General features: G+C 44.6%; 8 protein-coding genes and 1 pseudogene across 21 annotated transcripts; 6 read left to right on the top strand and 3 right to left on the bottom strand.

Moving 5' to 3' along the window:
- Positions 1-4,555: 4,555 nt before the first annotated feature.
- Positions 4,556-6,996, bottom strand: LOC143315857 (claudin-24-like). The gene has a single exon (XM_076723375.1). The coding sequence runs from the start codon at positions 6,862-6,864 to the stop codon at positions 6,196-6,198; it is 669 nt and encodes a 222-aa protein (XP_076579490.1). The 5' UTR covers positions 6,865-6,996; the 3' UTR covers positions 4,556-6,195.
- A 1,567-nt stretch (positions 6,997-8,563) lies between these two features.
- On the top strand, positions 8,564-13,650 carry dph3 (diphthamide biosynthesis 3). Its single transcript, XM_076723392.1, has 3 exons — positions 8,564-8,784; positions 11,275-11,349; positions 11,671-13,650. Exons 1-3 carry the CDS (start codon positions 8,659-8,661, stop codon positions 11,746-11,748), a joined length of 279 nt encoding a protein of 92 aa, XP_076579507.1. The 5' UTR covers positions 8,564-8,658; the 3' UTR covers positions 11,749-13,650.
- A 294-nt stretch (positions 13,651-13,944) lies between these two features.
- LOC143315813 (NLR family CARD domain-containing protein 3-like) lies at positions 13,945-118,261 on the top strand. 2 transcript variants are annotated; one of them, XM_076723281.1, is made up of 14 exons: positions 13,945-14,897; positions 14,993-15,087; positions 15,507-15,631; positions 15,737-15,883; positions 16,408-16,548; positions 103,751-103,849; positions 104,593-104,751; positions 110,628-110,706; positions 110,865-111,093; positions 111,249-113,109; positions 113,195-113,368; positions 115,019-115,192; positions 117,429-117,475; positions 117,644-118,261. In XM_076723281.1, exons 3-14 carry the CDS (start codon positions 15,543-15,545, stop codon positions 118,201-118,203), a joined length of 3,759 nt encoding a protein of 1,252 aa, XP_076579396.1. In that variant the 5' UTR covers positions 13,945-14,897; positions 14,993-15,087; positions 15,507-15,542; the 3' UTR covers positions 118,204-118,261. The 2 variants fall into 2 exon arrangements, with proteins under 2 accessions (XP_076579396.1, XP_076579397.1); XM_076723282.1 differs by lacking the exons at positions 103,751-103,849; positions 104,593-104,751; positions 110,628-110,706; ... (4 more) ...; positions 117,429-117,475; positions 117,644-118,261 and adding exons at positions 21,175-21,253; positions 21,412-21,640; positions 21,801-23,580; ... (2 more) ...; positions 27,187-27,233; positions 27,402-33,108.
- Positions 33,340-60,681, top strand: LOC143315820 (uncharacterized). 12 transcript variants are annotated; one of them, XR_013076188.1, is made up of 5 exons: positions 33,401-33,946; positions 34,338-34,772; positions 38,581-41,218; positions 44,571-45,424; positions 46,890-46,983. XR_013076188.1 is itself a non-coding variant. In XM_076723307.1 (5 exons), exons 1-4 carry the CDS (start codon positions 33,889-33,891, stop codon positions 44,667-44,669), a joined length of 987 nt encoding a protein of 328 aa, XP_076579422.1. In that variant the 5' UTR covers positions 33,401-33,888; the 3' UTR covers positions 44,670-44,671; positions 46,890-46,927. The 12 variants fall into 12 exon arrangements, 10 of the variants coding, with proteins under 10 accessions (XP_076579421.1, XP_076579422.1, XP_076579416.1 ...); XM_076723307.1 differs by having other exon boundaries at positions 38,581-38,975; positions 44,571-44,671; positions 46,890-46,927; XM_076723309.1 differs by lacking the exons at positions 33,401-33,946; positions 34,338-34,772; positions 38,581-41,218 and adding exons at positions 57,355-57,424; positions 57,693-57,878; positions 59,610-60,681 and having other exon boundaries at positions 44,277-45,777; positions 46,890-47,324.
- LOC143315826 (uncharacterized) lies at positions 54,972-59,598 on the bottom strand. Its single transcript, XM_076723329.1, has 2 exons — positions 58,730-59,598; positions 54,972-56,770 (listed from the first exon to the last, which is right to left on the bottom strand). Exons 1-2 carry the CDS (start codon positions 58,899-58,901, stop codon positions 54,972-54,974), a joined length of 1,971 nt encoding a protein of 656 aa, XP_076579444.1. The 5' UTR covers positions 58,902-59,598.
- LOC143315843 (uncharacterized) lies at positions 61,076-63,632 on the bottom strand. Its single transcript, XM_076723355.1, has 2 exons — positions 63,005-63,632; positions 61,076-62,154 (listed from the first exon to the last, which is right to left on the bottom strand). The coding sequence occupies exons 1-2, from the start codon at positions 63,174-63,176 to the stop codon at positions 61,076-61,078; spliced, it is 1,251 nt and encodes a 416-aa protein (XP_076579470.1). The 5' UTR covers positions 63,177-63,632.
- LOC143315842 (uncharacterized) lies at positions 63,888-70,095 on the top strand. Its single transcript, XM_076723353.1, has 2 exons — positions 63,888-64,480; positions 68,128-70,095. Exons 1-2 carry the CDS (start codon positions 64,423-64,425, stop codon positions 69,363-69,365), a joined length of 1,296 nt encoding a protein of 431 aa, XP_076579468.1. The 5' UTR covers positions 63,888-64,422; the 3' UTR covers positions 69,366-70,095.
- On the top strand, positions 70,258-87,893 carry LOC143315828 (uncharacterized). Of its 2 annotated transcripts, none has more exons than XM_076723332.1 (2): positions 70,258-70,887; positions 84,999-87,893. In XM_076723332.1, exons 1-2 carry the CDS (start codon positions 70,716-70,718, stop codon positions 86,567-86,569), a joined length of 1,743 nt encoding a protein of 580 aa, XP_076579447.1. In that variant the 5' UTR covers positions 70,258-70,715; the 3' UTR covers positions 86,570-87,893. The 2 variants fall into 2 exon arrangements, with proteins under 2 accessions (XP_076579447.1, XP_076579448.1); XM_076723333.1 differs by lacking the exon at positions 84,999-87,893 and adding an exon at positions 73,260-79,459.
- LOC143315853 (uncharacterized) lies at positions 76,820-78,214 on the top strand (annotated as a pseudogene).
- Positions 118,262-119,405: the final 1,144 nt, after the last annotated feature.

Below are 119,405 nucleotides of genomic sequence, written 5' to 3' on the forward strand. Positions count from 1 at the left end.
AAGCAAAGTACAAGGACCTTAAAATTGTACTGAAGTACAGTACATTACGGAACTTTATTTTACTTATGACAAAAACAAGAAAAGTTTCAGTTGTTCTGTTTCTGTTCAAAAACAAAAAAGAACTTCAAAAAAACTTTATTGCTGATATCAACTGAAACACACAAACAATGAAACAGCGCCATCAAGTGACGAGACACTTGTCATCTCCTGTTTCACATCAGTGTCAGCTGAGTGCAGTCAGACAGCAGTGTGAGGCCGAGCGGCTGTACTTCTATCAGTCCACTAGATGGCGCCATGAAGCTGCAGTGAAGTGAACACACACTCGATGCATTAGCATCCATCACTCAGCAGAACTTCATGGACAATATTCATGTTTTGAAGTTTCCTTCAGGATCACAGTGATCCAGTGAGTCTGCATCCATGTCTACACCGCTAACAGGAGCTGCTAACAGGAGCTGCTAACAGGAGCTGCTAACAGGAGATGCTAACAGGAGCTGTTAACAGGACATGCAAGCAGGAGATGTTAACAGGAGAGGCTTACAGGAGAGGCTTACAGGAGCTGCTAGCAGCTAAAAATGGAGACAGTTTGATTAAATTTGTTGTAGCCACAGAAAAATCACTGAATCCATGGCAACATCATTCCCTGTTTACATCCTGCAATGCATTGTGGGAATTGTAAAGAATAATAACAGGAGCATGAATGTGACTGTTTTCATCGCTGTCACTATTTTTTTTATTTAAATGTTTGTTGCATCCCTGAAACACGACGCTCTCCTGCATCCATTTACACACGTTAGCATTGAGACACTGTGGACATAAAGACAATAAATGTGATAAATGCAGGACATGGGTGATGAAGATGATCCTGTGCATCTGCTTCCCTGCAGCTGCAGTGACTCAGAGAGGCCACTGGGGGGCAGCAGATACTCCGATTACTTCTCAGTGGGTCCATCTCAGTCCTCACGCTCTCATCTTTTGGCTCTTTTCAGGGCAGATGTGGAAAAGTCTGAGGTCCAGGTCTCCAGAGGGAAGAGGACCGCCGGCCGCCCTGAGGACGCTGACATCACATCATCGCGTGTTCTGGAAAGGTGAGGAGAGTTCACTGTGGACTGCTGAAAGATGACATCCAGTGAGAAGCTCGTGAATTTAATCATTTTAACGGTTTAACGGTTCATCCGACAGGAAGCAGCAGAAAAGGGGCTGTTGGAGATTCGTGGTTTGGTTGAAAAATGACGGGCCCCTGAGATGTCGAAGGCCCCCCAGCACAAAGACCTCCAGACCCAAAGAGGCCCGCTTTGCGTCTGTTGGTGGTTGTCTTGTGTCTTTTGGTGGTTCTGTCCATGAAGGTTAGCTGAGCCCCATAAGGAAAACGAACCAGAGTCTGACTCAAGAGAACCAAACGCAGCTGCTTTGAAAACGTAGACCTTCTTGCTCTTTTCACTGCGTCACCTGACTTCCTGTTTGCTCTGAATTACGGCGGCCGCTCGAGGTCGCCGCTGAATGCTAAAGGTGAACCAAACCTTTAGCTCTAAGACGTAAGAACGACCTCGACATGTTTAATGAAACTGAGAGCGTCATCTGCTCACTCCTTCAATGTTTAGTATCAGAACTCACCACGCACACGCACACGCACACGCACACGCACACGCACGCACACGCACGCACGCACTCTGCGTCCCATGTGACCCGTTCAATGACTTCCTGTCTTCTGCTGCTGTTGGACTCAGATGAAAACAGCCTCTTTTGTTCCCGACTGTTACAATACTGGGAGCTCTGGTCCACACTCTGCTTCCCAGGGAACAATGTCACACACACACACACACACACACACACACACACACACACACACACACACACACACACACACAGCAGTGTGAGGCTGGGGCTGTTGTCATTTTTTTGTCAGGTTTTTTTTTTTGATTTTCTAAACTTTTTGTTTAGTCGATTAAATCTTCGTTTGACCACAGACATCAGCCAGCTGATCCTCCATCAGCAGCTTCAGACCGGCTGATCCTCCATCAGCAGCTTCAGACCGGCTGATCCTCCATCAGCAGCTTCAGACCGGCTGATCCTCCATCAGCAGCTTCAGACCAGCTGATCCTCCATCAGCAGCTTCAGACCGGCTGATCCTCCTCTCAGGCTACGCATTCTGAACAAGTCTCTGCTTTCAAACTTCGCTGGACTGCAAACACAAAAAGCCAAACAGCTTGATGATTTATGGCTTTCTTTTTGTTTTCATTGGCCATTCTTCTTCGATGGCGAGACTCTCCTGGAGATTAGCTTTGATTTCTTTCCTTCCTGCTGCAGTGTGAACTGTTTCACTGTGTGATTACAGTCTGCTGCAGACATTTTAATGACACCTCACAGACCGGAGCGGACTGATACGATACAGGTCGTCTCGGTTTGTTCGGACTCACGTGTCCATTTGAAAATAACACGTGCTTTACAAGCCATTCGTTACTCTTCATGCAGTCACATCCAGAACCTCGTCTCCTCAGATCATCTTCAGACTGAGATGATGCTAAAAATTCTGCTTATGAACCCTCTGACGTTTGACATAAAACGAGTGAAAACGTTTCATACATTCATTCAGTTCAGTTCATTTGACGGTTCCTGCGATTTACTGTTTCCAGACAGATTCTGCTGCACAGACATCACAGGTCTGAGATCAGTGTCAGATACTTCCACCTCGTCTGTGCGCGAAGGTTCTTACGACCTTTGTTTACAGTTTTTGTTACACGGCGACCTCTAGTGACCGCAGTAAGTACGGTCGACGGAAGTCAAGGAAGTCGGGTGACGAAGTGTAAAGAGCAAGAAAGGAGGCGGATAGATGTTCACACAAACACAGGACTTTCACCGAGGTGCTGTTCACGTCCCAAAACTACTTTGTCAGCATTGACGAAGGTCCGCTACGCCTGTCTCTGGTACTGGTTCATAGTCAACCTCTTCAGTCGTTTAGGACAACTTGGGGTCCTTTTCTACATCAGCTGTGTCCTCAGATACGCTAAACTAGTGACCTGAGCTAACAGTAGCAGCTTGGTCTGTTTTTTTCATGACTCATCACGCTCATCTCAGCTGCGAGGGACATTTTCCTGCCCTGAGTATCGTCTGCAGGCTCCCTCACAGGCTGCATTCAGCCCCAACAACCTCTACCTACGAGGGACGGCAGCCTGAGCCGGACACAGCTGGGATTTTGGTTTGATTTTCAGTGCCTGATGAACATCTGAATGACTGATTAAGGATTTCCAACCAACGTGACGCTCCCACCCTTGGACCTGCTGTTGTTTTAAACCATCTGGTTCCACCTGGATCTGGTTCTACATCCTGGACTTGATCTCTGCAGACCTGAGGGTTTGTCAGTGTTGGCAGAGCGAGCTGAGGTGGCAGCATTTCCCTGTTTGGCTTCATGATGAGAGCCACTGTGAAACAATGTGAGGGTGAGGGGGTTCACTTCCTGTCTGTGGACTCACTCCCCAAACCAGGTTTTTCTAAATCACGGCTCTATTGTCCCAAAAAGGAAAAGAGCGATTAAAGAGAAGCCGGTGGGCTGCGAGATACTGCAGCGGCGTCTCTTTCATGTGTTTGTGTATCGCTGTGAGGACCCTTCCTGGCAGGGCGTCCTTCCAAACTCATCTTTACGTTTGGTTCACTTACTTTTACAAGCAAACATGAAGCCGTCAGCAGAAAGATGAAGTATTTCATGGAATAAGCTTTTTTATGGTTCTCCTACTCTAAGTTAAAGTGAATGCAAGAGATGAAAAGGACAACTGTTTGCATGTGTTTGTGTCCAAATGACCAACACTCGGTCAGTATTTGACATTTGGTGTCTCACTGGCCTCTTCAGAGGAAAATGTTGCCTCTTTGGTGGCTGTTGTGGCTTTGTGAGGAGGTGCGATCTCTCCACCAACACCTCATGGCACCACGTCGCACTCCAGCTGCGATGCGCATGAAGTTTATGATCATTTATCATTGTGCGTTTTCAGACTTGTGGTCGACCTGCAGCAGAGTGGCATCTCCCTGCTGAGGTCACGTGGTGCGTTTGCTGTGGTCGACTGATGTGGAGCCAGCTGCTGGCTGGAGGCAGATAGTCAGATTATGGGGGTTATAATGAGCGTATTGTGAATTCAGAACAAAGCCAGCTCTCAGGCTACGGGGGGACGGAGCAGAGCCGTTATTTATCCAGAGAAGAGCTCCAGGAGACCAATGAGACGCCGACGTTCAGAAAGTGACGTGTCAGCAAACGTACACTTCTGTTGATGAAGTCGTGTCGTCCACAAACACGCAGTTTGTGTCGCTCCATGAAAGCTCGTGTTTTCGAAGGTCTGATCATGAAATGAATCAGGTGCTGAACAAACCCCTCAGCAGGCCTCATCATGATCAGAGCCCCCCCTCAGATACCTTCACACAGCGTGGAGCCTGGTCATCCATCAATAAGCTTTGGACTGCTGGAGCAAAGAGCCGTGAAGGAGTCAAACTAAGAAAACCGTCATCACTTTCAGGACTGAATGTTTTCCCACAGACCAAAAAACGACCAGGGTTCAGCTTCTGTCAACATTTCTTTTTATTCTATCGCGTCTTTTTATTAACATGCTGCTGGTCTTTACAGTCATCTGCTGCAGACATTCACAATAATAATTGATTCAAAGCTTCATAATAATCATAATTATCATTCCACTGCGTCTGATTGGTTTGAAAAAGAAAACATCAGCAGCTTTTTTCTCTTTTCTTTTTTTTTTTTTACATGAAACAACAACAAATTCAAATATTTAAGGACACATTTTGTCTCGAACTGCAGTTTTTATTTATTTGACTCCAAATGAAACTCGTGAATCATGAAAATAATGCGGCTAACTGAGCTATTTTCATTTTCTGTAATCTATAAATCACCTTTTTCTGCTGGCAGACATGTAAAAACTGCTCATCACACTGAAGACAGACATTTATTTTGTGTTGCTGAAGAAAATTCTGCAGACAGTTTGTCCTCAAACACAATAAAACAACAAAATGTTTCTTTGGCTCCTTAAAAAGGAAATTTTCATGAGTGAAAACACAACAAACGGCTGAATGACTGAAGCTGAGAGGAGCAAATTTTTTTTACGTTTAAACTGCCTAAAAATCTATTTTCCAAAACTTTTTGCAGCCAAACTTCAGATTTCAAAGTTTCCAAAGATCCTAAACTGCACCAGGATGATTTCTGGACAAATGTTTTGTGTTTTTTGATGCCCCAAAGTCTAAAGAAGAGAAACTGTTGATTTTATCACACAGTTTGAGACACTTGAGATGTTTTAACCTGCTGAAACAGTTTCTGACATTCATTGGAGGAGAAACACTCAGCTCTCAAAAAGGGAAAAAAGCAATAAAATGGGGGAAATTATCTGCCAACAGAACAGGAAAATTTCACTTACCAAGTAAAAATATCTTGTGTAGCAGACGCACAGTTATCTAAAAGAAATGCAGTCAGAATAAAACCAGCTTCGACGGAGCAGGTTGTTCCTGTCAGCGGCGATAAAAAGTCCTGGAAATTCTAGTTTCAAGCATTAAGAAAACCTCATTCACAGGTTAGAAGATCTTAATAAGATAACAGCACAAAAACACCTGAAACAGGTGACACATAATAGCTGCCTGATCAGAACAACGAAGACTCAATGCTTCCAAAGATGCTGAACTGTGTCAGGCTGGATTTTGGGGAAATGTGTGTGAAATGATCTCGAGTCCTCAGTGACGAGCTGGAACAGAGAAGCTGCCAGACTCAAGGTGAAAACGGCCTTTTTAGGGGTTCGAATGTTGAATTTTAAATCTGTTTGCTTTGTGAAAACCACACGGACTCGAACAAGATAAATGAGATGAGTGATCTTTAAAATCCAGTTTTCTTCTTTTATCCAGAATTGACAGAAACCATTTTGAAACGTTTTGTGTCACTTCTGGACTTTGGAGCACCAAAAAACTGATCCTGATTGTTCAGACTACCTTTTAGGGAACCGGGTCTAAAACAACGCTTCAGCACAGACAGTGTTTGATTTGATCTGTCTGAAACTGATCGATAACTTTCTGTTTCTTTGCAGTAAATTTCTCTTTTGCTGCTTTTGGAGCACCAGAAACTGCCATGATGATGCAGAAACATTTGACAGAATTAGATGAGTTCACAGGAGAATAGATGTGAAACTGACTTGTGGCGTCCCCCAAGGCAAAGTAGACTCAGACGTACTCAGATCTGGTCCAGATCGAGGGCCGTCCTGGGCAGACCCTCACCAGAGGAATGGGGACAGGTATGTTACAGTTTTCCTCCTGCAGACACAAACAGGAAGTCAGCAGCAGAGTTCCCGCCACCAGGTGAAGAACTCCCGCCGTCCAGCCGCAGAACAGAGCATCCCCGAACTCCCAGCGCGGCACCACCTCAGGCACCGTCTCGTCGAAGAACCGTATGACCGTGAGGTGGGCAATGTACGAGACCGGGATGAGCACCAGGATCCCGGCCACGAGGCACAGCGACCCTCCTGCCATCTTCATCGCCCTCTTGCATTGGAGGTCCTCCAGCCTGCTGTGGCAGCTGTTGACCACGTGCATACCGGGGATGGCCAGCAGCAGTCCCAGCAGCCCAGTGGCCAGGGTCACGCACATCAGGATCCGGGCCAGTTTGATGTCCGGCGGCAGACCCAGGAGGCTGTCGTAGGGCCGGCACTCCAGCGCCCCAAGGTCCTGCACCACGCAGGTCTCCCACAGCCCCAGCTCGTAGCTCTCTGTGGGGAGCAGGTCGGTGGAGAGGGTGAGCCAGGTGGACATCAGGGTGGTGGCCAGTGAGCAGAGCCAGGCCCCCGCCGAGAACAGGACCCCCGACAGTTCCAGTGCATGAATGCTTGGGTCCATGACAGTGCCGCTCAGAGTCTCAGGATCTCCTGGTGGTCCCACTCTTTACCTCCCTGCCTCCCTTGCTGGGGGTGGGGTGGCAGGGTGGGGGCTCCTCACCAGGCCATGACTCCTTCCAGGGAATATCCTGAGCAGGCTGCCAGCTCTGGCAGCGACTTGGAAGAAGCCCTCTGTACATTCAGCACTCAGAGAGCGGACCCTGCCAAGCCTCGGCCCTGCCCCCCCCCCCCCCCCCCCCATCAGTCAGACTGCTGGAGACAGTGATTGGTCGGCGCTGCAACAACAGCATCATTCAGCCGCCTGTGAGGTCGATGCACGCAGGGTGTCGTTCAAACGCAGACAGGATGTTATCAACGCACACATCTCCATCTGAAAGGCGTTTGAAGTTAATGGCATCGCTCGTGCTTCCCTGCTTTGTGTGGGAGCCCCCCCCCGCAGAGAGCCCCCCTCAACTGAAGTGTCACCAGGCAAACCAACAAACACAGACGGTTTTACATGATGTCTGCACTGGCTTTGTTCATGTAATGAGGGCTGAGAAAACAGGAAAAAGAAGCTGAGCTGAGAGCAAATGATGCAGATTTAAAAGAATCTCATTGGCTCATCTCAGAGAAATGAAAATATCAACGTGGGTTTGTCACGTGATGTTTGACAGCAAACTCCAGGTCTGCAGTTTATCCTGCACGTCTGAACAAAGGCTGGCTGTGGTCAGACCTGCAGTAAAACAGGCCTGATGACGTTTGACACACTTTGACAAGTCAGTGTCTTTGGAAACGCAAAGTTTTGTGGGGTTGTTTTGTCCCGCTGAGGAAAAGGTGAAGTGGAGCAAACACAAAGATTTTCTTCAAAGCATCGTAAATCTTTAAACTAAGACTCTGTGATTAGGAACTCCGTTGAGGAAAATAAGCGTTTTTGTTGCAGCTTTGCTGCAGACGTATAATTTCTACATTTTTTAAAAGGGGTTTGGCTCGATGTCCTCTGGTGAATTTGACCCATCGAGATCATTCAACAGCACTGAATGTTCAATAATCAGAATCAGAATCAGAAAAAGCTTTATTGCCAAGTATGATTTTACACATATGAGGAATTTGTTGTGGTGAAGTTGGTGTATGACACATCTATTAAAAATAAGAGCACAAAATATAACAATATAAATATATATACACAAGTCTGTTTTTTTGTTTGTTTGTTTTTTCCGGAAACACAGTCTGTTTTTTCAGAAGAGGTCCAGTCTGAGCGTTAATGTAACGCATAGAGTTGTATTTATGTCAGTGTGACAGATGAGGCGGAGGTGGAGTGTGAAGAGTGTCGGGGGGGTTCCAGGCCTTGTTGATAAGGCTGACAGCAGGCGGGAAAAAACAATAACGCTTTTTCTGATTCTGATTCTGATTCTGATAATTCTTTAAATATGTGAGGACTTTCAGACGTCCTCCACAGTGTAGGTTCAGATCTGTGCAGCCAGACGGGTTTTTATATGTTACACTGTCACTTCTATGCTTTTTGTGTTTGTTGAGGACGTTTCTTTTCTTCTCTGCAGAACTTCACTTTGAAAAGAAACTTTCTCAGTTTCAGCGCTCTGCTGCTGTTTTCCGGTCTAATGGCGCCGCCTGGTAGACAGAAGTGGCAACTACAAGCAGAGCTCGGCCGCTGTCATCCATCAATACAAATAAAGATCTCAGTGGGAGTGGGAAAAAAATGGGTGACGTCACATACGTGGGACAACAGTCCATCCGTCATCAAACCGGACCAGAACACGCTTCACAGATGTCGAGTTGACAGCGAGTCTTCGATGGTTTTATGTCGTCTTCTGCTAAAATGTCGGTGTTTCACGACGAAATAGAGATCGAGGACTTTGAATATGACGACGACACGGAGACCTATTACTTCCCGTGTCCCTGCGGAGACAAGTTCGCCATAACTAAAGTAAGTTTCTGGACGCTAACGGCTAACAGCTAACCGTCTGCCGGTCGGGACTTTGGAGGAGGATTAACTCAGTTCAGTGAGATTTAAATGAAAGAGCTACACTTATTTCACATTAACAGACATCTTTTTGGTTCTCAGTGTCTGATTCTGCTGAAAATAACTCTGATATGTCACTTTCTGTACGGATGGACATACCAAACTCCGCCTAAATAGCCCTCCATTATAAGTTATCTCCCGGTGCATTTTTACAGCAAACAGAAAATGTTTGAAGAGATTTCTCTAATCATGGAGATGTTCTGCTCAATTCGGCTCATGGACCATCTCTTCAACGGTAGTGAATGTTCATATTTTAGTAATATCTCATCGTGAGTGTCTCTGTCCTCTGTTAGGTTTAGAATCAGAATCAGAATCAGAAAAAGCTTTATTGCCATGTACGCTTTTACACATACTAGGAATTTTTTCTGGTAAAATTGGTGCATGACACATCTATCAAAGTAAGAGCATAAGAATATAACAATTTAAATATATATACACAAGTCTGTTTTTGTTGTTGCTATTACCGGAAACACAGTTCTGTTTTTCAGAAAGAAGTCCAGGTTGAGCGTTAATGTAACGCATAGAGTTATATTTATATCAGTCAATGTGACAGAATGAGTCCGAGGTGGAATGTGAAGAGTGTCGGGGGGGTTCCGGGCCTTGTTGATCAGGCTGACAGCAGACGGGAAAAAACTGTTCTTGTGGCGTGAGGTTTTGGTCCTGATGGACCGCAGCCTCCTGCCAGAGGGGAGTGGCTCAAAGAGATTGTGTCCGGGGTGAGAGGGATCAGCCACAATCTTTTCTGCACGCCTCAGGGTCCTGGAGGCGAACAGGTCCTGAAGAGATGGGAGATTGCAGCCAATCACCTTCTCTGCAGACCGAATGACACGCTGCAGTCTGCCCTTGTCCTTGGCGGTGGCAGCAGCGTACCAGACAGTGATGGAGGAGGTGAGGATGGGCTCAATGATGGCTGTGTAGAAGTGCACCATCATTGTCTTTGGCAGGCTGAATTTCTTCAGCTGCCGTAGGAAGAACATCCTCTGCTGTGCTTTCCTGATGAGGGAGCTGATGTTCGGCTCCCACTTGAGGTCCTGGGAGATGATAGTTCCCAGGAAGCGGAAAGACTCCACAGTGTCAATAGTGGAGTCACAGAGGGTGATGGGGGCGGGTGAGGCTGAGTTCTTCCTGTTGCCCACAACCATCTCCACTGTCTTTAGAGCATTGAGCTCCAGGTTGTTCTGATTGCACCAGGTCACCAGATGGTCAACCTCCCACCTGTAGGCGGACTCGTCGCCATCAGAGATGAGTCCGATGAGGGTGGTGTCGTCCGCAAACTTCAGGAGCTTGACAGACTGGTGACTGGAGGTGCAGCTGTTCGTGTACAGGGAGAAGAGCAGAGGAGAAAGAACACAGCCCTGGGGGGATCCGGTGCTGATGGTCTTAGCGTCGGAGAAGTGTTTCCCCAGCTTCACGCACTGTTTCCTGTCAGACAGGAAGTCTGTGATCCACCTGCAGGTGGAGTCAGGCACGCTCAGCTGGGAGAGCTTCTCCTGAAGCAGAGTTGGGACGATGGTGTTGAAGGCAGAGCTGAAATCCACAAACAGGATCCTGGCGTAGGTTCCTGCGGAGTCCAGGTGCTGGAGGATGAAGTGGAGGGCCAAGTTGACTGCATCGTCTACAGACCTGTTGGCTCTGTAGGCAAACTGCAGGGGGTCCAGGAGAGGGTCAGTGATGTCTCTGATGTGTGAGAGCACAAGGCGCTCAAAGGACTTCATGACCACAGAGGTCAGGGCGACGGGTCTGAAGTCATTAAGTCCTGTGGTCCTTGGCTTCTTGGGAACAGGGATGATGGTTGAAGACTTACCTTTACCTTACGATGAGAACATTTAATTTAGAAAACTTTTAGTGGAGTTTGGTTTGTTATGAGGTCTGATGAACAACACACCACGTCCTCAGAACCATTGGTTAGATATCAGTTTTTTACCTCAGGACCATCTTTAACATGAGACAAGAGACACTGGCTGTCCTCAGCTCCGAGGCACACTTGTCCTTCTTCATCACTCGAAGACTCTGTGCTCTAACCCTAACCCTGTGCAGCTGAACAGTTTCAGGTAAAACTGGATTAAATGTGCTTTTAAAGGGACTTTTTGAAGACAGACTGAGTGTCCACAGCATTTCTCTTAAATCAAAGTCTTAAAACTTAGTCAGTTGACACCTTTTCAGGTGCAGATCACCAGACTCATCATCACTGTGAAGGACCGCAGTGTCTGATCCACGTTTTCATTCCTCTCAGTGTTTCTGAAACAGGCCTCAGATCAGTGGACAGCACCCACGATGCAGAGGCCGCATGACAGCACTCGGTTGGTCTGTGGTTGGAGGTCCGACCTGCAGATTGAGCTGCTAACCTCTGCAGGACTCAGTGACTGAACGTGTGTCTGGACTGTTTCTCTGCAGGAGGATCTGGAGAACGGCGAGGACGTGGCGACGTGTCCGAGCTGCTCGCTCATCGTTAAAGTCATCTACGATAAGGTCAGTGCAATGGTTGGTCTTGTGTCAATCGTCAGCTCCTCCACCTCCATCCTGCACCTGAAACCATTCACAGATCAATCAGAGTCATTGATCAGGTTTCAGTCCTTATATTTATCAATGTTTCAAACTTTCCTCAAAACTTTGTCTCTGATGAGACTTGAATCTGGTCACATGATCACAGAGGAGTGAAGTTTACATGCTGTTTTCTGTTGAACATTCAGGATACTGGTTTCACTGGTGGATGTATGAATATCGGCTTCATTCATGAAACGTCTTGTAACACATCATCAGACCTCTTCATGGAAGTGTTTTGTGTTTCAGGAGTCGTTCATGTCTGGAGAAACCATCGAAGCTCCGTCGTCATCTTCAGAAACCAAACTGGAACTGGTTCAGTCCTGACCCCCATCAGGAAGCCTCATGTCTCTGTCAACAGTCTCTGTCAACTGTCTGTGTGTCTCTTCTATTAAAACACTTCGTGCAGCTCTTCTCTACATGCTTCAGTAAAGCTTCAGCTGCCCCCCCCCAGGTCCCGGCGTCCAGCAGGATCCAAACCAGACACGGGGTCCCCTTTGCACCGGGACCCTTTGGCTGAGCCTCAGATCCTCCAAGCAGGCCTCTGCGATCCTGAGCCAGTGGATCAAACGGCTAAGCTGAGTTCCTTTGGGTGTTGGAAGAAGAGGAATCCAAGAACGACCTGGAGAACAGTTCTCTTCGGGGTCTTGAGGTTGTGGGTTCTGTTCTCAAGTATCTTCATGAGTTGTGAAGTGTGACGCCCAGAGGACGACTCAAAACCTGCAGGAGACAGGGTCCAGCTGTCTGACCCAGCAGCTCCGGGTGGTGGAAGACGGCTCTGGAGTTTTGTGGTTGTGGGTTTGAGCCGTCCTGTGAGTTTTAAAGGCTGATTTATGTCAACATGTCCTTCATAAGCAGGACGGGACCAATAAAAACGTGAAGCTGACCGATTGGATGGCGCAGCTGCGTCCCCTCAGCTCCCCATTCAGTCATCAGTGATCAAAGTTCTGCAGCTCGGCTTCCCGGTGCTTTGTTGTGCGATGATGTTATTCTGGTGTGATCCTCAGAGCTGTCTGCGTGAACACGCGAACACGCGTGTCTTCGTTCAGTGAAGGAGGATTTCTGCTGTTGTTCATTCTCAACAGTATGGAGAGCAGCAGAGTTAAATGAAGCCGCAGAGACGCTTGTTGAGACACTTTTCCTCCAGCAGGACTGAAGCTCTGAGGACAAGACTCGACACTGATCAGATCAAAACTGTGACCCCAACTCGAAAATGAGCCACGTGATTGGTTCGTTTCTGGGGTTGTTACATGTGTTTTCATTGATTTTACCTTCCAGCCACTCCTTTGTTTCCAGCTCAATAAACTCTCCTGGTCCTGAATAGAAAGTCCACTGTTTTCCAGCCCCCTTCACACTTTGTCTCAGTTTTGTCCCACCACACTTGCTGTAGTTGATGCTGTCAGACTTCCTCAGATAAAAGCAGTTTTTCCGCCCCGTTTGTGTAGAACCATCCGTCAGAACTGTTCTGAGCTCATATTAGACCATCACATGATTGAGGACATGAGGACACAGTACATTGTTTTAGCTTCTGTCTGTTTTTGGGAACTTTCTCAAGTTTTCCCTCTTGTATTTGTGGTTGTTGTCAGTCTTGTAGTTGCGGTGTTTGGCCACCAGGTGTCTCTGTTGACCACAGAACTTCATTCAGTGTCGAGCTGGACTGAACTTCCCTTTTTCATTGACTGTTTTGATGTTTTCCTGGTTTCTATACGACCACACACACACACACACACACACACTCTCTGCTCAGCAAACTCCTGGTCGAGCTCACATTGCTCGCCATTAGTTGAGGTCAAAGTGAGCATCTCAGCTGTTTCATGTCTTTTCAGCCTGTGGAGGGCTGTGATGTCATTTCCTGTTGTCAGCCTCCATCGATGAGGCCTGAAGAGTGACGCCTCTGTTGTTCTGCTCAAATGTCATCGTTCACCACCTGTCAGAAGTGTGAACTTCTCTGACGTCCTCGGAGCTTTACCTCAGCCTGCTTCCTCCACTTTCATTAGATTACATTCAGGTTTACTGTCAGAGAGCAGCACGGAGACAAAGAAGTGCAGTTTAGCATCTAACCAGGAGTGCAAATAGTCAGAATATCCAAAAATATAAATACATACAGGTAGTACACGTGGCACGAGGTATGAACAGTGTGAGACGTGCAGGTAATTTCTATGAAACCATAAAAACAAGTGCAACAGGTGGTAAGTGTCAGTGCAGGAAAGTAAAAAGTGCAAGTGAACAGATGAGGAATACAGTATATATAAAAATATGAAGTATAAAGTGAAATGTGTGACGTGGGCTGAGTTGAAACGTTCATCATCATCATCTTCTGCCAGCAGCTGAAGTGTCGTGCGTCAGGATGCGTTCTCATCCACCAGGGGAGGGGACACCTGAGTGAACTCCACGTGACGTCGGGGACTATTGGACGCTGATTGGTCGGAAGCACCGTCTTTTGGCCATGGAGACTGGTGAGATGGATTCTCGGCTCATGTGATCTCGCGTGATCTCATGAATCCACCTGCGTCACGAGGTGAACTGGCCTCCTCTCGTTCCTCGAGCCTGTTTGTCGTAATGACTTTGTCTTCCTGTCAGTTTGACTGTTTCGGGTACTTCCCGTGTTATTTCCGGTGCGTGGCAAACACGGGCGTGTGTCTCAAGCTGTGTGTCCCAGTTCAGCGGCTGCATCCTTCGGAGGACCCAGCCTTCGCGGTCTCCGGAGGCTGGGTCCTTCGGAGGCTCCTCCGTCGGCCGCATCAACTATCGGTAAATGGGACGGTCTAGCCTTCGGAGCATTTCCTGATTGCGTCACGACGTCATAAGTTCTTCCCTCCGAACCCGGGAAAAACACACGTACGGGGTGCAGAGATGCGCCCGTACAGCTCCTGTCGCTTGTAAGAGGAGCGAAATGTTGCCTGTTACACAACTTACAAATTGACCTGATGTGAATATCTTCACAGCTTCAATAAGATATTAGTTGACATGCGAGCTTGTAACATTTGTAAGTGAAGGGTTTTAAAAAGGCTAACAGTTAACTGAGCTCCTCATATCAACAGGTCGCCATTATTAACAAAAACAATCGGTGCGCAAAGCATTTTGGGATATGGGAGGCCGCGAAGGATAGCAGCGATGCGTCCTCCGAATACAGGGAAAAGGAGGACGCATTTGTCGGCTGCATTTGGAGGATCCTTCGAATTTGGACCAATTGGACAGCCTTCGCGCGGCGTTATGACGGAGTCGGCCTTCAAATCCATCCTGCGAAGGATGCAGCCGCTGAATTGGGACACAGCTTCACACTTTCCTCACCTGTGTGTCTCGGTTGGACAGGTCGTGTTTGACGGTGCTCAGACGTCTGGACTGGAGGACTGTTTCACCTCCCGCATGTGATTAACGTTAGGTCAACTGTCCGCTGCTTCCGGTCTGAAATTTACTTTCACTTTTTGCCTTTGGTCTGTCGCAGTGTGTTTTCTCCTCTGAAGCTCCATCTGAAGGTAAAGTAACTCGTTTCAGGTGTTTCTTTCTTCCTCAAACTGTCTTCAGCTCAACTTCAACACAAACAGCATCGATCTTTTCTCCAAACTCTCAGTTTGACTGAACTCCGGATGAAGGAGGTGAAGCTCCTCCGTGACAAACCCCCGCCGTTACTGGAGTACATGTACTGCAGTAATACACAAACTCGAGGTACTTGGACTGGAATATTTCTATTTCATGCAACTTTACTTTGACAGTTACTTCCGGTCGAGTGAAAAGCTCGTATCTCCAGCTGTGTCGATGTTGAATGTTTGAGCTGAATTGAAGGATGAAGAGTTCCTTCATGTCTTCTTCAGCTCAACAAACTCTTTAAAAAGCCTCTTGGATCAGCTGAAAATCATCGTCACAAAGCTGAAAACAGCCTGGTTTTCTGAGCTTGTCAGACTTTTTGGAGATATGTGGTTCTCACAGGACGGCTGCGCTGCAATCGTGTGATGATCTCATAAAATCTGATGCATTGCTGTAGATTAAAGCACCAACAGGATATAAAGGAGTTCAATGAGCTCAAGCTGAAACATCGACAGCAGTAAAATGAATGAACACATGAATGATTTGTGTTTCCTCTCCAGATCAAAGTGTGTGTGAGCTGACGTGAGTTCAGCAGCATGAATCGGTGTGAGGACAGAGAGGAGGGAGTCCGTCCCTCTAAAACCAGTCTGTGTGGGGACGATGACGGCCAGACCGAAGCTCAGAGGTGAGACCAGGATCTCTGACTGTCCAGGACTCGTCTCCATGTCAGAGCACTCGAATCTGTCCACCATCATTCTTCACACTCAAAGCTCTGTGTGTTGTGTTGAAGGCCAGAGCAGCAGGACCCACCAGACTCTGCTGGACCTGGACCTGGACCTGGACCTGGACCTGAACCCAGCTGTGTGTCCTTGAAGAGTGATGGGTCGATTCATCGTTTCATTGATTTTAAAGGAGATCGACCGTCTGCTGCAAAGAGGTAAACTGTTAATAACATTAAAATCTGACAGATTCTTGTTTGAGCTGTTATTTATCAGAGAAGTTTTTTAAACCTGGTTGTTTATTTTCTGCATCGTTCTTCTTCTCATTCGTTCATGTCCTCACATGTGGAAGCTGCCCAGTATAACCAGTCTTCAACTCTTGACTCCAGTTGAACATTTCCTCCACACACACCTTCTGACTGATGACTGCATGAGTATGAAACAGTGACTTGATTGAGGCTAACAGATGCTAACGAAAGCTAACCCTGATTCCACTGATTGGTGGAAAAAAGTACACATACTCAAGTACTGTCGTAGTAATTTGAGTCCTGCTTTGGTCCAAGATTTGATGGACAAATGAAGCGATGATCCACAGACTGAAACCATTCAGCTTCATGTTTGATTGAACTTTGGTGTGTTGATCCTTTTCTTGTTGATAGCTGCTAGTTTCTCCAGCAGCTTCTGAGTCTGAAGAGGAAAATGTCCCTTTCCATCCCTGGTGGTCTTCCTCTGTGTCTGACAGGATCTATGGGAGACCAGCCTCTGATGGACCTGGACAGGGACCTGGACCTGGATCTGAACTTAGCTGTGTGTCCTTCAAGAGTGACCGGTCAATTGATCGTTTCATTGATTTTAAAGGAGATCAACCGCCTGCTGCAAAGAGGTAAATTGTTAATCAAGGGAACTTGTGTGAGCTGTGTGATGCTGTCCACAGTACGATCAGGGTCGATAATGATATTGATTATAAAGAACTTTATTTGATCAGTGCTTTTAAAAACAGAGTCACAAGTGAGATTGAAACAGGACTGAGGCAAATTAACGACAATACTCATTAATATTAATAATGAAATAGATAAAACATGGATGCTCGAATTGACCCTGACCATTCCTGTACAATTTGCCTAAAAAGCCGATCTAAGACTTATCCAAAGTCAGCTGAGAGATGTTCTTGAACAATCACTGCAAGTGTTACTGGCACTGGTTGCTGGTTACTGGAAGAGTTTTTTCCTTTATTCTATTTTTAAGATAGACAGATACCTGCAGATGACTCAATGGGACCACAGCATGAAGTCTTCCCCAAGTCCAAGATCAATAAAAACTGACAACAGTACCACAGAAAATTAATATTTTGCAATTGTTGTTATCAGGATTTGTCGAGGCATTCTCCAGATAAAAACTGTTTCCTATATTTATTTAGATAATTATCAATATTCATATTGAGGTAATGTATATTTAGGGCATCTATATTCATATTTTAGGTATGTATGCTCTTATGAAGGCTATGTATCTTGATATTGAGGTCATTTACGATATTGAGAAAGCGACAGTCATCTTGACAATCAGTTTCAATTGTCTTGGTCTTCACGCGACAGAAGAGAATGAAGCACTTCCTGCCAATGTGGACTCTCATTGGCTATTGTAGGCCATTTTGAGACCAACAAGTCGCCCACATGTACATGCTTACTGGAGCTGTATCACAAAAAGTGGAAGATTAACATGTCTGCCAGCTAGTTTTAAATGATAAAACCTCTGACCATGCATTACTACAGTGTTTTGGACTAAAGATTTTACTGGATTGGATCATGTGCACCTTTGCCAATGTAACTAGACCATTTTGTTGGAGCAGGATTGACCGGTGGATTACTATGAGACTTACTTGGTTGCCTTGATTTTATGATTAGTTGTTTCTTTGTTGTTGCTATCGATTGTACCTGCTGTTGTGATTGTGTCTTGAAATGGTTTGCATCAGTCAAATCACAGCAATCTTAACTTTACAGTAATGTATGGGATGAGTGCAAACTTAAACATAGCAGTTGTGCCATTAGATGGGCGGTCCACTGAACAGGCAGGCCGTCGGTGTGAAGCAGGTGGCTTTTTTGAAGAGATCCGTTTTGAAAAGTGATTTATGTCACAGATTCGGCAGCCTCAGATTTCAGGCAGGGAGTTCCGGAGCTGAGGGACTCTGACTGTAAATGCCCGGTCACCTTTGGTCATGAGCTGGGATTCTGGATGAGCCAGCAGCGCCCTGGCTGAGGATTTGAGGCTGTACCCCGGGTCTGAGGGGAGCAGCAGTTCCTCCATGAAGGTTTTGAGCTAAACCATGTCGGACTTGAAAGGAGATCGGTAAAGTCTTAAAAAGAATTCTCAAACGGACTGGTTAACAGTGAAGAGAGGCTAAAACTGGGCTGATATGATTTTGTAACAGGGATGAATGGTACCTGTTAAACATCACAGGCAGGTTTGACATTTGAAGACAAGGATCCAAATGAATCTGTCAAATGCATAACAATGATAATGGATTTTGGTTTTGTTTATGATGTGTCCCAGTGGTCGCAGAATGACAAGGGGTCAAAGATGAAGCACTGGGGACCGCCACAAGTCAGAGGGGCCACTGAAGAGAAGGCATTACCCATGGCTACTGAGAAGGTCCTCTTTGACAAATAGGATTGAGACCATTGCAGACTAGAACATTAGAATCAAACAATTGCAAGTGTCCGCTATCAGGAAGAGGCTGTTGAATACTTTGATGAGAGCAGATTCAATTATGATACGTGGATGAAAATTGATTGAAGTTTGTCACAAATATCAAAAGTGTTCAGAATCAGAATCACAATCAGAAAAAGCTTTATTGCCAAGTACGCTTTGACACATACGAGGAATTTTTTCTGGTGAAATTGGTGCATGACACATTTACTAAAATAAGAGCATAAAATATAACAATTTAAATATATATACACAAGTCTGTTTTTGTTGTTTGCTATTTTCCGGAAACACAGTCTGTTTTCCAGAAAGAAGTCCAAGTTGAGCGTTAATGTAACGCATAGAGTTGTATTTATATCAATGTGACAGAATGAGTCCGAGGTGAAGAGTGTCGGGGGGGTTCTGGGCCTTGTTGATCAGGCTGACAGCAGACGGGAAAAAACTGTTCTTGTGGCGTGAGGTTTTGGTCCTGATGGACCGCAGCCTCCTGCCAGAGGGGGGTGGCTCAAAGAGTTTGTGTCCGGGGTGAGAGGGATCAGCCACAATCTTTTCTGCACGCCTCAGGGTCCTGGAGGCGTACAGGTCCTGAAGAGATGGGAGATTGCAGCCAATCACCTTCTCTGCAGACCGAATGACACGCTGCAGTCTGCCCTTGTCCTTGGCGGTGGCAGCAGCGTACCAGACAGTGATGGAGGAGGTGAGGATGGACTCAATGATGGCTGTGTAGAAGTGCACCATCATTGTCTTTGGCAGGCTGAATTTCTTCAGCTGCCGTAGGAAGAACATCCTCTGCTGTGCTTTCCTGATGAGGGAGCTGATGTTCGGCTCCCACTTGAGGTCCTGGGAGATGATAGTTCCCAGGAAGTGGAAAGACTCCACAGTGTCAATAGTGGAGTCACAGAGGGTGATGGGGGCAGGTGAGGCTGAGTTCTTCCTGTTGCCCACAACCATCTCCACTGTCTTTAGAGCATTGAGCTCCAGGTTGTTCTGATTGCACCAGGTCACCAGATGGTCAACCTCCCACCTGTAGGCGGACTCGTCGCCATCAGAGATGAGTCCGATGAGGGTGGTGTCGTCCGCAAACTTCAGGAGCTTGACAGACTGGTGACTGGAGGTGCAGCTGTTCGTGTACAGGGAGAAGAGCAGAGGAGAAAGAACACAGCCCTGGGGGGATCCGGTGCTGATGGTCTTAGCGTCGGAGAAGTGTTTCCCCAGCTTCACGCACTGTTTCCTGTCAGACAGGAAGTCTGTGATCCATCTGCAGGTGGAGTCAGGCACGCTCAGCTGGGAGAGCTTCTCCTGAAGCAGAGTTGGGATGATGGTGTTGAAGGCAGAGCTGAAATCCACAAACAGGATCCTAGCATAGGTTCCTGCGGAGTCCAGGTGCTGGAGGATGAAGTGGAGGGCCAAGTTGACTGCATCATCTACAGACCTGTTGGCTCTGTAGGCAAACTGCAGGGGGTCCAGGAGAGGGTCAGTGATGTCTCTGATGTGTGAGAGCACAAGGCGCTCAAAGGACTTCATGACCACAGAGGTCAGGGTGACGGGTCTGAAGTCATTAAGTCCTGTGGTCCTTGGCTTCTTGGGAACAGGGATGATGGTTGAAGACTTGAAGCAGGCTGGCACGTGACATGTCTCCAATGAGGTGTTAAAAATGTCTGTGAGCACTGGAGACAGCTGATCAGCGCAGTGCTTCAAGGCAGATGGGGAGACAGAATCCGGTCCAGCTGCTTTCCGGGGGTTCTGTCTCCTGAAGAGTCTGTTGACGTCCCTTTCATGGATGGAAAGAGTCGTCACTGAGGTGGGTGGGGAGGGGGGGGGGGGGCCTTTAAGGTGGGCATTGGTGGAGGTGACTGGAGCTGGAGCTGTTCGGAGGTGTTGTGGGGGATGGTTGCTGGACTGTCCCTTTGTCTTTCAAAGCGGCAGTAGAACTGGTTCAGGTCGTTGGCTAGGCGTCGATCGTTGATGGAGTGGGGGGCTTTAGGCTTGTAGTTAGTGATCTGCCTGAGCCTTTTCCAGACAGACACAGGGTCATAGAAGACATCAACTCTGAGTACAGTCCTCACTTAAACTTGTCGTAAAAATGTTAGTTTAAAAATTGGTCTAAATTTTTTAAATCATTACTGTCAGTACTCATTTTCTTAAGAAGATGATGCACTTCTGCATGTTTAGTGAAGGAGGGAAGACAGCCAGAAGATAACGGTTGATAAAATAGTGGGACAAACACTATTTTAAAACCTCTTAGAGAAATTTAGCAGGCAGAAAATCTCAAGGGCTGGATGAAGGCTTAACTTGGCCATTCTGTCCTTTAAAGTGAACATTGAAAGGGGCTGAAAGTTATTGTGCAGAGCTTTTATTTTTGCTGTAAAGGGCAGAAATTGCTTGCAGATCATTGGCATGGCTTCGGTTTGTTGGCTAGGAGGAGACTTAGGTATGGATTCAGTGGTTTTGAAGAGAACTCTAAGGTTTTGACCATTTCTTGAAATCATGTTTGAGACATAGTAGCGGACAGCCAACTTAGGGATTCTTAAACTTCAGATCCAAGCATCCAATGGTTAAAATGATTTGTCTAGTTAAATCATACAGGTGAAAGCAAGGATCTAAAAGTGTCATGTGAAAATCTGCCTTGAAACGTGGCTAAAACGTGACAATGTAAGATGGAGCCGGACAACCACAGCACCAAAGCATGTACAATCATACAGATGAAAACTATGAGTCAGAGCTGGAGGGACTCAAAGGACCTTCAGCTGGTGTTTGTCTCTGTGTGGACGGACTTGATGTGAGCTAATTCTTCATGATTCCTCCACAGAGTCCACCAGGAGAGCTCAGAGGTTCCCAGTGCTCAGTCTGCCCAGCAGCATCAAACTCACCTGGACTCCATATTTATGGTCTGTACATGAACAACAGCTGCTTTCACATCTGTTCTGTTCACAATAATCTCCACGCTGCACTTTTTAGACCAGTGGACCGTCAGTCTGTCCAACATGGATCTGATGTTTGCTTCCATCATTTCACTTTGTGTCATTCATATCATCTTCTGTTCCAGCTGCTGGAGGAGAACATTGTCTCTTTTGTGAGGAACGAGCTAAAGAAGATCAAGATGGTTCTGAGTTCAGATGACCCAGAATGCTTAGAGAGTCAGGGGGAGGATGAGGAGGTGTTGGATGGTGAGGATGCAGAGCAGAGGAGGAGCAGCAGAGAGGCATTTCTGAAGATCACGCAGCACTTCCTGAGGAGAATGAAGGAGGAGGAGCTGGCTGAGCGTCTGCAGAGCAGTAAGAGGATTTCTCTAAAGGTTTAACTGCTGGATCAGTGGAACATTCACTGTGTCTCAACAGATGGACCAAAATATGTTTATATGAACATTCTGTAGGGAAACTAAATTGTCATGTACTTGAATCACTTATTGATCTTATTTGTTGTGTATTTGTTCAGGAAGTCCTGCTCCAGGTTATCAAGGTAAACTCAAAACTAACCTGAAGAAGAAGTTCCAGTGTGTGTTTGAGGGGATCGCTAAAGCAGGAAAGCGAACCCTCCTGAATCAGATCTACACAGAGCTCTTCATCACAGAGGGAGGGACTGGGCAGGTCAATGAAGAACATGAGGTCAGACAGATTGAAACAGCATCCAGGAAACCACACGGACCAGAAACCACAATCAGACAAGAAGACATCTTTAAACCACCTGGACGAGATGAACCAATCAGAACAGTGATGACAAAGGGAGTGGCTGGCATCGGGAAGACGGTCTTAACACAGAAGTTCACTCTGGACTGGGCTGAAGACAAAGCCCACCAGGACATACAGTTCATGTTTCCATTCACTTTCAGAGAGCTGAATGTGCTGAGAGAGAAAAAGTTCAGCTTGGTGGAACTTGTTCATCACTTCTTTCCTGAAACCAAAGAAGCAGGAATCTGCAGGTTTGAAGAGTTCAGGGTTTTGTTCATCCTTGACGGTCTGGATGAGTATCGACTTCCTCTGGACTTCCACAACAATGAGATCCTGACTGATGCTACAAAGTCCACCTCAGTGGATGTGCTGCTGACAAACCTCATCAGGAGGAACCTGCTTCCCTCTGCTCGCCTCTGGATAACCACACGACCTGCAGCAGCCAATCAGATCCCTCCTGAGTGTGTTGACATGGTGACAGAGGTCAGAGGGTTCACTGACCCAATGAAGGAGGAGTACTTCAAGAAAAGGTTCAGAGACAAGAAGCAGGCCAGCAGAATTATCTCCCACATCAAGACATCACGAAGCCTCCACATCATGTGCCACATCCCGGTCTTCTGCTGGATCACTGCTACAGTTCTGGAGGATGTGATGAAGACCAGAGAAGAAGGAGAGCTGCCCAAGACCCTGACTCAGATGTACATCCACTTCCTGGTGGTTCAGTCCAAACTGAAGAACATGAAGTATGATGGAGGAGCTGAGTCAGATCCTCAGTGGACTCCAGAGACCAAGGAGATGATTGAGTCTCTGGGAAAACTGGCTTTTGAGCAGCTGCAGAAAGGAAACCTGATCTTCTACGAATCAGACCTGACAGAGTGTGGCATCGATATCAGAGCAGCCTCAGTGTACTCAGGAGTGTTCACACAGATCTTCAAAGAGGAGAGAGGACTGTACCAGGACAAGGTCTTCTGCTTCGTCCATCTGAGTGTTCAGGAGTTTCTGGCTGCTCTTCATGTCCATCTGACCTTCATCAAGTCTGGAGTCAATTTGATGTCAGAAGAACAAACAACCAACTATGAGTCTGCAGAGACACACTTCTACCAGAGTGCAGTGGACAAGGCCTTACAGAGTCCAAATGGACACCTGGACTTGTTCCTCCGCTTCCTTGTGGGTCTTTCGCTGCAGACCAATCAGACTCTCCTACGAGGGCTGCTGACACAGACAGGAAGTGGCTCAAAAAACAGTCAGGTTGCAGTGGAGTGCATCAAGATGAGGATTGAAGAGACTCCCTCTGCAGAGCGAAGCATCAATCTGTTCCACTGTCTGAATGAACTGAATGATCGTTCTCTAGTGGAGAAGATCCAGCAGTCCTTGAGTTCAGGAAAACTCTCCACAGATGAACTGTCTCCTGCTCAGTGGTCAGCTCTGGTCTTCATCTTAATGTCATCAGAAAAAGATCTGGACGTGTTTGACCTGAAGAAATTCTCTGCTTCAGAGGAGGCTCTTCTGAGGCTGCTGCCAGTGGTCAAAGCCTCCAACAAAGCTCTGTAAGTACAGAGATAGTGAAGTTTCTTCATCAATAAGTACTCTGATACCTAACTGACTGTTTGCTTCCTTCCTGTTGTCTCTTCAGACTGAGTGGCTGTAACCTCTCAGAGAGAAGCTGTGAAATTCTGTCCTCAGTCCTCAGATCCCAGTCCTCCAGTCTGAGAGAGCTGGACCTTAGTGACAACAACCTGCGGGATTTAGGAGTGAAGCTGCTGTCTGCTGGACTGGAGAGTCCACACTGTGCACTGGAAACTCTCAGGTCAGGATTCAATAACCCATTGAACTGATGACCAATTAAAATCTGAATAATATTTGTTTTGTAGGGGGAAGTGTCTTCTGTGTATCTCATTTGCAGTCGTTAAATTGGGGTACCTCTTTCCTTTGGAAGTACAATTTTGAAGTAGTAGGCCTACTATCTGCCATCAACTCATCACTGCAGCAACAGATGAAAGGGCTTTGCCAGCTTTCTTTGTTGTGTGGTTTCAGACAAAATTGCAGGATGGACCAACTGTACTTCAAGGTTTCCCACAAACATGATAGTGGCAGGACAGGTTGGATCAGACAGTGGTGTTTCTGTGGTCCTCTGATGTTTCAGAGTCTTTGGGCAAATCCTGCCAGGTCGTCAGGCCTGAATCTGATGAATCTTGATCTGTCAGAACTGGGTTGGATAGTAGTGCTTGGAACTTTCTTAACTAAACTCGTTAAGAAAGTTTCCAAATAATCTGAATAGCCAGTCGATACTACCTTTGAAGTGACTATCAAAGCAAGGTTTACTGGAGTATCAAAGTTGAATCGAAAGAAATTGGCTTAGTTTTCACTGATGTAGGCTGGAGACACAAGAATGCAAGAAAAACTATAGAGAAACTGAGACCAGGAGACATGCAGTGAGCAAAGGTTAACACAGCGAAAGTATGACGTAAAAGAAGAAGCTCCGAAAAAGAAGAGCTACAAAAACCAAAAAAAAATACATACCAAGATAACAAGATGAAAAAAGAAGAGTGTACACAAGGTAAGACGGATATGACAAAAACAGAAAACACCACACACCAAGTCTGACAGTTTTATTAGTTAAATGGGCATTTTGGAGGTGAAAGGAGATCCTTGGTGCTCAGACTATAATAGGCCTCCAACTTATTAAATTTTATTGGTTTAAGAGAAATGGGACTGCTCCTATTTCATGAAATTATCTAATTTGACATGCACAACAGCACATACTTTCATCACGATCATCAATCAACAAAGATTTAAACAATCAAATTATATATAATAATGTTTAATCAGCGGCTGGAAACCTCAGACTGTTTGATCCAGCCCACGGGGCGAATCATGAGCACAAAGCTAACTAATTCATTGATTGGCAACAAACATTATACCTGTGGCACATTGATTCTAAACATTATCATGGTAGCGTTTCACTGTTAGCATGTTAGCACGCTGCAGTGACCATCTAACTCAAAGTGCCACTGTGCCAAAGCACAGCTAACACAGACTGTTTAACATTTAGATCACAATGACATGGTCACTGCTAACACGTTGATTCAGACCCCGTTTATACGAAGACGATTGCGAATGAAAACGACAAAATATTTTATCAGAAGTGCCTTTCGTTTACATGGCGACGGCGCCGTCGAGGTCTGAAACCGCAAAAATCTGAAGACGCCTTCCAGAGTGCAGAGTTTTGAAGACGACTCGGGTTGCGTCTCCGTCTAAACGGCAAGAAGCGCAAAACCACGTCGCGTCACGTCACGTCGCATAGCAACTACACCTTACGTCACACTCAACGCGCCAAGCCGGTAAAACAACAACAAACAATATGTCTGACTACGTGGATCCCACCGATGTTCAAGCTGTGTTAGCAGCTGTAGTCAACATACAAGAGTCATTTCAACAATTGTGTAGAATGTATACGGATACTATAGGTGAACAGAGACGTGTATACAATTACATGTGTCAAATTGGATGCCCCAACACGTCGTAGGCGCTCTATCACAGTACCACCCTGCGGCCTGGCATGCATATCCAATCGAATTCGCCCACTTTTGCGTCTTCGTATAAACAAACAATTCCTGCTGAGAACGCTCGTCTAAACGCGGATAAAAAATTGAAGACGACACGCCACTTTTGCGTCTTCTGTTTTCATCGCCTCCGTATAAACGTAGCATCAGCCATTGTATTTACTCATCTCATCTTCATCCGCTTATCCGGGGTCGGGTCATGGGGGCAACAACTTCAGCAGGGGGCCCCAAACTTCCCTTTCCCGTTGTATTTACTGAGGTATTTATTTGGACACAGTTTCTTCTTGATTTGACGGACACAGCAGGACCCTCAGATGATCTTCCATGTGTGTTGTTGTGTGTTTGCAGGCTGTCAGGCTGTCTGATCACAGAGGAAGGCTGTGCTTCTCTGGCCTCAGCTCTGACCTCCAACCCCTCCCATCTGAGAGAGCTGGACCTGAGCTACAATCATCCAGGAGACTCAGGAGTGAAGCTGCTGTCTGCTGGACTGGCGGATCCATACTGCAGCCTGGACACTCTCAGGTATGAAGAGGCTGCTGCAGCCACAGTCAGTCAGTGTGAAGGAGGAGGAAGAGCTGGAAACATGTTGTCTGTCATTTTGGTTGATGGTGGACGTGAGTGAGACATGAACAATCATACATGTAGGAAACCTTTGTCCTTTGATCACAACACAAACACTGGTTGAACATGAAAAGGACATATTTGTGTTGGAGGTCTCAAGGAGACCATCTCTAGGAACAAACATGATAATGACCTGTTGGTCATAATTGATGCAGTTTGGACAGATCTCTGCATGGAAAAAGAACTGTCTGTCAGTTTGACAAATGTCCTTTTTGTCCTCTGAACTGGAATTTAATCATTTTTATCTCTGTACAGAGATATCTCCAGTACATATTTAATCTAGCTTGGCACAGCAATTGGATGCTCAGGGAAACAGCTGGCCTAGGTCCATTAACAGAGGAAAAGTAAACCTTCCAGTAACTCCAAAGCAGTTCTATTTACTTAAATCTGTGCTCAAACTTAACCACAGGACATGACAGGACTTTTGAGATTGTACATTTAAGTATATTTTGCCAAGTGTTGGACTGTTCCATGAACAGCGTGGAACAATCATCTTCACAGACAAAAAAGAGGTGTAAGTAGGGCCAAGTGGCGTTGGAGCTGAAAAGTTGAGGGCTGGACAACGGTTTAGTGGGAGAACTTAGATAGACAGCCTGAGGTCTCCCCAGCTGAATGCCCAGAGGGTAAAACAGATGAACAGAGTGCGTGTGAAGGGCAACCATGAGGTAGCGCCAACAAGGCATCAGCTGGGGTGCAAACTTGGAACCAGGAGCAGGTGTTGGCTGACTCAGGAACAGACTCATGAACATAAGGGATTCCAGCCAACTCAACAACTGGAGAGATTCTGTCTGCGTTGCTGGGCAGTAGGTGGGTCGCTGTCAGTGTCTGAGCAGAGCTGAAGAGGTTTAGGGGCAGCAGGGAGAAGCAGGCCGGATCAACATATTGTGTTTGTGTGTGTGAGAGTGATGTAACATCCATGTTTGCATGCTGAAAGAGGAGGTGCTGCTCTGACCTTCCTCCTCCTTTCAGGGTGGAGCCTGCTGGAGTCCAGTGGTTGGGACCAGGTCTGAGGAAGTGTAAGTGTGTCTTTGATTTGACTGATGAAAACAAAGCAGAGCACATTCAGCCATCTTCAAACTGTGACATCACTCATTCACATCTCTAATGTCATCATCAAACTGTCCATCAATCAACAGATGATGGATCAATAACTGCAGCTGTTTTCTTCTTCTTCTCTCCATCAGATTCCCGTGAACTCAAACTGGACACAAACACAGTGAACAGAAACATCAAACTGTCTGACAACAACAGGAAGGCGAAGTATGTCGGTGAGGATCAGTCATATCCTGATCATCCAGACAGGTTTGACCGGTGTCCTCAGCTGCTGTGTGGAACTGGTCTGACTGGTCGCTGTTACTGGGAGGTCGAGTGGACAGGAAGAGTTTCGATATCAGTGAGTTACAGAAGAATCAGAAGGAAAGGAGACAGTGATGATTGTGTGTTTGGAGAGAATGATCAGTCCTGGAGACTGATCTGCGCTGATGGTGGTCGTTACTATGTCTGGCACAATAACAGTAGAACATCCATCTCCTCCTCCTCCTCCTCTGCCTCTAACAAAATAGGAGTGTATGTGGACTGGCCTGCTGGCACTCTGTCCTTCTACAGAGTCTCCTCTGACTCACTGATCCACCTCCACACCTTCAACACCACATTCATTGAACCGCTTTATCCTGGCTTTGGGTTTGGATTCTTGGCTGGTTCCTCAGTGTCTCTGTGTCCTCTGTAGGAGGGAGAGTCTCCTCCTGTTGGAGAAACACTGCTGAACAGATCAGTTGAGTCTGTGCAACGTATGTTCTCAGCCCTAAAAGCCATACAAAATAAAGAAGCAGTACAGATTGGCACAAAACAGCCTTGAGCAGTTCCAGCAAGCAGTGGTTGCTGACAAAAGCCAGTCTCTTCTGGACTTTGTTGTGGTCCAGATATACCTTCAGAATACAGAAGGTATACGACTGTGTCTGGTAAACATTATAGTTGTATATTTGATCATTTGCATTCATTGCCAAACTGAAGATGCAAAGCAGAACAACCCAAGAAAATGAACAGGCAAGTCTAGCGTGATTCAATTACAAAACCATGAAGGAGACATTAAGAAAAGTCTTAAACTAAATATACCAGAATCCAGACAGCCAGGAGCTCCACAACACTATTAAAAAACAAACACTATTGGAACACACTGAGAGCAAAAAAGAACATTACATACAAAACCAATCACAATTACAGCTGTGAATCAGGGCCATTTTGAGGAGGAAGAAGAAGATACCATGTGACTATCATGCTTGGGTCAGGAGCATTACACCAAATTAATCACACCTGTGCGTGCAACGTCACAAGCTACACACTACATGCATGCATGTCGTGCATCCACGCACTCACTCTTTCTACTGACAGGGACGAGAAAAATGGTCCACGGTCAAGTGACAGTGAATTGTAAAAGGTTCACTTTCACTGTCACCATGTAATAACAACATAACAATTAAGTCACAAGGCAACTGAGTTGGCACAACCTGCAGGTCAACAAACTGTGCAGAGGAATGGTCAGAAATATCCTAGTAAAACAACAGAACTCAGTTTAGTTCAATCATTTTATTGTCAGCAATTGATAAAAACGCAAACAAAATCTCTCCCAGGTTTAATGACGACAACAACAAAAACCCCAAGACATACCAGAGCATGGGCCCTTGCTATAAACAAAAGGGGGACCAGACAGGGAAGGGAAAATTAAAACAAAACTCGGCATCAGCTGCAACCCCAAGAAGACAGAAGAGGGGACAGGTTCAACCTATAAAACCTGATGAAGGTTAATGAGGATGTCCAGCCAGCAGCATTGCACACATACTTTAAGGGTGCACCCCGAAGCAGCGCCCATGAAGTGGCCATTCCCCTTGTTGACTGCTTCACAAGCCTTGAGAGGGGAATCTGCTCCTGCATACCCGTCGGCAAGGGCGATGAGATCCACAATCGAATGGGCAAGACACTGCTTTGAAACAGGCCTGCCCAATGTGGGTCCTCAAAATGACAGAAAAAGCATATCTAATGTGTGGAAGGATCCACAGAACCTGAAGGCCCTCACAGAGCACAAGTTGTGAAGGTTTTCAGCCTCTGTAGAAGGATGTGACAGAGGATAAAAAGCTTCCAGCACAAGATGCCTTTAGACAGAATTCTTACGCCAGACCTTAGGCTGAAAAGTGGGGTTTGGTAGACGGTGCACAATGCTGTCCCCAAACCTGAGTGCTCTGCTAACTCACCTGCTTGGCTGCAACAATAGCCAAGAGACTGTTTCCCAGCAAAGAAGCTGGAGGTCAGAACTGGACAGGGATTCAAAAGGGGGCAGACCAAAAGCCTTGAGAACTACCTGGAGGTCCCAGGAGGGCACCGGAAGCTTCCGGGATGGGCGACTCTGCCTCACCACTCTTAAAAATTGTACAGCCAGGGAACAAGCCATCAGATTTGTCATGAACAATCGACTGTTGAAAGTTACCCCTGGTCGTGGATTCTACCCCACTCAGGGCAAAAGCAGTTCAAGAGGAATGACGGCATTCCAGAGACATGACAAGTTCAGGGATCTTTCCCATGACAATAGTATGACAGTCATCCCTGAACATGTTTCACTTACCACCAGGGCTGGACTGGGACCAAAAAATGGCCATGACGGCCCACCATGATTATTTATATGATATGTGGAGGCACACGACATACCAGAGCATATATGCGCACATTGTGTTGTTTCAAAAGTTAAAATAAAGCACAGTAGCCTACATGGAAGAGAGTAACCATGCTAAAAAATATATACGTTCTTTCACTACTCACAGAGACTTTCATCTTGGGAGAGATGCCACAATTCCCGAAGTGAAAGTGGTTACCAAAGAAACACTGTGATGTTTTTAGACTAGTGTAATGTAGTGAAATTTACAAATACAAATAAGACAACTGGGCATACAGGAAGACCATACATCCATGTAAAAGAAAGAGCTCCTCACAGTGGCACCTTTAAGCATGAAAAACAAAGAGAGAGAGAGAGAGAGAGAGAGAGAGAGAGAGAGAAATGCAGAGACAGGCAGACAAACGAAAGGGAGAGCAGGGATCAGTGAAGGTACAGTTTAAATAATACACTGAACAAAAATATGAACGCAACACTTTTGTATTTGCTCCCATTTTTCATGAGCTGAACTCAAAGATCTAAAACATTTCCTATAGACACAAAAGACCATTTCTCTCAAATATTGTTCACACACACACACACACACACACACACACACACACACACACCGCCCTCCGCTCTCCCTTTTTTCTGCTAACATTTCGGCTACTTCTTACTGGACTGACAGTAGCTATTCTGACCTCCTTAATCTGTCCCTGCTGGATGATGTCTCTCTCCTCCTCCTCCTCCTCCTCCTCCTCCTCCTCCTCCTCCGAATCAACCTGAATAGTTGCTTGTCCTTCCTCTGTTTTACGACTCTCTTGCACATTAGAGCTGTGTGCCTCTCCGACAGCCTTTGCACCAGGGACTGCTTTTGCACTTGATGTCGACGGCCCTGCTGCTGCAGCACTCTTGTGCTTTTGTGGTTTAGGCCTATCCATTTCCACAGACGGACACTCACTTCTCTCCTACTCCGGTCGAACTCCAACGGCAAAATTTGATAACCTTGCCTGGAGGGGAGGGCTGAGAGATTTCATTGGACTAAACCATTGTCCTTCAAGAAAATCAACCAATGGACCGCGTTTTGTGTCTCAAATACCATTGCGGCCAATAAAAAAAAAAAAAATCTAACTTTTTTAAAATTAAATTATGACAGCCCCAGCCCAAAAACGTGCGTCGGCCCACCGGGTATTGCCCGGTACGCCCGATGGCCTGTCCATGCCTGCTTACCACCCCGAACAGTTCTGCAGAACAGGGTCACTGGAGACTTCCACGCCTGCACAAGATATATGTGATGTGCAGCAGGTGACGTCACACCCACAGGTGTGATTGATTTGGTCTCATGGTTGTGATCACATGGTTACAGGATCGCTGAAATCAAATATAAAAGGCTGACCTGGTGTAGCTGAAGCCTGCATGATTTTCCCAACCACTAGGGGGCATCAGAAACTGCTACTTATGACATGCACCAAAGTAAAACAGGGCTACGGAAGCCCCTAAGGACAGCTCATAGTTCAACTGAATGAACATCTGGAGAAGCATTTTGAGCAAGAAGAAGAAGAAGATGGGCAAGATGAGAGAGGAAGAAAGAAAAAAGGAAAGGGGGAAGAGGAGGAGACAAGTAATGAATACATGAGGGTCCATCAAAACTGCCTGGACCATAAATATGGGAACTTCTTCAATTAAAAAAATCTTTATTTATTTATTTATTTATAGTTTCACATACATGGGTACAAAAAAACGAGACGGGAATATTGAAGTGAGTGTGCGGTCGAAACCTGTTATGGCTTGATGAAAACACCCAAAAGACATGCAAAATGTAAAATACAAACAGACACAATCAGCAATACATATTAAATCTTAGTGTTCAAGAAGTACACACAGAAAGTAAGTGAAGAATTACCGTCTAAACATACAGAGAAACAAGAGTAATTCACATGACGATCAACAGTTTAGAAAGATGATCATTGCTGTTTGAAAACCAACCTGTTCTCTCCAAGAGTTTATCGTCAGTCAGAAGCTAAATAACGTGGAAACTTTTCTTTCTTCATGATGAATATGAAGTGTAGTTTGCTCATTGTCACATTTCTTCCTGCAAATAACATGAAATTAGACTTCTCGACATTTAATGACAACGTATTAGCTTGAAGCCATATTGAGTAAGAGGATCATGGTTTTTGTTCTATCGTGAGCGTTGTTAAATCTCTGAGACAAAGAGGTTGGATTCGCCCACAAAGAGCAATGAGAACGATGCATCAAACACTGCAGCAAGATCATTTATGTACGTTAGTAATAACAAAGGTCCTAATATGGATAATTGAGGTGCATCATATTGCATGATATTTCCTTTGGACTCATGACCATTGAAAAACCTAAATGAAGGACAGTTACTGAGCCACTGATGAGCATTTCCATTGAAGTCATGTCTGTACAGTTCTGAAAGCAAAATACATGACTGACAGTATCAAATGCTTCCACAGCAGTGTTCACTGTTGTCGAAAGCTGTATATGATATATCTTAAATTCTAAATGTGATGTGTAAGTTGAATGATTTTTATGGAATCCAGACTGATGATTATGGAGAAAATAAGTGTTCCAGGATTCTTTTATACTATACTTTTATACTTTCCTTGTTTTTTTTTTTGTTTTTTTTGTTTTTTTTTGAAAACATGACAGTGTTGAATTTGAACAATAGTTTGAAAAAGTTCCCCTGAAACATGTTTTAAATGGTGGAAAAACTTGATTTGGGAGGTGCAAACCCCTCATGATGTGGATGTGACCTTGTCTATTCTTTGAAGTCATGTGTCTGACCTCAACACAGCACAATGCCTGTGCAGTCATTGGCATATTTATTCTGCTCCAATCAGACTGCAAAGCTAAAAAAACCAAATGCCAAGTTCACCCTATGACTAAAGCAAACACCAGGGCTGCGTGTGAAGGCAAATTACAAACTAGTGTCAAGCGTCACAGGATGAAATCTGCTGCCCAGTGGATACGTGATGATTCAACAGAAAATCGTCCTTTATTTATTTCCATTTGGAACTTCTTTTCAATCACTTCAAACCTTCGCCTTGAAAAAAAGACTTTTTAATGCCACCAGCTCTCGCAACATGCCTCAAGTGTTTTATTTTTGTGCTTGTTGTTTGTATCTTAACTGTTTTGTGCTTTCTTCCTTTTCATTTTGTATTATTTCATTGTCTGATTGTATTTGCCATGTTTCAGTCCTGTTGTATAAATAAAGTAGATTATTATTATTGTTGTTGTTGTTATTCTCAGCAAGTTTAGTATCTGTGAGAGTATTATGTTATTATACTTTGACTTGTCCATATACTGCATAAAAATACGTTTTGCTGACATTTTGCTTTTGTGCTGTTTACTGTTACTTTACTTTGTGGCATTTCTATGTTTACTTGAGTGAACGATCTGGATATTTTTATTTTAATTCTTGACGAAGAGACATGAGCCGAAAATAGATGTCTGGTCACTGAAAATCAGCATTGAAGCGTAACTGGAAGCAATTGTACTTCCTGTGGGTAGCATGCGAAATTTTTCCGCTGCGTTTGATGTTCTCATCAGATTCGGTCGCAGTGACCCAGCAGAGTCTGTATGTGTGGATAAACTTGTTGAAGTGGACTTTGTGTGACATTTCGGGATGTTTCACCGCAGACTCATCTCCTGTTAGCCAACAATGCTACAGGAAGTTAGCCTAGCTTGCTAGCAGGAAGAAGACGGAGCCCGGCGTCACGGTGCGAGTGGGAGTAGCTTCAAGAGAGACTGAAGTGTATTTTTCACGGAGCCCAAATGTCCACATAGAGCTGTCTGAATAGACTCTGTGCTGTCCCTTTTATCTGAAAATGTTTTCCATCTGAATGATCTGCTGCTGTCCTACGAAGCTAATGAAGCTAACTTAGCTTGCCAGCTGGAAACAGACGGAGGCGAACGTCATGTAATTTAGCAGCACAGCGCACATCAGAGAGAGCAGACAGTTTTTAACCGAGTGTGTCTGGAGGAGAAGTTGCTGTGAATCAGTGAAAATGTCTCGAAAACTGCTGGACGCTGTTTTCCAGCCTGAAGTCCGGTTACACAGAGCAGGTTTGTGTTCTTTGATATCTGACTGCAAACTGAAAAAGTATTCAAATGTAATGTACTAATACACACTGTGGAAATACTCCTCTACAAGTCAGAGTATTGCATTCAGAGTCATAATAAGGTTCAGGCTGTGATCAGAAAGTATTTCAATTCTCAGTAATAATTTGGCTTCCGGTGGGACAGGTTGGACAGGTGCTCAGGAAACCACCTCTGATGCATTCAGTCCCACAGAGCTCTGTGTTTTAGAGCTTGAGGCTGTGAAAGTAAAAGCCTGCAGGTGGTCCAGAGGTGAAGGTGCTGACAGTGAACCTGGTTTCAACACACAACACCAAAATCAGAGTGTGTCCCATCACTGCGTAACACCGACGTGTTTGTATATGATGCTCCTCCACAGACGTCCGGCTGCTGTCGGCGAGTCAAGAAGAGGATCCCCCTGAGCGGCAGGAGTGGAGCCCCAGTCTGGACCAGGAGGACCCAGCAGAGCTGCCACACATTAAAGAGGAACAGGAGGAACTGTGGACCAGTCAGGAGGGAGAGCAGCTTCCAGGGCCGGAGGAGGCCGACATCACCAAGTCCACATTCCCTCCTGTCCCTGTGAAGAGCGAAGAAGAGGATGAAGAGAAACCTCAGTCCTCACAGCTTCATCAGAGACACGCTGAAGACACGGAGACAGAAGCTGATGGAGAGGACTGTGGAGGACCAGAAGCAGCCAGGAGCTCAGATCCAGACAGACATTTAGAACCAGACACTGACGACGAGACGTCTCAGTCCTCTGACCCTGAGACCGATGACAGCTGTGACTGGGAGGAGACCAGAGAAGCTCAGTCAGGTACAAAATGTTCCACTTTTTCCACCACTACATTAATTTGATCACTGTTTAAATCGTCAGATTTGATCAATCGTACGATTGTGTTTCCTGCACGTTCAGCGATACCTGCTGCCTCCAGGTTCAGGGTGAAGCTCCAGTATCTTTGCTGCTTCACCTCCGTCAGCTTCAGAGCCAAAGAAACACAAATTTAAAGGATTTTGTTTTATCGGCAGTCAGATTTGAAAGAATTATGCAGTAAATGTAAAGATGCTGAGTATCAGATGTGGCTGCTAGTTGGTCGACCCTGACTGTGATCATTAAACCATAAATCTGATGGAGACAGGTGGTCGAATGAGGAAGTAAATCTGTATGTGTGATGATCAGTGGATGTAGACAGGTGGTGCACATGAATTACACGATGATGTTTAAACCGTTTAACAGGTAGTAAACAGTAAAAGTACTGTGAAGGTACAGTGGAATCCTTGCATCAGTGTGATGCAGGTAAGTGTCACGGCCCTTTAATAGTCACTGTCTCTCATTGAAAAATGTGTTGAACTGAACTTGGCCTTATTGAGCCATCTCGAGCGTTTGGTTGAGGTGTGCTATGCTAAAAACATCCACTAGAGGTCACCCTTCTTTTGGATAGCAAGCCTTCTCACTCAGTCTGCTCCCAGCACGTTGGAAACTGAACAATCGCTCCTGACGTGGACTATTTTTGGCTAAAATTTTAAAGGTAAGCTTAGTTTTTTCTACATACGATATTATCGAACACGTTACTCAACCGAATATTGGAACTTGATGCGACACAAAAATGTCTCCGAAGGGTCAAATCGTTTTTTAAAACATGCTTTATCAAACGGTTGAGGTGTCACTTTCTGGTAAACCTGGACATGGAGTGACGTCTCAACGGTTTGGTAACAGTTTGGTGAAGTTATGCTCGTCTCATTAAAATTGACTGTTTTCTATGGAATAAAAACACTTCTGTTCATGCACTGTTGTTAATATATTACGTTTATTGCGTCATTTTACTGAAATTGTTTCATATGTGTGATTTTTGTAATTGTCTGACAGACAGGCTGACATTTATACATAATCGTACATAATTCCTTTTTTTCCCCATCTGTCCCTGTGTTTTACAAATAATAGATGGATGTTAAATCATTTTATGGCTCAAGGCCATGAGTTTCCCGGCCCTTGTACCAGAAGATCCTCAAGACTCTGAGGCTGATCTGAGTGATGATGATGACACAATAGGGGGTCCTGATTATCTGCCTTTGAATCTATGGATGAGGAGGAAATGCCCTCAACAAGAAGAAAAAGGGAAAAACACCCTAAAGACAGTCAACATGGAAGAGCTGGATGACACCCTGTCACCCCCAGGCTCAAAGAAGAAGAAAAGGACCGGAAAGGAAAAGAGACCAGGAGCATCTGGAAGCATGTTGACATTGATGAATTCCAGGTTCCTGACTCAAGTTTTGTACCCCTTATGCTGTGAAGACGCCCTTCCAGTACTTTAAAATGCTCTTCACTGATGAGATGATCCAAGATATTGCTCACCACACCAATCTGTACTCTGCCCAGGAGTTGGAGAATCAAGATGAACCCTGGTGAGATTGAAGATTTCCTGGCTATAGTACTTTTCATGGGTGTTTTCAACATTCCCGCCATGGAGGACAACTGGCCCCCCGATTCACGTTTCAACTTGATGTCATGCCGAAGAGGAGGTTCATGCTGTTACGCTGCTACATTCACTTCAGTGATAATCAGCAGTGTGATGGCAACCCTGACCAATTTTACAAAGTCCGGCCCCTTTTCAAGATGCTTCGTACGCAGCGTCTCCTCATCCCATCCACTTACAAGCACAGCATGGATCAAGTAATGGTGTCATATGAAGGCACAAGGGCTGGCACTCTCCACCAATACATCACCAATAAACCTGACAAGTGGGGCTTTCAAGGCATTCTGCCGTGCCAGTTCGTCTGGCATCGTCCACGATCTGCTGCTCTATCGAGGGCCGTCCACATTCTTCAAACAATTCAATTCAATTCAATTCAATTCAATTCAATTCAATTTAATATTCCTTTATTTGTCCCGTTAGGGGAAATTCCAGAATACAGCAGCATCAGTAAAGATTAGTATAAGAAGTGCATGCAAATTAGAAACAAAAACAATGTTGATCTAAGTGAGGAAGAGCAGGAGCTGCCTCTTGGGACCAAAGTGATGACAACGTTCTCCAAAACCATTACACAGCAAAGCTTTCAGTTGTCGTCTGTGACACCTACTTCACCAGTTTCGACCTGGTCCTGAGCCTGCACTCAAATCTGGGTATCAAGTGAATCGGCACTGTCTGATCAAACCACATCGGTGGAGCTTGCTTGATAGAAGACAAAGAGCTGATGGAGAGAGGACGTGGATCTCTTGATTACAAGTCTGCTGAAGGGGTACTTGCAGTCAAATGGTATGACAACAAATGTGTCACCCTCCTGAGCAGTGCCTGTGGGATCATGCCTCTTTCAAAAGTTTAACGGTGGAGCAAAGACGACAAAGCGGAGACTGCCGTTCCATGCCCGTCACTCATTCCTGCCTATAATCAGCATACAGGTGGCATTGATCTCTCTGACATGCTGGTTCACCTGCATGAGACCCCAGCCAAGTCACAACGATGGTTCATCCCCCTGTTTGGATACACCCCTGACCTGTGCATCTCCAATTCCTGGCTGGTCTACAACAGGGACTGTGGCCAACTGAAGGAAAAACCAGTGGCTCTCAGAAGGTTTCTCCTGGCTGTGGCTCACACTCAAACAATTCAACAAGCCAGCACCCAGAGTTGGCTGACCATCCTCTGCCTCTCCCCCAAAGATGCCCTGTGAGAAGAAGCGCCTCCACCCGAGACCCCCACGACCACAACCAGAACCAGATGTGCGCTAGGACAGCTATGGACATTGGCCACTTCACACTGACAGTCGGAGGCGGTGCAGCCTCTCCCCAAAGGGTGTGTCAAGGGTGTCGCAGCACAGTTGAGAAGTGCTGCAGGACGAGTTCCTGTGGGCACTTTTTTGTGATTTTGAGAGGGAGAAATACATAAAGGCCCCAGATGTTTTTGACAGTCCAGTTGTGTCATTTAAAGTTTCAGAATTTTATGTAAAAAAAACAATGGAAGTGAAGTTGTTTTGATAAAATAAAATTTACTTGACATGACTTGTTTTCCAGCAATTTTACATTTTCTACTGTCTTTTTTGTATTGTAGGTATGAAATGATATAATTGTAATTATACATTTAACATTGTGTACTAGGACTTTTACCATCAAGGGCATCTCAACCATTTGGTAGAGGCCTATATTTAAAAAACTGGGGTGTCTGTTAAAAAAAAAAAAAAGGATTCTTCTTATTAGTGCCCCAATAACATAAAAACTACAAAAAAATGATTTTTACATGCTTTTTTTTTCTTGGTGTGAACATTAAAGGGACAAGTCCAGCTCACATTCCTCAAAAACCCAAACTCACTCTCAACAGCAATGCATTCTGAGCTTTGCGGTAAAGACATTAAAACTATTAAAACGTTTGTTTGACGGCACTGACTACAGCACAGTTTGTTGAGTAGACAAGAAAAATGTCACTTTTGACATAAATACATTTGGCTATAAAAACGTGTGTGTTCATGAGTATATTTGGAGATGGTCTTATTGACACAGGATCAGTTTGTAAGCTGACACTGCCTCTGATCAACCTTTAGCCAAACTGAAGGAAGCAGAGGTGTCAGTGGTTTCAGTGCTAACAGGAAATGACGGTTTTCTAAAAGGTGTGTTTGTGTTTAATGCTCCTCCACAGACGTCCGGCTGCTGTCGGCGAGTCAAGAAGAGGATCCCCCTGAGCAGCAGGAGTGGAGCCCCAGTCTGGACCAGGAGGACCCAGCAGAGCTGCCACACATTAAAGAGGAACAGGAGGAACTGTGGACCAGTCAGGAGGGAGAGCAGCTTCCAGGGCCGGAGGAGGCCGACATCACCAAGTCCACATTCCCTCCTGTCCCTGTGAAGAGCGAAGAAGAGGATGAAGAGAAACCTCAGTCCTCACAGCTTCATCAGAGACACGCTGAAGACACGGAGACAGAAGCTGATGGAGAGGACTGTGGAGGACCAGAACCAGCCAGGAGCTCAGATCCAGCCAGTTCTTTACAACCAGCTACTTGTTCCAACACATCACACTCCTCTAAACTTGAGACAAAGGTCAGTGATGATTGGAAGAAGAGCAGTGAAGCTCAGTCATGTTTAAGCCTTCTGAAAAATAACAGTGAATGTAAAACTTGTGAGAAATCATTCAGCTGCTCAGAGTGTGGTAAACGATTCAGCCAAAACTCAAATTTAAAGAGACACGTGAGAATTCACACAGGAGAGAAACCACATAGTTGCTCAGTTTGCAGTAAAAGATTTATACAGAAGGTAAACCTGACGCATCACATGGCACTCCACACAGGAGAGAAACTATTTAATTGTTCACTTTGCAATAAAAGATTTATTCAAAAGGTCCATCTGACACACCACATGGCTCGTCACACAGGGGAGAAACGATGCAGCTGCAGCGTGTGTGGAAAAAGATTCACTTGGCTCTATCAGCTCAAAAACCACAAGTGTGTTGGTCCTCAGTCCTCACAGCTTAGTCAAAGCCAAACTGAAGGAAACAGAGATACAGACAAATTGAAAACTGATGTCAATGGAGAGGACTGTGGAGGACCAGAACCAGCCAGGAGCTCAGATCCAGACAGACATTTAGAACCAGACACTGACGACAAGACGTCTCACTCCTCTGACCCTGAGACTGATGACAGCTGTGACTGGGAGGAGACCAGAGAAGCTCAGTCAGGTTTAAACCCTCTGCAGAACAATGAAGCACCTGTAAGTGATGTGAAATGTAACACTGGACAAACATCAGTCAGCTCCTCTGAATGTGCTTCAAGCTTTGGCCACAAGGAACATCTGCAGAAAAACATTGGAATCCAGACGGGAGTGACATCATTTAGTTGCTCAATTTGTGGTAAAGGATACCTCTGGAAGAAATCCTTAACGACTCACATGAGACTTCATTCAGAAGGGACATGTTTCAGCTGCTCAGTTTGTAAAAAGGCTTTCCCGTGGAAGGGAGACTTTGTGATGCACATGAGAATCCACACAGGAGAGAAACCCTTCAGTTGTTCAGTTTGCAGTAAAAGATTCATCCAAAAGGGAAACCTGATGTACCACATGGCCCTCCACACGGGGGAGAAAAGATACAGCTGCAGCGTTTGTGGCAAAAGGTTCACTTGGCAGTCCCAGCTCAAAATCCATCAGTGTCCTGGTCTTCAGTCCTCACAGCTTCATCAAAGCCCAACAGAAGAGGACAGAGATGCAGACAGCTTGAAAACCGGAGCTGATGAAGAGGACTGTGGAAAACCAGGCAGTCATGTACAACCAGCTACTCATGACAAGACGTCTCAGTCAACTGAACCTGAGACTGATGACAGCTGTGACTGGGAGGAGACCAGAGAAGCTCAGTCAGGTTTAAACCCTCTGCAGAACAATGAAGCACCTGTAAGTGATGTGAAATGTAACACTGGACAAACATCAGTCAGCTCCTCTGAATGTGCTTCAGGCTTTGACCACAAGGAACATCTGCAGAAAAACATTGGAATCCAAACAGCAGAGAAATCGTTTACTTGCACAGTTTGTGGGAAAAGATACCCGGGGAAGAAATCCTTAATGACTCACATGAGACTTCATTCAGAAGCAAAAAGTTTCAGCTGCTCAGTTTGTCAGAAAACTTTTCAGCAGAGAGGAAATGTTTTGACACACATGAGAATCCACACAGGAGAGAAACCCTTCAGTTGTTCTGTTTGTGGCATCAGATTCACACAAAAGGAGCATCTGAGACGACACTCGACTGTCCACACCGGAGAGAAACCCTTCACTTGTTCTGTCTGTTTTAAAGCATTTGCACAAAAGGCAAATCTGACGCAACACTTGATTGTCCACACGGGGGGAAAACCATTCAGCTGCAGCGTTTGTGATAAAGGATTCACTCGGCTCTCTCGGATCAAAAAACACAAGTGTGCTGGTGAGAGCAGCAGCAGAAGTAACAGAAGCTGCAGAGACGCTTCTTGAGACAGTGTCCTCCAGCAGGTTGAAAGTACTGGGGACAAGACTTAGTGCAGACAGTCTTTGTTTCCAGATTATTGTCCTTTTTTCGTCATACATGTATGACCTGATTTTGTATGTCTCCTATGCAGCAACTACGGTCAACATTTGTTGTTTTTGGGATTTTTGAATTAAATGAGTTGACCGTCCTCCCAGTGACAAAGGTCATTTCTAATTCAGTTTCCTCTCATGAGCTTGTGTTGATTGCACTAGACTTCAATGAAATAATTGTGTCCAACGTGTTTTTCAACCATGAACAGACTGTTTACTGAAGACTTGATGACTCAGAGTTACAAGATGAGGTAAATAATATTCATTTTATTTCATTATTCATTCATAATATTTGTTCTTGTCAACAGATCACGTGGAGCTTGTCTGTCTCTGAAAACTTTGACTTCCTGTCGTGACACCATTTTAATGCTTCAGTCATTTCCTCAAACAGCTGCTCACCGTAGTTTTTACCAACCAAACAGGAGCACACTATGCATTCGTCTGGGACTGTTTTCAGCGTCACATTCATCCACATTTGGTTCTCTCATGAGGATTTGTGGCAGCAGGACGTTGCATGTGGGACCTCTTGCAATGCCTCGGATGCCACGACATGAACCGACACCCGACGCTGTGACTCTGAGCTCCTCCAGACGTTGTCTGAGGACCAAACAAGATGTTTCACAGACATTCGCCCTTTCTTCTGTTGTGGAGAAGCTCACGGATGTGCGAACCCGGATGTCCCGAGGCTGGACATGCTAGAAAACAGAGAAACAGCGTCATCGCTGCCCTCCAAACTCCACCGGCCCCACCCTGGAAGGTCGAGAAGCTGAATGCTGATTTGGTTGAATACGAACATCGAGAAAGACAGTTGAGCTTGGGCATTTATGGGTTGCCAGAGCACCCAGAGGACAATGAACCATGTCTTTCCTGAAGGAAGCTCCCTCGAGGCCTTTCATTGTATGTTTTCTGAGATTTTAGCAAAAAGAGCGTGTGTGTCGGTGTGTGCAGGTGTGTCGTACATGCGTCTGGGACCACGTTTGTTTCGACACGAACATGCAGAGCAAGCGCATGTTTGTGAGTGTGTTGTTTACTGTTCCGCTCATTTTGTCACACCACCGAAAATCTTCCCTCAGAGCTGTTTTTCTTTTTCTTCCTGATCATCATCGTCTGCAGCTGCTGTGGATCTGTTTGTGTGATCTGGTGACTCAATGTTGATTCAGTGTTGAACAGTTGACATGTTGATATGGAAATCACTAGTTTGAGGTTGTACAATTGTGGACTTGTCAGGAAAATAGAGGAATGTTTCTCTTCACTTGTCTTTGATTTATTTCGAGATTCGTTGTAGTTGAGGGGTTTTTGTTTATGCTCTGATTTGACTCATTTCAACTTAATTTCCATCAGTGCCAGGTGTCTCAATATGCACCGTGAAGGACCGCTGTTCTCCGAAGACGGGGTCATTCAAGATGAGAGAAGGTCGACTCTGGTCAAAACTGTTCTCTCTATGTGTTTGGAAAGTTTTAGAGAGGAAGAAACTGGACAATGTTTTATTGTAATGCCAGAAGTACAACTCAGACAGAGACGTTTAAGATGAAGATGAATGAAAAGAATTTGAAAAATATTAGCGTTAATTTATTTTTGCTTTATTTGCTCCTTTTTAGTTATTTTATAATGTTGATGGTATTTGAAGTTCAGGTTGCATTTCTCTTGATGTGTCCGAGAGAGGGTACATCAATGGGTGGCGCTACTGCATCTGAAAGCTGGCAACCACCAAGAAAAGGAGAAGTAGTCGTGCCGGAAGTAAGTGTATCTCTTGTGGCTAACATGCTAATTTCTTCACGTTTTGTGTCACGTTGTTCTCATCAGGTTCAGTCGCAGTGACCCAGCAGAGTCTGTATGTGTGGATAAACTTGTTGAAGTGGACTTTGCGTTAACTTCCGGGATAATTCACCGCAGTCTCAGCTCCTGTTAGCCAACAATGCTACAGGAAGTTAGCCTAGCTTGCTAGCAGGAAGTCGACGGAGCCTGGCGTCACTGTGAGTCGGAGTAGCTTCGACAGAGACGGAAGTGTATTTTTCACGGAGCTCAAAATGTCCAGACAGAGCTGTCTGAATAGACTCTGTGCTGTCCCCTGTATTTGAAAATGTTTTCCATCAGTCAGGATTAAACCCATCGTTCATATTCCTGCTGCTTTCATGTGTTTTACTGCTGTACATGTTTCAGCTTGAGCTCCTCGTTCTTCAGCTGTTTCTCAGGTGGAAAATAAGGTCTTGGTCACCTTGTTAGGACTTGAAGCTTCGATCTGAATGTTGGAGAGCACCAAGACTGAAACCTCAGATTAAATCCAGGGAGTGAATTTCACAGATTATTAAGCAGCATTTCCCCCGAAACAGACGTCATGTTTGTCAAACACATGATCTCCAAGACTGACGCCCAACTTTGAGCCTTGGACGTTTGTGTGAAACCAGTTTAACACTCAGCCACGAAGACCGACGACTGTTCAAGACGATCGATTCCGATATCATCATGAGTCGTTTCAAACTGAGGTCCAACAGATCAGTTTCAGAGCTGTTTGTTCTGAAGTCTGACTGAAATTCGGCCTGATCTTATTTTCTTTAAGAAAAGAGATTATGTGCACTGAAACCATCGTTTCCAGAAGCTCTCTGATGAATGACGGTTGGATCTCGGCCTGAAGTCAGTGACTTCGCTGTCTCGGTTGATTTCTTCAGGACCTGAAACTCTGTTGAACAGCTGATTTAAAGTGCTGCGGGTTCAGGGTGGACACATGAGGTGGACGAGAGCTCAGTTAATGTGATACAGGTGAATTTTCCCATGATTCCATCTGCTTGACGGCTTGTTGAGCTCATCTGTGTTCACATCAGCAGCAACGCTGCCTCTGACTGAGATGTTACTGGAGAACGATGCAGGTTCTTCAGTTTGATGCAGTCACCTGTGGACAGGTGAGGGCAGCACTGAGCAGCTGCTCAATTGCTCCCAGAATTCTCTGTAATGGAAAAGCGATCCTTTCCTGTTCTGAACTGTGAGTCCAGCTTTCCTCTTTTTCTCTCCGTTGCTCCACAGATTCTCTTCATTTTATTAACGCTGCTGTTGTTTAACCACGAGGACATTCTGTCAGTCCACCTCTTCAGCCTTTAGTGGAACAAAACTTCACTCCTGCCATCAAGGAATCGTCTTTGAGACAGAAATTCCATTTTAGTCTATGTTAAGTTTAGTTTGGCATCAAGGAACACTCAGTGATGTTCAGAAATGGCTCATTCTGGCTCTGAGACACTGTCAGTGTTGAACCCTGCTGTCCAGGATGAGTCCATGCCGATGACTGGCTTCATTTCCAGGTGGGATAAGTTCAAAGCTGTCCAGTAAGTTCATGAGCTCCTCGACTTTGGACTCATTTGTGTTGATGTGGATGTTCGGGTCTCCATTCAGGATGACTCTGCCATCTTTATGTTGCACCAAGTGCCATCAGCTCTGAGAAGTCCTGCATGAACGCTGATGAATGTCTAGGTGGTCGATACAGTGAAATGATGAGCACCGATAATTCAAGATCAAGATATTCAAATGAAGGAAGCAGAGGTGTCAGTGGTTTCAACGCTAACAGGAAATGACCATTTTCTAAAAGGTGTGTTTGTGTTTGATGCTCCTCCACAGACGTCCGGCTGCTGTCGGCGAGTCAAGAAGAGGATCCCCCTGAGCAGCAGGAGTGGAGCCCCAGTCTGGACCCCCTCAGATCTGGAGCTCCCCGTCTGAAGGTCTGAGGCAGCAGGATCAGGGACTTTTTATGAGCGTTGAGGCAGGAAGTTTAGTAAATGTCAGAGGAGCTGTTATCAGCCGTGTGCATCAGAATATCACAGAGTATGATGATGCTGTTACACTTTGGGTTAACTCTGGTCATAAATACACACATTGGTTTGGATAATGACGTTCTGATGTTATCGCGCTTTTGTGCTGTTTAATTTGTGGCATTTCGTCATTGACTTCAGTAAAGGATCTGAGTGTTTCCACCATTATCATTCTGAACGAGATGTGTCACTTTTATTTTGAAAATCAGGAAAGAAGTATTGCCATATCCTGCATGTGGACTCCAGCTGTTTACATTCTGTGACGCTAAAAAGCTCCTGAAGCATCAAACCAACCAGAACTGGAGAGACTTTCTTCACTGAAAAAGAAGAAAGAAGACGATGAAGATCTGTGGAGGGCAGCAACACGCCTTTCTGCGTCTAGTCTGCCGCAAATTCATCAGAAGAACAAAGAAGAAATTGGACCGGAAGCCAGTGTTCGTCCCGTGGCTAACATGCTAACTGCTTCAGTTCCGTATCACGTTGTTCTCATCAGGTTCAGTCGCAGTGACCCAGCAGAGTCTGTATGTGCGGATAAACTTGTTGAAGTGGACTTTGTGTGAACTTCCGGGATTATTCACCGCAGACTCATCTCCTGTTAGCCAACAATGCTACAGGAAGTTAGCCTAGCCTGCTAGCAGGAAGAAGACGGAGCCCGGCTTCACGGTGCGAGTCGGAATAGCTTCGATAGAAACAAAGTGTACTTTTCACGGAGCTCAAATGTCCAAATGTCCACATAGAGCTGTCTGAATAGACTCTGTGCTGTCCCTTTTATCTGAAAATGTTTTCCATCTGAATGATCTGCTGCTGTCCTACGAAGCTAATGAAGCTAACTTAGCTTGCCAGCTGGAAACAGACGGAGGCGAACGTCATGTAATTTAGCAGCACAGCGCACATCAGAGAGAGCAGACAGTTTTTAACGGAGTGTGTCTGGAGGAGAAGTTGCTGTGAATCAGTGAAAATGTCTCGAAAACTGCTGGACGCTGTTTTCCAGCCTGAAGTCCGGTTACACAGAGCAGGTTTGTGTTCTTTGATATCTGACTGCAAACTGAAAAAGTACTAATACTGTGGAAATACTCCTCTACAAGTCAGAGTATTGCATTCAGAGTCATAATAAGGTTCAGGCTGTGATCAGAAAGTATTTCAATTCTCAGTAATAATTTGGCTTCCGGTGGGACAGGTTGGACAGGTGCTCAGGAAACCACCTGGTTGGTTTCGTCCTCGGTCCTTGTTCACCTCCTTGTCCTCTCCTCGTTCCAGACCACCAGCACAGTTTTAGAAACTCTCTAACAATGATCTGATTAGTCTTTTAAGCGATTTCTGTGTAAATGTGTCGTTTCAGTGACGATTTAACTTCAGATGCATTCAGTCCCACAGAGCTCTGTGTTTTAGAGCTTGAGGCTGTGAAAGTAAAAGCCTGCAGGTGGTCCAGAGTAGAGTCCTGCAACGGGCCGGGTACCCACGGATATCCGACGGGTACCCGCAATTGACGGGTACAAACGGGTGGAAAATATGCATTTATAATTTTACGGGCACGGGCGGAACGGAACCAAAAGCGGGCGGGTAACATTTTATTGTGTCATGAAAATCACTAGTTTCAAGCAGCATGACACAGCGAAGACGCTGCGCATCGCGCAGCACGCACTCTGACCTCCAGTACATAAACACACGCAGCAGCAGCAGCGCGTGCGCGCGCGGAAATAACAACAAAAATAGCATGGAGAAGGAGACACGAGCTAAGTTAGCAAGCGGTGAATATGAAATAGTGGTGCGTCTGTGTGTGACTAGTCAGTCTACTACTGTAAGACTTCGCTGAGAGCGTTAATGAAGGCTGCTGTCATCTTGTGTTTAAACAGGCTTGAAAAAATAAAACGTTTTTTTTTTTTTGAAGTGAGAGACCATCTGTTGTAGGCTATTTAGTGCATGTAATCATGGGTCACGGGTCGGGACACGGGTCCATTCTTTGACGGGCGGGGGCGGGCACGGGTTTTGAAAATTGGACCTGTGCAGGACTCTGGTCCAGAGGTGAAGGTGCTGACAGTGAACCTGGTTTCAACACACAACACCAAAATCAGAGTGTGTCCCATCACTGCGTAACACCGACGTGTTTGTGTTTGATGCTCCTCCACAGACGTCCGGCTGCTGTCGGCGAGTCAAGAAGAGGATCCCCCTGAGCAGCAGGAGTGGAGCCCCAGTCTGGACCAGGAGGACCCAGCAGAGCTGCCACACATTAAAGAGGAACAGGAGGAACTGTGGACCAGTCAGGAGGGAGAGCAGCTTCCAGGGCCGGAGGAGGCCGACATCACCAAGTCCACATTCCCTCCTGTCCCTGTGAAGAGCGAAGAAGAGGATGAAGAGAAACCTCAGTCCTCACAGCTTCATCAGAGACACGCTGAAGACACGGAGACAGAAACTGATGGAGAGGACTGTGGAGGACCAGAACCAGCCAGGAGCTCAGATCCAGACAGACATTTAGAACCAGACACTGACGACGAGACGTCTCCGTCCTCTGACCCTGAGACCGATGACAGCTGTGACTGGGAGGAGACCAGAGAAGCTCAGTCAGGTACAAAATGTTCCACTTTTTCCACCACTACATTAATTTGATCACTGTTTAAATCGTCAGATTTGATCAATCGTACGATTGTGTTTCCTGCACGTTCAGCGATACCTGCTGCCTCCAGGTTCAGGGTGAAGCTCCAGTATCTTTGCTGCTTCACCTCCGTCAGCTTCAGAGCCAAAGAAACACAAATTTAAAGGATTTTGTTTTATCGGCAGTCAGATTTGAAAGAATTATGCAGTAAATGTAAAGATGCTGAGTATCAGATGTGGCTGCTAGTTGGTCGACCCTGACTGTGATCATTAAACCATAAATCTGATGGAGACAGGTGGTCGAATGAGGAAGTAAATCTGTATGTGTGATGATCAGTGGATGTAGACACACGGCTGGAAAGAAGGATGAAATCCTTAAAAAGATTTAAAAAACCAGGAAAAAGAAACGTTACAAACTACTGAGAAGGTTCCACAACTGTAATCCTGAAAGTAGCAGTAAAAATGTGCAAATGGTAACTAAAATAATAATTAAAGAGTGACGATAAAAAATGCAGAATATAGCAAATAAAATGCTGATCATGCTCAAAAAAAAGTCAGAGTTCTGCTTCAGCTGAAAGGGGAGGAGCTCCGTTTTACTCTGAGCCTCTGGCCAACCAGAACGCCGCGTCAGGGGTCACGGAAGTCCCTCTGATTCCTCACCAGGGCCACCAGTTCATCCATTTTATCATCCAGCATCTCACATTGACCATGCACTGTCCGTATCTCCTCGTCTCCTTACGTCTCAGTCGTCTGGACCGTTTCACCCCTTTGTCCTCTGTCTCTGTCCTCTGATCTACTCAGAGGACGCCCTATTGAAATGAGGGTTTTGAGTGTTTCATGGTTTGCAGCATGGCGAGTTTGGAGATAAGAAAGTGCAACGTGAAATTCGACCCTGTGGAATTAGAGCTGTTGGTAGATGAAGCCAGTAAACACTTGAGTGAGCTACAGCAAAGACAGCTGCCCGTCGGACAAAGAAACGCTCCATGGGAAGAAATCTGTGGAAAACTAAACGCTGTTGGCAAAACAATGCAAACAGTGGGTGAAGCGAAAAGAAGAAAACAAGACATCAGAAGACGAACAAAAGACAAATTGGCGTCCAATAAAACGTCTGCAAATAAAACGGGTGGGGGAACAGTGGACGAGGAGCCTCTGAGCAGCACTGAGGAACAGGTGCCGCTGATGTTCTGCGAGGAAACTGCCGGCTGCGACACGCTGGACCAAAGAGCAGAACGAGGTCGGCAGCGTCACACCGTGCAAACACACTTTCTGAAAGATCTTTAGTCGGTGAAAAAGGAACGCACCTCCTGTGTTACAGTTTGCTGTCTTTCAAGTCAAAACCCAAAACAACAACATTTCTTTTTTACATGTAGAACCTTCATCAGAAGTCCAACCCCCCCCCCCCCCCCCCAGCACCTCGAAAGGGCCCAGAGCACATTGATCTGGAGCTGCTGCAGGGACAAAAGAAACAGTCGGCGTCATCGTTGGCACGGGCGGCGAGGCGCGACACTCAGGCCGTCGCCATGCACCGCAGACAGATGGTCAGCGCAGTGTCTGCCCTGACGATGGCCATCAGTTCTGTGGCGAGAGGGCTGCAGGACGGGATGCAGGCAGCGACTGCCCTCAGTCCAGGTGGAGAAGCGGCAGCTCGGCAGCCGGGGACCGGAGAGGAGGACAGGTGTGCACGGCGGGCAAGTTCCACCTGCGCAACAGGAAGCACACATAATACATTCAGCTGTCACGTTCCAGTTCTTACACTGGCCGTGAATATTTCTGTTGTGTAAAATGGGCTGTATGATGAAGAGCTGCTCTGTTTTTCTTTCTTTTTACACCATAAATTTTACAACTACAGTCTGATCCATTTTCTGACTGGAGCAGTGTGTCTTTAAAGTGATTTTGTGGGCTTAACATAATTAGACCTCAATGAGTATTTGGTTTGATAATGTTTGGAATTTAGAAAGTGATTTCAATCATCTGTCTGTCAATAAATGTTGATTTGCTGTACTTTGCAATGCTATGCTCTTCAGTTTGTCGGGTCACACTAACCAGAGGGAACGGTCGTCCATTTTTAGGGGAGATTTCTTACTTTAACGCAAACTCTGGAAATATGATTTTGAATTTTTCTAAAAGTCAATGATGCAGCTTTGGCAAATTTACCCCCCCAATGTGGTTTGTGGCTGAAAGCAGCCACTAAAACATACAGCTGTAAAAAATGAATAGATATCTGTTCATCCACTTCAGTTCTGATCGAAAGGACCAAATCTTAAAAAAAATCAGGATTCAAACCTGTTAAATTTCGTAGGTGATCACTGAAAAACACACACAAAATGACTTATTTTTCATAGAAAGTTCTTGACAACTTGTTCCCTTGTCCCTCTGATCTCAGTCATGGATGTTTCCAAAATGAGTAACATCACTGATTATGTTGCATTTTCAGTTTTTGTGCTGCATCAGATTTTATCTTTCAGTCACACATGTGGCTGAAAACAGCTGTTTAAAACAACAGCTGTAAAATTTATCACATGAATATAAAGGTGTATTTCTGCATTATTGAATGAAAATAGAAAAATGCACATACCAAACAGCTCCCATACCCCCTACACACAGGTAGGGGGTGTGCACTGTCACCTTAAACATATGAATCAATATGAAACACGCTCTTGTTTTTAATGTAATTATTTTACAAAAGATTTTACAAATTGACTCACCGACAAGCCAGCCACCTCCAAACTCGCCATGTCGCAACTTGGAAAACAGAAAACTGTTTCTCAGAATGAAAGAGTCATGTACTGACATTCAATCAATGCGTGCGTTTGCGATGTCTGTCCACATGCTCAGTGTCTGCGGGAGCACAAGCTGCACATGGGTGCAGTCAATCACTCCGATAACTCTGGGAAATCCAGCTACTGCAAAAAAGTCTTGTTTGGTCTCATCCATCCAGCTCGACGTGGCATTTAGGACTTCAGACAGCACATCTGAAAAATGGGACTGGGAGATCCCAGCTGTAGCAGCCGCTGTACGCTGGAATGACCCAAATGCTAAAAAATCGAAACTTGCAGGAGTTTTGTCATTGCAGGTTTTGCGTGGCTCCTTCTCGTGGCTGGCTCCAAATCCGCTCCGAGCTCCTCCAACAGCTCAGCTTTGATAAATCACGCTGGGGGTGCTCAATCAATATATTTACATTTTCTCTTTGTTTGGCCCCATATTGCATTTTCATTGCAGCAGACATACTAACTGGATGCAGACGTGCTATTTTGCGTCTTTGAAAGACTCAACCCTTAGTGCGACTGTCAGTCAGTCAGTTTGTACTTTTTTTTCCACACGTTTTTATACATGTAAAACTTTAGCAGATCTGGCCGTAGAGTTCAGCAGTCTGATGGTCTGGGGGGGAGCAAGCTGTTCCAGAACCTGGTAGTCCTGCACCGGATGCTGCAGAACCTCTTTCCAGAGGCCAGCACACTGTTATTTATCACACACGTTTCATTCATTACTGACCAAGCTGACGAAGTTATGAAAATGTATCATGAGCTAAATGGGTTTTATTTCTATTTTTCAAAAAGCAAAATAATCAGAGTGTGTCCCATCACTGCGTAACACCGACGTGTTTGTGTTTGATGCTCCTCCGCAGACGTCCGGCTGCTGTCGGCGAGTCAAGAAGAGGATCCCCCTGAGCGGCAGGAGTGGAGCCCCAGTCTGGACCAGGAGGACCCAGCAGAGCTGCCACACATTAAAGAGGAACAGGAGGAACTGTGGACCAGTCAGGAGGGAGAGCAGCTTCCAGGGCCGGAGGAGGCCGACATCACCAAGTCCACATTCCCTCCTGTCCCTGTGAAGAGCGAAGAAGAGGATGAAGAGAAACCTCAGTCCTCACAGCTTCATCAGAGACACGCTGAAGACACGGAGACAGAAGCTGATGGAGAGGACTGTGGAGGACCAGAACCAGCCAGGAGCTCAGATCCAGACAGACATTTAGAACCAGACACTGACGACGAGACGTCTCAGTCCTTTGACCCTGAGACCGATGACAGCTGTGACTGGGAGGAGACCAGAGAAGCTCAGTCAAGTTTAAACCCTCTGCAGAACAATGAAGCACCTGTAAGTGATGTGAGATGTAACACTGGACAAACATCAGTCAGCTCCTCTGAATGTGCTTCGGGCTTTGACCACAGTGGAGTCCAAACAGGAGAGAAACCGTTCAGCTGCTCAGTTTGTGGGAAAAGATACCAACGTAAGAAATCGTTAAGGAATCACATGAGACTTCATTCAGAGGGAAAACGTTTCAGCTGCTCAGTTTGTAAGAAAACTTTTCCGTGGAGAGTCCATGTGGTGACACACATGAGGATTCACACAGGAGAGAAACCTTTCAGTTGTTCTGTTTGTGGTAAAAGATTCACACAAAAGGATCATCAAAGACAACACATGAGAGTCCACACAGGGGAGAAACCGTTGCATTGCTCCATCTGTGGTAAAGGATTCGCACGAAGCTCAACTTTGACTCGACATTTAAGAGTTCACACAGGAGAGAAACCTTTCAGCTGCTCAGTCTGCAAGAAAACTTTTCCATGGAGAGGACACGTTGTGACACACATGAGAGTCCACACAGGAGAGAAACCCTTCAGTTGTTCTGTTTGTGGCAAAGGATTTTCACAACCCTCTGCTTTGACGGCACACTTAAGAGTCCACACAGGAGAAAAACCTTTCAGCTGCTCCGTCTGTAACGCCAGTTTCAGTCTCAGACATCATTTGTCGACACACATGAAAGTTCATTCAGGGGAGAAACCTTTCGCGAATAAATGAATGATGTGTCTTCATGATTCATTATTTCTAAATTAAATTACTTGCCTGACTTGACTCAAAGTCATTTGTCAGTAAAACAGTAAATGATGATAACTTATCATTAGCAATGACTAACTCAAACGTCAAGGGTAGTACAGGTGTCAGTGAGTAGTTTCCAGCTGATTTATGTGAACGTTTTGTAGTGTTTGTAATGTTTTAATAGTAGAATTCATTTGTAGGTCATCTGTCGTCTTCACTGTAAATGATTTATCTGTGAACAAACACTGAAGCTAAAACAACTTCTGTCATGTTTCATGTGTTTCTAATGAAGAGATAAAGGTCGTCCGCCGTGATGATCAGATTCATGAACTCTTTAATTGTATCTGTAGTGACGTAATAAACAGATGAATGGAAAATGTCTGTGTTCTTTGGGGATTCCCTGGTTCTCCATGTGCTCGCTCTTCATTCTTGCTCTCTCTAACGGTTCTCCAGCCGCCAGATTGCCGCCAGGTCCGAGCCTGCAGCCAGACAGCCTGAGAGCGTGGTCGTAAGTTCATGTCCATGCTCGTTCTTGTTTCATACGTTTTGTTTGTAACCTGTGAAGTCAGGTGTGTCCTTTTTGGCAAAATCAGATTCTCCAAGAAGCCCTCCTTCCTCCTGAACTGTTCTGACAGCTCAACCATTTCCTGGAGGTTGTGAGTTGCGCTGTGTTGCACTTCAAAAATAATCGAGACACTTGAGAATCTGACCCGTTTTCAATTCTCTTGCTTGAGTCATTCAGTCGAACACACCCAGCCTCCTTTCTGAAAGTTCTTTACTCTTTTCTTTGGACGCCCTCATGAGGATCGAACCTTCAACCAAAAACTCCCACCTAGATCTTTAACACCCAGAGCTGTTTGGTCAAACAGTTGAACACTCTGTCTCATAGAGACCTTGACTCTGTCCTCAGGGTTTTGGACTTCCCTGCCTGGGAATCAAACCCTCACCTTGAAACTTTCACAGCATTCTGCTTCCTGGCTGACACAGTGAAGCACTCTTGAAGCGTTTTAGTCTTTCCTCTGGACATCAGCATTCAAATGGTGAAAGTCTACCCTAACCCTACCCTCAAACCCAGGACCTCAAAAGGTCTGGATCTGCTTCTGACAAACCAAGCTATTTAGTCCCTTTATTGCCTTCAGCTTTGAGGGATTCCTCTGAATTTTCTGAGGTTGTCTGAGGCTCCACTGATTCCCTCTCTGTGAAGTTAGCTGACAAAGTAATAGTCAGCCAGTTTGAGTAACAACACGTTCTGAGTGCTTTCCTGATGTGTTTCTGCTCCACATCCTGGCCTTCGGGTTTATCTGGTCCACACACAGTATTTGGTCTGTGAGCATCGGCCTGTCGTGGGATGTAAGCACCAATCAGAATGAATGGAACTAACTGATGTGTGAGCAGAAAGGTTTACAGGTCAGGAGAACAGTGCCGGATGTATGCTGACAATCACACAAACATTTCCTCTGTTTCCATTCATCTGTTTATTATGTCACAATAGATACGCTTAGAGGAGTTTATGAACATCATCACAGTGGACAATGACCCTTTTTCTCATCATTGGAAACATATTAAAAAAGCCACAAACTGCTTGTTTTAGCTTCAGCGTTGAAGACATCTGCAAGTTTTTACTTGACTTCATCCACGAATATTTACAGTTGAATCAAAAATCAATCATATCATAAAGCAACAGAACATTCATCATTTAAAAACACTTTATTTATATCTTTATTATATACTGTATATATTAATATTTATTGAGCTTTTGAAAACATTTTCTTCAAACAAATGAAAACGTGCTGAAGCAGCGAGAATACCATAACAAGAAAATAATTAACTTGTTTCAGAAATCTTCTCAAAATGAATCTTCGTCCTGAAACAAGACAGAAGGACGGTCGCTGCAGAAAAATTAATCTTGAATTTCAAAAATCTGTGAAACAAGTCAAACACTTCACAGGCTGTTTTACAGGCAAAAATGACCTGCAAGCAAAGTTATCATCATGTATGTATTTCTTCCAAATGACTTCAAGCGGATCATTAAAGTCAGTGTTTACTGGAGTTTAAATGAGGCTTTAAAGCTTCACTCTGAAATGTCAAACTTAAAGTTGCAGGAAGACTCAAGGACAGACTGTGATGGACATGACACCCTCTCAGGGTCTCAGTGACATTTTACAAATGAACACATGCAGAAACTGCAGCGACTGCAGGTTGAAGACGTCTGAAGGGGTCTTCATTGGTCCAAAAGTTTGAACTCTGAAACAGACCTCAGCTAAACCTCCCTGAACCCGACCTGCATGAATCAATTTCATGATCTGATCCAAAGCAACCTGATGGAAACAAAATGCACACATTTTAAAAACCTCTTTATGTCTTGGTGGTCACTTGTTAGAAAAAAAAACTGCAATAAATATATACACACAAGTCCTGGGATGAAGATACTCAGCTGAAGAACGATTACAACAACCAACAGCTCCCTCAACAGACAAATCCATAGTGCTGGAAACAAACGGGCTTAAAAAATATGACCCTCTGCTTTTTGTCTAAAGACTTGTTGATCTGTCTGAAATAACACAAATACAGTATAAGTTTAAGAATCAACTGTTTCTGCTTTACACATAATGAGATCAATTCAAGTCCAGCAGAGTCTGTTAAATTGGAAAGAAGTTGTGATATTGGGAGGTACATCAAGTCGTTTAATTCATACATCCTGAAAACAACAAATGCTGTTAAGATGAAACAAGCCACGTCTTGTCCTCATTACTTCAATTCTGCTGGAAGAAATTCTCCACAAGAATCTCTGCAGCTTCCTTTATTTCTGTCACAAACACTGCAACTCAGTGGTTTCTCCTGTATGTACTGTCAAGTGTCGTTTCAATGTTCCTTTTTGTGCAAATCCTTTACCACAAACTGAACAACTGAAGGGTTTCTCTCCAGTATGCACTCTCATGTGTTGGGACAAATTGCTTCTCCGGCTGAAAGTTGTTTTACAAACTGAACATGTGAAAGGTTTTTCACCTGTGTGAATTGTTAAGTGTGACGTCAAACCTGAGCTCTGTGCGAATCTTGTACCACAGAAAGAGCAACTGAAAGGTTTCTCCCCTGTGTGAATTCTCATGTGTTGCCTCATTTGTGTCTTTTGTGCAAATCCTTTATTACAGACAGAACAACTGAAGGGTTTCTCTCCTGTGTGGATTCTCATGTGCTTCACAACATCTCCTCTCCATCGAAAAGTTTTTTTGCAGAATGAGCAGCTGAAACGTTTTCCGTCTGCATGAATTCTCATGTGAGTTGTTAAGGATTTCTTCCGGGGGTATCTTCTACCACAAATTGAGCAACTGAATGGTTTCACTCCTGTTTGGATTACAATGTTTTTCAGCAGATGTCCCTTGTGGTCAAAGCTTGAAACACATTCAGAGGAGCTGACTGATGTTTGTCCAGTGTTACATTTCACATCACTTACAGGTGCTTCATTGGTCTGCAGAGGGTTTAAACCTGACTGAGCTTCTCTGGTCTCCTCCCAGTCACAAGTGTCATCAGTCTCAGGTTCAGAGGAGTGAGACATCTTGTCATGGGTGGCTGGTTGTACACGATGATCTGGATCTGAGTTCCTGGCTCGTTCAGGTCTTCCACAGTCCTCTCTAACGGCGTCTGTTTTCGAATTCTCTGCATCTCCGTCCTCTCCAGTTTGGCTTTGATGAAGCTGTGAGGACTGAAAGCCAATACAGTGATGGTTTTTGAGCTGATAAAGCCAAGTGAAGCCTTTGTCACATACACTGCAGTTGTATTGTTTCTCCCCTGTGTGGAGTGCCATGTGGCGTGTCAGATTTACCTTTTGTATAAATCTTTTACTGCAGACTGAGCAACTAAATGGTTTCTCTCCTGTGTGTATTCTCATGTGTTCACTCACTTGTGTCTTTTGTGCAAATCCCTTACCACAGACAGAACAACTAAAGGGTTTCTCTCCTGTGTGGACTCTCATGTGCCTCAGGACATTTGTTCTCCTTTGAAATGTTTTTTTACAAACTGAGCAGCTGAAACGTTTTCCCTCTGAATGAAGTCTCATGTGAGTCATTAAGGAATTCTTCTGATTGTATCTTTTCCCACAAATTGAGCAACTAAATGGTTTCTCTCCTGTTTCAATTTCATTGTGTTCCTGCTGATGTCCCTTATGGTCAGAGCTTGTGGACTGAACTTCTCTGGTCTCCTCCCAGTCACAGCTGTCACCACTCTCAGGTTCAGAGGACTGAGACGTCTCGTCGTCAGTGTCTGGTTCTAAATGTCTGTCTGGATCTGAGCTCCTGGCTGGTTCTGGTCCTCCACAGTCCTCTCCATCAGCTTCTGTCTTCGTGTCTTCAGCGTGTCTCTGATGAAGCTGTGAGGACTGAGGTTTCTCTTCATCCTCTTCTTCGCTCTTCACAGGGACAGGAGGGAATGTGGACTTGGTGATGTCGGCCTCCTCCGGCCCTGGAAGCTGCTCTCCCTCCTGACTGGTCCACAGTTCCTCCTGTTCCTCTTTAATGTGTGGCAGCTCTGCTGGGTCCTCCTGGTCCAGACTGGGGCTCCACTCCTGCCGCTCAGGGGGATCCTCTTCTTGACTCGCCGACAGCAGCCGCACGTCTGTGGAGGAGCATCAAACACAAACACACCTTTTAGAAAACCGTCATTTCCTGTTAGCATTGAAACCACTGACACCTCTGCTTCCTTCAGTGTGTGACGACATGTTGCACATTTTGAAGAACAAATCTGGAAATCACTTCAAATTAAAACAAACCACAAACTTTGGATTTTGTCAGAGCAGAAATGCCAAAAAACGACTGCGATCACAGCAGCTGTGATTCCATATTGGTGTTCTGTGAACATGTAAACCCACAAGTCCTGAGTTCGGATAAACTTCAGCTGAAGACAGAAAAGTGTTTCACTGCTTCACAACATCCAGAAGACGTTTTGCTGTTTTTCTCCAGCTTTTCTGTGCTGCTGTCAATCATGTGTGCAGGGTTTAGCATTCACAGGGCCTGACATTTTGACCGTAATTATTTAGTTCACAGGGTCCACTGAACTGACGGAGTTATATCGAACTAAACGTCCTTATCAAAGGATTTGTGTGTGAAACTTATTGAATGCTTAGTTTGTTTTGTGTTGCCTCAGCAGTTCGTTTGGACACCTTCACCTTTATTGTAATTGTTCATTGTTGTTTATTGCAGAAAGCGCTGCCAGCAGCAACCACAGCTCCATCTCCTTCCTGTTCCAACCCAGTTCAGCAAAGATGCAGAGGTAAGCTACTCCTCTTCATCAAAGGGTTTCCCTCTTCATGGAAAGTTTGCTATTTAGCTGATTCCAAACTCAGAGAGAGAGATGACCCAGATATGTTCAGGACCACTAAACTGAATCATCTGAAAATACACATTTTCACACAATGCCAGCTCGGACTGCCCCCGACAATCAACCATTGGGGTCACCAGCCAAGAAGACCCCGAGCCCACTTAGGGTACCCGTATTTTGTCAGTCAAAGCGTTTCAGTTGTAAACTATGTCGTACTCAGAGGAACGCCGGAGAAGCAGCATGGCGGGATGGAAACTTTCCAAACCAGCTGTCTGACTGCGACAGAAGGAAGAAGGCTGATGAAGTGGAGTGCCTGCAGGCATGAAGCAGGGCACACAACCCCAAGTGCTCACGTGTTCTCTGTGAAGTCCACCACACCAGTTCTGGACCAGACAGGGGTGAAGCTGTGAGTTCAGGTTCAAATTTACATGAAATTGCTTCATTTGTTTGTTCACTTGCACGTTGTCTTTAAACGCAAAATGAAAAGAGGCTGAGAGCTGGACTCAAACAGAGAGACAGGAGTGACACCCGCCTCGTCATTCCCGTGTATCAGTACGGCAGCCCAACGTGTTCAAATCTGACATTACATACAGCTTTTCTGAATGCTCAGAAATCTGCGTTCATGTTGCATTCGACTCCATTAATGTGGTCAAAACCATCACTGGTGGATTTTATGATGAGGATGAATAGTCACATGTTTGTATTGAACAGCCAAAGGCGATTTAACTCAGAATGTCCACAAATACAAAAAAAAAAAATCACCAAACATGCTGCGTGACAGTTTGGGAAGGTGCTGAAGAAGTTGTTTCCAGCCCTGAACGAAACTCTGTGCAGAAACGTTTGACAGACCTCCTCAGTTGTTGTCGTATTTTCTCAGTCTTAAAACATTTTCTTGCTTCCTAAACAACAGCTGATCGAATCTAAAACCTTTCCGCTTACAGTCTGCGGATAGTGAGATTATACATCGGCCATAGAAAAACCCTTATCGGTTGACCACTAACTAGTATCGCAGCTCGGCGGTTCAGCGGTGGACGTCGTCTTGGCTGATGGATTATCGTCGAGTGTTGGCTTGTTGTGTTCACACCGAAACCAGTTTCGTTTATTCAAATAGAATTAAAATCGAGGTTTCAACTTGTGTCCTCGTTGCCCCCGAAAATACAAAATTCCATACCTAAATATGACAAAAGAGGCCTCGAACTCTCAAGTTCTGCTGCTTTGCAGCAGTTTGCAGTGAGAATAAGCAGCAAAGAGTCAAACCTGCTCTGTGTAACCGGACTTCAGGCTGGAAAACAGCGTCCAGTAGTTTTCGTTGTCGACAAAGTTCCTCCTCGTACTCTGCTATCGTTCTTTCAAACAGCTCAAATATCTCTTCAGCAGCCGCAGTCAGTCGTTGCTTGACAAAAGCTCTCAGCGTTTGGACTTTAGACATTTTCACTGATTCACAGCAACTTCTCCTCCAGACACACTCCGTTAAAAACTGTCTGCTCTCTCTGATGTGCGCTAAGCTGCTAAATTACATGACGTTCGCCTCCGTCTGTTTCCAGCTAGCAAGCTAAGTTAGCTTCATTAGAAGAAGAAGAAGAAGAATCATTAGCTTCGCAGGACAGCAGCAGATTATTCGGATAGAAAACATTTTCAAATAAAAGAGACAGCACAGAGTCTATTCAGACAGCTCTATGAGGACATTTGGGCTCCGTGAAAAATACACTTCGGTCTCTGTAGACGCGACTTCGACTCGCACCGTGAGATCGGGCTCCGTCTACTTCCTGTTAGCAGGCTAGGGTAACTTCCTGTAGCATTGTTGGCAAACAGGAGATATGTCTGCTGGGAATCATCTCGGAAGTTTCACACTAAGTCCACTTCAACAAGTTTATCCACACATACAGACTCTGCTGGGTCACTGCGACTGGATCTGATGAGAACAACGTGATACGGAACGGAGGCAGTTAGCACGTTAGCATAAGTGTCGCTACCCCATGCTAGTCACAGATGTTACGCTCGCGATCAGTCCGATTCTTTTAACGACTCTTTTGTTTGGACGAAGGGAACCGAGTCGTAATTGTAACTTGCTGAAAGCTACTCTTCGTATCGTTGTGCTGAAACTGAATCATCTAACGCGCCGGATGCTTTCTTACAGATGCCGTCAGTCTTTTTCTTTGCTTGGACTTTTAATGGCCGTTGGTGAAGCAGCTTCACCGCCACCTGCTGGACTGGAGATGCACACCGCAGATTGACTTCATCACTTATAAACGTTCCACGAGGTCTTTCTACACGTAACTTAACACAAAATAAACAAAATAACCAACACAAAGATCAGCAGAAACGCTGGAGTCCAGTGAGACGCTGCTGCCATCCAGTGGACATCAGGGGACACGTCCTCACAGCAGTCAGAAAGCAGGGATTCCTGCTGGACTTTGTGTTTCCTCCTCGGTGATGTTTCTCACGCTGTGGAGAAGAAAAACACTTTAAAGTCCAGATTTGTACATGAGTTATATGAGCATCAGACAGCCTCAATGAGAAAGAGCTGAGACACGAGGACGAAACTTTCAGTCTGCGCACAAGAATCACGCCAGGAGACGAGCAGCTGAGAGTCAAGCTGGACAGAGTCAAACATGGCTTTGACCTGAAGACACGAGCTGCTCTTTGTTTGGAAGACGTCTCCTGATCCTCTGCGTCATGAACTGAAAACACTGAAATCTCAACATTTATTCTGAGGAGGGACGACTGCAGGTTCATGGACGTCTGCTCAGACTCAAACCAGCAGTGAATGTGTCTGCGATCAGTTCTGTCTGCTGAGGATCTGGTTTGTTTGGTTTTGTATTTTCTGTTATATGTTGAAGGTTCACCTTTTGTGTCATGTTTTGCTTTACTTCCTGTTTTCCTACCTGTGTGTCTGATCGTTTTCACCTGGTCCTTGTTCGTCATCCCTCGAGTTAACTGTTGAGCTTCTCTCTGTGTTTTCGGGTTTGGTTTGTTTTCTAACCTCGCTGGTTTTTTGGATTTATGGACTCTGTGCCTCGTTTCTGTGGATTACCTTTTGCTTTTGGAGTTGTTGCTTTGGTTTTGACCAGCCTGACCCTCCAGTCAGGCTGGTCAAAGCCTCATGGAAATATTATTCCTGTGTAATTTGAAAACATCTTTTGATTTTAGCCTGTTATTGTAAAGCACAATGACTGACAAGAAGTCTAAAATAAATAATAATAATATTACTATTAATAATCATAATGTCAGTCTACTGAGGGCTCTCCCACTGATGATCTGACTCATCGACGTTCAGGGGCAGCTGTAAATATGACATTGTTTTGGCAATGAAGTTTTCAGATTTATTTAATATTTAATCTTTGCTAATATTCAGATATATTTTCAACAGACATGAATATGACCTCAATTATAACCAGACAACACCAAACATGAGTTTAAGACTACAGTCTGTCAAAAAACACATATCTTATTGACTCAAATGACAACCTCTGGGTCTCGGGTGCTGAAAGTCACTGTTGGAATCTGGATCACAGTTTTGATCTGATCAGTGTTGAGTCACGTCTTGTCCTCAGAGCTTCAATCCTGCTGCAAGAAATTGGCCCAACAAGCGTCTCTGCAGCTTCATTTATGTCCGCTGCTCTCATCAACACACTTGTGATTTCTGAAAATGTGGAGCCTGGTGAATCTTTTATCACAAACACTGCAACTGAACGGTTTCTCCCTTGTGTGGACATTCAAGTGTCTTCTCATATGTGTATTTCTTGTAAATGTTTTACCACAAATTGAACAACTGAAGGGTTTCTCCCCAGTATGCATTCGTATGTGTGTGGACAAAGTGCTTCTGCGACTGAAACTTACATTACAAACTGAACATGTGAATGGTTTTTCTCCTGTATGAACTCTAAAGTGTGCGGTCAAATTTGAGCTTTGTGAGAATGTTTTACCACAGACAGAACAATCAAAGGGTTTCTCCCCTGTGTGGATCCTCAGGTGGTCTCTCAAATGTCTATTTTGGGCAAATCTTTTAGCACAGATAGAACAACTAAAAGGTTTCTCCCCTGTGTGGATTCTCATGTGCATCACAACATCTCTTCGCCATTGAAAAGTTTTCTTACAAACTGAGCAGCTGAAACATTTTCCTTCTGAATGAAGTCTCATGTGAGCCATTAAGGAGTCCTTCAGGTTGTATCTTTTACCACAAACTGAGCAACCAAATGGTTTCACTACTGTTTGGACTCTTCTGTGTTTCTGCAGTTTCAGCAAACCTGACTGAGCTTCTCTGGTCTCCTCCCAGTCACAGCTGTCATCAGTCTCAGGGTCAAAGGACTGAGACGTCTCGTCGTCAGTGTCTGGTTCTAAATGTCTGCCTGGATCTGAGCTCCTGGCTGGTTCTGGTCCTCCACAGTCCTCTCCATCAGCTTCTGTCTCCGTGTCTTCAGCGTGTCTCTGATGAAGCTGTGAGGACTGAGGTTTCTCTTCATCCTCTTCTTCGCTCTTCACAGGGACAGGAGGGAATGTGGACTTGGTGATGTCGGCCTCCTCCGGCCCTGGAAGCTGCTCTCCCTCCTGACTGGTCCACAGTTCCTCCTGTTCCTCTTTAATGTGTGGCAGCTCTGCTGGGTCCTCCTGGTCCAGACTGGGGCTCCACTCCTGCCGCTCAGGGGGATCCTCTTCTTGACTCGCCGACAGCAGCCGGACGTCTGTGGAGGAGCATCAAACACAAACGCACCTTTTAGAAAATGGTAATTTTCTGCTGGTTCAATATAAAGATCAGAATACAAAAAAAGAAGCTGACTGCAGACGACAGGAAGTGACGGGGAGAAGGACACGTCCCTGTCACCACCAGTGGGACGATGGTGGAGAGTCAGCAGCTTCAGTTTCCTCTGGGTTCACATCAGTGAGGACCTGACCTGGACTCACCACACCAACACCGTCACAAAGACAACAGCTGTTCTTCCTCTGCAGGCTGACAAGGCTCCACATGGACTCCAGGAAATTCTGAAACGTCTCCAGATGAACCGGTGAGTGAAGCCTGATTGGCTGCGTCACCACCTGATTTGACAGCTGCACCACCCTCAACCTTTAGACTCTACAGAGGGTGGTGAAAACTGTTCAGCACATCACCAGGATGGAGCTGCCATCCATGGAGGACCTCTACAGCCAGACAGCTTCTCTGCAAACACATGATGATCTTATAGAATATGAAGTACTGCTGCAGATTAAACTACCAACAGTACATTAAGTACTTCAAATGAGCTCAAGCTGAAACATGTACAGCAGTAAAATGCAGCAAACACATGAAAGCAGCAGGAAAATGAATCCACAAACAGCAGATAGAAAAACTGACAGGAACACTTTAATGACACGTGAAGTACTTTAAGAACTTCATTTTACTGCTAATACTCACATACTTTCACTTCAGTGAGGTTTTGAATGCAGCATTTTTACTCGCAGTGGAGTATTTCCAGTGTGTATTAATACTTTCACTGAAGTACAGGGTGTGAATACTTGCAGCAGTTTGCAGTGAGAATAAGCAGCAAAGAGTCAAACCTGCTCTGTGTAACCGGACTTCAGGCTGGAAAACAGCGTCCAGTAGTTTTCGTTGTCGACAAAGTTCCTCCTCGTACTCTGCTATCGTTCTTTCAAACAGCTCAAATATCTCTTCAGCAGCCGCAGTCAGTCGCTGCTTGACAAAAGCTCTCAGTGTTTGGACTTTAGACATTTTCACTGATTCACAGCAACTTCTCCTCCAGACACACTCCGTTAAAAACTGTCTGCTGTCTGTGATGTGCGCTGTGGTGCTAAATTACATGACGTTTCCAGCTAGCAAGCTAAGTTAGCTTCATTAGCTTCGTCGGACAGCAGCAGATCATTCAGATGGAAAACATTTTCAAATAAAAGGGACAGCACAGAGTCTATTCAGACAGCTCTGTGTGGACATTTGAGCTCCGTGAAAAATACACTTCGGTCTCTGTAGAAGCTACTCCAACTCGCACCGTGAAGCCGGGCTCCGTCTACTTCCAGGCTAGGCTAGGCTAACGTCATGTAGCATTGTTGGCTAACAGGAGATGAGTCTGCGGTGAATCATTCTGGAAGTTCACACAAAGTCCACTTCAACAAGTTTATCCACACATACAGACTCTGCTGGGTCACTGCGACTGAACCTGATGAGAACAACGTGATACGGAACGTGAAGAATTAGCATGTTAGCCATGGTGATCACATTAGTTTCCGGTTCGACAGTTCTGTTGATTTTTCAAAATATGACCCAATTTACAGGCCCATATACATATTTACTTAACATTAGCTTAACCTTTAGCCAGTGGTCCGTTGGGCTCTTAAACGGTGTGTGTGTGTGTGTGTGTGTGTGTGTGTGTGTGTGTGTGTGTGTGTGTGTGTGTGTGTGTAGTCTAAAATAATAACTTTAATTTTGAAAATCAGCAAATAAGCGATGACGGAAGCCACTGTATTTCCCGTGGCTAATATGCTAGTTTCTTCCGTTCCGTATCACGTTGTTCTCATCAGATTCAGTCGCAGTGACCGAGCAGAGTCTGTATGTGTGGATAAACTTGTTGAAGTGGACTTTGTGTGAACTTCTGGGATGTTTCACCCCAGACACATCTCCTGATGGCCAACGATGCTGCAGGAAGTTAGCCTAGCTCGCTAGCACACAGTGCGAGTCGGAGTGGCTTCGATAGAGACAAAGTGTATTTTTCACGGAGCTCAAATGTCCAAATGTCCACACAGAGCTGTCTGAATAGTCTCTGTGCTGTCCTCTTTGTTTGAAAATGTTTTCCATCTGAATGATCTGCTGCTGTCCTACGAAGCTAATGAAGCTAACTTAGCTTGCTAGCTGGAAACAGACGGAGGCGAACGTCATGTAATTTAGCAGCACAGCGCACATCAGAGAGAGCAGACAGTTTTTAACGGAGTGTGTCTGGAGGAGAAGTTGCTGTGAATCAGTGAAAATGTCTCGAAAACTGCTGGAAGATGTTTTCCAGCCTGAAGTCCGGCTACACAGAGCAGGTTTGTGTTCTTTGATATCTGACTGCAAACTGAAAAAGTATTCAGATTCAATGTCATAATACACCATGGGAAATCCTCCCTGAAGTAAAAGTGTGTGAGTCTGATCAGTAATGTTCAGGCTGTTCCTTCTCTGGAGCCGCTAGTGTTGTCTCGTTCGCGAACGTTTCGTTCAAAAGAACGAATCTTTTAAGTGAACGTACTGAACTGAATCACTTCCTCAAGTGATTCGTTCGTTTCTCAGTTCAGTTGAACTGTCTGCAGCGCCGCCTGACAGTTCGTTCTCCAACTGAACTGAGAAACGAACGAATCACTTGATATGGCAAGCCGTTCCTGCCAGAAATACGCCACATTCAGTCGCGTTTCAACTTCATTACGGCGTAAAAAACGCCGCTTTTTACGCCGTAATGAAGTCCTCCAAGAACGCGTGTAAAAAACGCCGTTTTGCGCATCAAAACGCGCGTAAAAAACGGCGTTTTCCTAGTGTGATAATAATCTCCACCCTTCTTTTCTCTCAGCCACTGAACTTGAAGCGTCTGCGCCCAATCGCTGATCAAGACAAGCAGACCAAATCAGTTCAGCACAGATCTACTTTGTGGCAAAGTTTGTCCTGACTTACCTTGTAGTTTCTCTTGTAGTTTTGGGTGATAGGCAGGAACACATTCCATAAATTAACTTCGTCGTCCTCTGCCATGCATATTTATGTATTTATTGGTCAATGCTTCTCTGTTATTGTTGATTTTCACTGGTTTACTCCATGACCAATGGAGTGAAGAAGTGGTACAGTGGTTAGAGCTCAGGACTTTGAAACAGAGATGTAACTGTCTAAGAGACATTTTTTATTGAAGTGTTTATTTACATTACATTCTTTGTCATAATATCATTAATGTATCAATTCATGGTCTTTGTTAAAAAGATTAATTTAAAATGATTTAAAAAATATATCACCTTTAAAAAATATTGTTTAAAAAGGCATGTATTGTTTCTTGTGTCATTTTATTTTGATAGTAATAGTCACATGACTAGAGTTCAGGGGTTGCACATGTGGCATTTTGGGTCGGATCGCCAACATGGCTATAGAGCAGAGTCTAAATTTAGTTTCAGAGGAAGTACATACAACTTACATTCTACATGGTTCAAGAGGCGCACACGGTAACTCTTAATTTATTTTTATTTTTTCATTTGTTTAACATTTGGTATAATGTTTGTATGAGTGATTTGAATGGACAATTTAACGTTTTCATGCTAACTTGCTGGGACCGGTCAAATGTTGTTGTTGAGCCTGTCTAAAAGCTGGACATTTGTAGAGAGAGAGCTGTGTATTTCAAACATTGTTTTTTATGTCTTTATTTTTATAGTTTTCACGGTGTCTGCGGAGGAGGAAACAAAGATTAAAATTTAAAAGACATCTGTATGTTGCGTGGCCATTATTTACTGAACCAGTGTAGCTACAAGAGACCTTTTAGCTTACAGGTGCGAGTGGCATTAATTACTCGAATCCTTTGTATTGTATGTATTTGTTTGGATGTAAACCCACTGACTTTGCAGCCCTGTGTTAGTAAACATGGTGGCAGAAGCCTGTGTGTACTTGTACTTCCTCTCATTTCTGTCGTTGTTTAAACTCCCCTTCCATGCATTGTTAGGATATATAGACATATATTTTGGCTGCATATACATATACATACGTGTGTGTGTCTCCAGAGCTCTAACCACTGTACCACTTCTTCACTTCATTGGCCAGGGAGTAAACCAGTGAAAATCAACAAAATCAACAACATAGAAGCATTGACCAATAAATAAATAAATAAATAAATAAATAAATAAGGGAGAGGACGACGAAGTTAATTTATGGAATGTGATCTGTGCTGAACTGATTTGGTCTGCTTGTCTTGATCAGCGATTGGGCGCAGACGCTTCAAGTTCAGTGGCTGAGAGAAAAGAAGGGTGGAGATTATTATCATACTAGGAAAACGCCGTTTTTTACGCGCGTTATGGTGCGCACAAACGCGCGTATTTTACGCGCGTTTTGATGCGCAAAACGGCGTTTTTTACACGCGTTCTTGGAGGACTTCATTACGGCGTAAAAAGCGGCGTTCTTTTTGCGCATTACGGCGTAAAAAACGGCGTAAAATCTGAAAAAACGGCGTTTTTTACGCCGTAATGAAGTTGAAACGCGACTGAATGTGGCGTATTTCTGGCAGGAACGGCTTGCCATATAAATCACTCAGTGAACGACACTCTCCTGAATCATTTTCCTCTGAGGGATACACTTTCATGGCGACCGTTGTTCCCCGTTGTTTTAACAGATTTAGTTTCCAGATAAACAAACTTAAAACGTTATGCTGGCAGTAATGAGGAGCGACAAGGGAGATAGTGGGGTGTTGTGTTCAAGTGTACCTCGGAGAAAACTAACTTTTTTTTAAACTCTGCTAAATTTGCCACCGCAACAACAGTACAGTAGGACACAGCATGTAACAAATAGTGTATAAAACCCGCAGTTTGAGAAAACACGTGACTGTCTGATCATCTCATTGCGACAATTTGCGAGGGAACGGTGCATATTCAGTGTGAATCCTTCACTGAATGTACTGTGGGGTATACGTTCAGTGAACGGATCACTCACTGAGCCCAATTTGCCGAGTAGACCAGTTAAATAGCATACCATAGGATAGGACACTTAAAACATCATGATTTATAATATAGTTATATATAGTTTTATATTTACAAATTGTCAAAGCAACACAGTCACAACACTCTCGTCTCCCGGTCCTGGAAGCTGTGAACTGAACTGAAACTTGAACCGTTCAGCCGTATATCAGTTCAGGAGTCGCAGGCTCCTCCTGCCAAGCACTGAATGATTCGGTGATTCAGTGAACGAATCTTTTGAACGAATCTTTCTAGTGAACTGATTCTAGTGATTCAGTACATCTAAAAGAACTGGCGTGCCCATCACTAGGAGCCGCCAGCAGCTGTGGTCGCTGTCGGACAGGAGGACACTCGAGTGCTGTCAGAGCATCACCTCGCTTTATTTTCATTGGTCAACTGTCGCGTTGAGTCTCAAACTGAATATTTTTGTTTGCTTTCTGGATCCTGAAGAGGAGTTTTTGTTGCGATCAGGACTCAGTCATTGGCATTTGAACTGTGGGTTTGTATTGAGCTCTGATTGTTACCGTTATGGATTCTCCATGTTTTATGAGAATCCATTCACACTTAAACAGAAATGCTCCAAAAATAACAATTTGGTAAGAAAGTGAAATTATTCAACAATGAGAGGCTGAGAAGGCATCTGCTGAAACATCCTGGCCTGTGGACACATTCAGTTCAGAACCGCTGAATGTTATATAGATCAATAATTTGTCAGTAACATTGAATGCAAAGTGTAGCTGGAGGTCATTCATGGTGATCTTGTCCACAGATGAATTTTGAGTTTTAATGTGGATTGTTTGTCGATTGTTGACATTATTGTCATGATGACGTTAAGTGCAAAGTCGTTTTATGCTATTTTAGTTTGAACTGATTTCCAGATTTGTTCTTCAAAATGTGCAACATTTCTTCACACACTGAAGGAAGCAGAGGTGTCAGTGGTTTCAATGCTAACAGGAAATGACGGTTTTCTAAAAGGTGCGTTTGTGTTTGATGCTCCTCCACAGACGTCCGGCTGCTGTCGGCGAGTCAAGAAGAGGATCCCCCTGAGCAGCAGGAGTGGAGCCCCAGTCTGGACCAGGAGGACCCAGCAGAGCTGCCACACATTAAAGAGGAACAGGAGGAACTGTGGACCAGTCAGGAGGGAGAGCAGCTTCCAGGGCCGGAAGAGGCCGATATCATTAAGTTCACATTCCCTCCTGTCCCTGTGAAGAGTGAAGAAGAGGATGAAGAGAAACCTCAGTCCTCACAGCTTCATCAGAGACACGCTGAAGACACGGAGACAGAAACTGATGGAGAGGACTGTGGAGGACCAGAACCAGCCAGGAGCTCAGATCCAGACAGACATTTAGAACCAGACACTGACGACGAGACGTCTCCATCCTTTGACCCTGAGACCGATGACAGCTGTGACTGGGAGGAGACCAGAGAAGCTCAGTCAGGTTTAAACCCTCTGCAGAACAATGAAGCACCTGTAAGTGATGTGAAATGTAACACTGGACAAACATCAGTCAGCTCCTCTGAATGTGCTTCAAGCTTTGACCACAGCAGAGTCCAAACAGGAGAGAAACTGTTTGGTTGCTCAGTTTGTGGGAAAAGATACCAACATAAGAGCTCCTTAACGAATCACATGAGACTTCATTCAGAGGGAAAACTTTTGAGCTGCTCAGTTTGTAAGAAAATTTTTAAAAGGAGAGGAGATGTTGTGACTCACATGAGAATCCACACAGGAGAGAAACCCTTCAGTTGTTCTGTTTGTGTAAAAGCCTTTGCACAAAAGGAACATCTAAGACAACACTTTAGCATCCACACAGGGGAGAAACCCTTCAGTTGTTCAATCTGTGGGAAGGTATTTGCACAAAAGACACAAATGAGACATCACATGAGAATCCACACAGGAGAGAAACCCTTCAGTTGTTCTGTCTGTGGTAAAAGATTTGCACAGTGCTCAAATATGACCAAACACTTACGAGTTCATACAGGAGAAAAACCTTTTAGCTGCTCAGTTTGTAAATCGAGTTTTAGTCGCAGAGGCAATTTGTCCACACACATGAGAATGCATACTGGGGAGAAACCATTCCGTTGTTCAGTTTGTGGGAAAAGATTTATACGAAAGGTAACTCTGACAAATCACATGGCACTCCACACGGGGGAGAAACCATTTAGTTGCTCAGTTTGCAGTAAAAGATTCATACAAAAGGTGAACCTGACAAATCACATGGCTCGTCACATGGAGGAGAAATAATCCAGCTTCAGAGTTTCTGTCAAAAGATTCATTTGGCTTCGTCAGCTGACAAACCAACAGTGTGTCGGTCCTCAGTTCTCACAGCTTCATCACAGAAACAGAAGAGAACAGAGATGCAGACAAATGGAAAACAGGAGCCGATGGGAGGACTGTGGAGGACCAGAATCAAATAGATAGTGACAACTGATGACAAAACGTCTCAGTCCTCTGACCCTGAGACTGATGACAGCTGCGAGCAGTTGGAGAGCAGAGAACCTCAGTCAGGTTGAAACCCTCTGCAGAACAATGAAGCACCTGTAAGTGACGGAAGTTCAGACAGTGGAGAAACTCTTCAGTTGTTCTGTCTGACGTGTTTCTCTCAGCGTTCACTAACACGTCACTGATTCAAACTCGTGGCTGCAGCTTCATTTTGTAGCTTCATGGTTCACTCGCTCACACCTCAGTGTGTCTTTATGTCACTCATGATTCAGCCAGGAGGGTTTCATGTCCGTCAGTCTGTCTGAGTCTTCCTGCCTCTTTAGTTTTATACTTTAGAGTGAAGCTTTACAGCCTCATTTGAACTCCAGTAAACATTGACTTTAATCATCAGATGAGTCATTTGTCAGAACTTTACAGTCACAAATATGTTTCTCTGCAAAACATTTCTTCCTTCCTTTCTGCAAGGTTGTTTTTGCCCATAAAGTTTGATTTTCATCAAAAAATCTCCAGCGAATAAAGAATATTTTTACATTAGCTTAAGGAAATTTTGTTGTTTTTTTGTTTTTTTACTGGCAACTATAATACTCTCACACCTTTAACAAATGTTTTCCTTCATTTTACGACAATGCTTTTAAAAACTCTTAACAGGTATACACGTAATTTCTTCCGTTCCGTATCACGTTGTTCTCATCAGGTTCAGTCGCAGTGACCCAGCAGAGTCTGTATGTGTGGATAAACTTGTTGAAGTGGACTTTGTGTGAACTTCCGGGATAATTCACCGCAGACTCATTTCCTGTTAGCCAACAATGCTACAGGAAGTTAGCCTAGCCTGCTAGCAGGAAGTAGACGGAGCCCGGCTTCACGGTGCAAGTCGGAGTAGCTTCGATAGAGACCGAAGTGTATTTTTCACGGAGCCCAAATGTCCACATAGAGCTGTCTCAATAGACTCTGTGCTGTCCCTTTTATTCGAAAATGTTTTCCATCTGAATGATCTGCTGCTGTCCTACGAAGCTAATGAAGCTAACTTAGCTTGCTAGCTGGAAACAGACGGAGGCGAACGTCATGTAATTTAGCAGCTTAGCGCACATCAGAGAGAGCAGACAGTTTTTAACGGAGTGTGTCTGGAGGATAAGTTGCTGTGAATCAGTGAAAATGTCAAAAGTCCAAACGCTGAGAGCTTTTGTCAAGCAGCGACTGACTGCGGCTGCTGAAGAGATATTTGAGCTGTTTGAAAGAACGATAGCAGAGTACGAGGAGGAACTCTGTCGACAACGAAAACTACTGGACGCTGTTTTCCAGCCTGAAGTCCGGTTACACAGAGCAGGTTTGACTCTTTGCTGCTTATTCTCACTGCAAACTGCTGCAAGTATTCACACCCTGTACTTCAGTGAAAGTATTAATACACACTGGAAATACTCCACTGCGAGTAAAAGTGCTGCATTCAAAACCTCACTGAAGTGAAAGTGAGTATTAGCAGTAAAATGAAGTTCTTAAAGTACTTCACGTGTCAGTAAAGTGTTCCTGTCAGTTTTTCTATCTGCTGTTTGTGGATTCATTTTCCTGCTGCTTTCATGTGTTTGCTGCATTTTACTGCTGTACATGTTTCAGCTTGAGCTCATTTGAAGTACTTAATGTTCTGTTGGTAGTTTAATCTGCAGCAGTACTTCATTTCAGGGCTGCTAGTGGTTCTGTTTAGTTTATGGGTTGACCTTTGACCCACAGAAGGACTTTTGTTTCAAATGTTCAGCAGCCAAATTCACAACTTCGAAGGTTTGTCGATGAAAAGTTCAGTGAGTGATGGTCTGTGGTGAGCATCTTCATCCTCCTCACCTTGTCCTCAAAAACGTATTCACGATCAGACTCAGAAGACTTTATTGATCCCTGACGGGAAATTGATTCAGTTGCTGTTTGTCCAACAGAAATAAAAATAGAAAAGAAAGAAGAATGTAAAAATATGATAGAAATTTGGACATTATACAACGATACAGTCAACAACAATTAGTCAACAATATGAAACATGTTAAGTAACAATAATAATGATGTAAATAATGATATATTGTTGGACACAGATAAGAGTCGAAAGAGGTTGAACCCATGTAAGAACCGAGAGTCAAAGGACTTTTTCTCAGCCGGTCCGAGTGTGGTTATGTAGCACACCTGAGCTTTTGTCGTATTTTCAGTCATAACAATGAGTGAATTTAAGCTGCTGTTATTGTAAGCAGATACTGTCAAGAAATCGTTGGAATAACACTGATAGAGTCAAGTCCAAGGTTTTTCAAACTGAGCCCAGTTCATGGAAGCCAGTAATTTTCCACTAAGCGGGACCCAAAAATAAGGAAGTCACGTCCACACCGAAAAGAGGAAGTCACACAGGCTGGTGGGCCGAACCAAACCACGACGAGCCAAAGGCTCAGTGGAAAATTACCACAAAAGGACTCGTGCAGTCAAGAGGAGGGAAGAAAAGAGCTGGAAAAGGAGAGAACGAGGGTCTTCTTCCTCTCTCTCCACAACCTCAAGCCAACTCCATCAAAATGTTTTCAAGATGAACTTTTTCACATCAGCCGACATCAGTAACCATCACAGCCAATGCCAAATCATTGTTTCTTTCATTTTTACACTGTGAGTGTTCAGTGCTACTCACTCTATGCAGTGTCGGAAAGCAAGGATTCCCGTGAATCGATGGACGGAATCCATTTCCATATACTCATCTGCAGGCATTTACCGGAAAAAAGGTCAAAGTAAAAACCTTTTACTTATAACTTCTCTTCCGCAATGCCAGCACCTCTTACAGTGATTCAAGATCAAAGTTCAGGGTTATCCTTCATCAGAAACCAGACCCGTGCATGGACTCCACGTGGTTCAAGGACAGCTTTGAGTCTGTGTTTGACAGAAATGTGGCAAAAAGTCACATTTTTATTGAGATCATTTATCAGTAAGATGCTGAACATGACACTTATCAACCATCATCAATTCTTTTATACCTTTATGAGGTTTAAGCTCAACGTGAAAACTTACAGCTCAAAGTCATTTATTTCACTTGTACGAATCGAAAAGATTATTTGATCAGAACATGTAATGGTCATACTGCAGCTCTGCCTCAGCCTGCTGACACGCTGGATAAACTGAACATTTGGCTACATAATATATGACCTAACATGGAAATTAGCAAAATGTGACCATTTGACTAAGATGGAATTAAAAACAGATTTGACTTTGTTGCAATGTTTTATTAATTATACCACAGCAGGCAGTTTACATCCAGTCAGAGGAAAAACCTTTGAAAGTGATCACGCAGAGTTTATATATATATTTTATAATCAATGTTTATCGGCGTAATTGATGAGTTGTTTCATCCCCGACAGACAGTGAAAAGGTCTTCTGGATGTTGTGAAGCAGTGAAACACTTTTCTGTCTTCAGCTGAAGTTTATCTGAACTCAGGACTTGTGGGTTTACATGTTCACAGAACACCAACATGGAGTCACAGCTGCTGTGATCGCAGTCGTTTTATGGCATTTCTGCTCTGACAAAATCCAAAGTTTGTGGTTTGTTTTAATTTGAACTGATTTCCAGATTTGTTCTTCAAAATGTGCAACATGTCTTCACACACTGAAGGAAGCAGAGTGTCAGTGGTTTCAATGCTAACAGGAAATGACGGTTTTCTAAAAGGTGCGTTTGTGTTTGATGCTCCTCCACAGACGTCCGGCTGCTGTCGGCGAGTCAAGAAGAGGATCCCCCTGAGCGGCAGGAGTGGAGCCCCAGTCTGGACCAGGAGGACCCAGCAGAGCTGCCACACATTAAAGAGGAACAGGAGGAACTGTGGACCAGTCAGGAGGGAGAGCAGCTTCCAGGGCCGGAGGAGGCCGACATCACCAAGTCCACATTCCCTCCTGTCCCTGTGAAGAGCGAAGAAGAGGATGAAGAGAAACCTCAGTCCTCACAGCTTCATCAGAGACACGCTGAAGACACGGAGACAGAAGCTGATGGAGAGGACTGTGGAGGACCAGAACCAGCCAGGAGCTCAGATCCAGACAGACATTTAGAACCAGACACTGACGACGAGACGTCTCCGTCCTTTGACCCTGAGACCGATGACAGCTGTGACTGGGAGGAGACCAGAGAAGCTCAGTCAGGTTTAAACCCTCTGCAGAACAATGAAGCACCTGTAAGTGATGTGAAATGTAACACTGGACAAACATCAGTCAGCTCCTCTGAATGTGCTTCAAGCTTTGACCACAGTGGAGTCCAAACAGGAGAGAAACCGTTCAGCTGCTCAGTTTGTGGGAAAAGATACAACAGGAAGAACTCCTTAACGTCTCACATGAGACTTCATTCAGAGGGAAAACGTTTCAGCTGCTCAGTTTGTAAGAAAACTTTTCCGTGGAGAGGAAATTTTATGAGACACATGAGAATCCACACAGGAGAGAAACCCTTCAGTTGTTCTGTTTGTGGGAGAAGATTTGCACAAATGAACCATCTGACACAACACTTTAATGTCCATACAGGGGAGAAACCCTTCAGTTGTTCTGTCTGTGATAAAAGATTCTCACAAAGAGCAAATTTGACTGCACACTTAAGAGTTCATACATGAGAAAAAACCTTTCACACATTGTCTTTGAAGCAGAAGCTCAGATTTTAAAGCCTGTTTCTGTCCGGCACTCAGATGTCTGTTGAGAGAGTTGTCGGTTGCTATAATCATGTTTCAGACGAGTATCTTAATCCCAGGACTCGTGTGTATGTTGATTACAGTTGTTTTGTTATGACAACAAAACTCCAAGGGACAATCAAGACAAGATATATCCGTCCACTCCAGATCAGCAAGTGTGTCTAAGACGAGACTCGTCTCATCACTGATCAGTTCAAAACTGTGATCCTGACTCCAAAATAAGTCCTGTTTCATCTTTCCAGCTGAGATGAATCCAAGTGATCATTTTCATTTGTGGAAGTCAGACTGAAGCCTCGCATTATCGTCCTTTGACCTTCACAGTGCATTTGTTCCAGTTTCCATCCATCCGGATGAACACCTCTACAGACTGTCTCCAAGCTGCAGCAGCAGTGTCTTCATGTGCTTTTCTGTAAAGTGACTGAGATCAACGTCCGATGACGTGTTTCTCTCAGTGTTCACCAACATTCTCACTTTCATTCTCTCGCATTGATCCGTTATTCCTTCAGCTATCTGTCCTTTCATTTATTTTCTTTAATCTTTCCCTCTTTCAGCTCAGATTGTATTTTCACTGGTTTCCATTGAGCAGGATGTGGTGGATGAAGCTTCTTCATCGTCCTCATCCCTCTTTTCTCTGGCTGACCGTGAAGTCTTGAGGCGAACCTGAGGTGTTTTGTCTCTTGAGACCATTGTGTCCCATTCAGTAAATTGATATCTTTGGTTAGTCTGATGTTTTTAGCCGGTGGTTTCTAACAGAATGTGAATAAAAGTGTCTCCAGTCTGTCCCCATTTCTCCAGTCTCTCTCTTGGCGAAAAGTGTTTGATCGCTTCATTTCTTTGAGTCCATCCAGGGTGATGGTCACATGGTGCCTTTAGCTTGTTTAGCATTCTTTCATGGAAACCAAATCTGTGTCAAACTCTGTCAGGAAGACTCAGTGAGCAGACTCGGATGCCTTTTCAGCATCCAGCATCCTCTGAAAGCATTTTATTTTTTGTGTATAATCAATAACATGCAGTGTCCTTCCTGTGTTCTTGGATCCTGCCTGATCATGTTGTATGAGTGTGGGCAGGAACTCCTCCCATCTCTTGTCCATAATGGAAGTAAATAAGCAATAATCCACATGAAGATCAGATGTTGGTCTGAATGGTCCACATTCCAGTTTATCTTTGCCTTCTTTTGGTGTTGTTGAGGTTTTGAGGAATGAACTAATTTTAAATTCCTTGTACCATCCTGCCACAGAACCACCTGATCCTGGTGATTGACATCGTTTAAATCTACGAATTCCAGATTTCAATTCATTTTCAGTTGAATCGCTTTAGTTTGTTTAAAGTGGGAACTTCAGGGCATTTCAGTCGGTGTCAGTTTCACTCCACTTCCACCAGGAACTTAAAAATTCTGAGTTTTCTAAAACATTTCACATATTTTTTAATCACTTTTCTTCTTGAATCACTGATTCTGTGCATCATATTTTTGCTGTTAAACTACAATCCACTTTCATAGTCTCTCCGATCAGCATGAGTCTGTGCTGCTAGAAAGGTATTCTTTCCTAACACAAGTCCAAAACCAAACAGACTGAGCTTTAGAAGATCTCACCTTGATATGTCCATGTCAGGCTTATGACAGAATGAGGACTGTGGATCTTGGCCCCCATCACAGACACTGGGATCACATTAGACACAGTCGTTCGTCTCAGTCACATCAGTCTTTTCAGGGCCAGTATGAGGCAGAGCACTGATTGCAGAGGCCAGTGACTCTTGTTTATATGTTGAGAGAACGTGTTCTCACTCTTTCTGATTGAAGAGCTGATCTTTCCCAACATCTCAGGCAGCACAACGAAAATCACCGGTGATTTGGGCACCTCGGGCCTCCTGGACAACCTGTTCAGTGCAGCCCAATGATTTCATGTTGTGGGTTGTCAGACACGTTTGCTGGTTCAGCATTTAACAGCACATATGTTCAGTTCCTTATGTTGACTTTTCATGTCGTCAACAGATTCAGATGTCAGAGCAGCTTTCAAATTCTCCTTCTGAATGAGTTTTCATCTTCTTAGCGATTAGCTCACCACAAACCTGCCTGCAGAACACTGCCTCTGTTCCATTGTAATCTGTGAAAGCTGCTTGTTGGGCATCCAAACTCCACCGAAGAACATAAACTTTATCCAGCAGCATTTGTCCTCACAACTCCTTTCAGCAAGTTCACAGCTGAAATGACTCTGAGTTTGACCTTTTTCATTGCTGTGAGCTCGTCCGTGCTCAGGCACCATGGGTCGTCTCTTACTTCAACAAAAACATATTTTTGTGTCCTTTTGTCTCAGGAAGCGTAACATTTGGCATACTTGAGTTTTGTTGACCAGCACCATAATGCATTGACTTAATCAGCTGTTCCCCTTGTATTGCATTCAGGGACCACTCAGAAGAATGTGTCAGTGTAGCATTTTCTGTTATTTTCTTCATTGCAGAAAATTGCATTTTTCTATTTTTGAATTGCCTTGCAGCCCTGATCAAAGGACCTCGTATGTGGCCCGGCGGCCAGAGGTTCCCCATCAGAGGGTTAACAGGAAAGGACCTTTTTCTAAAAGGTGTGTTTGTGTTTGATGCTCCTCCACAGACGTCCGGCTGCTGTCGGCGAGTCAAGAAGAGGATCCCCCTGAGCGGCAGGAGTGGAGCCCCAGTCTGGACCAGGAGGACCCAGCAGAGCTGCCACACATTAAAGAGGAACAGGAGGAACTGTGGACCAGTCAGGAGGGAGAGCAGCTTCCAGGGCCGGAGGAGGCCGACATCACCAAGTCCACATTCCCTCCTGTCCCTGTGAAGAGCGAAGAAGAGGATGAAGAGAAACCTCAGTCCTCACAGCTTCATCAGAGACACGCTGAAGACACGGAGACAGAAGCTGATGAAGAGGACTGTGGAGGACCAGAACCAGCCAGGAGCTCAGATCCAGACAGACATTTAGAACCAGACACTGACGACAAGACAGCAGATTTTTCTGAATTTGAGGAAAAAGTTGGTGGTGATTGGAAGAAGAGCAGTGAAACTCAGTCAGGTTTAAACATTCTGAAAAATAGCAGTGGATGTAACATTGCCACAAAATTGTTTAGCTGCTTTGTGTGTCATAAACGATTCAGCCAAAACTCGAATCTGAGGACAAACATGAGAATTCACACAGGAGAGAAACCATTTGGTTGCTCACTTTGCAGTAAAAGATTTGAACAAAAAGTACACCTGAAGCAACACATGGCACTCCACACGGGGGAGAAATGATACATTTGCAGTGATTGTGATAAAAGATTCACTTGGCAGTCTCAGCTCAAAGCCCATTAGTGTGCTGGTCTTCAATCCTCACAGCTTCATCAAAGCCAAACTGAAGAGAACAGGGATGCAGAGCATGTGAAAAGAGAGGCTGATGGAGAGGACTGTGGAGGACCAGAACCAGATAGAAACTCAGATCCAGACAGACATTTAGAACCAGACACTGACAACAAGACGTCTCACTCCTCAAAACCTGAGACTGATGACAGCTGTGACTGGGAGGAGACCAGAGAAGCTCAGTCAAGTTTAAACCCTCTGCAGAACAATGAAGCACCTGTAAGTGATGTGAAATGTAACACTGGACAAACATCAGTCAGCTCCTCTGAATGTGCTTCAAGCTTTGACCACAGTGGAGTCCAAACAGGAGAGAAACCGTTCAGCTGCTCAGTTTGTGGTACAAGTTACCAATGTAAGAAATCATTAAGGAATCACATGAGACTTCATTCAGAGGGAAAACATTTCAGATGCTCAGTTTGTGAAAAGACTTTTCTTTGGAAAAAACATGTTGTGACACACATGAGAATCCACACAGGAGAGAAACCCTTCAGTTGTTCTGTCTGCGATACAAGATTTGCACAAAGCTCATGCTTGACCTCACACTTAAGAATTCATAGAGGAGAAAAACCTTTCACATGCTCACTTTGTAAACTAAATTTCAGCCTCAAAAGCAGTTTGACCTAACACATGAGAATGCATACTGGGGAGAAACCCTTCAGTTGTTCTGTCTGTGGTACAAGATTTGCACAAAGCTCAAATTTGACCCGCCACTTAAGAATTCATAAAGAAGAAAAACCTTTCACTTGCTCAGTATGTAAAGCGATTTTCCGTTATAGACATGTTTTGATTGAACACATGAGGCTCCACACGGGGGAGAAACCCTTCAGTTGTTCTGTCTGTGGTAAAAGAGTTGCACGAGGTAATGCTTTGACTTCACATTCAAGAGTTCATTCAGAAGAAAAACCTTTTATGTGCTCAGTTTGTAAAGCAAGTTTTCGTTACAGACATATTTTGGTCCAACACTTGAGGATTCACACGGGGGAGAAACCCTTCTGCTATTCTGTCTGCGGTAAAGGATTCACAGAACGTTCAAATCTGACTGCACACATCAGAGTTCATGCCGGAGAAAAACCTTTCACGTGCTCAGTTTGTCAGGCAAGTTACAGGGATAGTGGCACTTTGTCCAGACACTTGAGAGTACATTCAGGGGAGAAACCATTTAGTTGCAGCATTTGCATGAAAAGATTCACTCAGCAGGCTTATATCAAATATCACAAGTGTGTTGGTAAGAGCAGCGAAAATCAATGAAGCTGCAGAGAAACTTTTTGAACCAGTTTCTTCCAGCAGGATTGAAGGACTGAGGACAAGACTTGACTCAACACTGATCAGATCAAAACTGTGATTCAGACTCCAAAATAAGTCCTGCTTCATCTTTCCAGCTCAGATGAATCCAAGTGATCATTTTCATTTGTGGAAGTCAGACTGAAGCCTCACATTAACTTCACCTTCATGTGCTTTTCTGTGAGGTGACTGAGATCAACGTCTGATGACGTGTTTCTCATTTTGTAGCTTCATGGTTCACTCGCTCACAACTCAGCTTCATCTTCACTTCATGATTCAACCAGTAGAGTTTCATGTCCCTCACAGTCGTCACATCAACAGTATTTAAATGATTACTTTTAAGCTGATATCCGTTGTAAACTTTTTATCAACCATTAGAAGTGACTAAGAAAAAATGTTGTGCTTTTGTAAGTGTGTGGATTTTTTGTTGATCATGTGTCGTATTAATTGGGATTCGACTGGAAGTAATCATTATGCATGAATTGAAAAAAAAGAGCGAATGTTGTCAACGCTGAAGCTAAAAAAAGCAGTTTCTGTCTTGTTTCAGGTGTTTTTAATGATGAGAAAAAAGGTGGTTGTCCACCATGATGATCATGTTCACGAACTCTTTGATTGTATCTGTGGAGACAAAATAAACAGATGAATGAAAAACCTCATGTAGGAAATGTTTGTGTGACTGCGAACATGCTGATGTTCAGTCAGTCGAGATGTGATTGGACTGTTTGGAGTTTTTGTGGATTCGATGAGGAAGAAGAAAAAAAAGGGCGACCTTTGGTTCTGCTGCATCGATGTTAAATGTCCATCGTGGGTCAAACCATCTGTCCTCTCTGTCCAAAATATGTTTGTCGTTGTCCTTCAGCGAGTGTCCCTCATCTTTCAGGTGGAGGTAAACTTGAAGAGTTGGTCCTCCTGTGTTGAGCCAAGATTTTTCTCCACAGCGTGAGAAACATCATCAAGGAGGAAACACAAAGTCCAGCAGGAATCCCTCCTTTCTGACTGCTGTGAGGACGTGTCCCCTGATGTCCACTGGATGGCAGCAGCGTCTCACTGAACTCCAGCATTTGTGCTGATCTTTGTCTTGCTGTCAGTTTGTGTGTGAGGAGCAGCTCCAGAGAGTCCAGCACTGACTAACAGACTGGACCAGGCTCTTTGAACGCGCCTTATTGACACTGTTGCTTTGAGAACAATGCCTGAAGGACTCCAATTTAAGGCGGTAATGTTTTTAAAGGAAGTATTCAGAGGATGATTGGTTGTTCTCAGTGTTACTGATTCATGTTTGATGTCTTCTGTCAATGCTTTGTGGGTTGTTGGGCCGTTAGTGTGGAAAGATGATTACTTGAAGAGTTGCTTTCAGTCTGCTTGTCTTTTTTCTGCAGAGTGACAAGATTTTATTTTCATTGATTTCTGCTGTTTGTTTCTTCTTGCCTCGCCTTCATCTTGACACTCAGCTGCTGCTGTTATGAGATTATTATATTATTGTATTTCTTCATGTGTCAAACAGTTATTCATCCGGACTGAAGCGGATGTTAGAACTGACTTCAGATTCAGAATCAGAATCACCTTTAAAGGTCAAGTGTGTGAACACAGAGAAGGAATCTGACTCCAGTTTTTCATTGATCTCAGTGAGCCAACACAGGAAAAGACACCACAGCCAAGAACAAGGACAGCTGAACAGATAAGAGTGGACAGGACTGAGACACACGTATGTGGAACACAAGTCGACGTATAAATACAGATAAAAAGCAGCAATGACCAACAACATTAATAGAAATTATGCACAATTCAAGTGTTGTGTACGTTGTAAACAATACAAATTGTGCAAAGAAATAAATATTGAATGGATACATGAGTGGATAATGATGTTCAGGGTATTCAGGAACGTTTTGAACGGGCGTTGCATATATTATGTATAATAAACGTTTTGTCACCTTTATTTTGAAAAGCAACAAAGAATTGGAGCCGGAAGTAAGTGTACATCCCGTGGCTAACATGCTAACTGCTTCCGTTCCGTATCACGTTGTTCTCATCAGTCGCAGACAGTGACCCAGCACAGCCTGTATGTGTGGATAAACTTGTTGAAGTGGACTTTGTGTGAACTTCCGAGATGATTCACCGCAGACTCCTCTTCTGTTAGCCAACGATGCAACAGGGAGTTAGCCTAGCTTGCTAGCGGGAAGTAGACGGAGTCCGGCCTCACGGTGCGAGTGGGGTAGTAGCTTCGATAGAGACCGAGGTGTATTTTTCACGGAGCCCAAATGTCCAGATAGAGCTGTTTGAATAGACTCTGTACTGTCCTCTTTGTTTGAACTGTTTTCCATCTGAATGATCTGCTGCTGTCCTACGAAGCTAATGAAGCTAACTTAGCTTGCTAGCTGGAAACAGACGGAGGCGAACGTCATGTAATTTAGCAGCTTAGCGCACATCAGAGAGAGCAGACAGTTTTTAACGGAGTGTGTCTGGAGGATAAGTTGCTGTGAATCAGTGAAAATGTCAAAAGTCCAAACGCTGAGAGCTTTTGTCAAGCAGCGACTGACTGCGGCTGCTGAAGAGATATTTGAGCTGTTTGAAAGAACGATAGCAGAGTACGAGGAGGAACTTTGTCGACAACGAAAACTGCTGGACGCTGTTTTCCAGCCTGAAGTCCGGTTACACAGAGCAGGTTTGACTCTTTACTGCTTATTTTCATTCTCTCGCATTGATCCGTTATTCCTTCAGCTGTCTGTCCTTTCATTTATTTTCTTTAATCTTTCCTTCTGTCAGAGGTGATTTCAGACTCGGATCATCGATCGTTTTCGTGAAACTCCGTCAGTTGTTTTCAGCTCAGATTGTATTTTCACTGGTTTCCATTGAGCAGGTTGTGGTAGATGAAGCGTCTTCATCGTCCTCATCCCTCTTTTCCCTGGCTGTCCGTGAAGGTCAATCTCTATTGGCATTCTGAAATAATTCAAAATGTAGGAAATATATTGATTTTAACAGATTACATCGTTGAGCTGAAACAACAGAAAATAGATCAGATCAACCACACCAATTCAGTCCTTACAGGCAGCAAGTGTTCAGGATACAGAATAGAAAAGCAACTGTGTACATATACATTATGTACAGATTTTGAAAATACGACGTACCGTAAAAAGTACTATTACCAATATTCTTTTGAGAAAATGCACGTGTTGCGTTGCACTTCAGAAGTATTAGGTCCCTGTATGTGGACAACATATACAGTTTATTAAAATACTGTCGCCAATATGGATAATCAACAGAGTTATTGCACAGTTGAGAGAAATATAGAGACTGCACCAGATGAAATGGATCATGTGGTCATATATTAGCTTTGCTAACAGTCATGCTAAACTGTTAAACAGTCTGGCAGCTGTTGGATGAAGGACCTGAGGTAGCTTCTTTCTTAGAGAGTGGATGCAGAATCTTTTACTGAAGGAGCTGCTTAAGGCCCCCACCATCTCATGCAGGGGGTGGGATGGGTTGTCCACGACTGGTGTCAGCTTGTCTAACATCCTCCTCTCACCCACCTCCTCCATGGTGTCCAGAGGGCAGTCCAGGACAGAGCCGGCTCTCCTGACCAGTTTGTTTAGTCTTTTCCTGTCCCTCTCAGAGCTTCCACAGCCCCAGCAGACCTCTGCATACAAGCCTGCAGATGCCACCAAAGAGTCATAAAATGTTTCTAACAGTGTCCTTCATACTCCAAAGGACCTCAGTCTTCTTAGCAGGTGGAGACAACTTGTCCTGTACAGGGTACCTGTGTTATTTGTCCAGTCCAGTTTGTTGTTGAGGTATTTGTACTCGCCCACAATCTAAATGTCCAAACCCTGGATGTTCTCCACTGTAGTCTGTGGCACCTTCCTGTGGAGGTCTGTCACCATCTCCTTTGGTCTTGCTGGCGTTTATGTGCAGGTGGTTCAGTCCACATTGGCCGGCAAAGTTGCTCACATTCTCCCTGTATTGTGATACATGTCCAACTCTGGCTGTATCATTGGAGAACTTCTGGATGTGTCATCTGTCCGATGTGTCGAGGGTGAAGAGGAAAGGGGAGTGATGTCACTGTGGGGGGAGGTGAATGTAGTCTGTGATGTTGAGCGGAGGGAGGTTAAGTGGTGTGAGGAGGGTGTGAAGAATTAATGCCGCCTCTGGTGGGTGGGGGGAGGAACGGGGGTAGAATCAAATCTGTTGAAAATAGGTTAAGTTCATGTGCCCGTTCCCAGTCTCCAGATCTCCAGATTCAGGGCCCCTCCCGGCGTTGTTACCATGACCTGAGGTGGTTTTCAGGTGCTTCCAAAACTCTCTGGCGTTGTTCCCCTAGAGGCGATCCTCCAGCGTCCTCTTGTAGCTGTCCTTGCCTCTCCTTATATCCTGTGTCAGCTCCCTCTGCACCCTCCTCAGCTTTGTCCCCTGATCGAAAGACCCTCCTCTTTTTGTTCAGGAGGTCGTTCAGCTCTGGGGACACCCAGGGTTTGTTGTTTGGGAAACACCGTACCTTCTTTGTGGGCTCAGTGTTTTCCACACAGAAGTTGACGTTGTCCTTGATGCAGGTTGTTAAACTTTCAGTGTCATCCCAGTGTGAACTGCACAACACATCCCATTCCCAGTGGTGTCAAAGCAGTCCCTCAGTGCCATGCTGGACTCCTCTGACATCTTCTCACATACCTGATGGTTGGTGGTTATTTATTCACCAAAAGTATGTATGCAGGGAGGAGTGAACCAGATTGTGATCGGGTCGACCCAGTGGGGGAAGGGGGAGCGTCCTGTAAGCGTCCTTAGTGTTTGTATACACTAAGTCTAGTGTTTTATCGTCTCTGGTGGGGCGTTTAACATACTGGATGAGGGTGGGGAGAGTGGAGGACAGGGAAACGTGATTGAAGTCACCAGAGATGAGGAGGAGGGCCTGGGGGTGCCATGTCTGCAGCTGTGAAACAATGTGTAGGAGCTCACATGCTGCTGCTGCATCTGTGGGGGGGGGGGGGGGTTCCCAACTTGTTTTAAGTTCTTAGTTGACCTTGTGATAATTGATCATATTGTTCATTGATTTGGGTCAATTTAGGAAAAGAGGATGTTGGTTTCTCTAAATGAAAACATGAAACAACAATGAATAATATGAAAATATAATCTGTGTCACAGGAAAATTTATGCTCTGTTATGCATTCTTCCTCAGATAAAGTACATGTACCTTGAATTTGCACTTCAGGGTTCAGTCTGGAGGATTCAGGGGGGTCTTTCGGCAGAGATGGAATTCAAAATTCATTGCTCTGTTTTCATTAGTGTTGAATGACCTGAAAATCAGAATCTTTGAGTTTTCGCTTCCTTAGAATGAGCTTTTTATATCGCCAGAGGGATCAGGTCCTCTTTCAGAGTCCACCGTGTTGCACCAACATGTTTCTACATCAGCCCACCACTGACGAATCAAACACAGACTCGAGAGATGGACTTACTTGTTTTTTGCAGACACGATTGGGCAGGGTGAGGCGAGGAGTGTTCAGTTGTTTGCAGTCTTCAACCCCACAACCAGATGCCATAAAATCCTACACACTGGACCTTTATGGACAGTGCTTGAGTAAATGCACTTACATTCCACCACTGGCAAATAAGCAGACTTGTACGAGACTACATTGTGGGCGATCTGCAGCCTTTACAGCTTATTAAAAAAAAACAACAGATGACATCAACATCAGTGTTAACTGGCTGTAAATGGATCCTTTCCTAACGTGGTTCAAATCTAAACAGATTGGATTTGAAACGATCTTGATGTGATTTATCTTTGTGAGTTTTATTGTAGTTTTCAGGTCAACAATGATTTTGTTTGTTCAGACTGTTGACTTTCATTCCAGTGGGTCATTTTGACCTTTCTGCAACTTCCTTTGTGATGTGTCAATCACCTTTTTTTCTACACAGCAAGACAGAAACGAATAGAATGACTTCTGATAAAGAAAACAAACCGTTCAGTTTTTCTTGAAATTGTTTGCATTCACATAATGTTGTTAAAAAGATTTCACATAGAAACATTCAGGTTTGACGATGAACGCGAGTCATTTTTCTCCCAAGTTCATTCAAAGGTATCAGAGGGTTAACAGGAAATGACGGTTTTCTAAAAGGTGCGTTTGTGTTTGATGCTCCTCCACAGACATCCGGCTGCTGTCGGCGAGTCAAGAAGAGGATCCCCCTGAGCAGCAGGAGTGGAGCCCCAGTCTGGACCAGGAGGACCCAGCAGAGCTGCCACACATTAAAGAGGAACAGGAGGAACTGTGGACCAGTCAGGAGGGAGAGCAGCTTCCAGGGCTGGCGGAGACCGATATCATTAAGTTCACATTCCCTCCTGTCCCTGTGAAGAGTGAAGAAGAGGATGAAGAGAAACCTCAGTCCTCACAGCTTCATCAGAGACACGCTGAAGACATGAAGACAGAAGCTGATGGAGAGGACTGTGGAGGACCAGAACCAGCCAGGAGCTCAGATCCAGACAGACATTTAGAACCAGACACTGACGCCGAGACATCTCAGTCCTCTGAACCTGAGAGTGATGACAGCTGTGACTGGGAGGAGACCAGAGAAGCTCAGTCAGGTTTAAACCCTCTGCAGAACAATGAAGCACCTGTAAGTGATGTGAAATGTAACAGTGGACAAACATCAGTCAGCTCCTCTGAATGTGCTTCAAGCTTTGACCACAGTGGAGTCCAAACAGGACAGAAACCATTTAGTTGCTCAGTTTGCGGTAAAAAATACAAACGGAAGAAGTCTTTAATGGATCACATGAGACTTCACTCAGAGGGAAAATATTTCAGCTGCTCAGTTTGTAAAAAAAAATTTCAATGGAAAACAAATCTTCGGAGGCACATGAGAGTCCACACAGGAGAGAAACCCTTCAGCTGTTCCATCTGTGGTAAAGGGTTTGCTCAAAGCTCAAATTTGACCTCACACCAAAGAGTTCACACAGGAGAAAAAACATTTACATGCTCAGTTTGTCAAGCAAGTTTCAGTTGCAGAAGCAATTTGTCCACACACATGAGAATACATACTGGGGAGAAACCATTTAGTTGCTCCGTGTGTGGTAGAAGATTTACAGAAGGCTCAGCTTTGACCCGACACTTAAGAGTTCACACAGGAGAAAAACCTTTTGCATGCTCGGTTTGTAAAGTGAGTTTCCGTTACAGACACACTTTGGTCCAACACAAGAGGCTCCACACAGGGGAGAAACCCTTCAGTTGTTCCGTCTGTGGTAAAGGATTCGCACAAGGCTATGCTTTGACTTCACATTTAAGAGTTCATACAGAAGAAAAACCTTTCACATGCTCCGTTTGTAAAGTGAGTTTCCGTTACAGACACATTTTGGTCCAACACATGAGGATTCACACAGGAGAGAAACCCTTCAGTTGTTCTGTCTGTGGTTTAAGATTTGCCCGAAAGGAACATATGAGTCAACACTCAAGTGTCCACACAGGGGAGAAACCCTTCAGTTGCTCTGTCTGTGGTGCAAGGTTTACTCGGCGTTCACATTTGACCGTACACTTACGAGTTCATACAGGAGAAAAACCTTTCAGCTGCTCCGTTTGTAAAGCGAGTTTCAGTGTCAGAAGCACTTTGTCCACACACATGCGAATGCATACTGGGGAGAAACCTTTTAGTTGTTCAGTTTGTGGTAAAAGATTTGCACTACATGGAAGTCTGAGACGCCACTTGACTGTCCACACAGGGGAGTAAGCATTCAGTTGGAACATTAGTCATAAAGGATTCACTCGGCAGGCTTAAATCAACAATCACAAGAGTGTTGGTGAGAACAGCAGAAAAAAATGAAGCTGCAGAGACGCTTGTTGAACTAACTTTGCAAAGTGTGACTGAGATCAACGTCCGATGACGTTTCTCTCAGCGTTCACCAACACGTCACTGATTCAAACTTGTGGCTGCAGCTTCATTTTGTAGCTTCATGATTCACTGAACTCACAACTGAATCTTAAATGCCTCATTTAAACTCCAGTAAACATTGACTTTACTGACCAGCTCGAGGTCATAAGCAAATGATAACTTTGAAACAGAAAACGTCTTCCTGTCAGGTTGTTTTTGTCTGTGAAACTAAAGTCTAAAGTGTTTTGACACATTTCAGGTGTTTTCTAAAGTGTCATTTGTCTTGATTTTAGTGCAGCGACCTGCTTCTTCTGTCTTGTTTCAGGATGAAGATTCATTTCAAGAAGATTTCTGAATTAAATGAATTTTTCACTTGAAACTGTTAAAACACTTTTTTGTTTGTTTTGAGAAAATGTTTTTGAGCGCTCAACAGGTATAAATGTACAATATGTACAAAGTTTTTTTTAATGATCAATTTTCTGTTGGTTTATGATATCCATTGGAAACTTTTTGTTTACCTTTAAATATGACTGAGAAAATGTGTAATGATTTAATAACTCTTGATTTATCATTTGGAAAACCAAATAGTCACAGAACAGTATGTCAAGCCTATCTCGGCCTTTCAGGGAGGTCGACGTTGGCGTTTATTGGGGGGAAAATCAGGAGAAGCAGAAATCTTACTGAAATATGAAGAACTGTTTTTCCAAAATGTTTCATTAATGTTTTATCATTTTGAGATTTTCAATTTTTTACTCCAAACTTCTTGTAATATTCTCACTAGTTAAACATATATTTGCCTTTGTTTGAAGAAAATGTTTGAAGAAGCTCAATAACAGGCAGATACAAGTCACTACAATATTTCTGAATGATTGCTTTTCTGCTGATATCCGTCGTAAACTTTTTATCAACCATTAGAAGTGACTAAGAAAAAATGTTGTGCTTTTGTAAGTGTGTGGATTTTTTTGTTGATCATGTGTCGTATTAATTGGGATTCGACTGGAAGTAATCATTATGCATGAATTGAAAAAAAAGAGCGAATGTTGTCGACGCTGAAGCTAAAAAAAGCAGTTTCTGTCTTGTTTCGGGTGTTTTTAATGATGAGAAAAAAGGTGGTTGTCCATGATGATCATGTTCATGAACTCTTTGATTGTATCTGTGGAGACAAAATAAACAGATGAATGAAAAACCTCATGTAGGAAATGTTTGTGTGACTGCGAACATGCTGATGTTCAGTCAGTCGAGATGTGATTGGACTGTTTGGAGTTTTTGTGGATTCGATGAGGAAGAAGAAAAAAAAGGGCGACCTTTGGTTCTGCTGCATCGATGTTAAATGTCCACCATGGGTCGAACCATCTGTCCTCTCTGTCCAAAATATGTTTGTTGTTGTCCTCCAGCGAGTGTCCCTCATCTTTCAGGTGAAACAGAACATCATTTACCAACTCAGACAGGTGGGTCCAAGTTCCAGGATGGACAATGTCGTGAATGACTTTGGGTGGACGCTGTGGAGAGTTTTAATGGTGAAGCTGCTCCAATCAAGCAGGTGGCTGTAATGTAACTCGTATGAGTTCCCCCGCTATAAAACTCCAGAGAAGCAGATAGGCGGTTAGCAGGAAGTGGACGGAGCCTGGTGTCACAGTGCGACTCGGAGTAGCTTCAGTAGAGACCGAAGTGTCCAAATGTCCAGATAGAGCTGTCTGAATAGACTCTGTGCTGTCCCCTTTATTTGAAAATGCTTTCCATCTGAATGATCTGCTGCTGTCCTACGAAGCTAATGAAGCTAACTTAGCTTGCTAGCTGGAAATAGACGGAGGTGAACGCCATGACGCAGGACGTCTTCCACAGCACCAGGACTCTCTGCAGGCTCAGGCTCAGGTTGAAGAGGTGTCCCAGGATCACGGACAGCTGGCTGGCACAAGTCCTCAGGACTCTGGGACTAATGCTGTCAGGGCCAGCAGCCTTGCCCAGGTGCAGCATCTCCAGCTGTCTTCTCACCTGCCCGCAGTCACACAGGGGATGATGCTCGTGGAGGGGGTGCTGTGGGGGGTGGTGGGGAATGTGGGAGTTGAGGCCAAGGGAGTGAGGGGAGGTATCACCAGGGAGGGGTTAGAGTTGGAGGGAGAAAGCTTGGGCAGTGGGGTTGTGGAGATGTAGGGGCTGGGGAACGTAGGGCCACTCCTGCTGTGAGCTAAACCTGTTGAAAAAGTGGTTTAGCTCACTGGCCCTCTCAAGGCTGTCGACTGCCGGCCTGTCTTTGCCTTGAGCCCCGTGATCTCCATTCCTGTCCAGACATCCTTCACGCTGTTCTGCTGGAGTTTAGCCTCCAGCTTCCTCCTGTAGGCGTCTGCTCTGCCTCAGCTTCTCCCTCAGCTCGCGTTGAACACTCCTCAGTTCTGTTTTGTCCCCCCTTCAGCTGTTCTTGCTTTATAATCTTCACTGTACCTGCAGAGCTGCAGGATCTCCTGACAGTTCAAGACAACATAATTCCTTCCAGAACTCAGTGAAGAAGGGGAGAACATGTCTGAGACTGGGGATGATTTTGCGGAAGACTCTGATGATGAGAATGAGATGAGAACATATGCAGCTAAAAGCAACATGAAGCCAGTGAAACACCAAAACATCTTCCTGATAAAAGCACCAAAACCAAAAGGAATAAAAGTGAGACGTTTCTGAGAAACGTTCCACTAGAGGGCACAACTCTCCAGATTAAATCCAGGTCTCAGTGAGAAGGAGGAAATCCAGATTATGGGATGTAATTAGATCGCTGAGAACGAAAAATTTACGAGCCACAGACTGAGAGTTTGAGAGTATTTCTGCTGTTGTTAATTCGTAACAAAGGGATACGGGCATATACATGAAAGTTTGGAAACTTTTATTTTGAAAATCAGAAAACCAATGGTACCGGGAGCAGTGGTACTTCCTGCGGCTAACATGCTAATTTCTTCCGTTCCGCATCACGTTGTTCTCATCAGAGTCAGTCGCAGTGACCCAGCAGAGTTCCGAGATGATTCACCGCAGACTCATCTCCTGTTTGCCAACAATGCTACAGGAAGTTAGCCTAGCCTGCTAGCAGGAAGTAGACGGAGCCCGGCTTCACGGTGCGAGTGGGAATAGCTTCAACAGAGACCGAAGTGAGCAGACAGTTTTTAACGGAGTGTGTCTGGAGGAGAAGTTGCTGTGAAGCAGTGAAACTGTCTAATGTCCAAATGCTGAGAGCTTTTGTCAAGCAGCGACTGACTGCGGCTGCTGAAGAGATATTTGAGCTGTTTGAAAGAACGATAGCAGAGTACGAGGAGGAACTTTGTCGACAACGAAAACTGCTGGACGCTGTTTTCCAGCCTGAAGTCCGGTTACACAGAGCAGGTTTGACCCTTTGCTGCTTATTCTTATTCTCACTGAACTTGAGTTATTTCATCATCAAATGAGCTGAAGATGTGAGACTGTGCTCTTTCTAAAGGCTCCTTTCTTCTTCATTGTCTGGAGAAAAATGAGCATCTGCGTTGAGGCTGCAGTCGTTTTCCAGATTGTATGTTGTGATCAGTCTGAAGTGAGACAGTGTGAACTCTGTGTCTCAGCTGTCCGTCTCATCATCGTCATGCAGATATTTCTGTCTGATACAGACAGTCATGTGCGAACAGCAGCTCCAGACATTCTCTGGACATGGTCTTGAGTTCATGTGAGAAGACTGAGGCTCAGGTCTTCCTTGGCGGTGTAGACCGACATCCCATGAAAACAGTCCATACAGCGCTCAGCCCAACAAGAACTGGAAGAAAAGGAAAATCATGTTGTAAAGGCAGAGTTTGATCGATACTCACACTACTGCTTCTTAATAGTACGACAAACACTTTGCTGGTTGAACAGGACTTTTTTCAGACCCTGCAGGATTACGTCCATCTCCTCTCAATCGGAACAATCAGGGTTTCCACTCCTCCGTTTCCAGAGTTTCAAACTTTACAAAGATGTCTTCCTGGCTGAAGCCGATGAGCCACACAAAAAGAGAGCTGCGTTACTTTTTTAGAAAATGGAAGAGTTGAATGGTGGATGGACGATGAGACAAACTTCAGTTGTTCTAAATATTTATAGTTTGTTTTAGTTTGAAGTGATTTCCAGATTTGTTCTTCAAAATGTGCAACATGTCGTCACACACTGAAGGAAGCAGAGGTGTCAGTGGTTTCAATGCTAACAGGAAATGACCGTTTTCTGAAAGGTGTGTTTGTGTTTGATGCTCCTCCACAGACGTCCGGCTGCTGTCGACGAGTCAAGAAGAGGATCCCCCTGAGCGGCAGGAGTGGAGCCCCAGTCTGGACCAGGAGGACCCAGCAGAGCTGCCACACATTAAAGAGGAACAGGAGGAACTGTGGACCAGTCAGGAGGGAGAGCAGCTTCCAGGGCCGGAGGAGGCCGACATCACCAAGTCCACATTCCCTCCTGTCCCTGTGAAGAGCGAAGAAGAAGAAGAAGAAGAATCGGGGGGAGACATTCGTCACACACGTACATGCAGACACTGCACACGAGGTGAAATTTATCCTCCGCTTTTCACCCATCCTGGTCGTCCCTCCTCCGCGGCAGACCAGGAGCGGTGGGCAGCCAGACCGGCGCCCGGGGACCCATCTCGTCGTCACCATTGGTCAAGAGGATGAAGAGAAACCTCAGTTCTCACAGCTTCATCAGAGACACACTGAAGACACGAAGACAGAAGCTGATGGAGAGGACTGTGGAGGACCAGAACCAGATAGAAACTCAGATCCAGACAGACATTTAGAACCAGACACTGACGACGAGACGTCTCAGTCCTCTGACCCTGAGACCGATGACAGCTGTGACTGGGAGGAGACCAGAGAAGCTCAGTCAGGTTTAAACCCTCTGCAGAACAATGAAGCACCTGTAAGTGATGTGAAATGTAACACTGGACAAACATCAGTCAGCTCCTCTGAATGTGCTTCAAGCTTTGACCACATTGGGGTCCAAACAGGAGAGAAACCGTTCAGCTGCTCAGTTTGTGGGAAAAGATACAACAGGAAGAACTCCTTAATGAATCACATGAGACTTCATTCCGAGGGAAAACTTTTGAGCTGCTCAGTTTGTCAGAAGACTTTTCAGTGGAGAGCAAATGTGGAGAAACACATGAGGACTCACACGGGAGAGAAACCCTTCAGTTGTTCTGAGTGTGGTTTAAGATTCAAACAAAAGGACAATCTAAGACAACACTCGACTGTCCACACAGGAGAGAAACCTTTCAGTTGTTCCGTTTGTGGGAAGAAATTTACACAAAAGCCAAGTCTTCGACGACACTCCACTGTCCACACAGGAGAGAAACCTTTCAGCTGCTCTGTGTGTAAAGCGAGTTTCAGAGTCAGAAGCTCTTTGTCCTCACACATGAGAAAACATACTGGGGAGAAACCATTCAGTTGTTCAGTTGGTGGTAAAAGATTTACACAAAAGCGAAGTCTTCGACGACACTTACCTGTCCACACGGGGGAGAAACCCTTCAGCTGCTCTGTTTGTGGGAAAAGCTTCAGTGAGCTCGCTCATATCAACCATCACGAGTGTGTTGGTGAGAGCAGCGGAAAGAAATGAAGCTGCAGAGACGCTTGTTGAGATGGTTTCTTCCGGCAGGACTGAAGCTCTGAGGACAAGACTTGGTTCAAAACTGGGATCCAGACTCTAAAACACATCCTGCTTCGTTCTGTCATTTTGATTCTGTTTTTGTTTTTTTGTCCGTTATTTTGTCGCTCAGTCTTAAGCAGCTCTGTGTTTGATGTTTTTCACCAGTGAGACAAGAATTCATTTTTTTAAAGAACAGGCAGCTGGAGTGGATTGTTTTTGGAGGCTGGATTTCACCAAAAAATCCACTGGAACCTGATGGCGTCACGTCGGGAAGTGTTGTTCATTCAGAAATATTGAGACTGATGTAATTGCCGCTGTGACATCACACTTCACATATAATCCAGATGTGGGATCAGTAATGTGATCAGTGTGCTGATCTGTTCATGATTGACGTCACTCCAGTTTCTGTGTCTCTGTGAAGGAAAGTTTTTGTCACTCAGCACTTCCTGTATGCTTTTCAAATTAAAAGCCCTGCTGCGTTTCTGTGGAAGCTTTTGTGAAATGTTTGCATGCAGAGAGAATCGTGCCAGCGATCTGCAGAAGAGTGATCAGCGGCCAATGAGGCGTCTCCGTGCCCACAGGTGAGGGTGGATGCTGTGTTCACACCGTTGATCCGTCTCCAGCTGTTTCCGGGTTTTTCAGGTGACAACGCCGCGACGCAGCTTCTCGTCTCTGGTTCAAAGGTGAAGTTTTCACGTTTTTTCTTCGCATTTGATGTGAAATATTCAGTTTGTGTCCAGTAGAAACGGTTTGACAACAGGTTAAAATCCTCGTCCAATCAGTACTGTCATTCAGTGCAGTCTGAAAGTACTTTTACTTAACTTGAGTATTTCTACTTCCTGCTACTTTCTTCTAGTCTCCACTGCATTTCTTCTAAAGTTTCAGTTTGGAGATTCACATTATTACTACAAAATATGATCAGATAATAAACACTTAGTAAAATTACAGATGAAACTGCAGTATAAAAGTACTGTGATATGATCCTTTCTGCAGAACGAGTACTTTTACTTTGTTCTTTAAATACGCTCCCTCTGGACTTGTACTCCAGTCTAATGTTGATGTGAGTACTTCTCCCTCAGAATTACTCGAAATGTGAATAAAAGGCAGAATAAAAAGCTGGAGCCGTTCAGACTTTCTACTTCCTGTTTCCTGTCAGTCTGGACCGTGAGTCTCTGGAACTGGATTCCCTCTTGGCCTGTCCACTCTCTGCCTACTCGTCAGCTTCAGTGTGTGGATCTCCCAGATTTGCATTTGGGTCTCTTTACTGCTGTCTCAAGCAGAACAGGAATGGGTTGATCATGATTGGTAAGTTTGGAGATGACCGCTGTGTGGAGTGTTTCCCACCTGGACCAGAGGGAAGGAAGAAGGGAGTGGAGAGTGGAGGACCACAGTCAGTGGAGGCCGAGTCTTTCCAGGATGTCTCAGCTGTTTGTGAAGTAAGATGACCGACAAAGACAGACAGAAGGAAGACAACACTTGTGTGACAGCGTGTTTGACTTTTAAAGATGAATTACCAGACAGAGTGGATCTGGACTCTGAGCTGCAGGCTGAGACTGTATGAGAGAACTCAGATATCTCTGCTGTAAGGAATGTGGACATGTTGCTGCTGTGGGGAGGACGAGGATGATGAAGAGCAACAAGTGCGTCCGCTGTGAGGGAAATCATCATGTGAAAATGTCCAAAAAAAAGTAAAATAAAAGTGGATCAGATCAGAGCAGAAAAGGGTTTCTATCATCCACTGAAGCTGCTGAGGGATTGGACACAAAAGATGAAATGGTGGCAGTTGAAAAGGAACTAAGAAGAAAATAAATGGAGCCGATCAAAATATCTGAAAGAACAAGAAAGGATTTTTGGTATTTGCTGTCATGGTTTTTGGTGAAGCTGTTGAACGACAGGAAGTAAGAAAGAATTAAGATTATCCTGGATGCTGAAGGACGTTCATGAACGTTGTGGATAAATCTGAAGAAGATCTTGATGCTGCACTGAGGGAAGGATTTACACAAGCTCAGACAACCTGGTCTGAGTTCTAGACTGAACAACTGAGCAGTGTCATGAGTGGATCACTGTGGGCGGACCCTGGAAATAGTTCTCACTGTGAATCTGTTGCAATCCAGCAGGTGGCGGTAATGAAACCCACATGGCTGCCAACCACCATCAAAGTCAGAAGAAGAAGAAGAACCAGAAAAGGACATAGGTGGGCGGAAGGCAGATGGAAGTGCTGTAGGGTCGTGGGACTTCGAGTTTGGATACGGAGAGGCAGTTTGTTTGAAATCCAGTGATTTCTAAATTTTCATTAAATCACTATTTGCGGTATATTGGCATAATCTGATTTGTGACTGGGTCTTGATTTTAGAATGGATTCTGATGAGGATGGGGAGGATTGGAGTAGTATGGAATACAGTAATCCTTATCTTAGAAGTAGTCAGAGATTCTGTGGGCAAGGGTTAGGGAGAGGGAGAGGGAAAATAAGTAGTAATGAGGATAATAAAAGAAAATTTGAAGAGGAGCTGGGTGTAGCAAACAGAGAGGTGCATAGGAGAGTAGAGGAAGGGGCAGATTTAAAGGTGGTCATAAAGTTCAAGGAAGGTAAAGATATTGCTCCAGTCAGTTTGGTGGCATTGATGACAGGATTAAAGAAAGCGTTTGGGGATGTAGAAATGGCTAGGGTACTGCGGGATGGGAGACTTGGTAAAATGCAAAAATGAAGAGCAAACGGGTAAAGTTATGAAGGCTCAATCTGTGTGCAAGAAGGATATAAGCGAAGTGAGAATGTTTGGAGAGCAGGGAGTGAGAGGAGTCATTTCTGGTGTTCCAATTAAAGAAAATCTGGAGGACATGAAAAAGAATATAAAAGGAGGCACAGTGATGAACATAAAAAGATTGATGACAACACGAGAAGGGGAAAGGGTGGAGGGTACAGTGCTATTCAGTGCTATTAGAGTTTAAAGGGAAGGTCTTACCAGAGAAAGTAAAGATAGGGTACTTTTTTTCTATGCGCGAACTTACATTCCATCCCCGGTCAGGTGTTACAAATGCCAAAGATATGGACACATAGCAAAGGTTTGTAGAGGAAGACAGAGGTCTGGGAAATGCGGAGGGGAGCATGAGTATGGAGAGTGTGAGGAGGAGGGGAGGAAATGTAACTGTGGCGGAGATCATACAGCGGCGTACGGTGGCTGCCCAGTTACAAACCAGGCGGTAATAGTACAGCAAGTACGAGTAAATAGGAACTTATCCTATGCTGAGGCGGTCAAAGTAGTGAATGAGGAGAGTAAGCCTAGGTCTAAAGGAGTGGGAGCACAAGTGTTAAATAAAAGTCAAAATGATGCACCTAGGGAGAACATAGTCGATGCAGAAAATTAAGTATTATTTGTTGCTTATGTGGTAAATTGTGCAGACCAAATAAAAACGAAAGTGGAGAAAATAAAAATGATTGTGAAAGCAGCAGCAAAATTTCTGAATATGGGGAATCTGTCTTGTGAAAAGATTCAGACAGATCTTATGCAGGGAGAGTCAGCTGAGCCTGTATTATCAATGATAGTGCAATGAAATGCTAGAAGCCTTATTACTAATGGGCAAGAATTTAAAGGGTTTGTACAGGACTTGGAAAGCAAGCCAGATGTAATTTGTGTTCAGGAATCTTGGCTAAAGCAGTCTTTAGAATTTGTTATTAAAGGGTATTCAAGCCTTAGAAGGGACAGGGGAGAGGGAAATGGTGGAGGATGTGTTACATTTATTCAAAGAGGTTTGCAGTATAGGGAATTAAAGAGAGGTAAAGAACTGGAATACATAGTTACAGAGGTGTGGACAAAAGAGGGAAGTGTGGGTGTCATTAATTTTTACAATCCTTGTAAACCATTAGTTCAGGGGCAATTAGATGAGATCTGGGAAAATATAAGTGGGAAGGTAATTTGGTGTGGGGATTTTAATGTGCACAGTTCTCTTTGGGGAGATAAGGATGATGTCAATGGTGGTGTGATGGAAGAGTTTTTGGATGAACATGAATTAGTGTGCTTAAATGATGGAACATACACAAGAATAGATGTGACAAAAGGTAGTGAATCAGCAATAGATATTACCATTGCCACTAAAGAAGTAGCCGATAGGTGTAGTTGGGAAGTATTAAGGGAAAGTACTATAGGTAGGTAGTGATCACTATCCTGTAGTGACTCATAGAATTGGCACTGGTCAGAGAACAAAATGTGAGGGATGGTAGGTGGATTCTGGGGAGGGCTGATTGGGATACGTTTTCAGAGATAAGTGAGAATGAGCTACTGAGGGTTAACAATAATCAAAGTATTGAGTTGTTGTGTAGAGATATTACTAATGGTATAGTTACTGCTGCAGATACTGCCATTCCTAAGACCAAGCCAAAAGAAAGGAGTAGAGTTGTTCCTTGGTGGTCTAAGGAATGTAGGGAAGTTATTAGAGAGTGGAATAAGGCCTTTAGAATTTTAAAAAAGACACATCATTTTGAAAATGTAATCAAATATAGGTGTCAGGGAAAAGTAAGGTGTACTATAAAGAAGGCCAAGAGAGAACATTGGAAGAAGTTCTGTGACTCTATTGGGAGAACCACCCCAATACAGAGAGTATGGGGCATGGTCAAGAAATCCTTCTTAGATGTCAAGAGAGAGACAAAAAAACAGACCAGAAGCTTTGGATGGATCACATCTCAAAAAGTTGAAGAAATGCATCTGCATAACATTGAAGTGAGTCCTGCAGTCAACTTCCCAGCAGTCCCATTGTGGATGATGGACAGCCCTGTAGTTGATTTAGACCTTATAGAACTTAAAAACACTGGGGAAATCAATAGCTCTGTTGTAGAGCTGTATATCAAAGATAATTATGGTGATAGGGTAATAGTGTATACAGATGCATTAAAAGCAGAAAATAACAAAGTGGGTGCAGCATTTGTTATACCCAGGTATAAGATAAGCAGAAGGGAAAGGCTAAATGACAATCTAGCTGTGTATACAGGAGAGTTAGTAGCAATTCTCACTGCACTTTCATGGGTAGAGAATAGTTGGCCAAAGAGTGTAGTAGTTGCATCAGACTCCTCCTCTGCACTGCTAAATATCCAGAATGGGTCTTCAAAGTCCAGACAAGACATTATAGTGGATATTTAGCAGTTGGTGCATCGATTGCAATGCTCTGGGGTTAATGTTGCCTTTTTGTGGATGCCAGCTCATAGAGGAGTATCAGGAAATGAACTGGCAGACAAGAATGCTAAAGAAACTCCCACTTTGCCTGAGGTCAGTCTAAATATTGCCTGTAGTAAATCAGAAATAAAAAGCATAGTTAAGTCCAAGCTAAAGGAAAACTGTCAATCAGAATGGGATAGAGCAAGCACAGGGAGAGGCTGTTATAACATCCAAAGGTATGTGGGCAATGCTAGAAGTACATATAGGACGACACAGGAGGAGGATATGATATCCAGAATGAGATTTGGTCACACTGGTCTAAATAATACATTGGTTTTAATTAAAAAACCTGGAATGGAGTGTAGACCTCAGACATGAAAGCATGTGTTAGAGTCATGTATTGAATATAATCAGGCAAGGCAACAATTAATACAGCAACTTCAAGGAGAGGGAGTTAGAAGAATTCTTGTGAATTATGTTTTAAATTTTTATTTTTATTTTTTGGAGGAACTGGGTTAAGCAAGAGGTTGTGATGTAGGAGTGTCCAGACCCACAGTCCATTTCAAAAGGTGGCAGTAATGCACCAAACATTATTTGCCAACCGCCAAATAAACACAAGAAGAAGAAGAAGAGCCAGAAACATGATGGTGCAACATGGTGGACTCTGTGGAAGAGGACCTGCTGCCTCTGTCGACATAAAGACTCATTCTGAGGTAACGAAAACACGCTGATTCTTATTTTGAGGTGATTAAACACTAATGAAAACAGAACTATGAAGATTATTTTCCATTTCTGCCAACAGATCATCTGAATTCTCCACACTGGACCTTTAACACTGACTGCTCTTTCATTTTGGGCTCTGGGTGAAGTTAATACTTGTCTGGTTTTCAGCTTCATGGTCCCAGTTTTTGTCATGTTTTGTTGGTTTGAAAAGAGAAACTTCAGACTGAGCTCAATGAAAGTTTGGACCTTTTTAGCAAACAGCTGACGAGCAGAGTTTAGAATCTCGAGTGCAGAAACCACAAGATTCAAATGTGAAAGATGGAAATTAAAAAGAGAAAATTCATACAGTCACTTGAAGCTGAAGAGAAAGCTCAATTCTTCTTCTGTCATCTTCATTTTATTGTCCTTGTTAGTGGTGGAAAGTAACTGAGTACATTTACTCCATTACCTCAGCACATCTTTAGATGTATTTCCTCTTTGTACTACTTATACTTGTACTCTGATATTTCCAAGTATTTACAGACATATGCATCAAAACACCGTCGCTGTCCACATGAATCTGCTGAACAAAGTCTGATGCTGAAGAATCTACAACCACTATCTGAAGCAGGAACTGAACCAGAACTCAAATCAGCCCTAAATATAATGCACGCAAACACGATAAAGACTATTCACTGAAAACAAACCAGATCTCATCATGTTTCCAGTCCACTTCCACATGGAAAACATTGTCCTGGGACTAGATTTAGATCAGATCTTGATGTTTCCTCCACGACACTCAAAAGCTTTCAGCTCAGTTCCTTCTCTTTGTCTCCTCCATGTTTCTGTGGCAGGAAGCTGCTCTTTAGCTTTTCTTGCTTGTGTAGAAAGAGGAACGATCAGCCGGCCTGTGAGGAGCCACGTTCCTCTGACGGTCTTTGATTTGAACTTCAGGACCCAGAACTCCTGCGTGGTGACCTGGGGCCTCATGTACAAAAGGTGCGTACGCACAAAAACGTGGCGTACACTCCTTTTCACAGCAAAGTTCAGATGTATCAAGACCGTGGAAATGTGTGGTGCCTCACGCCAACTTCATGGCTGGCGTATGCACGTTTCTACAGCTGTTGATCCTTTGGCGACACTCAGAGATGATGCTGGGATGTGCACATCAGAGACACATGAACAATTAACACTGATGAACAATTAACACACCCACGTATCTGCAATTACATGAGTGGATATCAAAGCATGCGCAAAGTGGTGCAAAAAATACCGTTAAACACAATGGCTGCTTTAGCAGTATTAGAAGACATTGCAAACGGTGCAATACGAAGATAGTGTGTGTTCAGAGACAGAGAGGATTTACTGGCACATGATGACAACTGGCTCATGAGCCGCTTTAGGTTCCCGAGGGCAATCCTCCTACAACTGTGCGCAGAGCTGCGGCCGGCCTTGGAGCGCAACACAGCAAGGAGCCATGCGCTGCCTGTGCCCATACAGGTGCTGACCACGCACATTGACCAATATTGTGGCGAGGTGGCCTGGTTCAACGCACAATTCATACATTCTGAGTAACAGCATGGTTGGGAACAGACTACAAGCTGGCATTGTGTGTGATGGGTGGCTTCTTGGTGAGTACATTTTTTCATGTAATTGGCCTAATATCAATCCCCATGATGCGCATTCAGCATGTGCACCCCCAAATTCTATCCCGTCTTCACAGCATCATCAAAGTTAGTGACTTTGCTGTTTCTTGCAGGTTAAACTACAGCTTAAGATCTTTCTAACAAGCCCCTGATTGTCTCTGTGTGCTAAGTACTCATGTTCATAACCCTGTGCGTAAAGCGTGAAATGTCTTTTTCACCTTTTCCTCGGCGCACTTCTGCACTAATTTGCAACAATAGTGTGTGATCCGTCTAAGTAGTGTATAAAATTAACGAATGGAAACTGTAAATCCAGTTTACTTAGTCTACTTTTGTATGCCCATGAATGCGCATCCTACCCAGGAGGCCATTCGGGCCCAGCAACATTTGATTTCAACCATGTAAAAGAGGCAAGGACGCAGAATTCACTTTTTCACCAATGGATTTATTGATTCCCCAATATTTGTGAGGACGCCTATTAATTGATCTAGGCGATCATTTATCTAATGATATCTTGTTTTGACTCCAGCACAGCACGGGTGAGGACACGGCCAGTGGGGCGGGCAGCAGCAGCAGCAGCCGGTGGATGCGGCGTACTGGCGCTTGAGACCCTGGGGATGCTGGAGGAATCCCCCGAGTGTGTGACGCCGGAGACGCCGGGGACGGTGGAGGAATCCCCAGAGTCTGTGGCACGTGGCTGCGACTGCGTGTCCTCCTCTCCTGTGTTTTAAAATAGTAAATTCAGTAATCAAACATGAGTCAAAGTCTTTGATATCCTCTTTGATATGCTGCCATGTTTAAATTTCAATTAAAAAGATTTCAAACCAAATAATACCAAACATACAGCATTTACGCATTAACCTCTATCTTCCAGGGCTCTGAGCAGGCTAGCGTATGAACACATTTGTTGTGAGTTACGCAAATACATAAGTATTTACCTTGGGGTTAATCAGAGTCACCCACATGTGCTCCCACCGCCCCTGAGAGAGCAGTGTCACCCACAATTGCGGCGACTCTCTGTTCAAACGGGGTGGACCCCTCTTCTCCTGCCCCCCCCCCCCGCCTGTTTTTGGCCTGTCAGGGCTCATTTAAATATGATTTGCGTATTTAAATAGGGGGGGGGGGGGGTGGACAGGGAGGGATCGGGTACTCCAACATGTGTGCTCAATTCCACGTTGATTGGGATGTACAAAAGAAATGTGCTTGGATTCATGCGTGCGCACAGATTCATACATCTGGATATTTTTGTGCCTATGACGTTTTCTGGATTTGAGCGTACGCCATGTCTCAGTAGGAAATCCACGCAAGTCTTTGTACATGAGGCCCCTGGTGAGCCTGTGAAGCTCAGTGTGACGCTGCCCTCTGGTGGCTGCAGCAGTCTGTGCTGCTGATGGTTTGTGTGGATTTTCATTTTGATGATTGACTTTGAAGAGTTGCTGCTGGATGTTGATGTTTGTCTTCTTTCTGTTCATGAAGCTTTATTGAAACAGGAGTCCGTCTCTGCTGGTCTTTTACTGGAACAGCTTGAAATATTCTCACAGCTTCACACCATAAAAAGAAATGTCATCCTAAAGAAAATAGTAAAAAAATTGTACTAGTATTTACAGACTGTTATGTACATGTTTTATTGCACACACTATTGCACTGATTACTTGGAGCAGTTTTTGTTGTACAGTCTGACAGCTGCAGGGAGGAATGACGTGCGATACTGCTCCTTCACACACTTTGGATGAAGCATCCTGTCACTGATGGAGCTCCTCAGTGCAGTGAGTGTGTGTTGGAGGGGGTGGGAGTCATTGACTGTCATGGAGGACAGCTTCACTGTCATCCTCCTTCCAAGGACCGAGCTGGCCTTCCTGCTAAGTTTGTCCAGCCTCTTCCTGTCAGCTGTAGTGATGCTGCTCCCCCAGCAGACTACATCATAGAAAATGACAGAGGCCACAACAGAGTCATAGAAGGTCTTCAGGAGTGCCCCATGCACCCCAAAAGACCTCAGCCTCCTGAGCAGATAGAGTCTGCTCTGTCCTTTTTTGTAAAGTGCAGTGGTGTTATGAGTCCAATCCAGTTTGTTGTTCAGATGAACACCCAGGTACTTGTAAGATGTCACCATCTCAATGTCCTTTCCCTGGATGTTCACTGGTGATGGGGAAGAGCGGATGAAGTCCACAACCAGCTCCTTGGTTTTTCCAGCATTAATCAGGAGGTGGTTCTGCTGGCACCAGTCCACAAAGTCCTGGATGAGTCCTTTGTATGACCTGTCGTCCCCATCTGTGATGAGGCCGACAATGGCAGAGTCATCAGAGAACTTCTGCAGGTGGCAGGTGGGTGACAGGTGGGAAAAGTCAGCTGTGTAGAGGGTGAAGAGGAACGGTGCCAGCACCGTTCCCTGGGGGGCCCCCACACTGCAGAGGACAGTCCCTGACACACAGCCCCGTGTCCTCACATACTGTGGGTGGTTAGAGAGGTAGTCCACTTCAGCATGTGAGGTGTTGGTCCACCCGGCAGGCTGCACTGACCGACTCTGTCATGTTGTCTGATTGCGATCATCACCAGAAGCAGCCAGACCAGCTGTCTTTGCAGCTGAAGTGTCCCAAACAAACAAAGCAGCTTCAAACAGAACTGCAAGTTTGGGCTGGTTGCCCAGTTTGATCACTTTTGTTGGTGTAAACTGGTTTCTCCAGTTGGACGACTGTTTAAAGTTTACTTTCACTTGCTGCCTTTGGTGTGTCGCTGTTTGTTTTCTCCTCTGAAGCTCCAGCTGAAGGTAAAGTAACTTGTTTCAGGTGTTATTTACTCAAGCTCGTTGTTAGCTTAGCTTCAGCACAAACGGCATTGATCTGCAGCTCCGTCCATCGTTTCTCCAAACTCTGAGTTCAACTGTGAACTCTGGATGAAGGAGCTGAAAGCAGCTCCGTTAAAAACATCGGCCATGTTGTGTGGATGTTTGTGAGTGTAAATGCTGGAATAAGAGCAGAAGCAGAGCGAGTTGATCCTCAATAGTTGATGCGGAGACAGCAGGAAGGAGCATTCAGAGGCCGTGAGGAGCTGAAACCTTTTATTTCTCAATTCAGTCTGTAACAGTGTCACTAAATGAGCTGTCAGAGCTCTGAACTCTCCTCCAACAGCAACGAGTGTCGATTCTGTTTCTCAATTTGTGCTTCAATGTGATCAAGAATCAAATCAAAGATTCCTCTTTAAATATGACCTGAGGGCTTGACTGAGACAGGCTTTTATTTTGAAAGGATCTCTCAGTTGTGGAAAGTAACTAGTTTACTCAAGTACTGTTATTAAGTACAGTCTGAAAGTACTTGTATTTTACTTGAATATTTTTTCTATTTTATATTTCTCCTGTGTAAATATTTGACTTTCTCCTTCACTTATTGATGATCGAGGATCGTTCAGGCGTAAAGAAACTTTCAGTCATGTTGAATTTACTGAATATTCCACAAACTGAAGCTTCCTGTCAGATTCAGTCAGTGTGTGTCAGTGGATGTCAATGTCGTCCAGCCATCGAGTGTGTGTTCACTTCACTGCAGCTTCACGGCGCCATCTAGTTGACTGATAGAAGTGCAGCAGCTCGGCCTCACGCTGCTGTCTGACTGTATTCAGCTGACACTGATATGAAAGACGAGAAAACAGCCAATCAGAGGAGGAGCAGCTGATATTTGGACAGAGAAACCATGAAAGGATGATTTCAGCTGATGTGCACATGAATGATTTGTGTTTCTTCTCCAGATCAAAGTGTGTGTGAGCTGACGTGAGTTCAGCAGCATGAATCGGTGTGAGGACAGAGAGGAGGGAGTCCGTCCCTCTAAAACCAGTCTGTGTGGGGACGATGACGGCCAGACCGAAGCTCAGAGGTGAGACCAGGATCTCTGACTGTCCAGGACTCGAATCTGTCCACCATCATTATTCACACTCAAAGCTCTGTGTGTGTTGTGTTGAAGGCCAGAGCAGCAGGACCCACCAGACTCTGCTGGACCTGGACCTGGACCTGGACCTGGATCTGGACCTGAACCCAGCTGTGTGTCCTTGAAGAGTGAATGGTAAAAGCATTTCCCCATTGACTTTAAACAGCAACATGTCTCTGACAGACAGTAAGTTGGTCTCAGTATTAAACTCGTGTTGGACAATTTGACCTGAAATGTCCACATGTCCTCCTCATGTTGTCCACTGCTGATGTTTGTCCTCATTAAATCCAGTCTGACCAGTTGTCCTTCTAATGTTCATGTTGTCCTAGAATGATGATGAAGGTTAGAGCTAGATTAGTTTTAAAGGACATTTGTCCAGTCTGTCCCCAAACAGCACTGACATGTCCACATGTGGACACTGAAAGCTGAGGATAATATGAGACTTCAGCACAAATCCAGTGGGGACCTTCCAAAGTCTCTTTACCATCAAACTTCCTCTTTGAATGTTGGACTAAAATGCTTCAGCGACCATCGTCTCTAAATAACAGTCAGGATGTTTGGGCTGAGTCTCGTGATGCAAACGTTAGAAAACAGACCAACAGAGTCGGTGCTGATGGACTCCACAGTTTAGTTTGTTGTCTGTCAATCACAGTAAAATCTGCTCAGAAATCAGTCTGTTGAGTCCTGCTTTGGTCCAAGATTTGATGGACAAATGAAGCGATGATCCACAGACTGAAATCATTCAGCTTCATGTTTGATTGAACTTTGGTGTGTTGATCCTTTTCTTGTTGATAGCTGCTAGTTTCTCCAGCAGCTTCTGAGTCTGAAGAAGAAAAAGTCCATTTCCACCCCTGGTGGTCTTCCTCTGTGTCTGACAGGATCTATGGGAGACCAGCCTCTGATGGACCTGGACCTGGACCTGGACCTGGACCTGAACCTGAACCTGAACCTGAACCCAGCTGTGTGTCCTTGAAGAGTGAACGGTCATTTGGTCTCCTCATTGATTTTAACGTAGATCGACCGTCTGCTGAAATGAGGTAAACTGTTAATAACATTAAAATCTGACAGATTCTTGTTTGAACTGTTATTTATCCAGAAGAGTTTTTTAAACCTGTTTGTTTATTTTCAGCATCATTGTTCTTCTCATTTGTTTATATCCTCACATGTGGAAGCTGCCCAGTCAAAGTCAAAGTCAAAGTGAACTTTATTGTCAACCAAACAATGCAGCAGGTGGTTACACAGAGGACTGAAATTGCGTTTTCTCCATACTCCAATGTGCAAGTAATATATAACACACAACATAAAACATAATAGTGCAAACAGACAGCAGCACTGGACACAACGTATACAGACAGACAATGGACATATGATTTATATAAAAGATTCACAGCGTGCCAGAGTGTAGTCAAATTGTGAGGTATGTTATTGAGGTGCAATAATAAAGGATGCAATATAGAAAGGGCAAGTGCAGACGCAGCATGGGGATGCAACTGTAAACATGTACAATGTTGTGCATATAAAGAGCATAGTGCAAACATTGAGTTATTTTGACAGTCAGTTGGTCTTTGTGTAATGATCATGGTAGTCTGATGGCCTAAGGGAAAAAGCTGTTTTTGAGTCTGGTAGTTTTGCTCCGCATGCTGCGGTAGCGCTTTTCAGATGGGAGAAGGGTGAACAGTTTGTGTGCTGGGTGGGTGAGTTCTTTGATGATATTGGTTGCTCTCTTGTAACAGCGGGATGGGTATAAGTCCTGGATTGCTGGTTGGGGTGATCTGGTGATCTTCTCCACTGTCCTCACCACTCTCCGTAGTGCCTTCTTGTCTGCAGCAGAGCAGCTGCCATACCAGACTGAGAGACTCCTGGTTAGAATGTTCTCAATGGCACCCCTGTAAAAAGTGGTGAGGGGGGAAGGTCAGCTCTCCTCATCTGGCGAAGGAAGTGGAGGCGTTGCTGTGCCTTCTTGACTATGGATGTGATGTTGGTGGTCCATGTCAGGTCATCTGTGATGGGCACTCCCATTAACTTAGTGCTTTTCACAGCCTCCACTGCACTGCCATTGATGGTGAGTGGGATGTATGGTGTCTGTTTCTTCCTAAAGTCCACAGTTATTTCTTTTGTTTTGTTTCATTAAGTCGAAGGTTATTGATGTCACACCAGTTGATGAGTTGTTGTACCTCCTCTCTGTATGCTGAGTCGTCATCGTGGCTGATGAGGCCCACCACTGATGTGTCATCTGTGAACTTGATGATGTGGTTCGAATTGTGTTTAGCACAATAGTCATGAGTCATCAGACCACAGAACACATCCTTGGGGGACCCCGGTGCTCATGATGGTGGTCTCTGAGGAGTTGTTGCCAACTCGAACTGTCTGTGGTCTGTCGATAAAAAAGTCCAGTAACCAGTTGCATAGTGGGGTGCTGATGCCTATTTCGCCGAGTTTATTCACCAGGTGTTAGGGGATGACTGTGTTGAAGGCGGAGCTGAAGTCAATGAACAGCATCCGGATGTAACTGTTATTGTTTTCCAGGTGAGCTAGGCTTAGGTGGAGTGCTGTTGCTATGGCATCATTGGTGGAACGTTTGGGACAGTATGCAAACTGGAATGGGTCAAGTGTGGAGGGGAGACTGGAAGTAATGTGGGCCTTGACCAGCTTTTCAAAGCACTTCATCATGATGGACGTGAATGCTATGGGCCGGGAGTCATTCGGTGTTGAGGCTGGGGATTTCTTGGGTAGCGGTATGATGGTGGTGGCTTTGAAGCATGCTGGCATGATGGCTTGGCTCAGAGAGGTGTTGGAGATGTCTGTGAGAACATCAGGAAGTTGGTCAGCACAGTCTCTGAGCACACGCCCCGCTTTGTTGTCAGGACCTGCAGCTTTTCTGGGGTTCACCTTGAGTAGGGTCCTCCGCACATCAGTTGGGTCCAGGTGAAGTGTTTTGTGGTCCGGACAGAGAGGAGCTTTTATTGGTGTGGTGGTGTTGTCTTCCTCAAACCAGCTGAAGAATGTGTTAAGGGTGTTGAGGAAGTCTGTGTTGTCCTCGCATGATGGGGGTGTTGGCCTGTAGTCGGTGGCAGACTGGATGCCTTGCCACAGGTGCTTGGTGTCCATAGTGTCAGTGAAGTGTGCTTGAATTTTCTGTCCATAGGCACGCTTGGCTGTTCTCACACACCGATTCAAGTTGGCCCAAGCAGTTCTAAGGGCGTCCTTGTCCCCAGACTTGAAAACTACATTATGTGCTCTCAGGAGCTCACGTACTGCCTTAGTGAACCAGGGTTTGTAGTTGGCCCTTGTGGTGATGTTTTTGACAACAGTCACATCTTCCATGCATTTGGATATGTATCCAGTCACAGATTCAGTGTAATCCATCAAGTTGACATGCTGGTTAGTAGTGGCAGCCTCCCTAAAAACAGTCCAGTCTGTGCAGTTGAAACAGCCTTTGAGAGCTGAGGTAGCTCCCTCTGGCCGTGCTCTGATCTGCTTCACAGACAGCTTGTTCCTGGTCAATAGAGGTCTGTAGGATGGAATTAGCATAACAGATAGGTGGTCTGAGTTCCCCAGTTGGGGATGGGGAGCAGCTCTGTATGCCTGTCTGATGTTGGTGTAGACTTGGTCGAGTATGTTATTTCCCCTGGTTGCAAAGTTCACGTTTGTAAAAATGTGGTAGTACTGTCTTCAGTTTGGCCTGATTGAAATCACCAGTGATTATGTAGTGAGAGTCCGGGTTGGCATTCTGCATTGAGCTGATAGACTGTTACAATGTAGACAGTGCCTCCTTTGTGCATGCGCTAGGTGGAATGTACACAGCTGTGATGTTGATGGCTGTGAATTCCCTTGGCATGTAGAATGGTCGGAATTGAATGGACAGAAATTCTATATCCTTGGAACAGTGGCTTGAGACAATTTTTGCGTGTGTACACCAGGTGTTATTGATGAAAATGCATACTCCACCTCCCCGAGGTTTTCCGCTGAGACCATGACTCCTGTCCACCCAGAATGCTGTTAGTCCGTCCAGCTGAATGGCGTTGTCCGAAAAGAGAGTTATTCAGCCATGTCTCTGTGAAGATGATGGCGTTGCAGTCTCTGATCTTTCTTTGTGTAGTTAAATCCAGTTGAAGGTAGTCCATTTTGTTTTCCAGCGAACAAATGTTGGATAGCAGAATAGAAGGAAGTGCAGGTCTGTAGGGGTTAGCTTTTAACCTGGCGCTGATAGCCGCTCAGCTGCCTCACTTGCCAGTTCTAGCACAATGCTTACGACGCATGCTAGGTTTCTTAGTCCAAGTAGTGTAGTTCTGTTATAGACTTCTTGCACAAAACTGCGACGGTACAAACGACATATTAAACATAAAATGCACATCGCTATCGAGAGCTGGAGTGGCCACTGCCAGACAGGGCGCCGCCATCTTGCCAGTATAACCAAGTCTTCAACTCTTGACTCCAGTTGAACATTTCCTCCACACACACGTTCTGACTGATGACTGCATGAGTATAAAATTGTGACTTGATTGAGGCTAACAGATGCTAATGAAGGCTAACCCTGATTCCACTGAGTTCCTCCATCAAATCAACATGTCATGGTTTTCAGCCATGTGACAACACAAACACAAACAGTGATAACAGCTGGGGCCCGTTGCACAAAACTAGGATAAGGGATTAAGGCGGGATATGTTGGTTGTCCTGGCTCAACTTATCCGTGATCTGGTTGCACAAAAGCAGGATAGTGGAAAGTGGGATATGTTATGGGATAAGTTACCGTGGAGATTTATTCTGTGGAGCTAGCCTGCTCCAGACCAGGCTAAGTTCCAGGATCTGTTTAATCTTATCCCTTATCTCAGTCAGCAGTCATCACAAACGGAAACCAAAAGTTATTCCACTGCCCACTACACATTGTTATCACATTCAACTAGATCCACTGTCATTATTTAAACATGAACACAAAACACAAGCATCATTCATTTCAATTTTAATTAATTTCAATCATTGTTGATAAATGATGATTTTAGATGATGTTGCAATCATTAGATAGTTTCCCATAGTCTATATATAAAATACACATCCAATATAAATATAAATACACATCAAAGAGTAACATGATGTTCCTTTATTGAATAAGGATAAATCAAAGCATCAGTTCCTTTCAAAACTGAAGTCACACAGTGACTCTACAAGATAGAAAGCACAGAATCAAAGCATATTATACAACACAAGAATAAATACACATTTAAAGGTCTGTATATAATACACCCCACATGTCTGCATGCTGAAATAAATGCAGGACAAATCCGTACACAACAAATGAACAGACAAATGAATGGATGCAGTATCCTCCCTGCAAGCTTGTGTACACACAGTATACAGCACAAACATAAGAGGCCAAATCAATCTAAATTTAAAAAAAAACAAACAAACACATAAATTCCTCTGCCAATGCAGGACATATTTAACTGAAATTCACAGCACGCGTCTCTGCCAATGCAGGACATATTTAACTGACATTTAAAGCATGCATGTTAACTAAAATAATTCAACACATGTTGGTCCCTGACCAGCCGACCACTGTCGTCATCAGGGAAGATGGCAGGATTGTCCCAGTCCATGTGTGATGGCACTCTGGGGGCCCTCTCCTTCCTCAGGCAGGCCACATTGTGGAGGACAGCACAGGCCACAGTGATGTCACATGCCCTCAAAGGGCTGACCCGTAAGTCATGAAGACAATGAAAGCGTGCCTTCAGGAGGCCAAAGGTCACTTCAATCCTGGCCCTCGTCCTGGCATGGGCATGACTGTAGGCCTGCTGTGCTTCGTGGGGGTCTGTGTACGGTGTCAGGAGAAAAGGCTGGCAGGCATACCCCCTGTCCCCCAGCAAGACACCAGAGAATTCACCTGTCCATACGAAATCTCATCATCACAACCTCATGAATAGAGTGACTTGACATTCTTGACACAGCTATGATGTAAAAACTGGTTATTGTGCATTCTTTAGTATTAGTCAGGGCACTTACCATTCTGCAAGATGTTCTTGTATTTCATCTTGACTTGCTGCCATGTCCGTTTCGGCCCAGTCATGTTTGATCTATATACACACACCACACACACATATATATATATGTATATATGTATATATATACATATGCTAATAAAACAATATACATGAGATAAGATCAACTTTATTTATTCCAAAGGGAAATTATCAAGGAGTTATACAATCTGATGGAGTTACATTTTACACTGATGGCGGCATCATGGCGCCTCACATCAGGCTGGAGTCGAGCCTCTGTGAAGACGTCTGATGCAGAGAAGGGTGTTATGGGTAACTAAAGGCTGCAGGAGCTCAGAGAGGAGACAGAGCTCAAATATGTGTTGTGTGTCCAACAAGTGGACAAGAACAAATACATGTTGTCCAAGAACAAAAGAAAGAGCCAGAACAACTTCTATGAGCAACAGCTGCACCTGTTTCCTTCATGTCGTCCAGAGAAGAACGTTCCAGCTTTCATTTGAAACACAGCTGGATGTGAAATCACCCTCAGCTCTGCTTTGATCCAGTATTCTCTGCTTCTCTCTTTGCTTTTCTCATGTTTCACTCACTTTACTGTGACTCACTGCCAATTTGTGCTGGACAGGTAGCATCCAGGTAGCTTGTGTGAGCTGTGTGATGCTGTCCACAGTATTATAGGGGTCAATGAGAACTGGAGGGACTCCAGGCTGGTCAACCAACTCACTAAAGTGAAAGCTGCACAGAAATGCAGACTGGACTGTTGATTCACGGTGGGATCAGCAGTACGAGCAACACTTTAATGTCAGTGGAAACCATCTGATTCAATGTTGGAATCAACACTTCAGCTCAAAGGACCTTCAGCTGGTGTTTGTCTCTGTGTGGACGGACATGATGTGAGCTAATTCTTCATGATTCCTCCACAGAGTCCACCAGGAGAGCTCAGAGGGTCCCAGTGCTCAGTCTGCCCAGCAGCATCAGACTCACCTGGACTCCATGTTTATGGTCTGTACATGTACAACAGCTGCTTTCACATCTGTTCTGTTCACAATAATCTCCACGCTGCACTTTTTAGACCAGTGGACTGTCAGTCTGTCCAACATGGATCTGATGTTTGCTTCCATCATTTCACTTTGTGTCATTCATATCATCTTCTGTTCCAGCTGCTGGAGGAGAACATTGTCTCTTTTGTGAGGAACGAGCTGAAGAAGATCAAGACTGTTCTGAGTCCAGATTACCCAGAATGCTTAGAGAGTCAGGGGGAGGATGAGGAGGTGTTGGATGGTGAGGATGCAGAGCAGAGGAGAAGCAGCAGAGAGGCATTTCTGAAGATCACACAGCACTTCCTGAGGAGAATGAAGGAGGAGGAGCTGGCTGAGCGTCTGCAGAGCAGTAAGAGGATTTCTCTAAAGGTTTAACTGCTGGATCAGTGGAACATTCACTGTGTCTCAACAGATGGACCAAAATATGTTCAGACGTCCAGACATTAAATTCTCATCTGAACTTTATCAATCACTTATTGATTTATTTGTTATGTCTTCATTCAGAACATCTTGCTTCAGTTTGTCCCCGTAAACTGAAATCTAACCTGAAGAAGAAGTTCCAGTGTGTATTTGAGGGGATTGCTAAAGCAGGAAACCGGACCCTCCTGAATCAGATCTACACAGAGCTCTTCATCACAGAGGGAGGGACTGGGCAGGTCAATGAAGAACATGAGGTCAGACTGATTGAAACAGCATCCAGGAAACCACACGGACCAGAAACCACAATCAGACATGAAGACATCTTTAAACCCTCACCTGGACGAGATGAACCAATTAGAACAGTGATGACAAAGGGAGTGGCTGGCATTGGGAAGACGGTCTTAACACAGAAGTTCACTCTGGACTGGGCTGAAGACAAAGCCCACCACGACATACAGTTCATGTTTCCATTCACTTTCAGAGAGCTGAATGTGCTGAGAGAGAAAAAGTTCAGTTTGGTGGAACTTGTTCATCACTTCTTTCCTGAAACCAAAGAAACAGGAATCTGCAGGTTTGAAGAGTTCCAGGTTTTGTTCATCCTTGACGGTCTGGATGAATGTCGACTTCCTCTGGACTTCCACAACAATGAGATCCTGACTGATGTTACAAAGTCCACCTCAGTGGATGTGCTGCTGACAAACCTCATCAGGAGGAACCTGCTTCCCTCCGCTCGCCTCTGGATAACCACACGACCTGCAGCAGCCAATCAGATCCCTCCTGAGTGTGTTGACATGGTGACAGAGATCAGAGGGTTCACTGATGAACAGAAGGAGGAGTACTTCAGGAAGAGGTTCAGAGACGAAAAGCAGGCCAACAGAATCATCTCCCACATCAAGACATCACGAAGCCTCCACATCATGTGCCACATCCCGGTCTTCTGCTGGATCACTGCCACAGTTCTGGAGGATGTGATGAAGACCAGAAAGGAAGGAGAGCTGCCCAAGACCCTGACTCAGATGTACATCCACTTCCTGGTGGTTCAGTCCAAACTGAAGAACATGAAGTATGATGGAGGAGCTGAGTCAGATCCTCAGTGGACTCCAGAGAGCAGGAAGATGATTGAGTCTCTGGGAAAACTGGCTTTTGAGCAGCTGCAGAAAGGAAACCTGATCTTCTACGAATCAGACCTGACAGAGTGTGGCATCGATATCAGAGCAGCCTCAGTGTACTCAGGAGTGTTCACACAGATCTTCAAAGAGGAGAGAGGACTGTACCAGGGCAAGGTCTTCTGCTTCGTCCATCTGAGTGTTCAGGAGTTTCTGGCTGCTCTTCATGTCCATCTGACCTTCATCAAGTCTGGAGTCAATCTGCTGTCAGACGAACAAACAACCTACCGTGAATCTGTAGAGACAAAGTTCTACGAGAGGGCTGTGTCTAAACTTGTCGTCTGGTTGTCCAAACTCTTCAAAGACAGGGAACCTGATCTAACATATCTCCATCAGAGTGCAGTGGACAAGGCCTTACAGAGTCCAAATGGACACCTGGACTTGTTCCTCCGCTTCCTCGTGGGTCTGTCGCTGCAGACCAATCAGACTCTCCTACGAGGCCTGCTGACACAGACAGGAAGTGGCTCAAAAACTAGTCAGGTAACAGTCGAGTACATCAAGATGAAGATTGAAGAGACTCCCTCTGCAGAGCGAAGCATCAATCTGTTCCACTGTCTGAATGAACTGAATGATCGTTCTCTGGTGGATCAGATCCAACAGTCCTTGAGTTCAGGAAGACTCTCCACAGATAAACTGTCTCCTGCTCAGTGGTCAGCTCTGGTCTTCATCTTACTGTCATCAGAAAAAGATCTGGATGTGTTTGACCTGAAGAAATTCTCTGCTTCAGCGGAGGCTCTTCTGAAGCTGCTGCCAGTGGTCAAAGCCTCCAACAAAGCTCTGTAAGTACAGAGATAGTGAAGTTTCTTCATCAATAAATACTCTGATATCTAACTTACTGTTTACTTCCTTCCTGTGTCTCCTCAGACTGAATGACTGTAACCTCTTAGAGAGAAGCTGTGAAGTTCTGTCCTCAGTCCTCAGATCTCAGTCCTCCAGTCTGAGAGAGCTGGACCTGAGTCACAACAACCTGCAGGATTCAGGAGTGAAGCTGCTGTCTGCTGGACTGGAGAGTCCACACTGTGCACTGGAAACTCTCAGGTCAGGATTCAATAACCCAGTGAACTGATGATTATTTAAAATCTGATTTTCATTGGAGGATAAACAGCTAACCTGTGTCAGGTTGTGTTTGATAACATGTTTTTTCAAAAGACCTTTAAACTGTTTTTTAGACTCAGAGAATTATTTTCCATGACTATTTTTTTAAATGTATTTTCTCTCTTATTTTGTTTTTGTTAGATAGACGAAGAAGAAGAAACATACTTTTTATGATCACACTGTAGTTGCACACTACATGCACAAGCCAAGCTTCTGTGAAATTATTTTCTCCGTATTCAACCCATCCTTGGTCCGTCCTTCCTCTGTGGCAGACCAGGAGCAGTGGGCTGCCACAGAGACCCAACTCTTTTCATCACCATTAGTCAGGTGGTGATCTTCTTGTATATATATTATATTTATGGAGGATACCCCAGGTGAACCCGGGGAGTACATGCAAACTACACACAGAAAGGCCCCTTTCCTCGAGCAGCAGGCACCGAAGGCATGGTGGAGGACACGGTGCCCACAGCGAGAATCGAACCTGGGACCTTCTAGCTGTGAGGCGACAGTGTTACAGAATCAGAATCAGAATCAGAAAAAGCTTTATTGCCAAGTACGCTTTTACACATACGAGGAATTTGTTGTGGTGAAATTGGTGCATGACACATCTACTAAAATAAGAGCATAAAATATAACAATTTAAATATATATACACAAGTCTGTTTTTTGCTGTTTGCTATTTAAGGTGGTACCACCGTGCCACCGTGCCACCCAAACAGATAGATAGATAGAGATAGATCGATACTTTATTCATCCCCAAGGGAAATTCACAAAAGGGAAGTTCACATTGTTAAATTGTATAAATCCACAGATGATTTTAAAGACTTGTTCGATATTTTTGTTGAACATAGAGCCAAGTCTTCACAGGGGTTCATCAATTGTTGGTTTCAGCCTAAAGAGCAGACTCGTTTCCTCTGTCTGGTGGTTACTTTGATTTACCACTGTGATGCCACAGTTTCCTTTTGTCAGTGCACACAGCACTCTGCTCAAAGGACATGTCTTCATCATCCCTTTGTGACAAAAGCTTCACTCTTCAGAAACACATTAATGTTTGCAGCCATGCTAGCAGCATGTCTTTATGGATGGTCATGTGGGTCAGTCAGTCAGTCAGTCAGTCAGTCAGTCCTCCACATGTTCAGCCGTTCATGTTCCCCTCAGGATGAATTCTAATCACTTTGATCCTCTGATGTTTCATCTAGCGCCATCATCAGGTCAACATTTTAAAGTGTTCAGTACTTTGTTTTATGATCAAATACCTGCAGAACTAAAGACATTCCCATCAGCCTCAGTTGTACTTTGTCTTTACTGCGAACTAGCTGAACATGAACATGCAGACATTGTCCTGGTGAGCATGTTAACATGCTGATGTTATCATTTGTCTCAAAGCACTGCTGTGTCTAAGTGCAGCCTCACAGAGCTGCTAGCATGACTGCAGACTTTGACAGTTAGATCACAATGACATGGTCACTGCTAACATGTTGATTCAGCCATTCAGTTTATTGATTTATTTATTTGGAGACAGTTTCTTCTTGATTTGACGGACACAGCAGGACCCTCAGATGATCTTCCATGTGTGTTGTTGTGTGTTTTCAGGCTGTCAGGCTGTCTGATCACAGAGGAAGGCTGTGCTTCTCTGGCCTCAGCTCTGACCTCCAACCCCTCCCATCTGAGAGAGCTGGACCTGAGCTACAATCATCCAGGAGACTCAGGAGTGAAGCTGCTGTCTGCTGCACTGGAGGATCCTCACTGCAGACTGGACACTCTCAGGTATGAAGAGGCTGCTACAGCCACAGTCAGTCAGTGTGAAAGAGGAGGAAGAGCTGGAAACATGTTGTCTGTCTTTTCGGTTGATGGTGGACGTGAGTGAGACATGAACAATGACAATGAACAAGGAAACCTTTGTCCTTTGATCACAACACAAACACTGGTTGAACGTGAAAAGGACATATTTGTGTTGGAGGTCTCAAGGAGAACATCTCCAGGAAAAAACATGATAATGACCTGTTGGTCATAATTGATGCAGTTTGGACAGATCTCTGCATGGAAAAAGAACTGTCTGTCAGTTTGACAAATGTCCTTTTTGTCCTCGAAAGACATAAAAACAAGCTTCCAATAAGTCTAAAGCAGTTCCATTTAGTTCAAACTGCTGGAACCTGACAACCACAGGACAGAGCAGGACTTTCGAGATTCAAGTGTTTTTCTCAAAATGTTGGACTGTTCCTTCATCAGTGGAAAACAATTGGACTGAGAGCAAGAGAGCGATCAATGACTAAAGCAGCTTAGAATATACAGTGGGGGAAACAATTTTTTGATCCCCTGCTGATTTTGCAAGTTTACCCCCTCACCAATGAATGGACGGGCTATAATTTTTTTTTGGTAGGTTTATTTTAACAGAAAGAGACAGAATATCATCAAAAAAATCCAGAAAAAACACATCATATAAGGATTACAAATTAATCTGCATTGATCAACTGAAATAAGTATTTGATCCTAAAGCAAAACATGACTTAGTGCTTGGTGGAGAAACCCTTGTTGGCAAGCACAGAGGTTAGACGTTTCTTGTAGTTGGTACCAGGTTTGCACACATCTCAGGAGGGATTTTGGACCGCTCCTCTTTACAGATCCTCTCCAAATTCTTAAGGTTCCAAAGCTGTCGCTTGGCAACTCGAAGTTTCAGATCCCTCCACAGATTTTCTTTGGGATTAAGGTCTGGAGACTGGCTAGGCCACTCCATCACCTTAATGTTCTTCTTATTTAGCCACTCCTTTGTTGCCTTGGCTGTATGTTTTAGGTCATTGTCATGCTGGAAGACCCATCCATGACCCATCTTCAGTGTTCTTGCTGAGGGAAGGAGGTTCACCTCCAAGATTGTATGGTACATGGCCCCGGTCATTGGCCTCTCAGTGTGGTGAAGTCTTCCGGTACCCTTAGCAGAGAAACAGCCCCAAAGCATGATGTTACCCCCTCCATGCTTGACAGTGGGGATGATGTTCTTGGGGTCATAGTCAGCATTTCTCTGCCTCCAAATATGGCGAGTCGAGTTGATACCAAAGAGCTCAATTTTGGTCTCATCTGACCACAGCATATTCTCCCAAGCCTAATGTGAATCATTCAAGTGTTCACTGGCAAACTTCAGAAGCTTCTACTGTAAAGTTCTGGGCTGATCCCTCACCTTTCTCATGATCATCCTTACCCCACAAGGTGAGATCTTGCATGGAGCTCCAGAGCAAGGGCGATTAATGGTTATTTTGTATTTCTTCCATTTTCGAATAACTGCACCAACAATGGTCTCTTTCTCACCAAGCTTCTTGCTGATGGTCCTGTAGCCCATTCCAGCCTTGTGCAGGTCTACAATCTTGTCCCTGATATCCTTTGACAGCTCTTTGGTCTTGCCCATGGTGGTAGAGAGGTTTGAATGGAAGAGACTGATTGTGTGACTAGCGTTTTTTTTTTTTTTTTTTTTTTACTTATAATGAGTGGACATTTGGAGAACTTTCTTAAAGTAACAGCACTAATTTGTGTGCCCCATGGGCACTTAACTGGTCTGTGGGGGTCAGAATTCTTGCTGGTTGGTAGGGATCAAATAATTATTTCAAATGAACCAATCCAAATCAATTTCTAATCTTTATATAATGTGTTTTTTCAGCATTTTTTTGTTGATATTCTGTCTCACTCTGTTAAAATACACCTGCCATAAAAATGATACACCATTCATTTCTTTGTAAGGGAGCAAATTTACAAAATCAGCAGGGGATCAAATAATTATTTCCCACACTCTAAGTCAGCAACAGATTGAAATGAGGAAATGATGATGACGGCAGATTTAATGATGAGAGAGAATCAGTGTCGCTGTCAGTGTCTGAGCAGAGCTGAAGAGGTTTAGGGGCAGCAGGGAGAAGCAGGCTGGATCAACATGTTGTGTTTGTGTGTGTGAGAGTGATGTAACGTCCATGTTCGCATGCTGAAAGAGGAGGTGCTGCTCTGACCTTCCTCCTCCTTTCAGGGTGGAGCCTGCTGGAGTCCGATGGTTGAGACCAGGTCCAAGGAAGTGTAAGTGTGTCTTTAATTTGACTGATGAAAACAAAACAGAGCACATTCAGTCATCTTCAAACTGTGACATCACTCATTCACATCTCTGATGTCATCATCAAACTGTCCATCAATCAACAGATGATGGATCAATAACTGCAGCTGTTTTCTTCTTCTTCTCTCCATCAGATTCCTGTGAACTCAAACTGGACACAAACACAGTGAACAGAAAAATCAAACTGTCTGACAACAACAGGACGATGACGTATGAGGAGGAGGATCAGTCATATCCTGATCATCCAGACAGGTTTGACTGGTGTCCTCAGCTGCTGTGTGGAACTGGTCTGACCGGTCGCTGTTACTGGGAGGTTGAGTGGAGAGGAAATGTTAATGTATCAGTGAGTTACAGAAGAATCAGAATGAAAGGAGACAATACAGACTGCTTGTTTGGAGAGAATGATCAGTCCTGGAGTCTGTTCTGCTCTGATGACGAAGGTTACTCTGTCTGGCACAATAAGAGAATAACGTCCATCTCCTCCTCCTCCTTCTCCTCCTCCTCCTCTCTCTCTCACAGAGTAGGAGTGTATGTGGACTGTCCTGCTGGCACTCTGTCCTTCTACAGTGTCTCCTCTGACTCACTGATCCACCTCCACACCTTCAACACCACATTCACTGAACCTCTTTATCCTGGCTTTGGGTTCTGGTTCTGGCCCTGGTCTGGTTCCTCAGTGTCTCTGTGTCCTCTGTAGGAGGGAGAGTCTCCTCCTGTTAGAGAAACACTACTGAACAGATCAGTTGAGTCTGTGCAGGATCTCAGTCACATCAGTGTTTCAGGTTATTGGAATAAATTGAACAATGAACTTTGTTGAAAATGATTGGAAAGATTCCTCATTTACAATTACAATTTGTCATTTGGCAGACGCTTTTATCCAAAGCAACATACATTTGAGATTTTCATACATCACAAGCAAGGTTCTAGACGGGAGAGAACAACAAGAGTAAGTGCCCTCACGCAACTTTCTGGTAGGTGCTACGAGGTAATGCAAAAAGTGCATGGAGTTGACTGAGAGTTTTTTTCTTTTCTTTTTCTTTTTTAAAGAACAAGGTGTTCAGTAAAGAGCTTGGTCTTTAGACTTTTTCTGAAGATCCAGAGGGACTCTGCAGATCAAATGGAGTTTGGTTACTCATTCCACCACCTGGGAACCACAGAAGAAAAGAGTCTAGCTGGAGACTTAGAGCCTTTTGGAGGTGGCAACACCAGGTGCTTTTCCTGGGAAGAGCGTAGAGAGCAGGAGGGAGCATAAACCTGAATGAAGGCGTTCAGGTAGGTCGGAGCGGTTTTGGTGGCAGTTTTATGGGCGAGCATTAAGGACTTATACTTGATGCAGGCAGCAACTGGAAGCCAGTGGAGGGATATGAACAGTGGAGTGACGTGCTCGTTTGGGCTGGTTGAAGACCAGACCCGCCGCCGCATTCTGGATCATTTACAAAGGTTTTAACGAGCATGCTGGGAGCCCTGCCAGTAAGGAATTACAGTAGTCAAGGCGTGATAGTGCCAGTGCTTGTACTAGGAGTTGTGTTGCATGCTCAGACAGGTAGGGTCTGATCTTCCTGATGTTGTACAGGACAGATCGACATGACTGAGCAATAGAGGTCACATGCCCTTTAAAAGTTAGTTGGTCATCAATCATGACGTCCACATTTCTGGCAGATTTTGCGGGAGTGAGCAGAGCTGAGTCGAACTGGATACTGATCTGTTGTTCTACAGAGGGACCGGCTGGGATGACAAGGAGCTCAGTCTTTGACAGGTTAAGCTGAAGGTTTTGTTCCTTTACCCATGCAGAGATATCGGCAAGGCATGGCGATATCCATGCCGAGACCATGGGGTCATCTGGTGGGAACGAAAGGAGGAGCTGGGTATCGTCGGCATATGAATGGAATGAGAGGCCAT

This window comes from Chaetodon auriga, chromosome 23 (assembly GCF_051107435.1).
Source record: "Chaetodon auriga isolate fChaAug3 chromosome 23, fChaAug3.hap1, whole genome shotgun sequence".
Classification (NCBI taxonomy): Eukaryota; Metazoa; Chordata; class Actinopteri; order Chaetodontiformes; family Chaetodontidae; genus Chaetodon; species Chaetodon auriga.

Coding starts and splice junctions, on each gene's coding strand:
- LOC143315857 (XM_076723375.1), bottom strand. CDS start 6,864: ATGGACCCAAGCATTCATGCACTGGAACTGTCGGGGGTCCTGTTCTCG.
- LOC143315820 (XM_076723298.1), top strand. CDS start 33,889: ATGTCTCGAAAACTGCTGGACGCTGTTTTCCAGCCTGAAGTCCGGTTA. Junction 33,947..34,337: donor AGTCCGGTTACACAGAGCAG/GTTTGTGTTCTT, acceptor GCTCCTCCACAG/ACGTCCGGCTGCTGTCGGCG. Junction 34,773..38,580: donor GACCAGAGAAGCTCAGTCAG/GTACAAAATGTT, acceptor GCTCCTCCACAG/ACGTCCGGCTGCTGTCGGCG.
- LOC143315843 (XM_076723355.1), bottom strand. CDS start 63,176: ATGTCTAAAGTCCAAACACTGAGAGCTTTTGTCAAGCAGCGACTGACT. Junction 62,155..63,004: donor AGTCCGGTTACACAGAGCAG/GTTTGACTCTTT, acceptor GCTCCTCCACAG/ACGTCCGGCTGCTGTCGGCG.
- LOC143315828 (XM_076723332.1), top strand. CDS start 70,716: ATGTCAAAAGTCCAAACGCTGAGAGCTTTTGTCAAGCAGCGACTGACT. Junction 70,888..84,998: donor AGTCCGGTTACACAGAGCAG/GTTTGACTCTTT, acceptor GCTCCTCCACAG/ACATCCGGCTGCTGTCGGCG.
- LOC143315842 (XM_076723353.1), top strand. CDS start 64,423: ATGTCTCGAAAACTGCTGGAAGATGTTTTCCAGCCTGAAGTCCGGCTA. Junction 64,481..68,127: donor AGTCCGGCTACACAGAGCAG/GTTTGTGTTCTT, acceptor GCTCCTCCACAG/ACGTCCGGCTGCTGTCGGCG.
- LOC143315813 (XM_076723281.1), top strand. CDS start 15,543: ATGAATCGGTGTGAGGACAGAGAGGAGGGAGTCCGTCCCTCTAAAACC. Junction 15,884..16,407: donor CGACCGTCTGCTGCAAAGAG/GTAAACTGTTAA, acceptor TGTGTCTGACAG/GATCTATGGGAGACCAGCCT. Junction 113,369..115,018: donor TGTGCACTGGAAACTCTCAG/GTCAGGATTCAA, acceptor GTGTGTTTTCAG/GCTGTCAGGCTGTCTGATCA.
- LOC143315826 (XM_076723329.1), bottom strand. CDS start 58,901: ATGTCTAAAGTCCAAACGCTGAGAGCTTTTGTCAAGCAACGACTGACT. Junction 56,771..58,729: donor AGTCCGGTTACACAGAGCAG/GTTTGACTCTTT, acceptor GCTCCTCCACAG/ACGTGCGGCTGCTGTCGGCG.
- dph3 (XM_076723392.1), top strand. CDS start 8,659: ATGTCGTCTTCTGCTAAAATGTCGGTGTTTCACGACGAAATAGAGATC. Junction 8,785..11,274: donor ACAAGTTCGCCATAACTAAA/GTAAGTTTCTGG, acceptor GTTTCTCTGCAG/GAGGATCTGGAGAACGGCGA. Junction 11,350..11,670: donor TTAAAGTCATCTACGATAAG/GTCAGTGCAATG, acceptor TTTGTGTTTCAG/GAGTCGTTCATGTCTGGAGA.